Source organism: Pelodiscus sinensis, chromosome 2, assembly GCF_049634645.1.
Source record: "Pelodiscus sinensis isolate JC-2024 chromosome 2, ASM4963464v1, whole genome shotgun sequence".
Lineage (NCBI taxonomy): Eukaryota > Metazoa > Chordata > Testudines > Trionychidae > Pelodiscus > Pelodiscus sinensis.
In genome coordinates, this window is record NC_134712.1 from 129,590,995 (window position 1) to 129,735,173 (window position 144,179).

A 144,179-nucleotide genomic window follows, 5' to 3' on the forward strand; every position below is an offset into this window, starting at 1 on the left:
ATCTTATTATGCAAGATCAGACAACATGAATTCTATTTTCCAAAGCTTTTTTCTTCTGAGTCTATTATTTGCAGTTTCATTGATAGCACATTGCAAATGAATGAAGATCATTCACACCTGAAGCATGCAGTCGTTACTCTACTTTAATCCAGCCCAAGATATGACTAAAAAGTTTCATTCCTTTCTTTACCCTCGGGGCAAAGATCTAAGTCAGAGTTCTCAATTTCAATTTATCTTAGAGGCAATGCTTGTTCTCAAATCATCCTAGTGGACCAGCAGACACCTCTCTTTGACAGGGTTCCAGGGGTGGTGCAGTATCTCCCCATTTCCTCCTCCCCCACACACACACATGTCTCCTGGCCCCAGTTTCCTGGGTTGTGTGTACCCACTCAATAGGGATATCATTGAAATCACCCATTATTATTGATTTTGTTTTATTTAATAGGTTCTCTAATCCCCCTGAGCATTTCACAGTCACTATCACCAGGTCAGATGGTCAGTAAGATATCCCTACTACTGTATACTTATTTTTAGAGCGTGAAAATGCTAGTCACAGAGATTTTATAGTACAGTTTGGTTCATTTGAGATGTTTACCTCCTTTGTTCTATACTTTCTTACATATGTGCCACTTCCCCATCAGCATGACCTGTTCTGTCCTCCTGATATATATTGAACCCAGGTATTACTGTGTTCCATTGCTTATCCTCATTTCATCAAGTTTCTGTGATGCCTATTATATCAATACCCTCATTCAACAGGAGGCACTCTAGAATTCACCCATCTTATTATTTAGACTTCTAGCATTGTATATAAGCACTTTAAAAACTTGTCACTATGTATGTGTCTGTCATTACAGGATGTAATTGAATGGGACGATCTTTCATTTGACTTTTTCTGATCAGATCCTGCCCGTATTTTATCATTTTACATTTTCTCCTCCTTACTAGGCATGAAGAATATCCATAGATTCTCCCCTTAAGGGTGTTTCTGTCTGAACTATGTTTTCTTCTGCACTTGTTAGCTTTCCTCCAGCACTGAATTTAAAATCTTTTTAATTTTAAGTGGCAGCAAATCTGGTTCCAATTTGGTTTAGGTGGAGAACATTCTTTTTGTATAGGCTCCCCCATCCCAGAATTTCCCCCAGTTCCTCCTAAATCTAACCACCGCCTCCTTACACCATAATCCCATCCGCACATTGAGACACATTGATATATTGAAGTTCTGTCTAACTGGTTCTGTACATGGCCCTGAAAACATCTCAGAGAATCACAGAGAATACTACCATGAAGATCCTGGACTTTAATTTCTTATTTAGCAGTCTATATTTGGCCTTCAGGAAAACCTCTTCTATTCTTCCCCATATCATGAATATCTACCTGTTCTGCAATCACTGGCTCCACTGCAGCACTACACATAAGTCTATTTAAATGTCTTGAGAGATCCCACAGTCTTTGCATGAGGTAGGAAAGTAACCACGCAGTTCTCCTAGTCATCACAAACTGAGCTATTCATATTTCTAATGATCCAATCCCCAATAACTATTATCTGTCTCTTCGTAGTACCTAGAGTTCCCTCCCGCAGAGTTATCTTCAGTGTGAAAGGATACCACATCATCATCTAGAAGGAGGGTTCCAACTATGGGATCATTTCCCTCTGTTCCAGATGGATATTCTCCTTCCCTAGAATTTCATCCTCTTCAACACACAAAGGCTGTTAGACTGGGCATAGAACCATTCTATAGAGTCCAAGTAAGTCTCATCTATGTACTGCTCTGTCTCCCTTAGCTCCTCCTGTTCAGTCATTTTGGTCTCCATGGCCAGTACACAGTCTCTGAGGGCCAGGAGCTCCTTGCACCAAATGCACCATATGTCTCCTCATTGGCAGGTAATCATATATGCTGCTTTGGCTGCAATAAATTGGACAGACCCCACTCTGTTGCTGGACTTCCTCCAGCATTCTCTTTTTACTCCTGAAGCTCATTTCTTCAGCCTTAAGTTTAAAGAAGGCTAAGTGAATCCAGCCCTCCTCTTATATTCCCTCTCTTAAGTTCCCTGTTAGCCACTCCTATATGCTTGCTCCTCTGGTTGCTTAGAAGCGAACTTTTTAAAGCTTTGGCCTGCCTAAGTAACCCCACCCCATGGTTAAGGATTGATGGGTCCTAAAATGCTCAGTGATCAAAGCCTCGTTAAGAAGCTCACAGCCTTATCTTACCCAGGGCTATATATTTAATATGCATGGGTTATGGGCACCAAATGCCATCTCCGCATAGGGCAGGTAATCATACATTTTCTGTCATATTCTGAAAGTACTGAGCACACAGATGATATCCAGTGAAAAAACAAATCATGCCAATCATCAATTTTATGGACTTTGTGGATTCAGTTTGCGTTCTTTGTTCTGGAATTGGCCTAGATACAGTGGAAACCCTAAAAATTTGAAGTATATACACATATAATATTGACATAACAATGTATTGTTCTTTCCTTTTCTCAAACTCAGGACAAAAAATGACAAAGTAGTTTCAGTTAAAATTTCCAAGCAGCCATTGCTCTACAACCCAGCCTGGAGAAAAACCTGCCATCCCTTTCAGATTAAGTGATCTACTCTCATCTTCTTCTCAGTCTTTCATTTTCTTCATCCTGATCTCTGTGGTGCTTTTCATACAGTCAACTATGACATCCCTCCCAATCTCCAAGGTCCATCTGCTGGAGTCTCAGGGAACTTTTCTGGTTTTGCTCCCATCTATCTGAGTGTATGTCAGAAAAACGGCTATTTTTTGGACAAAACCTGAGTTACGTCGACACTGCAATCACATTCTTTTGAAAGTAATCAAAAGAACAGAGGGTTTTTCCAACATTGGTAATCCTCTTTCTATGAGGAAGAACACCTTTTCCAAAAGAGCTCTTTCAGAAAAGGGCATGTATGGATGGGGAGGAGGGTTTTCTTTTGAAAGAAGAGGCCTCCAGGAAATAACACAGATGCCCTGGTGGACACTCCATCCATACTAATCACAACTCTATAGTTCCTGCCAGCTCTTAAAGCTACTGCACCCTGGACAAGCCTTGTGGCAGGAAGCTGGCCTGAAAGCAGCACCCTGACTGCACAGCTCTCCCTGCCACAGGCCTTGCCACTCATGGCAGAGCCACAAGCCCCCTGTGACCTTCCTGGCCCTCACAGGAAGCAGCCCCAGGGGTCCCAGGACCCACCCAGGGAGACCAATAGGTGGGCACCCTCCTGGTCTGGAGCAGAGATCCTGTCCCTCCTTGAGCTGTGGGATGAGGAGGAAATATTGTAGGATCTTCACTGCAAGCGCCACAACACAAACATCTTCAAGCTCATGGCCAGGTACCTGGCGGAGTGCGGACACTCATCCCGCACCTTGGAACAGGTCTGGAGTAAGGTAAAGGAACACCTCCAGGAATACATCAGGGTCAGAGAGTGCAACTCACGCTTGGGGACAGGATCCCACACCTGCCACTATTACCAGGAGTTCCACCAAATCCTGGAGAGTGGGGAAATGTTTTCCCCACCTGTCGTCATGGACTCCGGCCTCAAGACTCCCATTGTAGCCTGGCTGGAGGTCATGGTGGAGGAGGACCAGGGCCAGCAGGAGGAGGAGACAGACTCCAGGTATGTTTAGACTACAGGGTTTTGTTGACAAAACTTGCCTTTTGTCGACAAAACTATACCTGCGTCTACACTACTGCTGCATTCTGCCAACAGTAAGTCGACAAAACACGGCAGTTTTGTCGATGGCGGTAAACCCTGTTTTACGAGGAATAACGCCTTTTTTCGAAAGTACTCTTTTGAGAAAAGGCGCTATTGCATGCAAACTGTGCTTTTTCAAAAGAGAGTATCTACACTCTTTCAAAAAAGCAGCTTGCTTTTTTGACAGAACTGGCTGTCGTCTAGATGCTCTTTGTCGACAGGCTTTGTTGACAGCATCTGTGTACAAAGCCTCTGTCAAAAAAGGCGTGCAGTCTAGACGTAGCCTCTCTCACCCTTTCCCTGGAGCCAGGACATCTCCCAGGCCTTGTCTGAGGCTCGGGAGGGATCTTCAGGTGAGTTCTCTCAGGTTTCTCACACACACAGGGTGGGGAGGTGGGTGCACAGTGGGCAGGGTGCGAGCGTTGTTGGGGCTGGACATCGTGCTGCAGTCCATGCACATGGAACCACATTCAGTGTTAGTGTGTGGCATTCAGACTCAGCAGACAGCCCCTGAGCATGGGTGGGATCCTACTGCCGAGTTCAGGGGAGGTCATACATATGTCCGGCTCCTAGCACCTGCCACAGCGGGAAGCAGGCTAGCCACAAGGCTGCAGGAACAACCCCAGACACCCCAAAGAATGCCACACACAGCCCACGGGCATGCCTGTACATGTGAGGCACTACCTGTCCCCGTGGGCAGCACTGCTAGCCGCAGGTGTGTGTATCCAGGCACCCTGAGGAGTGCCGCACACAGTACACGGGCATGCCTGCACGTGCAAAGCACCACCCGCTCCCGCGGGCAGTGCTGCGGGTCCCAGGGAGGGCCAGGCTGCTCCTGGCTCCTCTGCCACCCATGGGATCCCAGTGTGTCTGGACACTTCTCATGCCTGCTTGTCCATGAGCCGGGGGGGGGGGTGGGAGGGAGAGAGAAAGGAGGAGGCATGGTCCTCTGGGTATCTTGGGGCCCCTGTGAGGAATGGCCCGCTGTGCAGGCCACACATGGCCTGGCTCCCGGGACATCCCCTCCTCTGGCCCAAGGACTGTTGGTCGCTGCTCACAGAGGAGGGCATGGCCTCAGGGACAGTGTCTGCATGGATGAATGACCACCTCTCCCTCTTTGTGTTCTCCACAGCCGGATCAGTTTGGATTGAGGGGTGAGCCATGCCACCTATGCCAGCTGCCACTGCTGGTTGTCCCACCACTCCATGACCAGCCAGTCCCACCAGTCTGAACTGGAGTCGAGCCTCCAGAAACGCCTCTCCACTGTGGGGTGTGGTTCCAGAGTGTAGCTCCCACACCCAGGGAGAGGGTCCCAAGATTGAGCTGGGTGTCAAACTTGTGCAGGACTAGGAAAGCAACTGGCACAAAGTGCTGCAAAAGCTGTAGCATGGCCATGTCAGGCTATCACATGCCATGGGGCAGTTCCAGCTTCATAGCACCAAGAGAAAAGCTGTGGCATCCAAAAAAGCAGGGATTGCGAGAGCTTTACTGTCCCTTGAAGAGGTAGCAAGCATGCAGCAGGAGCAGAGAAACGGCTGTCTAGGGGGTCCCTTTAAGAGCGTGTCTCTGCAAGGCTCCGGCAGCAGCACTTGGAAGCAAGTGGTGACCTAAAGCCCTGGCTGAAGTTGTTCTGGGTGGCCTTTTATGCAAGAAAGTGTCCAATCAGTCTGGACACTCTCTTTCGAAAAAGCAGATCGCTTTTTCCATGCACTTTTGTGTGTGGATGAGCTCTTTCAGAAGAAGTTTTTTCGGAAGCTCTTTTCTGAAAAAAGCTTCTTCTGAAAGAAGTGTGCAGTCTAGACGTAGCCAGAGTCATTTTCCTCCTCAGCATGAAGCAGAGAGAAAGACTGCTTCAGTGGATAGAGTATGAGCCCTGAGACACCTGGGTTCCACTTCCCCCATAGACTTCCTGTATTAGCTGAGACCAGTGCTTTAGGGATGGAGTTTAAAAAATGTTTAGGCATCCAAAGGTGCAGCTAGGCATCTAGTGAGGTTTACAAAATACCTAACCTTCTAGATTCTTTTAAAAATCCTACTAGGTGCCTACATACTTTTGAAAATCTGCCCTTTAATCTCTCTGTACCTCAGTGCCTCATCTGTAAAATGAGGTAACATCAGTACTCTACCTCACCCAAGGGACTGTGAGGAGAAATAGGTTAGACATTGTGAGGTGCTCAGATACTATGGTGATGGAGTCACATAAATATCACAGGTAAAGGGAGAATTTTTGTATACCTCTGCTATCCCATCCCTTGATTTTGACCATTTCTCTTCACCTATGCTCCGCACATCTCCCTCTTTTCTGAATATAGCATTAGCTGTTTTTCTTTTGTGCTGCTAGCACTACTCAGCATCACTATACAGAGGGTTTCAGGCTCATCTAAGGACTTCTAGTTCTTTAATTTAATTAAGAAATGTAATGATTTAATTATCTTAATCATTTTGTCTGTGTTTATAATACTGATTCCCTGCCTCAGTGGCACAAGCTGGCAGCAATACCTCTCCTCTGGAGAGCTCTCAGCCCATACTCAGGAGGCTGTGCTATAATTAAGAGGCACACTGTCAGTTGGCCTCCATATAAAACTGAAGGAGGAGCAAGAGTCCCCATTCTTCCCTAAAGGTAACCATTTTTGTTGCTACTCAGGGCATCATGGGTGTAACACATTTCTACTTGATAGTTTCCACATTTAGTCACTCTTGCAAATAAATTCTACAGTTTTAGATTCTAAAGTGTACAGAACTTGTATGGTCATCAACTATTGGTTGGCCAATACTGAAACTTGAAATTCAGAGGCTGATTTCCATCTTGAGCTATTCTTGGACTTCCATATCTATCATATGGTTATAATTTTCATGTATCAAAAATATTTTGTCAATTGACAGTTTCAAGATATTGGTCAGACATACTCTAAAATTTTCTTTTGCTTCATTTCTCTTTTCAGGTTTAGTGATCACAAGGTTTTAGCTTATGCAGAACTTTGGCTGCTCCAAGTAATGTAAATTCCTGAAAAGACGATATTAGTGGAAGAAGTTCTGTTTTAACTTTTCTTAATTTTTCATATAATATCAAGTTCACTGGGAAAAATATCATTTATCTTTCGGTCATCATAGGTTGTCTTTGGGAGCATTCAATTACATACATTGCCACACAAGCATCTGAAATGTTCAGATATGAATTACATTCTGAAGTTTCTGAGGAAACTTCAAAACATCAGTAATCTACCTGAAAATACAATCCTGGCCACTATGGATGTAGAAGATCTTTACATCAACATTCCACATGAAGACGGATTACAGGCGGTCAGGAACACTATCCCCAATAACAACACTCCACACCTGATTACAGAGCTCTGTGACTTTGTCCTCACCCACAACTACTTCTAATTCGGATACAATTTGTATCTCCACGTCAGCGGCACAGCCATGGGCACCTGCATGGCACCACAATATGCCAACATCTTTATGGCTAACCTTGAACAACGTTTTCTCAGCTTTTGCTACCTAGCACCCCTACTTTACTTATGTGACATCGATGACATCTTCATCATATGGATCCACAGAAAAGAGACTCTTAAAAAATTCCACAAGGATTTCAACAATTTCCACCCCACCATCAACATCAGCCTGCACCAGTATACACGAGAACTCCACTTCCTGGATACTACAATATAGTTAAATAATGGAAAATTTCTACCACCCTATACTGGAAACCCACCGACCGTGACACTTACCTTTATGCCTACAGATTCCATCCCAGATACATTTCTCGATTTATGGTATACAGCCAAACCATAAGATACAACCGGATTTGCTCTGATCCTACAGACAGAGACAAACACCTACAGGATCTTTACAGAGCATTCCTAAAACTGAAATACCCACCTGGAGAAGTGAAAAAACAGATTGACAGAGCCAAAAAAGTACCCAGACATGAAATACTTCAAGACAGACCCCAAAGAGAAAATAATAGAATTCCACTTGTTATTACCTACAGTCCACAACTCAAACCCCTACAATGCATTATACACAATCTACAACCCATCTTGGAAAATGATCCCTCACTCTCAGAGGCCTTGTGAGAAAAGCCTATTCTTGCTTACAGACAACCCGCCCAACCTGAAATGAATTCTTTCTGGTAACCATGCTACACAGCCACATCATAAGCATCCAGGAATCCAGCCCTGAAATCAAGTGCCAACTCTGCCCACATATCTACACTAGCGAATTCATCACTGGAGCCAATAACATAACCTACCAAATCAAAAGGTCATTGTGATGGGTTTTCTGGGTGTGAGCGCCCCCTCTCAGCTGGGAGAGGAGGGCCCAGTGAACCGACCATCTAAACTTGGTCAGGGTTCCGAATTGATGACGGGTTTACAGGGTGCGAGCGCCTCCTCCTGACCGGGAGAGGGGGGCCCAGCAGACCCACCATCTGGTCTCTGACCCAGCCATGGGGTTCCTAGTCCCTTTTCCTGGCCACCTCCCGGGTCCAAGTTCTAGCAACCCGCAGTCCCGGGTTCTCCTGAAGTCAGTGCCTAGTGGCATGCAGATGAGGACAGAGTGCGCTGGGAGAGTGCTAGGGGGACCCAGGCCCGCACTCTCCACTGGGTCCCAGCCCGGGGCCCTAAGGTTTGGGGAATCAATTCCCTTCACTGGCTGACAGGGTTCCACCCTGAAGCTTGTCAGTCCATGGGCGCCAGAAACGCTCCACCCTGGGCTGCTTCCTATCCTCCTGCCCGGCTTCTGCCCCTGCCGGTGACTCTCTGGGGCTTACCTGTCTGCCATTGTCCTCAGACTCAGTCGGGTTCTGCAGCGTCCTGTCGTCCTCCAGCCGCCTCCTCCATTGAGGGGAAACGTCTTCTCCCTTACGGAGCGATCGGCGGCGGCTCCTTCCCCCTGAGCTGCCCCACTGCCTCTGGCCTGGCTGCTTTTCAAACAGCCTGGGTGAGGCCATGGCGGTGCATTGCCCCACCCCTGGGCATCATGCCCTGGGACGCTGGGTTGGGAGCCTAGAGCCCTCAGGCCTTCCCATGCCCCCGGGTTATGCGGTGGCTGGTTGGTGCGTCCCGATGCCGTTCCGCCATGTCTTCTCCCTGGCGGGGCGCGAGGTGTCTCACTGCCCTCAGGCCCACCCTTGGAGGGTCGGCTGAGGCAAACACCAACGCCCCTCGCTCCGCCACCTCTTCCCCCCTCACCTGCTGGGGAGCGGGTGAGGTTCCCCCCAGGGTAGTGCGGGCTCCGTTGGGCCCGTCTCAGTCATTTAACTGTACATTCAGTAATTTGATCGGTGCCATCAAATGCCAACAATGCGCCACTGCTATATATATTGGACAAACTGGACAGGCCCTACAGGAAAGAATCAATGGACACCAATCAGATATACATAAAGGGAACATACAGAAACCTGTTGGGGAACATTTCAATCTACCTAATCACCATTTAAAAGATCACCAAGTGGCTGTCTTGTCACAAACAAATTCTACTAGCCAACTACACAGACAGGCATTAGAATTACAATTCATTTACAAATTCAATTCTCACTCCAATTGTAGGGATAACATATCAATGTATTAAAAATGATTCCCCCAAGTGGAAGTGACTCCCCATAATTTGTTCCTCACAACTTAAAGTGTTTAGATTTATTATTGTCAGGGACTCGAACCCGGACGGCCTCTGTTCGTTGTCTGACCGCAAAGAGACAGGCAACACCAGCAAGATCCAATTACAAGCTCTTTATTGAATGGTGCACACAACAATAGAGAGCAGCCCGTCTCCAAAGAGAACCAGCCCCAATTTCATTTACAGGTAGGCTTATATAGACAGTTCCGTCGCGTCATAGACTATTCGCCCAAGCAACCAACCCCCATTTATCAGTTAGAAACCTCTAATACCCATGCATACCTGGCCAACTATACATCATGGCCTTAAGCAATTCATAATGCATCAGCAATTTCTTATCAGCCCAAAAGACAGGTACTGGGCAATAAGGAAACAGTTTGTTATGGCCAAAGGAGAACATAAACAGGGAGCTTAGAACAAACGGGGAGAGCAGAAACAGGGAGTCTTCTTATCAGTTCTCAAAACAAACTGTTCCTCATCACAGCAGGTACAAAAATGCAGCTTCTTGCTTATCTCATTTTGCCAACTTGAGCAAGCGTGCTTGAACCTAATTCCAGTTCTGTCCAGGGACTACCCAGAAACCTTTGTTACATTTGCTTTAGCATAACTGCACTAAGCCTAATTTTCTAGGGCCTAACAGTATTATTATTATTATTATTATTTAGATTTATTATTATTATTATTATTTGTTAAGATTGTTAAATGTTTAGATTTTTATAATTATTGCCCCTCTAGAATATAATTTGTTAGGAATATAATATTAGGACTATGTAGCCAGAAATAGCTCCCTCCCCCCCCCCCCCCCCCCCCCCCCCCGTGTCCCAGGGCATGCTCAAGCTTGTGCAAGGAGCTGCTTGAAATTGACATTGCAGAGATACATTGTAACAATGCATTGTCACGCCACTAACTCTGCTATGGGAGCAAAGCCCTGTAATTGACTAAGGGCATTGTTACATAATTGACGCCTGTTCTCTTCAAAACAACTGTAACTAACTCAGCACTCAGACAGAGGATGTTTCAAGAAATGCCACCCAGAAACTTGACTTTTTTGTAACTACAACTCTTAAATATGTAAAGTTGTTATTATACAAAATACTGTATGGGAAACATTAATTAGGGAATGTATGTAAGAGAGAGAGTGCTTGGATGATGAATGAATGGTTCTGAGAGGTGCCAGCCTGAGAATACAGCTACAAAGGGCTGAAGAAGGCATCAGGTGCCAGTGCAACCAAAAGGTGTCAAGAGGAGAAAACCAAGTACTGGAGGTCCACCCGATGAGATCATTGACGAGCACCTGGCAGCCACCCTGAAGACATCAGCATGATGCAGCAATTTCCATAGACTGGCATAGGGTGTCCCAGGAAGCTGAGCACTCCAAACCAGCACTGCAATGCCTTGCTTACCTCCTAGAGGGACAGCAAAGGCAGCTGCAGAAGCAGAGCAATGGGTATTCAGCAAAGGGCAGGCAGCAGCACCCGGAAGGAAATGCTGCCCCCATGCCCTGGCAGAAGTGGTTCCGGGTGGCTTTTAATTTCGAAAGAGCATCCAGCAGTCAGGACGCTCTTTTTCGAAAAAGTGGATCGATTTTCCGATCTGCGTATTGTTGTCTAGACGCGCTTTTTCGAAAGAGGCTTGCAGTCTAGACATAGCCTAAGGTGCCACAGGACTATTTGTTGTTTTTAAAGTTATAGACAAACACAGCTACCCCAATGAGAAATCTATCAGGACAATCAGTCCAATTGAAAAATAAAAACATCATTGATATATATTTTAGAAGAGACATTTATCACTCTGTGTTAAAGAAAAACCGATCTACCATTTATGCTTCCATCAATTTGCTACAGAAACCTTTCACAAAGAATGTATGAAGTTTCATATGGTGAGAAAACATCCATTTGTAAGTAATTGCAAAACAAATAATCTTTCTTTGTTACTTCTGATAAGTATCAGGATTTAGGAACATTGACAAAAAGTAATTGTATGAAATTATATTATTCTGTACCGTTGTTGATTTCCTTTTAATAATGGATGTCTGAAAAGGCAGTCTTGCAGCTTAGGGCTATGATTTTCTTGCATTGCCTAGCAACATGTGCAAATATAGAACTGCAGATGCAAAACTATTGACCTTTCTTTCATGCCTGCCTTTGAATCCTCAGTTATTTCTGTAACTACACAGTAAACATAAATAAATAAATAATCCAACCACTGAATTCTTCATAATGGGTTAAAGGTTTTCAGATAACAAAATGGTAAAGGCAGTCTGCTGGTGCCAAGAAAAGTTAAAATTGTTTCTGTAATTGCTAGAATAACTACAGCTAATTGCTGCTTATTGATAACCTCATTTGTTCCGTGATGCAGAACCAACAAAATACATAAAAGTGTTATTTTCCATATGGTGAGGGTGACTCTTTGAGATGTTTTCTGCATAAATTCTAGTTTTAGTGTCCCATACACACACCTATGGAAGCCAGGCCTGTGACTTAAGTTTATTCACTCTTGCAGCATCCAAAGTCATAAAGAGAGGAGGTGGCCCATTAATCATTCCCCAGTTCCTTCAACTATACAGACTCATCTGGGAGTAGAATTCAAAGCAAATGTTTTTTTGGTCACTATTATAAAGAAACACCTCTTTATAACATACTTTAAAAAGGTCATAACCTTTTTCTTTTTGTCCACATAGCTGTACAAGCAATTGTCTAATTGCATGAAGAAAACTAATTGGAGTCTTGTATAAGGAGTGACTGCATGACAGTCCTTCCAAAATAGGCACATTGTCTGGAAGCCTTTACTATGTGAGAAAATCTTGCAAATGTGGGAACCAAACACAATGTAGTAGCTCTAGGTAGCTGTTAGGTACTTTATCAGCTGTGGAATATCTTACAATCATCAGCTGGGCTGACTCATGGTAAATTTGAAGTCCTATAAGGGAGGATGAGGATATTGAAGTTGGGATTGGATGATCTTCTTCTGGTAGCTAGTATTACTCTTCACTTCCCTTCTCCTGCATCGCAAGTAGATGTGGCTGGACCAAATGGTTTGCTGGAGATGGCTAGGACTCTCTCAAAATCCAAAAGACAATAGACGAATTAGGCTTCCTGGAATAAGAGTGAGCACCCCAGGGGGTATGAGTAGGAATATTGTGTTGAATATTGTGTACTCAAGAGAGTACTAGGAGTGATCCTATGAAGCCCTTACCTCCTTCTGCTATCCATCATAGACTTCTGCCTAGAATCCTTCCATGATGCTTAGTAAGGTACACCCAGGGAGGTGATGATGGATGGCTAGGAGATGATTCTCTGTGGTGCTCAGCAGAAGGAATGGGAAAGGAGTGTACTTCTTGTTAGGAATGTGCACCCTCTCTTTGTAGAAGGGAAGCAGCACTGAGGACACCTCCCTAGCTTGACATAACTGTTGGTTTGGTGGATCGCCACTCAGTTTTTCAGTTAGAGGACTCTGGTACTGGGTCATCTGATTAGACACTCAGCACCATATAAGGTTTCAGTACTGAGATAGGGTACATTTACACTAGCTGACCACAAGGAGAAAGGGGACACCAACAAACACACACACACACACACACATGCACGCACGGATGCACACACTCAGCAGTCCTGCACACAGCACACGGGCATGCCCACAGTCTCAGGGTAGCACCCACTCCCGGGGACATCTGAGCCCACTGGCCAGAGTGCACATGACCTGGCTTTAAGCACACCATCTGAGACAGAGACAAGAACTCTTGCTCTCAGCTTGCAGATGTGGGCTGGGCTTCAGGAACTGTGTCCCCTGGAATGACTGACCATCTCTCTTTGTTCTTCACAGCTGGACCAGCTGCGAGAGGAGGACAGTCAACACCACCTGGAACATCCTCCCACACCCAAGGCTTCCGCAGGTGCATCCATCCCATGGATGAATACCAAAGGTAGCATCTGGCAGCACTCTGGGCCCTGCACCAAACCATCAATGGCTGGGTGCAGGAGGATCTGCAGCTACATCGAGAGTGCGGGCAAGAGCTACTTGTCCAGGGCTGCTCCCTATGCACTGATGTGCACTCCCTTGTGTAGAGCATGATGCTTCCTCCCACTCCAGCCTCTGCTCCTGATGTAGCTCCTCCTCCCACTTCCCCTACTGCTTCTCCCTCTACCCCCTACCCACTCCCCCATGGATGCTGAGGCCCCCGCACCCATGGCAATGGGATCCACAGAGCCTGGTGCCACTTCTAGCCCCAGCCCTGAGCCTGTCCTCCCCCTTCCTACTCCTTCCAGCTCCCTCCTCCAAGGTTTTCAACACCCCCCCTTCTTCTCCTCTCTCTTCCCTCCCCTCTCCCAGGTTCTTTCCACAGTCTCTCCCCAGTTTCATTGACCCCACAGTTATGTAAAATACAGAGTGTTTAGTTTTTCAACAAAATCAGAAAAAGGGGGAAAGAGGAAAGGGGAAAGGAAGGGACAACAGTGAAGGGTGAAGCAGAAGCCCCCAGTGGGGCGGACCAGGGGAGGGTGTCACTGGTCCCCCGGGGAGAAGCTTTCTCTCAGGGCTTCCTGGATGCACATGGCCCTCTGATGGGCCTGCTGGATGGCAGCTGTGCACAGCTGCTCATAGGCCCTGCCTATGCAGTCAGCCTCCATCCCCACCCTAGCAGGAAGGCCTCCCCCTGTCATTCACACACATTGTGCAGAACACAACACCCAGCCACTGCATGTAGAATGTTGTGCTCCCTGAGATCTAGATGGGTGAGGAGGCATCTAAAGCATGCGTTCAAATGGCCAAAAGTGTCCTCCATGACAATGCAGGCTCTACTTAGCCTGTTATCATATAGTACTCTGGAGGGGTTGAGGTGACCGGTGTAAGGGCTTTATGAGCCAAGGCTGAACAGGACAGGCTGCATCTCCCACCAGGCAGATAAGCATGTCTATAGCCCCGACCCTGATGGTGCTATTTGTGAAGAAAGTTCCAGCATGCAGCTTATGGAACATGCTCGAGTTCCTAAAGACACATGCATCATGCGCCTTCCCCAACCACTCGATACATATGTCCATGAACTGACTCCAGTGGTCAGTCATGGCCTGCAGGGCCACCAAAAAGTAACCCTTCCCATTGATGTAGTTTGATGCCCGATGGTGTGGGGCATGGATAAGGATGTGTGTCCCTTCAATAGCCCACCCTGCAATTGGGGAAGCCCAGGGCAACAAATCTGTTGATGATGATGTTCACATCTGCAAAGCATATGATATGACTCTGTGCAGCAGAATAGTGTTGATTGCCCTGACCACCTGCAGAAGGAGACAAACAAACCGAGAATCACAGGGGTGCCAGGGCCCCTGAGAGTTCCCCCAGTCCTCCCTCCTTGTCCTCCTCCCCCAATTCACCAGGAGCAACCCCCTCCAATCACCCCAACACCTGGCTGGGTTTTGTGAGGGTGAGACTGAACATATCTTCCCAGGAGGGGGCTTGCACCATCCCTATCCCCACACGCTTTCTGTCCTTCCACCCCCCTTCTGGGACAATAGCCTGAGAATACCATACCTGCATGACCAGGGCCCCAATAGTTGATCTCCCCTCACCAAACTGGTTCCCCATGGATCGGTAGCTCTCCGGTGTGGAAAGCTTCCAGAGGGCAATGGCGACCCACGTCTGGAGGGGGATGGTGGGTCTCAGGTGTGTGTCCCGTTGCTTCAGGGCAGGGGTGAGCCACTCACAGAGCTCAAGGGAGGTGTCCTTTTTCATTTGAAAGTTCTGGACCCATTGCGCTCTAAAACTGTGTGGTCCCATCAGTCTGCAGCGATGTCTAGATGCCAGAGGTAGCAGGGCACAGTGTCCAGGGCAGGGTGGCCAGGATCCAGCTGCAGGAACTGCACCAGCACAGAGCCAAGGAAGGTCTCCAACAAGCCCTGGGGGTTGGTTTCCTGCAGAGCCTGTGAAGGATAAACTTAATTTGTTGTCAGTATGACCCCTGCTGTGACCTGGATGTTAAGTCTGGTCTTTGTAAAGAGGTACGTGCTTGAACACAGGTATTCAAAAGGAGGGGTTAGGTGAAACTGGTTTGAACCTGTTGTAAGGCCTGCAAAGGGACTGTGAGGGGACAAATAATGATTGGAGGGAATTTGGTGCAAAGGGGCATGACCTGTATATGCATGCAATTGTAAGTGGTCAGTGAAAGAGGGGTAATTACCATGTAAGATAGTACAAAAGACCTTGCCTTTTGTTTGGGAAGTTGCAGAAACTTTTTCCTAAGTATCCTGGAGATTTTTGCCCTGGAATGCATTCCTGAATAAAGCTGGTTCCTTGAGAAGGGTGTCTGGAATTGATTTGGTAGGGGTTTTGGGAACCATCCGAAACCTCGGATTAAATTCTCTGTCACCTGAGAGGCTGCATGTAGAAACTGCGGGATATAAAATATATAGAAAGGATAGAGCAGGCCGGGTGGGTGGCGGAGTGGCACTGTATGTGAAAGATAATGTAAAATCAAATGAAATAAAAATATTAAGTGAATCAACATGTTCCATAGAATCGCTATGGATAGAAATTCCATGCTCCAATAATAAGAAATTAGCAGTAGGGATATATTACCGACCACCTGACCAGGACAGCGATACTGACATAGAAATGTTGAGGGAGATTAGAGAGGCTACCAAAATAAAGAACTCTATAATAACGGGGGATTTTAATTACCCCCATATTGACTGGATACATGTCACCTCAGGAAGAGAAGCAGAGATAAAATTTCTCAATGGCTTAAATGACTGCTTCTTGGAGCAGCTGGTGCAGGAACCCACAAGGAGAGAGGCAATTCTCGATTTAGTCCTGAGTGGAGTGCAGGATCAGGTCCAGGATATAACCATTACAGGACCACTTGGGAATAGTGACCATAATATAATAACATTCAACATTCCTGTGGTGGGAAGAACACCTCAGCAGTCCAGCACCCTGGCATTTAATTTCAAAAAGGGGAATTACGCAAAAATGAGGAAGTTAGTTAAACAGAAATTAAAAGGCACAGTGACTAGAGCCAAATCCCTGAAAGCTGCATGGAAACTTTTTAAAGACACCATAATAGAGGCCCAACTTAAATGTATACCCCAAATTAAAAAACATAGCAAGAGACCTAAAAAAGAGTCACCGTGGCTTAACCACCATGTAAAAGAAGCAGTGAGGGACAAAAAGGTATCTTTTAAGAAGTGGAAGTCCAATCCTAGTGAGATAAATAGAAAGGAACATAAAAACTGTCAAATCAAGTGTAAACATGTAATAAGAAAAGCAAAAAAAGATTGAGGAACAGATAGCCAAAAACTCAAAAAGAAATAACAATGTTTTTTAAGTACATTAGAAGCAGGAAGCCTGCTAAAAAACCTGTGGGTCCCCTAGATGATCGAGCTATAAAAGGAGCAATCAAGGACGATAAAGCCATTGCGGAGAAACTAAATGATTTCTTTGCTTCAGTCTTCACGGCTGAGGACGTTGGGGAGATTCCTGAATCTGCACCGTCCTTTGTGGGTGATGAATCTGAGGAACTGTCCCGGATTGAAGTGTCATTAGAGGAGATTTTGGAACAAATAGAAAAACTTAATGTTAACAAATCTCCAGGACCGGATGGCATTCATCCAAGGATTCTAAAAGAACTTAAATGGGAAATTGCTGAGCTGTTATCTGTGGTTTGTAACCTATTCTTTAAATCGGCTTCCGTACCAAATGACTGGAAGGTAGCCAACGTGACACCAATATTTAAAAAGGGCTCTAGAGGCGATCCTGGCAATTACAGACCGGTAAGTCTAACTTCAGTACCGGGGAAATTAGTCGAAACAATAGTAAAGAATAAAATTGTGAAGCATGTAGAACAACATAATTTGTTGGACAAAAGTCAACATGGTTTCTGTAAAGGGAAATCCTGTCTTACTAATCTATTAGAGTTCTTTGAAGGGGTTAACAAACATGCGGACAAGGGGCATCCAGTCGATATAGTATACTTGGATTTTCAGAAAGCCTTTGACAAGGTTCCTCACCAAAGGCTCTTGTGTAAATTACATGGCCATGGGATAAGAGGGAAGGTCCTTTCTTGGATTGAGAACTGGTTAAAAGACAGGAAACAAAGGGTAGGAATAAATGGTAAATTTTCAGATTGGAGAGGGGTAACTAGTGGTGTACCCCAAGGGTCAGTCCTGGGACCAATCCTTTTCAACTTATTTATAAATGATCTGGAGAAAGGGGTAAGGAGTGAGGTAGTAAAGTTTGCAGAGGATACCAAACTGTTTAGGATAGTCAAGACAGAAGCAGACTGTGAGGGACTCCAAGACGATCTCACCAAACTGAGTGATTGGGCAACAAAAAGGCAAATGAAATTTAATGTGGATAAGTGTAAAGTAATGCACATTGGGAAAAATAACTCCTACTATACGTACAGTATGATGGGGGCTAATTTGGCTACGACAAATCAGGAAAGATCTTGGAGTTATCGTGGACAGTTCTCTGAAAACTTCCAGACAGAGTGCAGCGGCGGTCAAAAAGGCAAATAGGATGCTAGGAATTATTAAGAAAGGGATAGAAAATAAGACCAGAATATCTTACTGCCCCTGTATAAAACTATGGCACGCCCACATCTTGAATACTGTGTACAGATGTGGTCTCCTCACCTCAAAAAAGATATTTTGGCCTTGGAAAGGGTTCAGAAAAGGGCAACTAAAATGATTAGGGGTTTGGAACGGGTCCCATATGAGGAGAGGTTAAAGCGACTGGGACTTTTCAGTTTAGAAAAGAGGAGACTAAGGGGGGATATGATAGAGGTCTATAAAATCATGAGTGGTGTGGAGAAGGTTGATAAAGAAAAGTTATTTATTAGTTCCCATAATAGAAGAACTAGAGGACACCAAATGAAATGAATGGGTAGCAGGTTTAAAACTAATAAAAGAAAGTTCTTCTTCACACAGCGTGTAGTCAACCTGTGGAACTCCTTGCCAGAGGAGGCTGTGAAGGCTAGGTCTATAATAGAGTTTAAAGAGAAGCTGGATAAATTCATGGAGGTTAGGTCCATAAAAGGCTATTAGCCAGGGGATAGAAATGGTGTCCTTGGCCTCTGTTTGTCAGAGGCTGGAGAGGGATGGCAGGAGACAAATCGCTTGATCATTGTCTTCGGTCCACCCTCTCTAGGGCACCTAGTGCTGGCCACTGTCGGTAGACAGGATACTGGGCTAGATGGACCTTTGGTCTGACCCAGTACGGCCGTTCTTATGTGTTGAAGAAAACAAACTCTCTTTATTGAACAATACTGGTGTAGGGGGGAAGAAAGGCAGGAGAGAGGAGGCGAGAGGGTGGGAGGGGGAGGGACAAACCTGGGAAGAGTGAGCTGGAAGGGGGAGGCAAGGGGAAGAAGGGAGAAGAGAATCTCAGGGTTGGGGGTCTTGCCGTCCCACCTGTCTCCCAGCACTGCGGGTGCAGGGGCCTCGGCATCCCCGGGGAGGTGGGGGACAGTAGAGAGTAAGAAGCACGAGGGGGAGCAGGAATGGGAGGAGGAGTGGTAGCTGGGGAGACAGCAGGGACTGGAGCAGCAGGAGGCACCAATCTGTGTGCCAGGGTCTGCAGGTGGTTGCAGATGACACGACCCTGGGCAAGCAGCTCCCATCAGCTCTCCTGACATAGCTGCAGGTCTTCATGCACCCATTAGTCCAGGGTGCGGTGCTGGCCTCACAGTATCCCCAGGTGCTGCCACTGGTACTCCTCCTGGTTACTGGTCAGCCTGCTGGCTCGGGTGCAGGAGGATGTCCTGAGTGGGGTGGTGCGCACTGCACTCGCAGCTGATACGGCTGTGGAGAAACAAGTAAAGTGGTCAGTTATCCCTGGGGAGACAGTGGGTGAAGCTCAGCCCCCCCCTGCAAGGCGAGGACGACAGCTCTCTGCATTATCAGAGCCGATGTGCTTGCACACAGGCCATGTTCAACATGTCCTGCTATCCCCAGGAGTGGGAGCTGGCCCAGGACTGCACCCATGCCCCTGTTCTGTATACAGTGTGTGTAGGGCGGGGGAGATGTGCCCTGTCTCTGTGTAGAGAGGGCTTCTGGAGGGAGGACATTGTGCAGTGTCCCAACCTGGGGTCAGGAGCATGTCCTGTGCCTTCATACATACACACGTGTGGATAACAGGCCCCTGTTTGGCAGCCAGCTGGGGCCACGTGCCCAGAGGTGGTATGACACATGCACAGGTTGCTGCATGATCCGTGGTCAGCAAGGGCCATGTGCGTGGTCCCTGGTCTCCCTCTCTCCCTCCATAAGGGGACAGTGATGGCACTCACATGTCATTGCCTCCCCGTCCTCAGACGACACTGGCAACAGGCCCGCTGGGACTGCTCGGGGGTCCTGGGAACGTGGTACGGTCCCTCCAGGCTCCTGCGGCTCCCTGCCCTCCTCCTCCTCCGTTTTCTGATCAAGGCCCTCTGCCCCAGGGTCAATGACCACCTAGGGGACATAGATCATCCTGCCCCCCAGGATGTGGTCCAGGGCATCAAAAGAGAGGCAGAGGTCTGTGTCTACCCCTGGTTGGGAGCTGCCCCCTGTGGCCTTGGCATACACCTGCCGCAGCTCCTTTATTTTCATGCGAACCTGCGCCTGGGTTCACTTATGACTGTTGGTAGCCAGGCTGGAAGCCATCCGCCTGAAGATGGTAGCTTTTCTCCATTTAGTGCAGAGATCATGGACATTGGAGGATTCCCCCCAAATCTCAATGAGATCCCTGATCTCCGCACTGGACCAGGCAGGTGCCTGGGAGCTGGCAAACTGGTCCTTGGGAGTGATGGAAGGCTGGCTGGCACTGGCTGCCTGGCTCATGCTGGGGCCACTTGGTCAGGTGCAGTGACTGCTGGCTCTCAGGCTTGGAGCTGGCACAGGCACTGTGGCCAAAGTCTACCCCTTTAAGGGCTCCCGGGCGCGGGGAGGGGGAGAGTTTTCCTGGTTGGGGCCAGAATGGCCAGCAAGGCACCCTGGGAAGGGCTGGAGGCCCCATATTTCAAAATAAGCATCTGCACAGCACTTATTTCGAAATAGCAATTTTCAAATTGGCGCTATTCCTCATGGAATGAGGTTTACCAATTTCGAAATAAGTCCTCTGCTATTTTGATTTAATTTAGAAATAGCGGTTTGGGTGTCTAGATGCTGGTAAAGTTATTTCAAAATAACTTTTGTTTAGACATACCCTTAGGCTGCTTTTGCGGAAAAACTTGCCAGCTGTCTACACTGACTGCTTGAATTTCCGCAAGAGCACTGACTTCCTACTGTCTGAAATCAGTGCTTCTTGAGGAAATGCTATGCTGCTCCCGTTCGGGCAAAAGTCCTTTTGCGCAAAGCTTTTGCGCAGAAGGGCCAGTGTAGACAGCTCAGATTTGTTTTGCGCAAAAAAGCCCCAATTGTGAAAATGGCGAGCGGGGCTTTTTTGTGCAAAAGCACGTCTAGATTGGCACGGACGCTTTTCCGCAAAAAGTGCTTTTGCGGGAAAGCATCCGTGCCAATCTAGACGCTCTTTTCCGCAAATGCTTTTAACGGAAAACTTTTCCATTAAAAGCATTTGCAGAAAATCATGCCAGTCTAGACATAGCCTTACAGATTAACAAATATATTATAAAAAACACTTAATCAGATAAGTACTATTAACTGCCCTTGGAATCAGCCAAGGAATAAGCCCAGACAAAGGGTGAACTAGAGCAGTACTGAATCTTGTTTATTTGTACACATTCTTAATGGTACAGCAATACTCATACACATATCACATTCATGCTGTCAGTTTGGAGGCAAGCTGTAAGCGTAGCAACAGTTAGTCTCAGTTTCCCAGGTTGCCAGATTATAGCTTCCTGGAGATTGGTCACAAGGCAACAGGAGCCCCTGGAGTCCCTTTGGATCTGAGGGAGAGCTCTACTACTTCCAGTGTGGTCCTGAGCTTCGTGTGCTGTTACATCTTTTCTGAGAAAGCCCCTCACCTGGTCACTCATCACATCAATTTATGCACTTTTCAGGATCCTTCCCCACAGCCATAAAAGGTAACATTCTGTACTGCTTTATGATTGGTGGTTTCTCACTCACTCTTCCTCATGCACTTCATACATTGACAGGTTTCATATTCATAAGCATGAATACAATTGTTTCTATTAAAGCAGTGGTCCCCAACGATTTGGAGCTGCCGGGCACCCGGGGCAGAGTCACTCACACGCCTGGGGGTGGGGCTGTGTTTGCGCTGCGCGCCCGAGGCCAGTGACCCCATGCGCTGCGCGTCTGGAGGCAGGGCCGCCAATTCACCATGTGCCCAGGGCCAGTGCACCCCCCCCCATAGCCGTGCACCTGGGGCCGGCGCCTCCCATGTGCCGCATGCCCAGGGCTGGCGCTTTCCATGCACCGTGTGCCCAGGGGCAGGGCCGTCCATTTGCCACACGCCCGGGGCCGGTGCTTCCCATGCGCCATGCACTTGGGGCCAGTGCTGCATATGTGCTGCACACCCAGGACCAGCACCGCGTATGTGCCATGCGCCAGGGGCGGGCTGGCCCCGAGCACTTGGCGGGCTCACACAAATGCCCCGGCGGGTGCCATGGTGCCCGTGGGCACCGCACTGGGGATCACTGTATTAAAGCAATGTGGTTTTAGCAAGCATCTAACATTATTGGGAATTTCTGCTACTTGAATAACAGGAAACTGTTCAGACTGCAGCTGAAAGAGCAAATGGTGGGGGTCCATATCCGACTACAAGTACAAATGTGAAATAGTAGTTTATCGCCTTCTCAACAGAAGAAGGTGTCATAACCAGGAGAGCTGACCAGCACCTGGTGACTAAAGGGTTAACTATGACAGTGTTAGTTAATGCCTTCAGCACCTAGGCAAGTATCGGGTGGTCAGACAATAGCAATGCAGGTAAGGATTTCAAACTGGGACAAAGGAATTTTTATCTTTTCCCTCCTTCGTCTGAAAAAGCAGAGTGGTTTCTTCCAAGTAACAGGGAGGTAGGAGGCCAGTCTCTCTCCAAGAAAAGACTTCTTATAATGTGTAAGTCATGGCAAAGTTTAGATAATCCATCAGGATTTTGTTGTTTTCTGGTTTGGGGATTTGGAATTGAGGTCTGAGCTGGTAATGATGGCTCTTTTTCCCTTTTGTAACTAAAATCTTTTGCCCAGGGATCTTTCCCTGAGTATATCAACTGGGTGACTCTTCCCAGCTAGCCACTTCACTATGCTTGCAACTGTAGTTTTGTTCTGATAATAAACAGTTTGTTTCTTTTTTTTCTAATTAACTGGTATTGGTTCATTTTGGTGTCCTACTTTTACTTTAGGGATGAGATTTTCCAAGTGATCTCTTCCCTGATTTTTTCGTGGAATTACTTGGGTGGTGGCAGCAGATATTCCCCAGTCCATAATCCGGGTGTTAGGATTTTGGAGGGAGTTTTTTTGTACAAAAGCTGTGGAGACAAGGTTTTGAGGTGCTTTTGCAGGCCTCCACTTCTGCATTTGTTGTGCCATAGTGGGGAACAGCCTTGACAGAAGGTCTACAGACATCAGACAAGCCACTCTGGACAAAAAAAAAAAACTTTGTTGATTGCTTTCCCCAAACTCCTGAAGAGGGTGCTGGGAAGCCCATATAAAACCACATCTCATCACAACTGGAATGCTAGGGGAAAGGAAAAAAAGATGCCTGTGCTGCTTGAACTCTGAGGGTTGATCATTTCTAAGCATAAGCAAGGGATCTGCAGCTCTTTGGCTTGAGTTAGACTTACAGGCATATTTTTTTATTATAGCATTAGTTTCTAAAAATTAATAGAAACTTCAATAAATCCATTGTGTGTATGTTAATTATAAGATTAACAGATGGTAAATCAGATTTATTTTTCTTAATCCTTAGTTTAGAATGGGATTGGCTGCAAGCATTATCTTAGATGTGAGATGTAAGGTGAAAACTGACCAAGAGTAAACTGAACTTTGGGACTGGGAGTAATCTGAATATTTTGTGATCTTTGGTGTAATGTGGTCACCTATCACGATCAAGGAGATTATCTCTGATTCCATGTTAAGACTATATAGTACCTGAAGAGCTTATATTTGTTACTTAGTTGGTGAAATCCAAGTACAGAACTCTCAACCAGTTTGGGCTTTGTGCCCTGCTTCTTAACAGTCTGCACTGAGGTTGGTATTCTTGCTTATAAGCTACTCCAAACAGAATGACACTGATATTTTACTAAAGTCCCTCCTCTTGTCCTCATCCCCAGTGATCTGTTTTCTTCAGCCCTTCTCTATCATAAGCCTAGCAATTCCTACTTCTCATTGACATATTCTTCCTGTTTCCACCAAAATTAGCAACTGATAAATGGTCACTTGAGAAAGTCATAACATGCTTCAAATTAAGAGTCCCCTTGCATAGCTTCTCTATAGCTGGTCACCCTGTGCAATGTTGTGGATTCTGTATTGTGCATCTTTAGTATCATTCTGCTAATGGATTCATTTTATGTAGTAAGAAAATCAGACCAGATTTTTTGTAACACTGCAAGCTCTTTGGGATGGAGCCATCTTTTTATTATGCATTTGTACAGAGATTAAGAGAATGGGGGTTGGCACCCTGAACTGGGATTTTTAGGTGTTATATCAATACAAATAATAGTAGTACTAATATTGATTTTATATGACATTTGAAAAATGAAGAGTCATTTAAACAAGGTTAGGATTTAGGGCACATTTGTATATTTTTTAGTACAGTAACAAAAACTGAAAATAGAACATTGACTACATGGCTAAAATATTGTGTATGTGTATTCACATTAGCTTTAAAGGTGTGGGTATTTATGGACATCAATGTATAAATTACAATTGTAGTTCAATAACTCAAATACCAATAAAGTTAAGAGATATAGAGGTTTTCTGAACTCATTTAAAGCTGCTACAATATTAAATACTTGTACTGTGTTTTTTTTAACATTACTCTTCACTGATAAAGTATCCTGTACATCATCTACTTTATGAAGGTACCTTTCTTTCTAGCAGCAACATTTAATCATTTTATGCTATACATTTCATATGAGAGAGCTCTCTTAATATTATTCAATTTGTAAAGCTGAGTGAATAAATCATGATGGAAGAATTTATTCAGTGGATTTTGCCTCTATTCACAGTCACAAATTATTTTGTGATTCTCAAAATAATTAATTCAAAATTAATTTAAGTTGCAAGTAACTTTCATTCACTCTCTAGCTTCTTTGATCTACATTGTTTTCCTGTAATTGGTCACATAACGCATACAGTAGTATTTCTGTTGTCTGTAACTCTTGTAATCAAGTCTCCGGTCTAAACCCTTATGGAAAGGGATTTTAATGTTCAGGGAGCATATTGTGATAGGGTGCATAGTTCTCCAGTGTGCTGAGCATGCCACTAATGTCTGCATTCTTGCTCTCTACAGCTCACAACCACCTTGCCCTGCTAGGCCAGATTCTCTGGTCTCCCCCACAAGGCATAGAGTGGGGATTACTGCCAGAGAGGCTCAGGACTCCGTGCATGGAGGTCACTGACTGGGCTGGGCTGATTAATCACCTGTAAAGCTGTGCTGCGGGGCAGCTTAGGGGGAACACTAGTTACTGCCCCCCTGCTGAGCAATGCAGACACTGTACCACTTCCACTCTGAGATGATTCAGTCCTAAAGGCTCAGCATCCAGGAAAGCAACCACACACACACACACACACACACACACACACACACCAAAAAACCCAACAAATCCATATTATCCTGTGTAAAAGTTTTAAACAGGGAAAGCTCATATGGATATCTGGGAGATGTGCACTGAGGTTGCCCCCCTTTCCTCTCAGGTAACAATTAAGACTGCAGATAATACACACAAGAGTTTTTCTTAAGCACTAAAAGTAGGATTTAAGTGGTTGCAAGTGAAAACAGATGGATCAAAGTACATTACTAAATTAAAACGAATAGAGATTGTATAGCTATTTCTAATCCACAAATAAACTTGTTACATGTAAATTCTTATCCTAAACAGCTGTTCTTATTTCAGATATAAGCTTTATATCATAATTGTCCTTTTATTCTGATTTGGCTCTCCAGACCTCTTCAGAGACCTTTTTTATCCTTTTAGAGCAGGCATGTCCAAAGTCCGGCCTGCGGGCCAATTGCGGCCCGTGTTCTGGTTTAATACGGCCCCACAGGTAATTTGGCAATATCTATCTTTTATGGCTCCCAACGAATCCATATGTATTGAGATGAATACATTGTAAAATCTCAGTTAATGTCAGTTGGTCTAAATCAGTTATAAATATATTTGGACACAACATTTATACTTGGTGTTATGTTCCTGTTCATATTTTTTTAACTTAAAAGTTGACAGACAACCTTTATTACCAATAATATGTAATGTACTTTACAATGTTCCTGACATTTATTTCAGCTTCCTGGATTTTTTTTTCATCTGGCCTTCAGATATGAAAGGCAGAGTGATTTAACACCTGTTTAGATTTGTCATCCATGTGACGAAATGAAAAGTATGCCGTTTGCAATAAACTTTGCATAAAATAGTTAATTTGCATTTAATTTTAATGGTTCAAAGAATGTAAGGCAAAATGGTCAGCCCTCACGCTTGTTCACTTCATCAAATCTGGCCCTCTTGGAAAAAAGTTTGGGCACCCCTGTTTTAGAGCATACCAGGCAGCTTCAAGAGCCAGCTGAACTCAAAGGGCTGATGGCTTCCCATTGTTTAAATAGACTCTCCCCCAGGGCAGGAATTCTTTGTTTGACATCTCCCACTCCTATGGAAAAATACCAGATTCAAAATGGATACCAATACCAGGTAGTATGGTCAGATGTCTTTCTACGACCAATCACAATTTGAGCTTAAAGGACAATACTGTTTACAGGTTGTTGAGTTGATCATCATCATCAACAACCATGGGCTCAACACCCATTGGTGTCCGATGCCTCCCTCGCTATTTCCTTCCATCTTTCCCTGTCCAGTGCAGAGAGGCTTATTTTCTGTAGACTAGCTCTGCATCAATTTATTATATGATCTACCCATTCACTGTGGGATCTGCCTCTCCTATTCAGACCATCCACCAAGCCATTAAGTAGCCAGGACACCAGTAATGTCTCTCATTAGTACATTCAGAACTATAAACAGATTCACACTTCATATTTTTAACTTCACATACAAGAATGATATATGCACAAATATAGGATATACAGATCCAGCAGATTGTAACTGTAACATTGATATCTTACATGAACTGTTTTATCTAAACAGTGTTTGAATTATGCATATCTATATTTACAATCCAGTTCTCATAAGGCATGGGGCATATCACACATGTAACCTTTAAATTCGCTCTTTTATTTGTGCTAATAATAAATCAAACCACAAGCATATGAAAAGGAAACAAAAATGGGCAACAAACAAAAACGAGTGTGATATTGCATAGTATTTATTCAGAATAGATATTCAAAATACTATCTATGCATTGGGTATTCTGGCATAATTAATTACTTTTCATATTAAATGTCAAGATCTCAGTGGTGCCTGTTAGATTGAAGGGATCAGGTCTCATAGAATCAAACAGACATAAGGATTAGAAGATATATATATATATATATATATATTATTTTTTGTTTATTATCTCTATTCAATGCCGCCCAAGAAACTTTTACTCAGGCAAAATTCCCATTGACTTTGAGTGACTAGGCCTATTTTCCTCGTTTTAGGCTGGAAACCAAAACCAATTCCAAACTGTTCTTTAGATTTTCTTGTGCTCTACAGTACTAGAGAATTTAGACATTAAATGGTTAAGCCATTTTATTCACTCCTTTTTAGGTTAAGGATGTTTCAAAATGGCACCTTCCTGAAATTTTAATGGCACTTTTTTGGTCAGTTTGCTGGAATATAATGTTGTAAAGCTTCACATAAAATTGAACAATTAAAATCCAAGGTCCATGTTAAATACAAAGAAAAAAGTAAAAGGCTTATTTACAGATATGTCATTTCTTAAAACAGAGTGTCACGGGGCACACGCCCCCCAGTAGCCTCAGTGCCCCCTGACTGTCTTCACATGGCCCATCTCAGGGCAAGTTACAGTCTGTATGGGTTGCTCATCATCGGCTACACAGCAGTTTATACTGGCCCTTTAAACAAGGCCGAGTCCACAACGGATTATCGTCGTAGCTGGGCACCCCCCCCCGGTAGGGGGACCCGGGCCCACCCTGCTCCACCGGGTCCCGGCCCAGGGCCCTGTGAGCAACCGGGTATAGGGTCACTCCCTCAGTGGGGCTAACTAGCCAAAACACACCGAGGCTCTCCGGCCAAGAGGGGCGCCTCCCGCTCCTGCCCTGGGCCACTTCCTACCTGGCCTTGCCCAGCTGGCTGCAATCTCCAGGCCAGTGTCCCCTCGGCAGGTAGTCTCCAGGTGACACTCTCCTGGAGTCCCCAGCAACTGCTGAGGGAGAGCTCCCCTCTCCAGTCCGTCTCTTGCAGCTGTCTCCCTCCCAGGAGCTCTTGCTGCCTCTGCAGTCAGCCCTGCACTCCCGTCCTCCAGCAACTGGGCTTCTCCTTTTATAGCTGGCAGCTGGGCTCATTAGCCTAACCATTTCAGCTGATTCTTCCAGCCTCCCCTCAGGCTCGGGGCCTGAGCCTTGGGCTTAAAGGCCCAGTGCAGGGCAGGCGCCCTGTCACACAGAGTATACTCTATATTTCAGCATTTTATAAAGCTTTCACACCACTATGGGTGGATTGATTATATTGTCTGAAGGACCACGAGATATGCAGAATGATGCAAGAAAGGATGGTTCAAAGCTGTGCAAGGCAAGGAGAGACATGGAAAGCCAAGAACCTCGAAATTTTTAGGATCTCTGGACTGCTGTGACATCTGGAAAGAGCTATGAAGCATGCAAATGTCATGAGCCTAGCAATTAATTATTTTGAGCTACTGAACTCTTAAGACAAGGATACACTATAGAGTTGTCTCAGAAAAGTAGCCATTTTTCTGACAAAACTTGAGGAGCGTCCACACTGTAATTGCATCCTTCTGCAGGAAAATCGAAAGAACAGAGGGGTTTTTCCAGTATTGGTAATCCTCATTCTACGAGGAAGAAGCCTTTTTGCGAAAGAGCTCTTTCACAAAAAGGTGTGTGTGGATGGGGAAAAGGGAGTTCTTTCAGAACAGTGTTTCTCAAACTGTGGTCTGCGGAGCCCCAGGGCTCTGTGAAACATCTCCAGGGGCTCCGCAGGGTTGACAAACTAGAAAGCCTTCAAAAGCATAATTGAGAATCACCTCGAACTGACGTAATTAACACACAATATTATTTTTTTTATATTAAGGATGGATCAGTGGCTTAAAAAAGGGACATTAAAAGACATGGTTTCTCAACCCATACCTGGATCTGAAAATATTGAAAAAGAGAAAACTGATTTACTGGAAAGTTGTGTGATTCCTGGAAGGGAGGAATGTACTTCCAGTAAACTGCACGGAACTGTAAATAAGAAACGAAATATGATGAAAGCTATCTTTTTCTTGTTTTTGTAGACGCTAATAATTACCCCCAATGTGTCTTATGCAGCAAATTATTTCCAAATAGTGCTATGGTGCCTGCCAAGATGTGCCACCATTTTGAGACCACACATCCAGAGTATAAAGATAAAGAAACTGAATATTTTATGCGTAGGCATGATTAGCTCTTAAAAAGCCAAAACCTGCAGCTTTTCAAACCATAAATGAGAAGGCCACTGAGGCATCTTATATGTGTAAGCAGGGGCTGAACTGCTGCTTGCTATCAGCCAGCTAAAAGGAGGGGTGGGTGTGCCCACTACGGGGCTGTGTCTACACTGGCCACTTATTCCGGAAAAGCGGCAGCAAAAATGACGATCAGGGCTTTTTTGCGGAAAAGCATCCTGCCAATGTAGACGCGCTTTTTCTGGAAATACTTATAACGGAAAACTGCTCCGTTTTAAGCATTTCCCGAAAAGGGTGCCAATGTAGACACAGCCCAATTGTTTAGCACTGCAAGGTAATTAACTGTTAACTGTTGATATGTAAATACTGCTCAGGAGAGAATCTGAGGTGTGGCTATGTAAATCCCATTCAGCCAGGGCTGATGGAAGGTCAGTGTTGGAATAGAATGTAGAGAATTGTATATAATTTGGGACTGTTGTGGGGGTCACTAATCATGCTACCCCTAAATGTGGGAACTGTAAAACATGCCACCAGCGCTTGCAGGAGAGACACCACCATCATGGTAAGAGGTCTCGGAAGAACAAGCCTTCCCCCTTCCAGAGTTGAGTGAACCGAGGTGGGAGAAAGGGTTAAAGGGCTTGAGTCAGCCTGCTTCACACCTACCAGGTGTGAGCTATAAGGCTGGCCTGGCCTGCACCTTTCCCCCTTTGTTTTAAGGACAGACCTAAAGCAGACTCCCTGAGAAGTTTTTTCTTTTGCTAGTCCAGTGAAAGCTGGATTCATTTGCCAGTCAAGCTGGTGGCTAAAGAGTTGAAATCACTGGTTTGGCTGAGAGCCAGACCTAGTGCAGCCAGTGAAGTGGCGGTGACCAGCGTTGTGGTGTGGAGCAGTGGCAGGTGAGGAGCAGCCACCCGCAGTGTGGTGTGGAGCGGCGGCAGGTGAGGAGTGGCCATCAGTGGTGTGGCATGGAGCGGCGGCAGGTGAGGAGCAGCTGCAGGTGAAGAGTGGTGACCAGCGGCGGCAGCAGATGAGGAGCGGCGGTAGGTGCCCAGTGGAGCATCCAGTGGTGTGGGACGAGACAGTTGGTGGAGCGTGGCGGAGTTTCGTATAAGGTGCCCCCTATCTATCCTCCCACCCCCATTTCTACCCAGGTTGGGAAGTGAAACCCTGTGGGTGAACTTTGGGTGGCACGGACCAGGGACAGAGACTTTTGGGGTGTCAGACTCTTTGGACTTCGGGCGATTCTTGGCTGGTAGGGGATTGGCTCATGTTTGGGTTATGAATTCTGTGGTGTTTTCCCCAACTTAATGCCATATGACTTCTCTGTTTCATTAAATGTTTCTTTCCTACACTCCGACTCAGTGCTTGCGAGTAGGGAAGCATTGCCTCTCAGAGGTGCCCAGGGGTGTGTGAATTTCCCAGATTACTGGGTGGGGGCTCGAGCCAGTTCTATGTGAGATGGACCCCAAGATATTGAACCCAGCCCTGGTTACTGCCAGGCCTACCTGGCAGAACTACCTACTCCGTGCCGCGTGTAGCTGCGGGCACAGAGTCCGAACTACCAGGGCTTTAAAAATGGCAGCGCCCAACAAGATGCAAATGAAGCCCGGGATATTTAAATCCCGGGCTTCATTTGCAACTTCGGTTGCCTACATTAACCACCCTAGTTCGAACTAGGGTGGTAGTGTAGACATACTCTTCGTCCTTTGAAGAACAGACTTCATTTCTGCATCCAGTAAGCAAGTTGCAGTTGTTCTGATATTTTCCTCCACTGGAGGGGGAGCCCTTAATTGCTCCAGCTGATGGCTGGGCACCAGGTACATTTTTTCTGCATACTCCATTATCGGTTATTCAAAAGCCCCGTTATCAGAGGGACAGCAAAACTTAACAAAGGGCTGATAAACCCCCCAGACTGCTTCACCAGATGCTTCTTTCTTTTAAGCAAGACCCTTTTATTAGACAATGTTTTTATAAGCGTGCGTTTCTTTTTCAGCACACTCACTTGATTCTGTGTCAAAGGCACGTTTCCTTTTAAGGTATGGAGTACTATTTCTGAGATGGCCACTACTAAATCGTAAGAGGCCGAACACAGTATAGCCTTCCTTTGCTGCGGGGGAGATTTGCTAAGTAATTTTAAAGGAGCCAGGTTCTCTTCACACAGCTAGACATGTTTTCAGTTGGCAACCCCCAGCTGTTAAAAAGGGTCTGCCAATAAATCATCTCTTTTTATACCCGGCAGGTGTTCTTTTCAAAGTATAAGCCACCGGCCAGTCTGGAGGGAAAAGACCGGTTCTTAGTCTATAAGCTTCTGGCGTGGATGCATTTAAATCCACCACCAGGTAGCCATAAGGTCTTTTGGTAGCATCCTCAAAAGCTTCTAGAAAGAATTGAGCCTTGCCGGGGTACATTTGCCGAGCAAGCGTAGCGATTTGTAGTTTATCCCTGGGGTTTCTGAACAGAACCATGTACTTAGCATTTAGGTTAATCGTACGGCTCTTTTTCCCCTGACAAAATACGTTCTGAACGATATACATAATGCTCAAGTTCCTGTGGTGCACGTACAGGAAGTTCCCGAGTTATGCGGATCCAACTTATGTTGGATCCGCAGTTACGAATGGGGTTTTTCCTCGCCCTGGAGGACGGGAGCGGCGGGACGCTCAGATGCACCGCGGTCCCGCTGCCCGCGTCCTCCGGGGCGAGAAAAGCTGCTCCGCGTCTCCCTGGTCAGCAGACCAGGGAGACGCTGAGCAAAGCCGTGGAGCACACGGGCAGCGGGAAAGCCCAGACGCGCCACAGCTGTCTTTGCTCCCCATCTCCCTGGTCTGCTGTCTGAGCAAAGCCTCAGGACGCCGGCAGTGGGACAGCCACGGCGCGTCTGGGCTGTCCCGCTGCCCGTGTGCTCCACGGCTTTGCTCCCCTTCTCCCTGGTCTGCTGGTCTCCAGCAGACCAGGGAGACGTGGAGCAAAGCCGCGGAGGACCCGGGCAGTGGGACCGCGGTGTGTCTCGGTCCGCCGCCCGCGTCTCCCTGGTCTGCTGGGGGGGAGGGGGCGCAGCTAGCGCCCCCCCAGCAGACCAGGCTTTTCTCCGAATGCCTGTGGTAGAGCAGCTGGGGTGCTGCTGGTTGGTCCTGCAGCGCCGCTCTGGGTGCTACTGGACCAACCCGACAGCACCCCAGCTGCTCTGCTCCAGGCGTCCCCAAGTCAGCCGCTGCTGAAACTGACCAGCGCTGACTACAGGAAGCCCGAGGCAGAGTTGCTCTGCCCCGGGCTTCCTGGAATCAGCCGCTGATCAGTTTCAGCAGCAGCTGACTTGGGGACGCCTGGGGTTCTTAAGTTGAATCTGTATGTAAGTCGGAACTGGCGTCCAGATTCAGCCTGTTGAAACTACTCAGCGGCTGATTCCAGGAAGCCCGGAGTAGAGCAACTCTGCCTCGGGCTTCTGGTAATCAGCCGCTAGTAAGTTTCAGCAGCGGCTGAATCTGGACGCCAGTTCCTACTTACATACAGATTCAACTTAAGAACAAAACTACAGTCCCTATCTTGTACGTAACCCGGGGACTGCCTGTACTTGGTAAAGGCTCTCTCAATTTCATCACTTTCACAAGCAGAGTTCATCAGATCATCCGCGATAATCAGATTCACTTCATTAGTAGGAAACAAACGGTCATCGTCAAAAGCATTAGGCAGACCATTCACAAAATTGATAAAGGGATATTTACAGAGCAGTTCTTTATACAGAGGTTGCCAACAACTGTAACACCACACAATATTCTCAGGCATAACAGACAGTGTGTGTTTGGAATTATCCAATACGTTTTTTATAAAGTAACTTTTCCCACAGTTACTAGGCCATGCGAGAATTGCAGAAAAGGGGTGTTTCCACCTCGTATCCATTTTTCAAAAGCCGTAGGGCCGTGTTTTAAACCCTTCTCCTAGGACCATCTTGTTATAAACGACTTTGTGTTTTTTTTAAGGGTTTTTGTCTCAGTTTGCCACTGATTTTTGTTTCTTACAATCGAGGGCTGTTGCACCTCTATCTTTTTTGAGGCGTTTTCTTGCAGACCCGTGCAATAGTCCAGGACTAGATCTTTCAAACTGTCGAAGTTGATCTTTGCACAGTTTGCTACGTTTAGGATAATCCCTTTGACTTTCATACAGGCCTTTTCTCCCGACAGCTTATACCCATAGGTTTTCGGGCCTGCCGACACAAACTCAGTGATGTGTTGATCTGACGGGATCTTGCTCGTGAGGTCCCCTAAATAATCCCCCAGAGGGGGATTCCAGTCACCTTCCCTTTTCATAAATATAACTGAGTCAGTGTTGTGGTATAAGCACCACTCTTGCAACCCATCTAGGAGACTGTATAATTCTAAGCGGGCATAAGCGGTGGTGAAACAGGCTATGAAAACATTGGTATTGCCAGAGACAGAGTACCGGTCTTTTGCGTGCTTCCAAGACACGCAGGCTGTTTCATTGTCGATAAACTCGCAGGATAAAACCTCGTAATTGGGGGAAAACAGGTACTCAAAGAGTTCGTCAGGGTCTCTTACGATGCTAGTGTTGGGTAGGTTTGTTCTTTGGCTGAATTTACCCCACAGAGAATTTAAAAACAGTTAGCAATTTGGCATTTAGCAGGGTTCGACTGGATCTCGTGTTGGCGTAAACGCACGCCTTCTTTTTGGTAAAAATCGTTAACATACTTATTTTGTTTTCGTTCATCTGTGCACCAGCTGGGATACCCTGAAGCCTCTTGTTTCTGACGGAGGTGTAATTTTATATACTCTGAAAAGCGTTTGTCAGATTTGTCATTGAAATGCCAGATTTAATAGATTTTAGCCACTGTATACCCCTTTGCTATGGCCACATTCAATTCCACCGTGCACCATGTCCCCGGATAGCTCTCTCCTCATCAGTATGGGTGCACGTCTCCCGCTGCTCAGTTTCCGCACACATTTGGCATAGCGGGAACATAAGCTTGCCACCCACTCTGACAGGTAATAACGGGAAAGAGGCCTCGCGGGGGGTACACCTTAACTTTTGCAATTCCAAAATAATTTGCGAGGGGTCCAAAGTTGTCAAACTATATCGGGGTGTCCAATAGGGTATTCTTTGGTTTTGTTTACGAAAGGGTACAGGCTGGTAAAATCATAATAGTGGATTTCTTCCCCGGGGTTAGGCTTGTAATATAGGCGGATAGCGTTTGTCCTCCCCCCGAAAAGAGCATCGCTAGGCCTGAGAGGCTGGGGTAACTGGGCTCGGTTTAAAAAGCCTGCAAGCTCCCTGTCTGTTTCTTTCATCACCTCCCACTCATGCTCCCAGAGAGTCCTCACTACAAAACCAAGTCATTTTAGATAGTCGGTCTTAAGCTGCGTCTTGTAATAAAGAAACCCAAAAGTTGTCCCTGTCATAGGGATTTGTGCTTTTTCACAATAACAGGTGACACAGCCATGGAAAAAACACCCGTTAAACTCAAAGGCCGTGCGTACCCAGTCAACATTGGCATAACAGTCTAAAAAGTAGGGGCCTACCTGTAGTTCCCCACCCTGTAAAGCATGCCGTATTTGTATATTTTCTTTGTAAGAGGTATACAGCAGCCACTGAATAGATGGGGTCAAATATCTCTTTTTCTGCCGGTGGTAATTGTCTGGAGGGAGAAGAGCTACCGTGTTAGGCTCCATAAACATAAACCTGTACATCACCATCCAGACTGAGGCCAGCGTAATGTACTGGAAAGGATCGATATACAGGTTTATCTCGGTGAATTTACCAGGGCCTCTCTCTGCTACATCCCCCATCTCTGTCATTTTCATAATCTCTTTTCTATATAGAATACAAGCCCGTCTCAAAATTTTAACATCCTGTTGACAGTAATACGCGAGTTCTTTCTGCAAGTCAAACGTCTCAGAGCTGTGGTCTCGATACCAGTCAAGAAACTCTGCTTTTACCTGGGCATCATACTGTCTACACCATAGTGTCCCACACCGGGCATAGGCCCCACGTAATTTTGGTTTTCTAAAGTGTTAAAAAAAAAAAAAAAAGTGGAAAATACCCTTTGCACCCTTCAAACCCCATCGTCTGCAGTAGCTTGCTAAGCTTCATGGGCAAGAAGTTTAAAGAGTCTATAAAACGAATGCCCAGGGCCTTAACTTTCACACACATTAGTTTACTACCCTGAGTGATCAGTTCTAGGCACATCTTTTCCTTCAGTAGCTGTCTCACAACAAAGTACGCATTGTAACCTTTGGAATTGTGTGCTATGAATGTGTAGCCACGGAACTCTTTGCCAATAAAGGTCTTAACGAACAGAGAGAGACACTCACTACCCTTAAATTCCCAGGATTTTTCTGGCTTTAGGGCCATAGCAAAAATGTAATTGGGAGTGTGCAACCCCGTCTCCTGCGTGCATTCGAAATCATAAAAAAAATATACTTTTCTGAGGATTCAGGCTTTCTAAGGCTGTCCATAAAACAGAGATGACTGTCTATGTTGCCAACAAGCAAGCCCTTACACTGCTTACAGCGCCGCCCTTTACAGCGGTGCCGCTTGTCCACGTAAGATTGACACTCATCACACAAAGTTTTAGACATGCATTCGACTTGTTTTTTCGATGCGCAGTCTATGTGTCTGACTAAGCACTCTTTGGATCGACAAAATAGTCTACAACTAGGACACCTCAGTGGCATGCCCACGCTGTCTGAGCACGTTCTGCTCAAGCAGAGGCGGCAACAATACCTGCAAGAGTGGTCGTGACTGTACACTGTGTGGCAAAACTCACAATTTTTCGCTCCGAACAACTTTTTCGCATCCAGAACCCCATAGTAATGCTCATTGTGCAACAGGATAAAGTCAGTCTTGGGGTACACTGGGCCCCTCGTTTTAAAAAAGCCCCAGCTGCCTTTGGCCGTATACAGCTCCACCTGTATGTTAACTCCTAAATGCTGTTCAAACTTTGCTGAGCATAGTTTACGTCGCTGAGCATAACCTTTTTTTGATCTGACCACCCCAGTTTCTCGTGGAGCTTTCTCGCCCCCTCTAACAATTCGGTGTCCATAGGTTTACGATCAGACATGACGGCCAAGAGCCCGCCCGCAAAACACAGATTGGTACCGGTGTAAGCCAGGTCTACTAAACCGTGTCTCTTTTTATGAATAATTTGACTACTAAGGATAGAATTTAAAACTCTACGAGCATCCCCACCCCAGTTTTTTACAACTGTCACAATGAGGCGCAATGTTCCATTGAGGTGCAACTCTCTATTACTCTGTAACAGCTTTGAGGTCTGGTTTAAAAAAAAAAATCCTCAGCAGACAGCTTGTCCCTAGTTCTTCTGACCAAAACCAGTAAAATTACAGCTCTCTAAATGTAACTGAACATAATCATCAGGGCCTACCCTACCATTAACGTCATCTAGAACTAACTGTATTCCCCTACGTATGGCTTCAATAACCTGTTCAGCTGAATTTATTTGCTCAAGATTGACAAAATAAAAAATTCCTCACAATACACTGACCCCCCCCTCCCCCCAAATCTAGGTACTTCATGTTGCCAACTTCTCACTCTCTCCATATACAACCCTGGATTTTCAGGGGTACTTGGGGGTTCCTCTACGGGACCATCAGGGGCATCTTCTACCTCAGATGCTATTTCAGAGTCAGAGCGGTCTCAGAGAGTCATCAGGACTAGCCAGGGACCCATCTACAAACTCATCACCACCCCACAGGTCAGATAAGCCATTTTGTGAGCCTCCAGTAGGGGGCATCTGTTTTTGGTTTTTTTTTCCCTCACCACTTCTTTAGCCTTTTTTAAAAATTTTGCAGTGATCTTGGCCTGGAACTTTTTGGCAGCCACCCATTTATCTGCCAAATGCTGTCCCCCCCTTTTGTTTACACCTTATCTGATGGGAACCCCTCAGGATGACCCTTTTGCCCAAGCCCCTTTCTTTTAGGACCCCTGAGGATACAGAGTTCACCAGTTTTCTGAATGAAGCATCAAACGCTTCCCCCATACTAGAATATGGGGGAGCTGTGATGAGCTTATGGTTTTGGGAGAATGGTTTGTCAGTCCTTGGTATTTTAGTCACAACCCCTAGAGTGCATGCTCTGGGTTTGTGAATGTGGGCGTTTTCTCACAGTTTTCTCAGGGCTTGGTGTGGCAGTGGCCGCTGAGGAACTGGAGTTGTGTTTGCGTGGCTGCAATACCTTGGCATTGCAGGAATTTTCAGTCCTTGGTTTTTTATATGCATCCCCTAGAGCGTGTGCTCCAGGTTTGTGCACATTCAGAACCCCTAGAGTACGTGCTCTGGGTTTGTGAATGTGGGCGTTTTCACTCACAGTTTCCTCAGGGCATGGTGTGGTGGTGACCGCTGAGGAACTGGAGTTGTGGTTGCATGGTTGTTTTTTTTACCAGAGTCTTTTGTTTTGTCCTTGGGTTTGACATATGTGAGGTTTGGACCGCCCAGATGCTTCCTCTGCACTCTTGGGCTGTTTTGCGTTGTTAAGGGTCTCAAAGCAGATTCCTGGTTCTTTGGCGGTTCTGGTGGAGGTGTCCTTGTAGCTCTGACTACAGCATTGTCAGAAAAGTTGTCCATGTCTATGAGGTGGGGGAAAAACATTTTACAAAAAAAAAAAAAAAAAAAAAAAAAAAAACCAACAAAAAACCCTGAATTTTATCATCTCTCTCGCCCACACCTATGTATTTACTTAAAACCTCAGAACAACCAAACCGATAAGCAAAATATATTTACTGGGCTTCATCGATCCATCAGTCACTGATGCTGGTAAATTTTCCTTTTCAGCTGTCTCTTTCCTTTCTTTTGAGCTTGTTTTCCCTCTGGTCTAAGGATCTCTCATGTTTTGACTGTACTGTGAAGCAAACAACATTATTATAAAAATACATGAAACCCTCCTGTAAACTTTAAAAAATCATTAGGGTGTTTTTCTATTTAAAAAGTTATAGCTTTAAAACAAAATAATCCATTTCAGGCAGTACAACAAACACCAGTTTTGAGTTTGTTTTTTTAAGTGTTAGAAATAAACAAACAAAAAACAACAAAAAACCCACAAACATTTTTAAATACATCTCATTTTGCAAAATAAAAACCAAAACTGCTTTTAAAACCCCTTGTTAGTTTAAACAAACCCAGTACTTAAAAAACCCTACACCTATGCCTTGCACAGCCCCCCCCTCCACACACATACACTAAACAGCATCTTTATAAAACACACCAAACCAGGTTTGCAACCATATACTTTTAAAAACCCACATGCATTTAACACATCACATTTTGCACAGAAAAAGCAATCCACCAAACACTCTATACCAGCAGCTTGCCAACATATATTTTAAAACACGCCTGTGTCGGTCACAAACTCCATCACACACACCTTCAAAAAAACTCCCCACAACAGTTTTAAAACCATTTGCAACAACATTTTTTAAAAGCAGCAGTATGCAACAAAATGTTTTTTTTAAACCACTTATCTCTAGCTTAAGCCCCTGAATCACCCACAACTTAACCCCTACAGCCAGCTTTTTTTTTTTAAATAAAACCCCCCAGGTAAAAAACACATCACATTTTTGTAACCATCCCAGATACTTTTAGCCTAACCCCACCACCTCCTCCCCCAACTCAGAATTGAACATTTTGCACAGAAAGAGCAACCCACCAAACACTCTATACCAGCAATTTGCCAACATATAGTTTAAAAACACCAATAAGCTTCCCCACAATTAAGTTTTTGAAAAAACCCAACTCACAATTTAAACATTACAATTAGTTAAAAGAAAAAAATAACCCACACGCTTTAAAAATAATTATAATAGTTACCTTCTACCACAGGGTAAAGGCATGCTGGCACAGGGCTATTCTGTTTTCCCCTATGTATATTTGGGACTATGGAATAAAGAACAAGCAAAAAATGTGAGTTAAGATTACCCCCAAATGCTTCAAACCCCATTTTAAAAACACATCACATTTTGCACAGTAAAAACCCTGTTAGTTTGAAAACAAGTCAACAGTTTGCAACCAAAAACTTTTTAAAAGCACGCCTATGTCTTGCACAGACCCCCTCTCTCACACACACACAAACCCAGCAGCACCACATGTATTTAAAAGGCACATGTGTGCTTGGGCTTTTGGTTAGTTAGGATTACCCCCAGATGACTCAAACCCATTTTAAAACACATCACATTTTGCACAGTAAAAAAACCTGTTTGTTTGAAACAAGCCAACAGTTTGCAACCAAATACTTTTTAAAAACACACCTATGTCTTGCACAGACCTCATCTCTCTCTCACACAACCCCCCCCCCCCACACACACACAAACCCCACATACATTTAAAAGCCAATTGCAAAAAAGTTACCTTTCACTATGGGATAAAGTGTTGCAGGCACATGCTTGTTCTGTTCCCCCCCCCCCCATGTGTGTTTGGGCCTTAAGTTTAAAGAATAAGCACAAATGTTAGTATTACCCAGTTTTTTTAAACAGTATGAAGCACAACTACAGTTAAAAATGGTTTTTACCTTGGCCTGGTGGTGAACTGCAGCTTAAAATTACTGGTTCCATATTAAACAGATCAGACTGCAATAAAGATAGCCACCATTATTTTACTAAGAGAGCATGGCCAAAGAGTGGCATATATAATATATATTTTCAAAGTTAAAAACAGGGAACATACCTTCTCCTGTTGCAGTCTAGCAGCCATTCAAGAAAGTTTCTGTTGAAAAGGACAGTTTCCAAAACACCTAGGTTTTTTATACCCTCCTAACCCATTGTTTCAAACAACTTCAACTACTGTAGTAGCTGGCAGGTTAATTTGATCACTGCAACTCTAAAATAATAGATCCTTAAAGACTTTTGGCACCCCTCCCTAGCCTTGCCTTTTGTGATCTGGGGGTGGAGGAATTAAGCTGTCTCCACAACTGAGTTGCTTTTGGCTACATTTTTTTTTCTTTTAGTTAAAATACATTTTTTGTAGGGCTTTCTTACAGTATTAACAGTAAAAGCACCAATCCTTAATGTAGCTGTACCCATTTCCATGTGGAGACCCTTTGCAGATATCAATACGTCTTGGGGTTTGTTTTTTAAACATGCTTCTTTCATGCTTAAGGCTTGGGGTTAAAATAAAATGCTTTTAAATGTTTGATTGTCTTTAGAGCAAATGTTTGTTCTAAAGTATTGGTAAAAGTTTGAAACATTTAAGTTTTGGGTTAGACCCTCAATTTTTTAAACTTTTAATGGCTAAAAAAAGTAGCCCATAGCATTCAATCAACTCCTGGGTCATATTTAAACTGTCCAATAGCATTTCTACCAACTCATGTGTCCTTTAAACTGTCCAATAGTGCTCTACCAACCCCAGGGGTTATATTTAAACTGTCCAATAGCATCTGCAAACTCCTGAGGTGTTATTTAATTAGATATTCCTCAGAGCCCACCCATCCAACCCATCAAATTTAATTACTGAACATTAACCTCAACAAGGGTAAGTGGTCACACCTAAACCTAACCATTGACTAGAGCTCCCTGGCTATTCAGTGAGGTGTGGTTAAACCACTGAGTTCATGTCTAATAAATCCTAACTGGGGGTTTGATTTTTTCCTTTTATTTAAAAAACAAAATATTTTGGAGGGGTTTTTCCTTCCCCCGAGTTTCTACCATACATCTTTCAGGGTTTTTCAGTAAATGGGCCCCTTTATACAAAATGGATTCTCACAAACTTTATTTTTTTAAATGATTTTTTTTAAAAGACATACAGACCATGTGTTCCACCAAAACTTTTACACATGTAAGGATCACACAAACCTTCTGACAGAAGATAGTCACAAAAGCCTCTTTTCAAAAGATATTTACAGCTACCAAGTTTTATATCTCATGTGTATCCCCTCATCATTCTCTAATTTCATCCTTTTAGACATCTTACAAAAAGACTTTTTCTTAAGCAGGGTTCTGTAACTTTTTGTACGCACCAGACGTTCAATATAACGCTCTAAGCAGGCGTCTTTTGGCTTGGTCATGGTCTTTAAAACACTGTGAGGATCTTGACTGAATTGCACTGCATTTACCAAAGTCACCCCTTGTGCTAAGTTTTCTTGAGTTAAGCACAGACATTGCATAGCATAACCTACGGCAATAACAGTATTTAATAAGCTTTCCAAACACAGTTCAGCACATAGGCCCCGGAGCTTGCAGTTTATATCTTCTGGAGTCCAAGTCAAACAGTCATGGTGCCGCTGGGCTGGCGCAACTATGACACAACCCTCACAGTCCTCAAAAAGCTTTCCCCTAAGACAGTGACTAAGGACAGTATAAACACCAACGCGTACAGTAGAGTGCATAACTTTTTTACGCTTATGATGTGGCACTGGCTCAACTCGGTCAATGCCAAGCCACCTCCTGAATTCTTCATGGCCATCATCATTGGCATTCTCTTCAATGCTTTGTATCAGTGTTGAGCAAAAACAAGGTGGGCCCGATTCATCTTCCTTGTCTGATGCAATGCTGTCCTGGGTCTGAGGGTCAGCTAGAAAGGCATCGTCAAGCTGTCGAGAGATTGCCAGAAAGAAATAATGTAAGACACTCTGGTCATTTTTTTTTTTTTTTTAGTTTACAAAATCCCGGTTTCCTAACCCCATGATGCCCCAACTTCGATCTTTCATTTACCTGTTTGACTTCTTTTCCATGCACCTTGTCCAACTCCTGGGAGCCATGGACACCTTCCTCCTCCAGGCCATCTAGCTCATCGGGCTGCCTCGTGAGTGGTTGGGTTTCGGCGTCAGATACAGGTGTATTCATCAGTGGTTGGGCCAAAGGGTTCCCTTCAACTTCTCCTTCCTGCTTGGAACTGTTGCTGATGTAGCGCTTTCTTCTTGGCACCAAAACAAAGTTGGTGAAAGAAGCCATGTTTCCGCTCAGCGTTTGCACGCTCTCTGAAACACGCACTCTTGGAACAAGATGGCCTCGTTTGTGTGGCGCTAGAACTTATGGGGAACTGCTATGCTCTGATTGGCAGAGGATGTCACGGGAAGCTCTTAGAGGGGACACACGACCCGCTTCTGGTCTGGTCAACCGGTCCCGGAACTGCCCCCCGATTGGTCAACGCGAGTCATGGGGCAGTCCTACATGGGAAAAACCCTTCCTGATTGGTAGAGGAAGGTGGGGCGAGTCCTTAGAGGGGTCACATGACCCACTTCTGGGCGGGTCACCCGGTCCTGGAACTGCCCCCCAATTGGTCAAAGCGGTTCACAGGGCAGTCCTTCAGGGGAAAAACCCTTCCTGATTGGTAGAGGGAGGCAGGGCGAGTCCGTAGATGGATCACATGACACCCTTACTTCTGGTCACCTGTCCCTCTTGACCCTGGATGTATTACCCCCAAGGGTGGGACTTCCGGTGACAGGGGATGGGCCTAACTGGGGTCACATGACACCCTTTACTTCTGGTCACCTGTCCCTTTGACCCGGATGTACTACCCTCCAAGGGCAGGACTTCCGGTGACAGGGGAGACGGGACTTCCGGGGCCAGGGGACAGGGTTAATGTTTGATTGATGGTAGGGCCCTTATACTACTCACAGCCAATGACAAAATTCAAGCTTTTAAGAGGAAACTGGAATTTTGGACCACTTGCATCCACCACCGTGAACTTGACAGATTCTCAATACTTAAGGGCTGTGTCTAGACTGGCCAGTTTTTCTGGAAAATCAGCCGCTTTTCCGGAAAAACTTGCCAGCTGTCTACACTGGCTGCTTGAATTTCCGCAAAAGCACTGACGATCTCATGTAAGATTGCCAGTGTTTTTGCAGAAATACTATGCTGCAAACTTTGTTTTTCCAAAAAACTTTTGCGCTAAAGGGCCAGTGTAGACAGCAGAGATTTGTTTTCCGCAAAAAAGCCCCGATCACGAAAATGGTGATTGGGGCTTTTTTGTGGAAAAGTGCATCTAGATTGGCCACAGACGCTTTTCCGCAAAAAGTGCTTTTGCGGAAAAATGTCCTGCCAATCTAGACACGCTTTTCCGAGAATGCTTTTAACAGAAAACTTTTCCGTTAAAAGCATTTGTGGAAAATCATGCCAGTCTAGACGTAGCCAAGGACTTCTTTGGCGAGATTGATGGCAACATTGAATTATGTGATATGTTGATGTTGTGTGATGAAATTCGTCAACATCTGGAAGACATGTATAACTCAGTCAAGCAGTATTTCCCAGATGACCAAGACAAGAAATTGAAAAATAATTCATAGGTTAAAAATCCATTCATAGTTAGGGAAAGGCCAGGAGAAGTTACTAGAACAGAGTACAAAATTTTCACTGACACAATTTCGGATTCCTCGATACAACCAACCTTTGAGAAACTATCATTTCCGTAATTTTGGTGCAGTATCAGAGGAGAATATCCACGGTTATTGAAGAAAGCTGTTAAAATACTCCTTCCATTCGCCACTACTGTGTGAGGATTTTCTTCATACGCTTCAACCAAAACTAAATATTGCAACAGACTGGATGAAGAAGCAGACATGTGAATCCAACTTTCTTCTATCAAGCCAGACATTAAAGAACTTTGTCAGAATAGAAGGCAAGCCCACTGTTCTCACTAAAAATAATGATTGTTTTTGATTTTGGGCAAAATGCAGTAATTTTTCTTATAAAAAATGTTGTGTTTTAAAATCTGAATAAAAAGTATTGTACAAGTAAATGATTTGATTGTTATTATTTATGAATAAAACACACATGAATTGATAAATATATGTACAAAATTTCACAAAATTTGGAAGTCTAATGTAGCCAACATTGATTGGTACAACACATACAATCAGTGGACTGCTGGGGCTCCACATACATTTTTACGCAAATAAAGAGCTCCAGAGCCCCAAAAGTTTGAGAACTGCTTTTTCAGAAGAAGAGGAATGAGGAAAAAGCACAGGTGCCCTAGTGGCCATTCCATCCATAGCAATCACAGCTTACCTGCAAGAGAACACCCATTCAGTCTGGACGCTCTCTTTCAAAAAAGCAGATTGGTTTTTCGATGCACTTTTGCAGCATGGACTCTCTTTTTCGCAAGTTTTTTCATAAGATCTCTTCCAAAAAAAGCTTTTTCCAACAGAAGCCTGTAGTCTAGATGTAGCCGGAGAGTGTGAGATTTTGTGGCGTAGTAAATGGACATTCCATATTGTTGAAGCAAGGGAGCCAGCAACCTTGTATTTGCCTTGTATTTTATTTTTAAAATGAGGAAACAAAAAGTTGTTAATTCAAGGATTTATGGAAAACAGATCCTGTCAAAATAACTGATACCTTTTGTTGGTTAATATCACAGGCAGGCTGACAAATAGTACTGTCATAATATACTTAAGAGTTCTGTAAAGCCTTTGGCTTAAGACCACACACTATTTTGATGTAAAAAATGAGAAAATTAAAAACATAGTACATATTAAATGGATTAATTACAAATATAGTAAATATTAATGAATTTTTAAATGGCTAATTGATATGTCTTAAAATGTAAAAAGGCTACTATGAAGGGAGTGCCACAGAAATCTATTCTTAGCCCTATATTATGTAACATCTTTAGTCAGAACCTGGAAGGAAAACAACAACAACAAAGTATCACTGAGAGGCTACGTCTAGACTGGCATGATTTTCCGCAAATGCTTTTAATGGAAAAGTTTTCCATTAAAAGCATTTGCGGAAAAGAGCGTCTAGATTGGCACAGACACTTTTCCGCAAAAGCATTTTTTGCGGAAAAGCGTCCGTGCCAATCTAGACGCGCTTTTTTGAGCAAAACAGTACTGTGCTGTCTACACTGGCCCTCTTGTGCAAATGATTTGCGCAAGAGGGCTTTTGCCCGAACGGGAGCAGCATAGTATTTCCGCAAGAAGCAGCTGATTTTGCAGAAAAACTTGCTAGTCTAGACACAGCCAAAGTGTGCAGATCACAAAAACTGAGGGAGTGGTAAATAATGAAGAGGAGAGTTCACTGATTCAGAGTGATTTAGGTTAGTTGACTAATGAGGTGCAAGTCAACTGTGTTTCAATATACCTAAATGTATGGCTATAAATATAGGGACAAATAATGTAGACCATGCTTTCAGAATGGAGGATTATATCCTGGAAGTGTGGTTTTGAACAAGATTTGGAGCTCAGAGTGGATAATCAGCTCATTGTGGCACTGTACTCAAAAGAGCCAATGCAATCTGTGGAATTTTGAGTTGCTCAGGTGTTACAGCTGCTGGAATACTGTGTCCAGTTTGATGTCCACAATTGAAAAGGAGGTTGTCCAGGCTTCAAAGCCAGGGAAATGATTAAACAAGAAAACAGGCCTTATAATGATAGTCTAAATAGAATTACCTCATTTAACAAAGAGGGTGAAGTAATTACAATTGTAGAAGCTATAGAAACCATTTCATATTTAGCTAGAAGCCATCTTGTATAACAGAAACCATTTCAGCTTTTCTCTCAAGCACGTAGACCAGGGTGAACTTTCTGTCACCCCGTGAGAAGAAGCATACAGGATAGGCTATTGGTATGTGTTAATTGGGCTGGTTGGGACAGGAGATGTACTCCCTCGTACCTGTCTGCCATCTTGTTGATAAGGCTTTGTTTTTCCAAATTTAATTGAGGATTTCTGTATTTGGATGCCCTGACGTCAAACTGTTTGGCTAAGGGTATAAAGATACTAGGATTGATTGTATTAGCCAGCTTTACTGGGCCCGGCTCTGCTGGGACCATGTTTGGCTCATGCTGTGCTTTATTAATTAATAAAGCTGTTTATTAGCTGCCTAAACAGACAGGAGTGTTTTTTTTGCTTCAACACAATCTACAAGGGTACACCTATACTACAATAAAAAACGTGCAGTATTAAGTCTCGGAGCCAGCTGACTGAGGCAAACTGAACTCAGGCTATCAGGCTTTAAAAAAATCTACAACATTTAGACATATAGGTTCAGGCTAGATCCCAGATCCCCACATTTGGATGGACTGGGGGACTCAGAGCTTGGGCTCTGGACCAAACTCAAAAGTTCAAGTCCCTTGAGGCCAAATCAACTGACCTAGGCCAGCTATGGCAATGCTGTGGGTCTTCTATTGCAGCATTTACATGCCATTTTTATACAAATGAAGAAGTCTCCCCATTCTAGTAGCGTGGGCCTGGTAAAATCCCCAGATCTTACAAAAAAAATATCCAGGCAGTCAGCGGGTCTGTAGGTATTTTGAAACATTTGAGATAATGGATCTCAAGCAATCCAAAAAGTCCTGACTCAAATAATTTAAAGAAAGAAGCAAGCAAACAAGCAAACAAACAAACAAACAAACAAAGCTAGCAAAAAGCTGGAATTGAAATCCAATTCAGCCAGACCCAGAGCATGGCAGTTTCTGTTTTAAAGACAAATTATTATAAATTATTGTAATATTTTCCTGTATATTTTGAACAGCATTTTATCTTAAATACGCACAAGGTCTGGGAGAAATGTTAAATGTTAACTATTAGACTAAAAGGCCTTTCCCTCCTGAAAGTAAGTTTGAGGGTTCAATGTTTAGATGCAGGCCTGTCTTCTTCACACACTGCAAATAAATCTAGGAACTAGTTCAATAATTAAGATTCATCATGAATTTTTCCTACATGAACTAGAACTTGAACTTTTCACCCTGTCATTTATTTAGTTGTGAGTGTAGTTATCCTCTGCCTGATACAGAGAGCTGAGTCTTCCAGTGCATCCTAACATGCAAAATTTGCACTCTGACTGATCTGATGTTCTATGAGAACAGCCCTAAGCAACAGTGCCCCCAAACATGTCGAGCTGCCTTATCAGGGCATGAAGGAAGAGAGCATGTGACTTTGGGGCTTTAAAGAAGAGAACCAGCCCCTTGTAACTGATGTAAGTTGAACGAGGAGTCAGTACTGGGAGCAATGGTATTATATGTTTGGCCTGTTCTGCTTAGGAAGTATCCACGTGAAGGAAAATGTTTCAATTTCCACATGGCCACTTTCAGTCTCAAACAGAACATATGGTAGTCCAGACTAAAGATAATGTGGAACATAGTCACCATGAATAAATCCCTTATTTGAGGCCTGGTCTCCACTAATATGTTACATCAACATTAGCCGCATATGGTCAATTTTCTAAGGGTATGTCTACACTACCACCCTAGTTTGAACTAGGGTGGTTAATGTAGTCAATCGAAGTTGCAAATGAAGCCTGGGATTTAAATATCCCAGACTTCAATTGTATCTTGCCGGGCGCCGCCATTTATAAATCCCCGGTAGTTCGGACTCGGCTACACGCGACATGGAGTAGGTAGTTCGAATTAGGCTTTCTAATTCGAACTACCATTACACCTCATTCCACGAGGAGTAACGGTAGTTCGAATTAGAAAGCCTAATTCGAACTACCTACTCCGTGCCGCATGTAGCCTTGGGCACGGAGTCTGAACTACCGGGGATTTTAAAATGGCAGCGCCCGGCAAGATGCAAATGAAGCCCAGGATATTTAAATCCCAGGCTTCATTTGCAACTTCGATTGACTACATTAACCACCCTAGTTCAAACTAGGGTGGTAGTGTAGACATACCCTAAGTGATGCGTCTACACCACCAAGCCTATTGCATTGACCTGACGGGCAGCTGAAGTTGATTTAAATACTCCTGATTTTCACAAGAAGTAATACTATTCCCAACCTTGCATGGTCGAATTTACGGTACTGTAGATGTAGTATTACTGGAAAGTTGAGGCTATTGGCCTCCACAAGTCTTCCTGCAGTTTCCTGCCCTGACCAGTCTGGCCAGAATTTGTGCCTCCACTGCTCTTCTGCTGAGAACAAAAAGCCACGGGGAAAGTTGAATGGCCTTCCCATGAGGCCAGCATTGCAAGCACATTCAGAGCAAGCAGCACATCGCGGCACATATGGAAATGACCTCAAAAAATCCTACCAACACTGCAATGACTTCAAGAACTTCTGCTCCCACGGGCTCCAGTTCTAAGAGGCACAGAAGAGTGCCAGTGGGGAGTGTGCAGGAGATTCTGGATCTAACTGAGGTGTGGGAAGATGAAGCCACTCTCTCTGAGCTTTGAGCCAGCAAGAGGAATACTGACATTTATGGTGGCTAAAGGCTACTCCAGGGACGCCCAGCAATGCTGAGTGGAAATCGAGGAGCTGAGGTAGTTCTACCACAGCTTCACCACTGGTGAAGGAGGCAAGCATATGGTTTGGTGCAGCATCTCACATGTGCCGCTACTACAAGCATCTGGAAATCATTTTGGTGGTGAGGAGGGACAGCCAGCTTCCTCAGCATAGGTGTGGAGTCCAGCCAGACCTGGCATAAGCATGGAGGACAGAGTGGTGGTGGAGCGCCAGGAGGAGAAGGACGAAGAGGCTAGCCAATCGACGAGCTCTGAGAGAGCAGCTGTTCATGAAGTTGGAGCTGGTCACCTACTCCAAGGACATCTCCCAGTCCAGCACCAACCTTATGGAGGGCACTTCAGATGAGTTCACAAACTTTTTCTAATTACAAGTGGGTTAAGACAATGGGTGTGTGATGGACAACACACTCTATGCCTACACAGTACAGTGGGCCTAGAACAGCTTGTTTAATTATTTGCAGACAGAGCAGGAGTTTTGCCTGCACAGCTCCATGAAGATCTCAGCTAGAAACTATTTAATCCTCCTCACAAGGTTTTTGGGGAGGCCAGCCTTATGCAGTTCTCCATGGTAGGACACCTTCCCACACCAAGCCACTAGTAAGTGGTCTGGCATTATTGAATCACAAAGTGTTACAGAATAAGGCCCAGGTCCTGGCCACAGTCAGTCAGCATCTGCTTCTGATCACTCTGTGTGATTCAGAGAAGACTGATATGGCAACATAGAGGAAGGAGGAGAGGAACCTACTAGCACTCTCTCTGGGAAGCCACATGTGCCAGACACACATTCCCCTCCATCTCCCCCCAAAGGCAGAAAAAGAAGCAGTATCTCTGGGAAGCCACAGGACACAGATACCCCTCCCCGCCCACAACAGGAAAAGAAGCAGTGTCCTTGGGAAGCCATGTGTGCTGGACTCAGCGGCAAGCTGCCCTGCCCCTTCCCCCTGTCCCACCTACAGGTTGCCTTGACTGGGAAAGTAGCACTGTCCTGGGAAGCCACATGCGCCAGATCCAGCTCTTGCACAGATTATGGTGCACACCACAAGGGAATGTTGCGTTCGCTGAGGTCCAACTGAGTAAGAAGACTCCTAAACCTTCCCTTTAAGGGTGTGTCTAGACTACATGACTCTGTCGTCAGAGGCATGTAGATTAGGCTACCCAGCATAGGGAAATTATTTAAATTGCCGCTTCATTTAAATTAAAATGGCTGCAGTGTTGTGCCTATCATCTGTTTGTCGGCTCAGCGCGGTAGTCTGGATACTTTGCGGTCGACAAATGCCTTTGATGTCAACCACGGAGCATCCAGACTACCGCGCTGAGCTAACAAACAGCTGATCGGCACAGCGCGGCAGCCATTTAAATTTAAATGAAGCGGCAATTATTTAAATCGCCACTTCATTTCCCTATGCCGGGTAGCCTAATCTACATGCCTTTGTCACCAGAGGCATGTAGTCTAGACACACCCTAAATGTCCAAATGCACAGCCTGTTGTTGAACTCTGTCTTGCTGATGTCCAGGCTGCCCGTGTATGATGGGAGCAAGGGGAAGGCTGGGTCACCAACGGTGACTGTTAGCATTACCACCTCTCTGACTGTGATTTTCCTGTCTGGGAAAAAAGTGCCACTGTGCATCTTTCAGAAAAGGCAAGAGTTCCAAAAGATGTAGGCGTCATGAACCTTTCCCAACCATCCCACAATGATGTTGATGAAATGGCCCTTGTGATCCGCCAGCACCTACATAACTCCTTGCAGTTGATGTACTCTGATACAAGGTGGTCAAGGTCCAAGATGGGCCCACTGCAGTTAGGGAAGCCCATCATGGCTAAACCATCCACTGTGGTGTCCATGTTTTCCAGAGTCACAACCGTCTATAGCAGAATTATATTAATTTCCTTGACTACTTGTATAACAGCAGCCCCCACTGCATATTTTCCCACTCTGAACTGATTCCCCATTGTCTGGCATGGTAAGCTTCCATAGGACAATTGCCATGCACTTTTCCACGGTCAAAGCAGGTCTCATTTGAGTATTCTGGCACTTCAGGGCAGGGGAAAGCCATTCACAAAGTTCCAGGAATGTGGCCTTCCACATTCAGAAGTTCTGCAACCACTGCTGATCATCACACGTCTACATCACAATGCAGTTCCACCAGTCTGAGCTTGTGTCATGGTGCCAGAATTGGCGTTCCATTGTATCCAGAGGATTGACAGGTGTGCTAGCATCAGCAGCAGGTCTTGCATGAGAAAGGCCCCATGCTATGCTGAGCTTGATCCTTGTCCTCTTCCTGGTGGAGCAACACACATGTGCTCTTCAGGTAGTGCACCATTAGGGGCACAATGACACACGTCACCATCACAATGGTTTACTACAAAGCAGGCTCCATGCTTGCACTGTTATGACATCTGCATGGGCAACCAGGGCACCAAAAGGTGCAAGCACTCTGCCTCCCCTTTATCTCATGCAAGGGAAGAGAAACTAGATGAGTGCCTTATGGGACACTGGTGACGTGAGCCCCTCTAACTATCAAATACACAATTTTGGACCCAGTGGGCACCATGAGCATAGCTCTGAATGTGTATCTACCCATGGTGCCTCACTCTCTAAGATGATAGTAGGCTCCCTAATGGGGACATGCTACTTCAGACTACATTTGATTCTTCCCCGCAGTGAGGACACAAACCTTTGGCTTTGCAAAATTGGGTGGTAAGAAACCCATATTAGATTCAACCTTACCTCATAGTGTAGATGTGTCCTGAGTGATAGGGGATGCATTCTACTTGCCAGTAAAAGATAGTTAGAAAAGTTTCCTAGATAGCGGCGAGGAGTTCTGTGGCACCTTATAGACTAACTGAAGTGTGGAAGCATAAGCTTTCGTGGGCAAAGACCCACTTCGTCAGATGCATGAATCTGACGAAGTGGGACTTTGCCCACGAAAGCTTATGCTCCATCACTTCAGTTAGTCTATAAGGTGCCACAGGACTCCTCGCTGCTTTTACAGATTCAGACTACCACATCTACCCCTCTGATACTTTCTCTGGGTATGTCTACACTACCACCCTAGTTCGAACTAGGGTGGTAATGTAGTCAATCGGAGTTGCAAATGAAGCCCGGGATTTGAATTTCCCGGGCTTCATTTGCATGTTGCTGGGCGCTGCCATTTTTAAATGTCTGCTAGTTCGGACTCCGTGCTCTGCGGCTACACGCGGCACGATCTAGGTAGTTCGGACTAGGCTTCCTATTCCGAACTACCATTACTCCTCGTGGAATAGGAATAGGAAGCCTCGTCCGAACTACCTAGTTCGTGCCGCATGTAGCCGCGGGGCACGGAGTCCAAAATAGCGGACATTTAAAAATGGTGGCGCCCGGCAACATGCAAATGAAGCCCGGGAAATTCAAATCCCGGGCTTCATTTGGAACTCCGGTTGACTACATTACCACTCTAGTTCGAACTAGGGTGGTAGTGTAGAAATACCCCTAGATAGCGATTGGGTTTGTAAGAGCATTCAGTATGTTCAAGTGACCCTGCGACTATCAATTAACAACTTTTTACCTTGGTAGATACCCTTCCTCAAAATACTTTCCTTTTCTCTAGCTCCATTTTTCTTGAATTTAATAGAAGCCAGATATTTTCCAGCATCCAGTTTTCTTCAGAGAGTGGGACAGACATTCTCACTGATGGATGAGGAAAACATCCACAACACTGAAAATGGTCAGAACACTGATGGACCTACTCCTTCTTTGGCCTTTCAATTACTTCTCATGTATTTGCAAAATGTTTTCTTGTTACCCTTTTTGTCCCTAGCTAGTTTAATCTCATAGTACAACTAGGCCTTTTTAGTTTTAATATATTCTTACTTTGTAATTTGATCTAGTTTCTATTTTTGGTAGGATTCTGAGTTTCAGGTCATTGTAGAAGATCTCCTAGTTAAGCCAGTGCGGTCTCATGCTTCCTTTCTTTCCTCTGTACTGTAATATTAATGACATAAAAGCAGCCTCTTAAAAAAAACAACTGCTAACTTTCCTGAAGACTTTTTTTCCTTTATATTTATTTCCCTCAGGATCATACCTAAATCTCTGAGGCTACGTCTACACTGGCATGATTTTCCGGAAATGCTTTTAACGGAAATGTTTTCCGTTAAAAGCATTTTCGGAAAAGCGCGTCTAGATTGGCAGGATGCTTTTCCACAAAAGCACTTTTTGCAGAAAAGCATCCATGGCCAATCTAGACGCACTTTTCCGCAAAAAAGCCCCGATAGCCATTTTCGCGATCAGGGCTTTTTTGCGGAAAGCAAATCTCAGCTGTCTACACTGGCCCTTTTGCGCAAAAGTTTTTCAGAAAAAGACTTTTGCCCGAACAGGAGCAGCATAGTATTTCCGCTTTCCGCAAGAACACTGACAATCTTACATGAGATCGTCAGTGCTTTTGTGGAAATGCGAGTGGCCAGTGTAGACAGCTGGCAAGTTTTTCCTCAAAAGCAGCTGAGGGTATGTCTACATTACAGCGCTATTTCGAATTAACTTATTTCAAATTAGTTAATTCGAAATAAGCTAATTCGAAATAACGCATCGAGACCCAAAAACTAATTTGAATTAGCGTTTTCCTAATTCAAAATAGCACGTCCATACTGAGTGGATGCTCAGTCACATTTAAGAGTAGCTGAAACCGGTTCCAGCAGGGCATCAGGTCAGTAGTTGCTCTGAGTGGTTGCTGTCTGAGGCTATCTGAGGCTCATGCTTAAAGGGACCCACCTGGACAGCCGGTTCTCAGCTTTTTCGCTTGCTTGCCTTCCTCGCCGAGGGACAGCAAAGCGTTTTCCTCTCTACCTGCCTGTTTCAGTCATTCTCCTTGGGGACACCGCTGCAGTTGGCACCATGGAGCCCGAGCTGGCCCTGGGCATTCTAGTGCAGTTTTTGGACTCGTTGCTGAAAGCTTGATACCAATGGCTGGAGGCTGCCTGGCACCATCTGATTCACGTCAGCCCTCTGCCCCTTCCCTGGCCTCCCTGGGGTCCATGGAGGAGTCACAGCAGTGCCTGAACATCAGCGTGCCCTGCCGCATCTGGCGTATGGACACCAGCAGCGATTGGTGGGACCGCATCGTCATGGAGTGCTGGGGAGACCAACAGTGGACTCAGAACTTCAGAATGAAGAAGGACACCTTCCTGGAGCTCTGCGAGTGGCTCGCCCCTGCTCTGCGGCGATGGGACACTTGCATGAGGCCCGCCATTCCCCTCCACAAGCGGGTGGCCATCGCCCTGTGGAAGCTGTCCATGCCGGACTGCTACTGATCCATCGGAACCAGTTCGGCATGGGGAAATCCACCATCGGAGCAATGCTCATGCAGGAACGGCACTCACCAGCCACTGGGCCGGGAGCGGAGGGGGGCTACAAGGAGAGGATGGGCTGCCCCAGGGAAAACGGGGGGGAGGAGGTGAAAGTGCCCTGCACAGGAGGGTTTGGTCTGCCCTAGCCATACTACACACTGCTCACGGTGGCCAGGATTGCAGCAGGGTTGCTTCCGGGACTGGGGAGCGGGGACAATGCCAGTGAACAAACATTCCCATCCACCTGGCCACCCCAGTGATTCTCGGTTTGGTGTGTCTCTCTGCAGGTGGTCAAGGCCATCAGCCGGATGCTGCTCCACAGGGTGGTCCACCTCACTGACCTGGAAGTGGTCATCCAGTGGTTTGGTGCCCTCGGCTTCCCCAACTGTGGGGTGGTGATCGACGGGACGCACATCCCCATCCGTGTCCTGGAACACCAGGCCTCCCTCTTCATTAACAGAAAGGGCTACTTCTCGGTCATCCTGCAGGCCGTATCTGACCACCGGGGCCAGTCCATGGACATTAATGTGGGCTGGTCCGGCAAGGCACATGACGTGAGAGTGTACCGCAACTCTTCCATTTGCAAGAGACTGCACACTAGGACCTTCTTCCCCGACCACCACATCAGGGTCGGGGACGTGGACATGCCCATATGCTTGCTGGGGGATGAAGCCGTACATGGGGCACCTCAACCCCTCCTGCCAGGCCTTCAATGCCAGTCTCAGCCGGGCCCACATTGTGGTCAAGGGGACCTTCGGACACCTGAAAGCCCGATTTAGATGCCTCCTCACCCGCCTTCACCTCGCTGAGCACAATATCCCTCCCGTGGGGGCAGCATGTTGTGTGCTGCACAAATTATGTGAAAGGAAGGGGGAAGCTTTCCTTCCAGCCTGGATGGCTGAGGTGGAACACTTGGCTGGCCAGTACACGCAGCTATCTCACAATGACGCTATCTCGGAGGCACAGCAGGGGGCCGTCCGTATCCAGGAAGCCTTGTGGGAGAGCTTACAGATGGAGAAGGACTGACCTCTCCCTGGCATGCCCCACTGGGGCCTTCTTCCACCCTCTCCTTTTTCCCCTTTCCCCTCCCTAACCCCCCTTCCTAATGTAAAATAAAAACACCTGTTTTTCCAACAAAAATGTCTGTTTATTTCACAGAACTGAGGTGGGAGGAGGGAGGAATGAGAGTGGAAGAGAGGAGGGGGAAACCTGGGAGGAGGGAGCTGGAAGAGGGAGGAAGGGGAGGAAGGGAAGTGAAAGCTCAGGATTCAGGGTCTTGATGGCTCTCCTGTCTCGCAGCACTGCGAGTGCAGGGGCGTCAGGGGGGGAGTGAGTGTGGAGGGTGGGGCAGGAGGGACGAGGGGTGGAGGAAGCGGGAGGGGGAGGAGGAGTGGGAGGAGGAGCGAGAGCTGGGGCGGCCGCAGGGGCTGGAGCAGGAGGAGGCAGGAACCTGTCCTCCAGGGTCTGGAGGTGACCTCGGAGGGCAAGGCCCTGCTCCTCCAGCGCCTGCAAGATCAGCTGCCGCATCCCGCAGTCCCAGGTGCTGCAGTGTCACGTTACTGAATTTGAGGGAAGCAGCCAGATTACTGCTGCACCCATAGGTGGGGGTGTTGGCCCCAAAAATGGTATAGAAGGGGGCCATGTGAGGTGTTGAATAGGAGCTTACTGTCTGCTGATCCTGAGTACGCTATTTATGTGATTGTATAATGTCTGTGTGTGTAGGTAGGAATCTGTAGTCTGTGTGGATACTGAATATTTCTCTGAATGTGGTTGAGCATTGGGTAGAGCCCAGCCTATGGACATGCTAATTAGCAGGGCCCTGTGGGACAATGGCACTTGATGGGCCAAGGACACACCTAAAGCATGAGGGCGGACACCTGAGAGCTGCCAGCAGGGATAGGCCGCTGGCCAGGTGAGCTGCTGCAGCCAAGAAGAGGCCAGGAAGGATGTATAAAGAGGCCATGTTGTGGACTCCATTTTTGTTCTCAGCTCAGCTCTTCATCCCAGAGACAGCAATGCAGGGATCGAAGAGCCGAAAGACCTGTGAACCCATCCTGATTCTAGGATGTGCAACAAGGACTCTTAAGCCAGCAGCTGTAACATCTCTGCTAGAGCCTGCATCGAGAACTGGGAGATTCGATGCATGTAATGTATGATTCTTTAGCAACCTTACTCTCCTGCTTTTCTTTCTTGTGGTAATAAACCTTTAGATGTTAGATGCTAAAGGATTGGCTCAGCGTGATTTGTGGGTGAGGTCCAGAGGGTAAATTGACCAGGGATCTGTGGCTGGTTTCTTGGAACCAGACAGAACTTGTTCGGGGTAGGTGGGATTAGGTTCTAAGACCCCCCCCCACCGGTGTATGAGGCCTGGGGCCATCTGGGGCACAGATATTGCTGGGGTGTCGGAGGGATTTTGCTCGTGAGGCTTCAGGCAGGCTGCTGAAATGCTCTGTGGGACTGGTTTGCGGCCTGTTTGGGAAGGTCACCAGTCTGGGGGCTGTAAGGAGCCCCAGATTTGAGCAATTCGCCCTGAGCAGATGCCCTCAGCTGTGCCCAGACACGGCCCGGTCCGTCACATGTGGTGAAACAAGAGCGTTGGTCAGTTCTCCCTGGGGACACAGTGGGTGAAAGCCAGCCCGCCTCTGCAAGGCGAGGTCGGCATGTGGGGAAGGGGCCAGGGCCCCTGCATGACACCCAGCTTCTTCTCCATGCTGGGCAAGGCCCAGGCGCACGGTTCCTGGGCTCCTTCTCCAGCCCCCCCATACACATAAGGGGAGCATGATGGCACTCACATGTGGAGCCCTCCCCGGCCTCAAACAACACAGCCAATGGGCTCTGTGGGATGCCTCAGGGGTCATGGGTCCTGGACAGGCTCCCTGCAGGCTCCTGGCTCTCAGCGTCCTCCTCCTTCATGTCAGGGACAGGGCCCTCTGTCCCGGGGTCGATCACCACCCTGGGGGCATGGAGTGCGTGAGCCCCCAGGATGTGGTCTAGGGTCTCATAATGAGGGCAGGTCTCCAGGTCAGCCCCTGGCTGGGCGGCCCTGGAGTAGGCCTGCCGCAGGTCCTTTATTTTGCAGCGGACCTGCTCCTGGGTCTGCATGTGGCCTTTGGTGGCCAGACTGGCAGCCATGCGGCTGTAGATGGCTGCATTTCTGTGCCTAGTGCGTAGATCGTGGATGCTAGAGGCCACCCCCCAAATCTTGATGAGGTCTATGATCTCCGCACTTGACCAGGCGGGCGCCCGCCTTTTATGGCCCCGGGCTGGCTCCTGGAAGCCGCCAGCCTGGTCCTGGGAAGAGGTGGAGGACTGGGTGGCAGTGAGTGGCTGGCTCATGGCGTGCCAGGTGCAGGGTCTGCTCTCTGGGTGCTGGCAGGCTTGCAACTGGCACAAGCACTGTAGCCAGACCGTGGCCCTTTAAGGGCTCCAGGGCTGGGAGGGGGGCAGAAGAGTTTCCCTGGTTTGGCTCAGAGTGGCCACCAGGGCAAGCTGGGAAGGGCTAGCCTCCCACTAGTTCGAATTAAGTGGCTACACAGCCCTTAATTCGAACTACTTAATTCGAACTAGGCATTACTCCTCATAGAATGAGGTTTACCTAGTTCGAATTAAGCGCTCCGCTAGTTCGATTTAAGTTCGAAATAGCGGTTTGCATGTATAGCTGCTATGAAAGTTAATTTGAACTAACTGCTGTTAGTTCGAATTAACTTTGTAGTGTAGACATACCCTTATAGATTAGCAAGCAAGTCTCTATCTCTTTCACACACACACACACACACACACACACACACACACACACACACACACACACACACACACACACACACACACACACACACACACACACAGACTGTGGCCACTAAGGACCTTTGCTACCCTATATGGGTGGAGGGAAGAGATGGAAAGCAGGCCAAGGTGCATTTTTTTCTTCTTTTTTTGTAATCATTCTCTCTCTCCCCCTCCTGTCCTTTCATTCACATTTTGGTATATTCCTATATCAGCAGAAAGGCAGAAGCAGCAGAGCTGGTAACTTTAACACTGGCAATCAGGCTGAATTTCTAAAAATGAGAGCCAATTGGTATTAGAACACTAGCCTTTATGACTGTACAGCCATTTCAACAAAGAGTGCAGGGATTTGTATAATCAGATTACAAATGTTGGCATACTGTACATTTAGAGAAGTCACTGTACAGTTATTATGCAAATTAGATACTCAGAATCAGAGTGCAAAAATACCGTACAAAGCAACAGTATTTTTGCACTCTGCCTGCCTGCTGATTATTTCTCTCCAGGGTACATCTATCATGGACATAAATTCCCATGAGCATATCTATTGGACAAAGTTTACAGGTTGACTATCCAATCCTGATGCCTATCATTTAGGAATTCCATGGCATTATATATGTGTATATTAAAAATACACTTCTGTGTCATAAATGGACTATGTTTTCAATAGCACATTTCCCCAGATTACATTATTACAGCTGCCAAATTCTATGCACTGTTCTTTTCCTTATATTATATAAGTAATGTACTTTGAAATGTACATTCTAGAGCAATTTGTGTAATTTAACACACTACTATAGCCTAGGTAGCTGTTGGTTATCTGATAAGCCCAATGCCAACATTTTGATTTTTCTTCCTTGTCTAAGTCTTGTTCACCTTGTAGTACTGCCTGCATGAAGCAGGATTTTTCTGTAGTAAATCACTTTTGGATTATACGACCTACTTACACTCACGCTCTCTCACACACTTGATATTGCCAAAAGAATGTGATGCCACAGCATGACATTTTTCTCCTTGTAAGTATCCAAGCTATAAATATATTAAGTAAACATTTTTGCTTGCAGTTTTGCTTCCTCAAGTAACATGGCTTAATAACATGCTAAGAACAACTCTAAAAATATAATTCAATTTGAAAATAAAATATCTTAATTGGAATTTAATGGCAAGCATCGCCTTTTTCACCATTGAAACATCATCAGAAGAAAGTAATTTCAAAATGAGCTTAGAGGTATTTTACTGTGCTAAAGTAGAACTGGTTGCCACAGCAACTGGCATATAGCCCTCTATTTCTTCAAATAAAGGATACATTGGAATGAATGCAGCTGCAGTATCAGTGGGTTCTATTTTTGCTAATACAAAACACAGCTAGAGATCTCAATACCTATTGTTACTATCTTGATTAAATTCCAATACTAAAACCCCCTAATATTCTAATATTATAAGAGCTCTGAGATAATGGAGTACAAAGTAGGTATTTCATTCTCTACTAAGCATATATTGAATGTTACAATGACCTTGACTTCCAATTTCATAATTTACTCCTGGGTGAAAGAGAATGTGCAGGGGGCATATTCCCTTTTTTGTCAGGCTTTTTACATCGTAAATAGATTTGTCTTGTGATGGACCCCCCATGCTTTATGAAATTGACTTATGCACGCAAATATGTATAACTTGAAGATGCTTTGGACAAGATGCCTCATGTAACCTATCAATCATAATGTCATAATCTGCTGGATATGTACATGTTATTTTGGTGTATGTATCATTCTTGGGTGGAAAGTTTATGAAAGCCATCAAGTGTGTTACCCTCAATGTCTGGATGACCACCCGTGAACACCCTTCTTTGTCCTTTAAGTCTTAGCAGTGGTTGATCTTAGAAAGTCACGTGACCACCCCAGCTGGTAAGGGTCTGACCAGGTAATTTTCCATGCAAGGGTGAAATGTGGAGAATATCTGACTAAAAATAAGACTATTTAAGATGCAAGATTTTCAGTCTCTTTGACTTTACCTGGTATGTCACTCCCCAAAGCAGCGGTTCTCAAACTTTTTGGGCTCCGGAGAGCTTTTTGGGCTCCGGTCCACTGTGTTGTACATATCGATGTTACCACTTTGTCAACCACACGGAGCCCCTGAAATCATAGAATCATAGGAGCATACAACCATAGAGCTGGAAGAGACCTCAGAAGGTCATCAAGTCCAGCCCCCTGCTCTAGGCAGGACCAATCCCAAGTAAATCAACCCGGCCAGGGCTTTGTCAAGCTGAGACTTAAACACCTCTAGGGATGGAGACTCCACTACTTCCCTAGGTTACCCAGTCCACTGCTTCACCACCCTCCTAGTGAAATAGTTTTTCCTAATATCCAACCTGGACCTCTCCCACCACAACTTGAGACCATTGCTCCTTGTTCTGCCATCTGTCACTACTGAGTACAGCCTTTCTCCATCCTCTTTGGAACCTCCCTTCAGGAAGTTGAAGGCTGCTATCAAATCCCCCCTCATTCTTCGCTTCTGCAGACTAAACAGACCCAACTCCCTTAGCCTCTCCTTGTAGGTCATATGGTCCTGCCTCCTAATCATTTTGGTTGCCCTCCGCTGGACCCTCTCCAATGCATCCACATCCTTTTTGTAGTGGGGGGCCCAGAACTGGACACAATACTCCAGATGTGGCCTCACCAAAGCCAAATAAAGGGGAATAATGACATCTCTGGATCTGCTGGCAATGCTCCTCCTAATGCAACCTAATATTCCATTAGCCTTCTTGGCTACAAGGGCACACTGTTGACTCATATCCAGCTTCTCATCCACTATAACTCCCAGGTCCTTTTCTGCAGAACTACTACTTAGCTGGTTGTTCCCCAGCTTGTAACAATGCTTGGGATTCTTCTGTCCCAAGTGCAGGACTCTGCACTTGTCCTTGTTGAACCTCATCAGATTTCTTGTGGCCCATTCCTCCAATTTGTCTAAGTCACTCTGCACCCTATCTCTGCCCTCAAGTGTAACTACTTCTCCCCCTATCTTAGTGTCATCTGAAAACTTGCTGAGGGTGCAATCCATCCCCTCATCCAGGTCATTAATAAAGATATTGAACAAAATAGGTCCTAGAACCGAACCTTGGGGCACTCTGCTAGAAACCGACCGCCATCCTGACACGGAGCCGTTGATCACTACCCGCTGGGCCTGGCCTTCTAGCCAACTTTCTATCCATATTCCCATCCACTTATCCAATCCACATTCCCTTAACTTGCTGGCAAGAATATCATGGGAGACGGTACCAAAAGCCTTCCTAAAGTCAAGGAATATCACATCCACTGACTTTCCCACGTCCACAGAGCCAATTACCTCATCACAGAAGCTAATCAGATTGGTTAGTCACGACCTGCCCTTTGTGAATCCATGCTGACTATTCCTAATCACTTTCCTCTCTTCCAAGTGCCTCAAAATGGATTCCTTAAGGATCCCTTCCATGATTTTTCCAGGTAAGACATAAGAACATAAGAACAGCTGTACTGGGTCAGACCAAAGGTCCATCTAGCCCAGTAGCCTGTCTGCCGACAGTGGCCAGCACCAGGTGCCCCAGAGAGGGTGAATCGAAGACAGTGATCAAGTGATTTTTCTCCTGCCATCCCTCTCCAGCCTCTGACAAACAGAGGCCAAAGACACCATTTTATCCCCTGGCTAATAGCCTTTTATGGACCTAACCTCCATGAAATTATCTAGCTTCTCTTTAAACTCTGTTATAGTCCTAGCCTTCGCAGCCTCCTCTGGCAAGGAGTTCCACAGGTTGACTACATGCTGTGTGAAGAAGAACTTTCTTTTATTAGTTTTAAACCTGCTACTCATTCATTTCATTTGGTGTCCTCTAGTTCTTCTATTTAGGGAACTAATAAATAACTTTTCTTTATCTGCCTTCTCCACATTATTCATGATTTTATGTACCACTATCATATGCCCCCTCAGTCTCCTCTTTTCTCAACTAAAAAGTCCCAGTCGCTTTAACCTCTCCTCATATGGGACCCATTCCAAACCCCTAATCATTTTAGTTGCCTTTTTCTGAACCCTTTCCAAGGCCAAAATATCTTTTTTGAGGTTAGGAGACCACATCTGTACACAGTATTCAAGATGTGGGCATACCATAGCTTTATACAGGGGCAGTAAGGGTATGACTACACTACAAAGTTAATTCAAACTAACAGACATTAGTTCGAATTAACTTTAATAGGCGCTACACATACAAACCGCTAGTTCGAACTTAATTCGAACTAGTGGAGCGCTTAATTCGAACTAGGTAAACCTCATTCTACGAGGACTAACGCCTAGTTCGAATTAAGTAGTTCGAATTAAGGGCTGTGTAGCCACTTAATTCGAACTAGTGGGAGGCTAGCCCTCCCCAGCTTGCCCTGGTGGCCACTCTGGGCACCACCAGGGAAACTTGTCTGCCCCCCTCCCAGCCCCAGAGCCCTTAAAGGGCCATGGTCTGGCTACGGTGCCCGTGCCAGGTGGAAGCCTGCCAGCACGCAGCCAGAAGACTCTGCACCTGGCACGGCATGAGCCAACCACCCATTGCCACCCAGCCCTCCACTTCTTCCCGGGACCAGGCTGGCGGCTCCCAGGAGCCAGCCAGGGGCTGCAAAAGGCGGGTGCCCGCCTGGTCTAGTGCAGAGATCGTGGACCTCACCCAGGTTTGGGGGGAGGCCTCCAACATCCACGACCTCCTCACTAGGCACAGGAAAGTGGCCATCTAGGGCAGGATAGCTGCCAGCCTAGCCACCAAAGGCCACATGCGAACCAGGAACAGATTTGCATGAAAATCAAGTTGGTCCAGTGAGACCCCCGACCCTGAGCCCTGAGCTTAGAACAGAAGAACATAAGATGGCCATACGGGGTCAGACCAAAGGTCCATCTAGCCCAGTAGCCTGTATGCTGACAGCGGATGGACCGAAGACAATGACCAAGCCATTTGTTTTGTGCCATCCATCTCCAGCCTTCCACAAACATTGGCCAGGGACACCTTTCCTATTCCCTGGATAATAGCACTTGATGGACCCAACCTTCATGTCTTTATCTAACTTCTCTTTAAACTCTGTGGGTATGTCTACACTACCAGCCTAGTTCGAACTAGGGTGGTAGTGTAGACATACCCTATTATACTTCTAGCCTTCACAGCCTCCTGTGGTAAGGAGTTCCACAGGCTGACTATTTGCTTTGTGAAGAAGAACTTTCTTTTATTAGTTTGAAGTCTGCTACCCATTCATTTCATTTGGTGTCCTCTAGTCCTTCTATTAAGGGAACTAACAAAGAACTCTTCTTTGTGCACCCTCTCCACACCACTCATGCTTTTATAGACATCTATCATATCCCCCCTCAGTCTCCTCTTTTCTAAGCTGAAAAGTCCCAGTCACTTTAGCCTCTCCTTATATGGGACTTGTTCCAAAACCCTGATCATTTTAGTTGTCCTTTTCGGAACCCTTTCCAAGGCCATAATATTTTTTCTGGGGTGAGGAGACCACATCTATACACAGTACTGAAGATATGGCATACCATAGTTATACTTCCCTTTCTCCTTCTTCCCCTGGCTTCCCCCTTCCAGCTCCCTCTTCCCAAGTTTCCACCTTCCCCCCCTCTTCCCATCTCCCACCTCCTTTTCCCAGTCTCCCCAAAGGTTAATCCCCCCCCTCCCCAATTTTGTTAAATAAAGAGAGTTTCTATTTTTGAACACACGTGTCCTTTATTTTTTACATCAGGAAGGGGGGCTAGGAAGGGGTAAGTGGAAGGAGGTGACAGAGGAATGGGGTACGAGCCCCCGATGGGGAGGACTGGGGTAGCTCTGCGGGCTCCTCTGTTAATTGGCTTTTAATTCCGTCACTGACCCACTGCTACTTCCACCAGCCAAATCGCCCACTTGCACACACTGTGCTTCACACCACTCCTTTTCACGTTGGGCAGGTTCAATTCCACAAACCTTATCAGTCACCAACTCCTCCCCCTTCAGAACTTTATGTTTTTCCTTAGCTACAACTCTGCTCTGGCCAGCCACTCCAGACTGCCTCAGAGCAACATTTCCCAGATATCTGGGCTCTTCCTGCCCTGTTTCTGATTTCAGCCTCACCTCTGAGGCATCAGACAGGCCCATCAAACCCTCACTCACAGGCCCCCGGCCACCTGCCTCAGGCCTGTACTTCTTGCACAGCCCGGTTACTACATTATCTTGGTGAGGTACATCCACTATGTTATTCCCCACCAAGACCTCAGCTGGGATCAAGTCCCGGACAGCCACCAATACCTGTCTCCTAAAGCCTCCCCACTCGAGATGGACTTTAGCCATCGGCAGGTTCATCGAGTATTCAGACAAAGCCATTATCTTTACACTTTTCCTGGGCACCATGTCCTCTGGTCTCACCAGGTGCCCCTTGACTATCGTGATGTCAGAGCCGGTGTCCCGCCAGCCCTTATATCCAACTCCATTGACCTTCTCCTCCCCCATAAACTTCTCACTGCCCTTCCATGCCTCAGTCCTGCCACACTGGGAGAGCTCACTGCTCCCCCCCACTCCACGGAGTCCCCGCGGCTACACGCGGCACGGAGTAGGTAGTTCGAATTCGGCTTTCTAATCCGAACTACTGGTACACCTCGTTCCACGAGTAACGGTAGTTTGAATTAGAAAGCCTAATTCGAACTATCTACTCTGTGCCGCGTGTAGCCGTGGGCATGGAGTCTGAACTACCGGGGCTTTAAAAATGGCGGCGCCCAGCAAGATGCAAATGAAGTCCGGGATATTTAAATCCTGGGCTTCATTTGCAACTTCGATTGACTACATTAACCACCCTCGTTCGAACTAGGGTGGTAGTGTAGACATACCCTTACAGTGTTAACGTTAGCCACTGCAGTGCTCACATCTGGACCCAGGGTGGCTTCAGGGGCCTCGCTGGAGTCCAAGAGCCCAGCCTGTGTTTACATCGTAATTGAATTAGCGCTTACAGAGCGGCTGGGAGCTGCTGGCCTCGGGCTGTTCTTTAGGTCTGGACAGTCAGACCTTATATGGCCAGATCTGCCACAGTGATAGCACTTGTCCTGCTTATCTTTGGGGAGGACACCTCTGCTCTCAGGACTTCCCTGAGTTCCCTCGATGGATTAAGGGCTGGGTCTGTTCCTGAACCCCTCCCTCCATTTAGACTGGGGGGAAAGGTGCTGAGTCCTCCCCAAGGGTCTGTGCCCGTCCCGCGCCCTGTTCTGGGTATGAGCATCTGCAATCTCTGCAGCCTGTAGGACCGACTCAGGCTCACGATCACACACAGCCACCCTGACCTGGTCAGGCACCACATTTAGAAACTGCAACAGGGTGATCAAATCCAGCAGTTTCTCATAACTCCCATTTGCTTTTGCCCCCATTACCCACCTTTTAACAAAGCCCATCAGTTTATGGCCACATTCAACATAAGCTCAATCATTGGACATCCTAAAACTCCTGAACTTAACCCGGTGGGATTCAGGGGTAACCCTGAACCGCTTCAGTGCATAGTCCTTAAACCGCCAGTAGTCTAATGCTTCTTCCTCCCCCATGTCATTGAATACCTCCCTGGCCTTGCCAGTCAGTTTGGTCATCAGGACAGGCATGCGCTGCTCATCTGGGATCTGGTTCATGTTGCAGATGCGCTCGAAGGTGGCCAAAAACTCCTCGATATCGTCGTTATAGTTGAAGACGGGACAGATCTTTTTCCAAACCCTGTTGGCAAGTGGGGCTGGGCTCTCAGACTGCGATCTCCCTTGTTGCCTATCTGCTAACCGGATTTGGGCCTCCAGTTCTTTCATTCAACGAGCGTGGTCCGCCTCCTTTTTCTTTTCCTCCCTTTCAACCTCCGTCTCATTCCTCTTTTGCTCCCTTTCAGCCTCCTCTTGACGTATCTCAGCCAGGGCTCTCTGCTTTTCTATTTCCACGTCCTTCAATGCCTGTTGCTTCTTGACTTCCTCTGCAACCACATCCGTGGCATCTGGTGGGGACCGCTCCTTGGCCCGCAAGTCATCCTGCATCAGCAAAACTGTCAGCTGTTGCTTAGTAGTTTTCTTTGGGAAGGCAATGGCCCTCTGTGAGCATACGTCCTTCAGAGCCTCCCTGCTTAGGCTTTCATATTGGTGCTGACTCATTTCAGCTGCTCTTTACCCAACCAAACTCTCAGTACTAAAAATCAAATTTAGACAGCATGGGGTCTTGATCCCAAAGCTCAATTGACCAAGATCTGTGCATCCTGCCAACTACGCCACTGTGACCAACCAGGATGGTCTGAGCACAACCTAGAGTGTCCACTCAGGGCAAATTTCTCAAATTCGGGTCTCCTTACAGCCAGACTGGTGACCTCTCCAAACAGGCCACAAACCAGTCCCACAGAGCACTTCAGCAGCCTGCCTGAAGCCTCACGAGCAAAACCCCTCCAACACCCCAGCAATATCCGTGCCCCGGATGGCCCCAGGCCTCATACACAGGTGTGGGGTCTTAGAACCCAAATCCCACCTACCCCGAACAAGTTCTGTCCGGTTCTAAGAAATCAGCCACAGATCCCAAGTCAATTTACCCTCTGGACCTTACCCACAAATCACGCTGAGCCAGTCCTTTAGCATCTAACATCTAAAGGTTTCTTGCTACCAGAAAGAAAAGCGATAGAAATGTAGCCGTGTTAGTCTGGTGTAGCTGAAACAAAAGCATGAGAGTAAGGTTGTTAAAGGATAATACTTTACATGCATCGAACCTCCCAGTTCTCGATGCAGGCTCTAGCAGAGATGTTATAGCTGCTGGCTTAAAAGTCCTTAGTTGCACATCCTAGGTTAGGATGGGTCCACAGTTCTTTCCGGCCCTTCAATCCCTGCACTCCTGCCTCTGGGATGAAGTGCTGAGCTGAGTACCCAGATGGAGTCAGCCACATGGCATCTTTATACATCCTTCCTAGTCTCTTATTGGCTGCAGCATGTCACCTGGCCAGCAGCCTATCACTGTGTTTCCTGCTGGTAGCCCTTAGGTGTCGGTCACCATTCCCGAGGTGTGTCCTTGGCCCATTGAGTGCTATTGTCCAACAGGGCCTCGCTAATTATCATGTCTATTGGCCGGGCTCTACCCAATGCTCAACCACATTCAGAGAGACTTCCAGTCTCCATACAGATTATAGATTCCTAACTACACACACAGACATTATACAGATATATGAAGAGCAGATACAGAATCAGTAGAAAGTAAGCTTTTGTTTGACCCCTCACATGGCCCCCTTTGTACCACTTTTGAGGTGAACACCCCCCCACAGGTGCAGCAGTGACCCGGCTGCTCCCCTCACAATCCAATAACGTGACAATTCCTAACCTGTTCTTTACCCTCCAAGGGCTGTCCATCTTCATCCCATATTGTGTCACTTAGCGCATTAGGCTGGGAGCCCACCTTGTCTGTGAATACAGAGGCAAAGGAAGCATTGTGTACTTCAGCTTTCCCCACATCATCTGTCACTAGGTTACCTCCTTCATCCAGTAGCGGCCGCACACCCTCTCTGATCACCTTCTTCTTGTTAACATGCCTGTTGAAACCTTTCTTGTTATCCTTCAAATCCTTAGCCAGTCACAATTCCATTTGCTCTTTTGCCTTCCTGATAACCCCCTGGCATTCTCGAATTAAGCCCCTCCCTGGTCATTTGTCTAAGTTTCCACTTTTTGTAAGCTTCCTTTTTGTGCTTAAATTCACCGAGGATTTCCCCTGTAAGCCAAGCCGGTCTCATGGCTTTCTTCGAACAATTGAGCGAAGCTTCCAGATCGCATGTCCTGGTTCTCGTACAGGACTTTAATCACCCTGACATCTGCTGGGAAACCAATACGGCAGTACACAGGCAATTCAGGAAATTTTTGGAGAATGTTGGGGTTAAATTCTTGGTACAAGTGCTGAAGGATCCGACCAGGGGCCATGTGCAACTTGACCTTCTGCTCACAATCAGGGAAGAACTAATAGGGGACATAGACAACCTGGGAAGCAGTGATCATGGGGTGGTAGATTTCAGGATCCTGACCAAAGGAAGAAAAGAGAGTAGTAAAATACACACCTTGGACTTCAAAAAAGCAGATTTTGACTCCCTCAGAGACCTGATGGGCAGAATCCCTAGAGATGCTAACATGAATGGGAAAGGAGTGCAGGACAGCTGGACAGCTTGCGAACAGGTGAGTGCCAATAGGGAGTTTAGAGAGGGAGTTCTCCAGGTAAAGGAGAAGCAGATACAGGACTCTTGAGGGAACTGTGTGTTGTTATTGGGGCTTTCTTACTGTGTGCTGAGCTTGTGTTTGTGAATGAGGGTTGGTGTGTGGTGGGTTTTTTTCTCCACTTCCTCTTTCCCTTCTCCTCCCCTTTGTGGAGTGTGTGCTGTGATTGGCAGGTGGAAACCATTGGCTTCTAATTAAAGTTTGAATTGTAGAAGCCTCTGCTGATTGGCTGAGCCTTGGTAGGGGGAGGGACTTTCAGGCAGTCCAAGTCTTTATAAAGCAGTGAGCAAGCAACCATGGAGATGTCTCGTGGAGCCCTGGGGCTCCGCAAAGCACAGTTTGAGAAACACTGCCCCAGAGAATGAATCAGAGACCCCAGGGGAAAACATTTTCTCAGGCTTTGAGGTTTGGCTGAAATAAGAACAGTTTTAGGGTGAGTTTGTAATAAGCTTGAGTGTGTGTTATAACTAGCTAAGCTTTTTCTATTATTTTAAAATTTGTAATCTACTTTGCTCTGCCTGTTTTCACTTGCAACCACTTAAATCCTACTGCTTGTACTTAATAAAATCACTTTCATTTACTATCAAGCCCAGTGCAAAAAATTGTTACCTGGGGGAGCAATGAGTGTGGACATCCTCCTTTCATTGTTAAAGGAGACTTATCTGACTGGTTTATTTGAGGTTCTGATCTCATTTGGGGAGTGATTTGCCTGGAAGCTGGGCCCAAAACTGTATTTTCCTCAGACCTGAAGGAAGAGTTTCAGTGTCTACATTGCTTCTCAGGAGCTGTGGGGTGTGTGGGGGGTGGGGGGAGGGTGATATTAGCTCTGTGCCTTTTCTAGGGGAGACCAAGGAACTGACCCAGCAGGACAGGGCAGTGAGAAGCCCCAGGGAGCAAGGAGAAGAGTGTCAGAAAATTTGTCAGCACTCCAGGAGGCACCCAGGGGGTCTTCTGTGACTGCACCCTGTCACATGTCTGTCTTACCCTCTAAAGCAGAAAATCCTAGTTGTGTTACATCATCATCAGAGAACTGTTATTATATGTAGTCTACAGAATTACCATCATGGAAATCTAACATTTATAAAAAGCTAAACTGGACTATTCAGTGAAGCACAAGCTTTAAACCATCACCTGATCTTGCTAGTTATATAGTAGGGCTAACAGTCCCTAACAAAGTGACCCCCAGCCAGTTCTGGAAAGGTGAGAGGAGACTGGTGCATCTTTGTTAAAATAATATCAGACACTAAGATAAAAGTTCTTTGAATCTGATCCTGATTCTACAGACAGACACGGTCATTTTACAATTAAGTTCTGTGGGAGCAGGATTGAACCCCATGACTTTTTCCTTTTCAACCTCTATGCATACGCAATAGTATTTCTGTTAAATAAGCAGTTGCAGTGTATCACAGAGTAGTCAAATAAGAAGCGAAATGGTCAACCAACAATTAATGTCACTTTAACATTAAAAAAATGAAAAAGGGAGAAAAGTCACAGTGCTATGATAAACAGAGCTTCAGGAACTTTAACAAGGCTAGTTCGTGATCAAGGTTCACAAAAGTCCGGATACTGCTTTGAAAAAGGATTCAAGATAATTCAACTAATTACAAATAATAAATTTGCTTTAATGCCACATGCAATCCTTTATTTGTTTTGTTTGAAACAAAGTTATAAATAACACATGTGGCAGAAAAGAAGTTCATGTGGGAAGTTTCAAGATGGCCATTTGAACACTAAGAGAGATTTATATAAGCACTCCTATTTATAGAAGCAGCTTTGGTTACACAACCAGGAAACAAACAATAGCCTAACTTGAATTACCAGTCACACAGAACAAATAGCAAATTGTTCATTTGATTATTCATGACATATTGGTTCATGAGAAATTCATAAGCTAAAGTACATTCAAAAAGGAGAACAAGACATATATAAAAATGAAAGACTCTCTACAAATCATTCAAATTAAAGTGGGTGATACTTACCAGCAGGGATACTCTATACATATAGGCTGTGTCTAGACTGGCAAGTGTTTCCACAAAAGCAGCTGCTTTTGTGGAAAAACTTGCCAGCTGTCTACACTGGCCGCTTGAAGTTCCGCAAGAACACTGACGATCCCATGTAAGATTGTCAGTGTTCTTGTGGAAATACTATGCTGCTCCTGTTCGGGCAAAAGCCCTCTTGCGCAAATACTTTTGCGCAAGAGGGCCAGTGTAGACAACGCAGTAATGTTTTGGGCAAAAAAGCCCCGATCACAAAAATGGCGATCAGGGCTTTCTTGTGCAAAACCACATCTAGTTTGGCACGGATGCTTTTCCGCAAAAAGTGCTTTTACGGAAAAGAGTCCGTGCCAATCTAGACGCTCTTTTCCACAAATGCTTTTAACGGAAAAACTTTTCCGTTAAAAGCATTTGCAGAAAATCATGCCAGTCTAAACGTAGCCATATTGGTTAACTACACCTATAAGAAGATGGAGTGTAAATTTGTTGTTGCACCTCAAGAAAGAGATCTTGGAGTCTTTGTGGATATTTCTCTGGAAACATCCACTCAATGTGAAGCAGCCACCAAAAAAAAAAAAAAACCTGTACAATGCTGGGAATCATTAAGAAATTAATAGATAATAAGATGCAAAATATTGTCTTGCCTCTATATAAATCCATAATATGCCTACCTCTTGAATATAGCAAGCAGATGTGGTTGCTCCATCTCAAAAAGGATATACTGAAATGGGAAAACATTTAGAAAAGGGCAACAAAAATTACTAAGGGTATGAGGAGAGATAAATAAGTCCAGGACTTTTCAACTTGGAAATGTCTAAGAGGGGGTATGATAGAAGTCTATAAAATCATGACTGATATTGAGAAAGTAAATAGGGAAGAGCTATTTCTTCTGATATTAAGAACTAGAGGTTACCAAATGAAATTAATGGGTAGCAAGTTTAAAACAAACAAAAAGAAATATTTCTTCACACATTCTACAATCAGCCTGTGGTACTGTTTGCTAGAGGATGTTGTGAAGGCGAAGACTACAACGTGATTCAAAAAATAACTTAATTATATTCATGGAGGTGAGTGAGGTCCATAAACAAACTATTAGCCAAGATGGGTAGGGATGGTGTTCCAAGCTTCTGGGAATGGATTACCTGTTCTATCCATTCCCTCTAAAGCACCTGGCACTGGCCAATGTCAGAAGACAAGATACTGGGATAGATGGACCTTTGGTTTATTCTTATGTGTGGCTTCCCACACAGACCAGCTTTGCCTGCCACCTTGCGTTGCTGCCTCCGATACAGTGGCAGCAGCATGTGGTGGCAACAGTTCCTCTCCATGGGGGGTCTGAGCTTCCCGCAGACAGAGGCTGCTCCATGGGATGCCTCTATCAGAGGCAGCAATGTGGGGAGGGGGCACTGGCTCCCACCTCCCCCCCTTGCTGCATCTGATACAGAGGCAACAAGGATGGAGGGGGGAGAATGTGTGTAGTCGACAGGATTAACTGATAAACCCAAATAAATCTGTTAGCCCTAAAGATGCCATGGGACTCCTTGTTTTTACAGACTCAGACTAACATGGCTAGCCCTCTGAGACCAATAATTTATGTAAATCTTGAATATCAGTGATATACAATTAAGGTTTTGAAATATACTTTAATTCCATCCAGGTTTTGCAAAGTACAGTGATCATTTATTCAATAAATGATTCAACTGAACCCTACACACACACTAATTAGCACTATGAATACACACATTCAGTTGAACAGAGTAATTTTTAAGAAGTTACAGATTTTGTATAAATCTAATATGTAAAGAGAGATGCATGTAAAAGCTCTCACATTGCCATCTGAAACAATTGCTTTCCATATTTTCTTTTGAATAGAATGTGATTGTTAATGTGATTCATTGCAACCCTCTATTGGTAAAATAAATCCCTTTTTTGACCTCTTGCGGGCACCCCTACCCCAATTCTCATTGGGCCACTGTGGCTGCAGGGGACTATGCTTGGGGACAATCAACATAAACAAAATGTCTTATCGCCCACCAGCAAATTTCTTTGTTTGTGCAAAATAAAGTCACACTTCACAATTACCTACAGATACCAAATTTAGCATAAACAATCCTGCCACTCAAATTAGCTGAATGCACTACTTTTTACTCCAGAATATGCTGGGTGAAAAGTTTAAACAATTATTTTTTGTTTTTCATTGGAAAAAAGTCATGGCTATTATGCTTAACAGGGCTCGACAAATCAGGCAATCTACTCACCTGTGGCGAGTAGATTTCAGCCCAGTGTGGCTGTGCAGCAAGGTCAGTGTATGCGCAGCGAGGTCTGCACATGCGCAGCGAGGTCTGCTTATGCACAGCATGCACTTCCGCCCGTCTGGCGAGCAAGGCTTGCCGCCGCTTGGCGAGCCCTGATGATTAACATTCATAAACATATTTGCTAACATAATTAAAACTGAGTCACCTATTCAACTGTCATTTTAGTACAAAGAACATTTTTATTGTTACAAATCACAAAATAATTCCAATTAGTTACGAAAAAAATTGATGGAAGCGTTATGAGTTTCTGATTCAAAATTTACTATGTATGGTAATTATTCAATTATTCAATAAAATGAATAATGTTTGAAGTTGAAATCTTACAAACTTAAAACTGTTCTTTTACTTGCCTTTTGCAAGCACATTAATAAAAAATTCTATTACATCTATTTAATTTATTGAACTTTCCTATAAGTGTAATCTATATAAAATGACTTTGCCTGACTTTACCTGATAGTTAGCATATAAAAAAGAGAGCCCTAACCATTCAAGTTTCCTTTCAAATGTGTCAAGAGCAGCAATTTACAGAAGTAATAACATATGCTAAGATTATATTCTTAATTTAAAACTGGGGTTGTACAATTATGTATATTTACTTAGTGATTTCTAAGTTGTGTGTTCAAAATACAAAAAAGACAATGCAGAGCTGGCTATTAAAGAAAACAAACTCAGAAGGGTAACAGAGGGAAGTGGATGGCACGTAAAGGAAAAGCCATCAATAAAGATTCTGAACCTGATCTTCAGAATTAATACATGAACAGAAAACAATTCAATTTACTCTGTACCATGGTAGTTCAGCAAGATAAAGATAAAAAGATAAAAGATAAGATAGAAGAAGATAAAAAGGAGCAAAGAGTTGCAAAAATAGCTGTAAACTTATAGAAAACATAGGCATGGAATTGCCACTAAGATTCTAATGTAGGCCATGCAATGTAAATGGGATGATTTAGTTAGGGTTGATCCTGCTTTGGGCAGGAGGCTGGACTCAATGACCTCCGGAGGTGTCTTCCAGACCTAGGATTCTATGATTCTAGGGCCATGATCAAACATAACCTAGTACAACAAGAAACAATACATTATCTTAGAACATGGCATGTGATGATATGTTTTTTTTTATAAATAAATTAATGTTTTGACATTTTTGGCTAAAAACTTGATAGATAGAATTGATCTGCTCGGGAGATTTTCATTTCTCTAATCTGGCAGCATAAACCCAAAGTGCAGATAAATAAAATTCAGTTCTACACACTGAAGCACAACAAAGTAAGAATTCGTCTGGTATAAAATTAGAAATTCAGATTGGTCAGCCTCATCTCAGTGCCCAGAAAAATCATGGAGTTGATTCTCAAGGAATACATTTTGAAGTACGTGAAACAGAGTAAAGTGATTAGGAACAGTCAACAAGGAGTCACCAAGGGCAAGTCATGCCTGACTAACCAGATTGCCTTCTATGACAAGTTAACGGGGTCTATAGATATGAAGAAGGCAGTGGACATAATATAACTCAACTTTAGCAAAACTTTTGATGCAGTCTTCTACAAGTATTCTTGACAACAAGACAAGTAAACATGTATTGGATAAAAAGACTGCAATATGGATAGAAAATCTAGCTAGATTATCGAACTCAACAGGTGGTGATCAATGGCTCACTCTCTGGATGACAGTGTTTTGTTCAATATCTTCATTAATGACCTAGATGAGGGGATGGATTGTACTCTCAGCAAGTTTGCAGATGACACTAAGCGGAGGGGGAGGTCGGGGGGGGGGGGGGGAGTAGATATGCTGGAGGATAGGGTTAAGGTCCAGAGTGACCTGTACAAATTAAAAGATTGGGCCAAAAGAAATCTGATGAGATTCAACAAAGACCCCTGCACTTGGGATGGAAGGCTCCCAAGCACTGCTACAAGCTGGGGAACAATTAGCTAAGCAGCAGTTTGGCAGAAAAGGACCTGGGTATTTGTCATGTTACTGGATTTTGAGGGGAGCAGCTAGATCACTGCTGCACCCATGGGGGGTGTTTGCCCCAAAAGTTAGTACAAAGGGGTCTATGTGAGGTATCAAACAAAAGCTTACTTTCTACTGATTCTGTATATGCTCTTCATATATCTGTATAACGTCTGCGTGTGGAGTTATGAATCTGTACTCTGTATGGAGACTGGAAGTTTCTCTATATGTGGTTGAGTAATGGTCCAGGCATGTTTGCCCATGGACATGCTAATTAGCAAAGCTCCAGGGAACAATGGGCATCTGGAGGCCAAAGACACACCTGACCATTGGTCATGTGACTCTTTCCAACTTGGAAGAAGCCAGGAGGGGGTATAAATATGCCAGGTGGCCCACTCTATCTTGGTACTCAGCTCAGCTCTTCATCCCAGAGGCAGCAGTGCAGGGATCGAAGAGACGGAAAGAACTGTGGACCCATCTTGACGTTGGATGTTCACCAAAGACTTGCAAGCCAGCAGCTATAAGATGCAAGCCTGCATCGAAAACTGGGAGATTCGATGCATGTAATGTATGATACCTTAACAACCTTACTCTCCTGCTTTTCTTTCTTGTAGTAATAAACCTTTAGACTGTAGATTCTAAAGAATTGGCTCAGCATGGTTTGTGGGTAAGATCCAGAGGGTAAATTGACCTGGGATCTGTGGCTGGTTTCTTGGAACCGGACAGAACTTGTTCGGGGTAGGTGGGATTGGGTTCTAAAAACCCCCACCTGTGTATGAGGCCCGGGGCCATCTGGGGCACAGATATTGCTGGGGAGTCAGAGGGGTTTTGTTCATGAGGCTCCAGGCAGGCAGCTGAAGCACTCTTGTGGACTGGTTTGTGGCCTATTTGGGAAGGTCTCCAGTCTGGGGGCTGTAAGGAGCTCTGAATTTGAGCAATTCGCCCTGAGTGGACACTCTCAGCTGTGCCCAGACCTGGCTCGGTCCGTCACAGAATTCCAGTGGATGAAAAACTGGATGTGAGTCAGTGTGCCCTTGTAGGCAAAAAGGCTAATGGCATACTGTGGTGCATTACTAGGAATGCATTACTAACACTGTCAGCAGATCTAGGGAAGTGATTATTTCCCTTTATTCAGAACTGGTATGGCCGCATCTGGGCTATGTCTACACTGGCAGTTTCTTGCACAAGAACATCTTGCGCAAGGGTTCTTGTGCAAGAACTCTTGTGCAAGAAAACGTCCACACTGCCATGTGCACGCTGTGCTTTTGCGCAAGAGCTCCCATGGCAGTGTGGACACTCTGTTGTGCAAGAAAGCTCTGATGGCCATTTTAGCCATAGGGCTCTCTTGCACAAGAAATTCCTGCCGAGCGTCCACACTGCCCTCTTGCGCAAGAGCTCTTGCGCAAGAGGGCTAACACCTGATAAAAAATAGCATAACTCTTGCACAAGGAGCCCTCTGGGTATGTCTACACTACAGTGCTAATTCGAACTAACGGATCCAGACTAAAAAACTAGTTTGAATTAGCGTTTTTCTAATTCGAACTAGCTTGTCCACATTAAGTGGACCCTGAACCGGGGTTAAGGATGGCCGGAAGCAGTGCCGGCAGGGCATCAGATGAGGACTTAGAGCGTGGAGCTGCTGTCTCAGGCTAGCCGACGGCTGTGCTTAAAGGGACCTTAGAAAAGATGAGACTGGGGGGGAAATGATAGAGGTCTATAAAATCATGAGTGGTGTGGAGAGGGTGCATAAAGAAAAGTTCTTCATTAGTTCCCATAATAGAAGGACTAGAGGACACCAAATGAAATGAATGGGTAGCAGGCTTCAAGCTAATAACAGAAAGTTCTTCACAAAGCAAATAGTCAGCCTGTGGAACTCCTTGCTGCAGGAGGCTGTGAAGGCTAGAACTATAACAGAGTTTAAAGAGAAGTTAAATCAAGTCATGGAGGTTGGGTCCATGGAGTGGTATTAGCCAAGGGGTAGAAATGGTGTCCCTGCCCAAAGTTTGTGGAAGGCTGAAGATGGATGGCATGAGACAAATGGCTTGGTCATTGTCTTCGGTCCATCCCCTCCAGGGTAGCTAGCGTGGGCCGCTGTCGGCAGACAGGCTACTGGGCTAGATGGACCTTTGGTCTGACCCAGTATGGCCGTTCTTATGTTTTTATGTTCTAAGCTCAGGGCTCAGGGTCGGGAGTCTCAGTGGACCACCTTGATTTTCATGCACACCTGCTCCTGGGTGGCCAGGCTGGCAGCTCTCCTGCCCTAGATGGCCACTTTCCTGTGCCTAGTGCGGAGGTCGTGGATGAGGTCCAGGATGTCCACACTAGACCAGGCAGGTGCCCGCCTCTTGCAGCCCCGGGCAGGCTCTTGGGAGCCGCTAGCTGGGTCCCGGGAAGAGGCGGAGGGCTGGGTGTCAGCGGGTGGCTGGCTCGTGCCGTGCCAGGTGCAGGGTCTGCTGGCTGGGTGCTGGCAGGCTTGCACCTGGCACGGGCACCGTAGCCAGACCGTGCCCCTTCAAGGGCCCCGGGGCTGGGAGGGGGGCAGATGAATTTCCCTGGTGGTGCCCAGAGTGGCCACCAGGGAAAGCTGGGGAGGGCTAGCCTCCCACTAGTTCGAATTAAGTGGCTACACAGCTCTTAATTCGAACTGCTTAATTCGAACTAGGCGTTAGTCCTCGTAGAATGAAGTTTACCTAGTTCAAATTAAGCGCTCCGCTAGTTCGAATTAAGTTCGAACTAGCGGTTTGTATGTGTAGTGCCTATGAAAGTTAATTCGAACTAACGTCTGTTAGTTCGAATTAACTTTGTAGTGCAGACATACCCTCAGACATCTGTTGGGAAACCAATATGGCAGTACACAGGCAATCCAGAAAGTTTTTGGAGAACGTTGGGGATAACTTCTTGGTACAAGTGCTGAAGGATCCAACCAGGGGCCGTGCACAGCTCGACCTTCTGCTCACAAACAGGGAGGAACTAATAGGGGAAGTGGAGGTGGGTGACAACCTGGGAAGCAGTGATCATGAGATGGTAGATTTCAGGATCCTGACCAAAGGAAGTAAAGAGAGCAGTAAAATACATATCTTGGACTTCAAAAAAGCAGATTTTGACTCCCTCAGAGACCCGATGGGCAGAATCCCCTGGGATGCTAACATGAAGGGGAAAGGAGTCCAGGACAGCTGGCAGTATTTTAAAGAAGCCTAATTGAAGGCACAGAAAAAAACCATCCCGATGCGCAGCAAGAGAGGCAAACATGGTAGGAGACCGGATTGGCTTACAGGGGAAATCCTTGGTGAACTTAAGCACAAAAAGGAAGCTTACAAAAAGTGGAAACTTAGACAAATGACCAGGGAGGGGCTTAAATGTATAGTTTGAGAATGCCGGGGGGTTATCAAGAAGGCAAAAGAGCAAATGGAATTGTGACTGGCTAAGGATTTGAAGGATAACAAGAAAGGTTTCTACAGGCATGTTAACAAGAAGAAGGTGATCAGAGAGGGTGTGCAGCCCCTACTGGATGAAGGAGGTAACCTAGTGCAGGGGTGTCAAAACTTTTTTCAAAGAGGGCCAGATTTGATGAAGTGAACATGCGTGAGGGCCGACCATTTTGCCTGACATTCTTTGAACCATTAAAATTAAATGCAAATTAACTATTTTATGCAAAGTTTATTGCAAACGGCATACTTTTCATTTCGTCACATGGATGACAAATCTAAACAGGTGTTAAATCACTCTGCCTTTCATATCTGAAGGCCAGATGAAAAAAAAATCCAGGAAGTTGAAATATATGTCAGGAACATTGTAAAGAACATTACATATTATTGGTAATAAAGGTTGTCTGTCAACTTTTAAGTTCAAAAAATATGAACAGGAACATAACACCAAGTATACATGTTGTGTCCATGTATACATGTTGTGTCCATGTTGGATTCGTTGGGGGCCATAAAAGATAGATATTGCCAGATTACCTGTGGGGCCGTATTAAACCAGAACACGGGCCGCAATTGGCCCGTGGGCCGGACTTTGGACATGCCTGACCTAGTGACAGATGATGTGGGGAAAGCTGAAGTACTCAATGCTTCCTTTGCCTCTGTATTCACGGACAAGGTGGGCTCCCAGGCTAATGCGCTAAGTGACGCAATATGGGATGAAGATCGACAGCCCTTTGTGGGTAAAGAACAGGTTAGGAACTATCACATTATTGGATTGTGAGGGGAGCAGCCGGGTCACTGCTGCACCCGTGGGGGGGTGTTCACCCCAAAAGTGGTACAAAGGGGGCCATGTGAGGGGTCAAACAAAAGCTTACTTTCTACTTATCTGCTCTTCATATATCTGTGTAATGTCTGTGCGTGTAGTTAGGAATCTAAAATCTGTATGGAGACTGGAAGTCTTTCTGAATGTGGTTGAGCATTGGGCAAAGCCCGGCCAATAGACATGATAATTAGCGAGGCCCTGTTGGACAATAGCACTCAATGGGCCAAGGACACAACTCAGGAATGGTGACCGACACCTAAGGGCTACCAGCAGAGGACACAGTGATAGGCCGCTGGCCAGGTGACCTGCTGCAGCCAATAAGAGACCAGGAAGGATGTATAAAGATGCCATGTGGCTGACTCCATCTGGGTACTCAGCTCAGCACTTCATCCCAGAGGCAGGAGTGCAGGGATTGAAGGGCCGGAAAGAACTGTGGACCCATCCTAACCTAGGATGTGCAACTAAGGACTTTTAAGCCAGCAGCTATAACATCTCTGCTAGAGCCTGCATCGAGAACTGGGAGATTTGATACATAAAGTATTATCCTTTAACAACCTTACTCTCATGCTTTTGTTTTAGCTACACCAGACTAACACGGCTACATTTCTATCGCTTTTCTTTCTAGTAGCAAGAAACTTTTAGATGTTAGATGCTAAAGGACTGGCTCAGCGTGATTTGTGGGTAAGGTCCAGAGGGTAAATTGACTTGAGATCTGTGGCTGGTTTCTTGGAACCAGACAGAACTTGTTTGGGGTAGGTGGGATTGGGTTCTAAGACCCCACACCTGTGTATGAGGCCTGGGGCCATCAGGGGCACGGATATTGCTGGGCTGTTGGAGGGGTTTTGCTCGTGAGGCTTCAGGCAGGCTGCTGAAGTGCTCTGTGGGACTGGTTTGTGGCCTGTTTGGAAAGGTCACCAGTCTGGCTGTAAGGAGACCCAAATTTGAGCAATTTGCCCTGAGTGGACACTCTAGGCTGTGCTCAGACCAGCCTGGTCGGTCACAGTGGCGTAGTCGGGAGGATGCACAGATCTTGGTCAATTGAGCTTTGGGATCAAGACCCCATGCTGTCTAAATTTGATTTTTAGTACTGAGAGTTTGGTTGGGTAAAGAGCAGCTGAAATGAGTCAGCACCAATATGAAAGCCTAAGCAGAGAGGCTCTGAAGGACTTATGCTCACAGAGGGCCATTGCCTTTCCAAAGAAAACTACTAAGCAACAGCTGACAGTTTTGCTAATGCAGGATGACTTGCGGGCCAAGGAGCAGCCCCCACCAGAGGCCACAGATGCGGTTGCAGAGGAAGTCAAGAGGCAACAGGCATTGAAGGGCGTGGAAATAGAAAAGCAGAGAGCTCTGGCTGAGATACGTCAAGAGGAGGCTGAAAGGGAGCAAAAGAGGAATGAGACGGAGGTTGAAAGGGAGGAAAAGAAAAAGGAGGCGGACCACGCTCGTTGAATGAAAGAACTGGAGGCCCAAATCCGGTTAGCAGATAGGCAACAAGGGAGACCGCAGTCTGAGAGCCCAGCCCCACTTGCCAACAGGGTTTGGAAAAAGATCTGTCCCGTCTTCAACTATAACGACGATATCGAGGAGTTTTTGGCCACCTTCGAGCGCATCTGCAACATGAACCAGATCCCAGATGAGCAGCGCATGCCTGTCCTGATGACCAAACTGACTGGCAAGGCCAGGGAGGTATTCAATGACATGGGGGAGGAAGAAGCATTAGACTACTGGCGGTTTAAGGACTATGCACTGAAGCGGTTCAGGGTTACCCCTGAATCCCACCGGGTTAAGTTCAGGAGTTTTAGGATGTCCAATGATTGAGCTTATGCTGAATGTGCCCATAAACTGAGCATAAAATGCTTTTGCACAAGAGGGCCAGTGTAGACAACGCAGTATTGTTTTGCGCAAAAAAGCCTCAATCACGAAAATGGCGATCGGGGCTTTCTTGCGCAAAACCGCGTCTTTATTGGCACGGACGCTTTTCCACAAAAAGTGCTTTTGCGGAAAAGCATCCGTACCAATCTAGACGCTCTTTTCCACAAATGCTTTTAACGGAAAAACTTTTCCGTTAAAAGCATTTCTGGAAAATCATGCCAGTCTAGATGTAGCCATATTGTTTTGGTTTTAGTATGACCCTGTGGTTGAGAAATAAGATATGTCGGGAGACCTGAAGCTGCAGCCTGTAAACTCAAAGTGGCCCAGGCCTCTGTCATTCTCTGAGAGGGCCTGCCTAATATATTACATTTTAATACTAAACAACATGCAAAGTAAACTAGTTGTAAGAACTTAGCACAGTTATGATAGAAGTTAAGTTCCTGTTCAGTGAGTCCCTTGACCCAGAATTCCAAATATTCTCACATAAGATACATTTCTGAAGGCTCCTGAGAATGTCACTTTGATGAGCTCTCTTTCTTATTCAGGATTGCTAAAACAAAAGGAAAAACTATGTAGCACTCTAAAGACTAACAAGATGGTTTAATAGGTGATGAGCTTTCGTGGGCCAGACCCACTTCCTCAGATCATATTCTGGAAGAGAATTGGCATGCCCATATATACCAAAGAAATACAACGGAAAAAGTGAACGCATTATTAAACTGACAAATCAGATTTAGTACAGAAGATGGGGTGAGTGGGAGGGAGGGAGAGAATAGCTATTTGAGTCGATGAATGGCTAATCAGGGGTGATAAGTGGGAAGCTATCTTTGTAATGGTTAAGGTAATTAGCATCTTTGTTAAGGCCCATTCATAAAGTGTCAAATTTAAGCATGAAAGAAAATTCTGAAGTTTCCCTCTGTAATCTGATGTTAAAGTCTCTTTGAAGTAAGATGCATGTAGTAAGGTTGTTAAGACTATGTCCAGGTAGGCTGAAATGAAAATCAACTGGTTTTTCCTTGTGAAGATGTCTGATGTCTGATTTGTGGGCATTAATTCTTTGGTGAAGTGTCTAGTTTGGTTTGAACTAACGCGTCCCTGCACGCACTTCCTGGTTTGAATCAGCTGTGATTCGAACTAGCGTGTCGGCGAGATCTTGCTAATGAAGCACGGGATATTTAAATCCCCACTTCATTAGCAATTTTAAATACTTGCATTTGCATCCCTAGTCCAAACTAGGGTGCAAGTGTAGACATACCCATACCTAAAAAGGTTGGAGATCACTGCTCTAGATGGCGCTTTGTCCTGCCATGAGGGCAGGGGACTGGACTTGATGACCTCTCGAGGTCCCTTCCAGTTCTAGTGTTCTATGATTCTATAGCTGAGAGAAGCACTTTAAATTTGTCATTTGGCACAAATGTAAAGAATCAACCCCAGCCCTGGGCTGGAGACTGAGCTAGTGTATACCACTTACTAACACACAAGTGCAGCTTTTCTAAAATATATATTTCACTTTTTCTATTGATTTTGTTTAATTGTTGTTCCATATGTGTCATGTGTGTGTACTTGCTTTCCTTTCTTTCCTATTCCCCCTTACAATAGGGTTTTGCAGCATAAAGAAATCTGAACAACTATTTGTAGCTTCAGTATTCAGTCTGACAAGGCAACTGTCAGTTCAAAGTACATTCTTTCTCTCAAGGCATTACATAACCAATGACAGAATGGATTTTGTTTTCCACATTACCAGAAAGCTGCCAGCAAGAAAACTATTCACTGGAGGTTACAGCAATCAAAATACAATGGTTTAAGATTTTATTTTTTCCAATCATTACTTGACAAAACAAAAATAGATCTTTTTGGAAGAAAGCTTCATTTTAATTGTGATGTATATCTCTGAAGGTATGTCTACACTAGCCCCCTAGTTCGAACTAGGGAGGCTAATGAGGGCGACCAAAATTGCAAATGAAGCGCGCGGATTTAAATATCTCATGTTTCATTAGCATGTTCCTGGGCGGTTGCCATTTTGGAAATTGACTAGCCCGGAAGAACTGCTCGCATCTACACGCAGCAAAGAAGGGCGAATCTGAAATAAACTCCTTATTTTGAATTAACAGGTGAACCTCATTCCATGAGGAGTAACAGCTAATTTGAGTTAGGGGTTTACTTTGAACTTCCATTTCACTGCTGCCAAAAAGAGCCAAAAGTAAGGGTATGTCTACACTAGACCCCTAGTTCGAACTAGGGAGGCTAATGAGGGTGACCAAAATTGCAAATGAAGTGCGGGATTTAAATATCCCGCGCTTCATTAGCATTTTCCTTTGGTCTGACCCAGTATGGCCATTCTTATGTTCTTATCTAGCCATGCTACTACACTGCTGTGTAGGGTCATGCTAGATCAGTCAGAGCTACTGCTATGGAAGCTGAGTCAGTGAGGAGGACAATCACAGCAGCATAGCTGTACCCTGAATGGAGATGGTGAATATTTTTTAAGTGTAAACTTAAATGTTTGGGGGAAATGTAGGAAATGCACATGCACACACATGCATGCCCTCCTCCCGCATTGTTTCAGAGCTCTTAAAGTTCCAGAGTCTGGCCAGAGCCTTTGTCACTAGCACCAGTCCTGCCAGCTCTGAGCCACTCTACTCCTGCCCCTGACCTAGTGGCACAAAATGAGCCAGCCAGTCAGTACCAGACAGCCATCCAGCAGTCCCCGGGAGCAATCCTCCAGCTCCCAGGAACCTGCCAGGGGCTGGAAGAGACGGGCACCTTCCTGGTCTAGTGCGGAGGTCATGGACCTTATTGAGGTTTGGGGGAATGCCACCAACCTCCATGATCTCCACACTAGACGCAGGAATGCTGCAGTCTATGGCTGGATGGGTGCCAGCATGGCTGACAGAGGCCATATCCACACCCAGGAACAGGTGTGGCTGAAGATAAAAGAGCTGCAGCAGGCCTATGCCAGGGCCACAGGGGGCAGCTCCCAACCAGGGGCAGACACCGATAGCTGACCCTACTTCCATGCCCTGGACCACATCCTGGGGAGGCAGTATGGTCCATTCCCCCCAGGTGGTCATCAACCCTGGGGCAGAGGGCCCTGATGATGGCATGGACAAGGAGGAGGAGGGCCAGGAGCTAGGGTCACCATGCCTCTCAGCCAGGACCCCCAAGCCATCCCCACGGACCTGTCCCATGCATTATCTGAAGCCGGGGAAGCAACATATGAGTGTCACCACTGCCCCCTTATGCGGGGCGGGGAGGGGATGGACGAGGGACTGCGCGCATGGGCCTTGCTGGCCACAGATCATGCAGCAATCTGTGCACATGTGAGCATGTTCCATGCCACCCCTGGTCACATGGCCCCAGCTGACTGCCACACAGGGGCCTTGGCCTGTTAGAGACAAAGGTGTGTAGAGAGACATGACATGCTCCTGACCCCAGGGTGGGACATGGCAGGATGCCCTCCCTCTACATGGAAGCAGGGAACATCTCCCCCCGCCCCTTCCCACACACACACACACAGATATACAGCACAGGGGCATGGGTGCAGTCTCGGGGCAGCTCCCACTCCCAGGGATAGCAGGACATCCCGAACATGGCCTGTGTGCAGAGAACTGTCATCCTTGCCTTGCAGAAGGGGTCTGGTCTTCATGCACTGTGTCCCCAGGGATAACTGACCACTTCTCTTGGTTCTCCACAGCTGCACCAGCTGCGAGTGGAGGGCACACCACACCACCTGGAACATCCTCTCACACCTGAGGGCTCCTCAGGCATGCCCGTACTTTGGACGACTACCAGCGGCAGCATCTGGGGTACTGCAAGCTCTGCACCACATCCTTGACCACTGGGTAAAGGAAGACCTGCAGCTCCAGCGGGAGAGCTGGTGGGAGCAGCTTGCCCAGGGCCTTGCCATCTGTGCCCATCTGCAGACCCTACTGCAAAGCTTGCTGCCTTTTACCGCTCCAGACTCTGCTGCCTCCCCAGCTACTGCTCCTCCTCCCGCTCCTTCTCCCTCCACACCCTCCCCACCTCCCCTGGGATGCCGAGGCCCCTGCAACCCATGGTGCTGGGCACCAGTGCAGCCGCTGCCACTCCAACCCTGAGCCCTGAGCCTCTCCTCCACCTTCCTCCCCTTTCCTCCCCCTTCCAGCACCCTCCTCTCAGGTTTTCCCCTCCCTTCTTCCATCTTTTCTCCTCCCATCTTCCTCCTTCTTTCCCCAATCTCACCTAAGTTTCATTTCCCCTCCAGCTTTGTTGAATAAACAGAGTTTGGTTTCATGAAAACATATATCTTTATTTTCCATCAGGAAGGGGGGTTAGGGATGACTTTTAACACTCCTGTCATCTGAAGAAGTGGGTTGTGCCCACGAAAGCTCATGATACCATCTACATGTTTTGTTAGTCTCTGAGGGTAAGTCTACACTGCCATCCTAGTTCAAACTAGGGTGGCTAATGTAGGCATTCGAAGTTGCAAATGAAGCCTGGGATTTAAATATCCTGGGCTTCATTTGCATGTTCCCGGGTGCCGCCATTTTTAAATGCCCCGTAGTTCGAACTACCTGCCCGCGGCTACACACGGCACAGACTAGGTAGTTCGAATTAAAGCTCCTAATTCAAACTACCATTATTCCTCCTGCAAGGAAGGAATAGACATACCATTTCCTTATAGACATACCCTCTGATGCTGCTAGACTATTCAATGTTTTTTTAATGTGAAAAAAAGTTTATAACAGTTCTCAGTCCATTAGTCATCTTAAAAGACTGACACAGTTTCCACCCCTTTCCAGCTCCTCGGAGATACAAATGGAAAGTAAGGTAATGTGGCCATGTTTTGAGAGCAGGAGCTGCACTTTCTAAAAGGAAATGCAGGAGTTATTTCACAGCATGCCTTGCTTTGCTTAGCACATTCAGAAGCACGTTGCCTGCCTGTTCTGCAGGCAGGCTGCTGCTGGAACTAATGGCCTTCATAAATGAAAGGCTAATCGTATTAGCTAGAGCTGTGAATACATAAGGCGTTAGTGTAGTTTCATCCTACTTTTACACTAGTGTAATGCCACTGATTTCACTGGAGTCACTCTTGATTTAAGCCACTCTGAAAAGAGAAACAAGCCCTTTTTCAAATCAAAACCTATTTTTTAAATAAAAACACTGAAATTATGAATTGAGTTAAGTTTGCCTTATAGACAATGGTATGACTAGGCCATATTTTGCATTGTTGAGGAACATTTGCATTTCTGAGATAATGTTATCTGGTCCTTTGCATCATTTATGTTTATGATTTATCAATTGTGCAAAAAGCAAATCCCTTATTAAAGAGGAGTGAAAGAGCCTACGTTTACTTCAATCATCTTTCCATGAGCTCATTCTGAACATTAGTTATTCTATGTAAAATATATATTTACTGTTACATTGCATTTATCCACTTTTTCTGAAATGTATGAGAAATACTATAAAACGTGTCTGGAGTGGTGCATGTGTATACGTTGGGATGGAACTGGAGAAATATGATAGCCGTGATTTGAAAGAAAAAAGCTAGTATATACACTGAGTAAAAATATAGCTTTGTGACTCTTACAATATTAAACTAGGTAGCTTTGTTAAACACCACATTTCATGTCCATAATTATTTTAGACCTATAAAAGCTGTACAAAATATAGTTGTACAAAATATTCCCATAGCTTGAACCTCAGGAACATATGTTATAATCTTTCATTAGTTTACATTACTGTTAGAGATGATAATCAATGTACAGAACTATTCTTGCCCATGTTTTCTTTTTGTTTTAATGTTGCTATGTGTTGTAGAAGTCCATGGGATTACTGAGGGTTGGAAGAGACCTCAGGAGATTGTCTGGTGCAACATCCTGCTCAAACCAGGACTAATTCCAAATAAATTATCCCAGCCAGGGTTTTGTCAAGCCTGGCCTTGAAAACTTTTAAGGATGTAGATTTCACTATCTCCTTAGGTAATCCTATTTCACCACCCTTTTGCACAAAAACTTGAGGAGCATCCACACTACAAGCGTGTTTTTGAGCAAGAAAATTTACAGTACATCTTAAGAAGAAGGGAGTTACTCACCTCATGCAGTAATGATTGTTCTTCAACCTGTGTCCCCCCGTGGGTGCTCCACATCAGGTGTAGGGACCTTCCAGAGCCTCAGAGTGAAGCTTTTCCTAGCAGTGCCTGCAAGCCACAAATGCACGAGGAGAGCTCATGCTGTCCTCTTTCATCTCGTGTGAACTGCTCACCCACCCTTCAGTTCCTCTTCTCCACTAGCATAATTTAGGACTCCAAGTAGAGGGGAGAAAGGGAGGGTCATGGATCACCCATGGGGACACACACCTCAAAGAACAGTCATTACTGCACAAGGTGAGAAACTCCCTTTTTCTTCTTTGGATGATGTCCCTGTGGGTGCTCCATGTCAGGGAACCGGCAAGCAGTATCTGATAGGATGGTGGGAATCAAAGTCACTGCTTAGAGGCTGTAGATAGCACTGCTGTTGCCAGTGCTGAATTGGCAGACATTTGTGGCATAATCTCTAGCAAGGGTATGGTCTGAGGATCATGTGGCTGCCTTGTAGATGTCTTTGAGTGGTACGTTGGTGAGGAAGGCTGTTGAGGTGATAGCTGCACAGGCCATGTGTGCCCTTGATGGAGTTGGCAAGGGCTTCTTGTGGAGTGCATGACAACGCAGTATGCACAATGAGACCCACTTGGAAATGTATTGCATAGAAATAGGTGCACCCTTCGACTGTGGTGCGTTGGAAGTGAACAAGTGAGAAGATGTTACCGGTCCTCCAAAAGCTCATGAATGGATTTACTGGTCCCTGTGTCAAAAACTTTGAGAACCCCTGGTGTAGTGGTTCATCCCAGTGGATGAGGAAGGCGTCACCATGAGATCCTCTGCCTAGATCGTCTCTCAAGCAAAAGCAGGAACACTTGGTATTGGCTGGAGTCGCAAAGAGGTCTGTAGTTGGGACCCCCGCCCCCCATTGGTGGAAGATAGAGGTGATTATGGCCAGGTGTAATTCCCATTCATAATCGCAGTTGAAATCTTGACTCAGGGTTTCTGCCCAAACATTGTTTATTCCGGGTAAGTATGAAGCCTTCAGGGTGATAGCATGTTGGATGCACGAATTCCAGAGGCGGGTGGCTTCAGCGCATAGTAACGGGGAGTGAGCTCCCCGCATCTGTTTATGTAAAACATGGTTGTCATGTTGTTGGTAACTATGTGAACAGTCTAGTCCATAATAAGAGGAAGAAAATGGTTGCAGGCATTCCTCATGGCCCTGAGCTCCAGGAGGTTGATATGCAATGACGATTCATGTGCCCACCACCTACCCTGAACTATGTGATGAAGTAGATGCGCGCCCCATCCGATAATGGAGGCATCTGTAGTAATCTGCATGGATGGTTGAGGCTGGTGGAAGGGATGCCCGTGAGAAGATTGGGGGGAACTGTCTACCGTGTGTGTGAGTCCTGTACCCTCTTGGGGAACACGGTGTGTAGGGAGTGGAGACCTGGTATGTAGACTGACACTAGCCAGTGTTGTAGGGCTCGGAAATGAAGGCGAGCATCTTGTATGACATAGGTGGTAGCCACCATGTGTCCCATTGCTTGTAGGCAGGTGAGAACTGTAGTGGTAGGGGTAGTCCTCAATGAGGTGACAATGTCATGCAATGCAGAGAACCGGTTTTGGGAAAGGTAAGCTCTGGCTGTCAACGAATCAAGCTGGGCTTCAATAAATTCTATGCCCTGAGTGGGGACTGACACTGTGCTGAGTGAAGTAAAGCTTCCTTTTGTTTGTTTTAAGCCTGCCGCCTATTAACTTCATTTAGTAACACCTTGTTCTTATATTGTGGGAATAAGTAAATAACTTTTCCTTATTCACGTTTTCCATACCAGTCATGATTTTATAGACGTCTTTATCATATTCCCCCTTAGTTTCCTCTTTCCTAAGCTTAAAAGTCCAAGTCTTTTAAATCACTCTTCATATGGGACCCATTCCAAACCCCTAAAATCATTTTTGTTGCCCTTTTCTGAACGTTTTCCAATGCCAATATATCTTTTTTGAGATGAGGCAATCACATCTGTACGCAGTAATCAAGGTGTGGTTGTACCATGGTTTTATATAGAGGCAATAAGGATATGTCTACACTAAAGCACTAATTTGAACTAACTTAATTTGAATTAGTTAATTCGAACTAAACTAATTTGAGTTAGTGCATCTAGACATAAAAACTAATTCGAATTAGCATTTTGCTAATTCCAACTACCATGTCCACATTGAATGGACCCTGAACCGAAGTGAAGGCTGGCCGGAACCAGTGCCGCCAGGGCATCAGGTTAGGACTTAGAGTATGGAGCTGCTACCGCAGGCTAGCCGAGGGCTGTGCTTAAAGGGACCCGACTCCCACCCCAGACAGACAGTTCTCAGGGTTCCCCGCTTGCTTGTCTACCACGATGAGGGACAGCAAAGCAGTCCTGTCTTGAGTGCCCTCACTCGGCACATCACAGCACTCAGCCATCAGCCCGGCTGCACTTACCACAAGCTGCCATCCGGGGGGGGGGGAGAGGTCAGTCAGGGGGCTGTCAGGATCCAGGAGACCCTGCAGGAGAGCTTCCACCCCGAGGAGCCCACAGAGCCACCCCAGTCCTCTCCACTGGGGGCTCATGCCCCAGTCCTCCCTCACCTCCTTCCACTTACCCCTCCCTAGCCCCCCTTCCTGATGTAAAAAATAAAGGATACATGTGTTCAAAAATAGAAACTCTCTTTATTTAACAAAACTATGGGGGGAGAGGGATTAACCTCTGGGGAGACTGGGGAAAGTAGCTGGGAGAGGGGAAGAGTGAGGGTGGGAGGGGGAGGGGGAAACCTGGGAGGAGGGAGCTGGAAGGGGGAAGCCAGGGGAAGGAGGAGGGGAAGTATAAAACTATGGTATGCCCTCATCTTCAGTACAGTGTACAGATGTTGTCTCCTCACCTCCAAAAAGATGTTTTGGCCTTGGAAAGGGTTCAGAAAAGGGCAACTACAATGATTAGGGGTTTGGAACAGGTCCCATATGAAGAGAGGCTAAAGAGACTGGGACTTTTCAGCTTAGAAAAGAGGAGACTGAGGGAGGATATGATAGAGGTCTATAAATTGATGAGTGGTATGCAGAGGGTGAATAAAGAAAAAGTTCTTCATTAGTTCCCATAATAGAAGGACTAGAGGACACCAAATGAAATGAATGGACAGCAGGTTTAAAACTAATAAGCGAAAGTTCTTCTTTACACAGCACATAGTCAACCTGTGGAACTCCTTGCCACAGGAGACTGAAGGCTAGAACTATAACAGAGTTTAAAGAGAAGTTAGATAAAGTCATGGAGGTTGGGTCCATGGAGTGCTATTAGCCAGGTGATAGGAATGATGTCCCTGGCCTCTCTTTGTGGAAGACTGGAGATGGTTGGCACAAGACAAATGGCTTGGTCATTGTCTTTGGTCCATCCCCTCCGGGGTACGTGGTGCTGGCCGCTGTCGTCAGACAAGCTACTGGGCTAGATGGACCTTTGCTCTGACCCAGTACGGCCGTTCTTATGTTTTAAGTTCAGGGCTCAGGGTTAGGGGTCTCACTGGACCAACTTGATTTTCATGCAAACCTGCTCCTGGGTTCACATGTGGCCTTTGGTGGCCAAACTGGTAGCTATCCTGCCCTAGACAGCCGCATTCCTGTGCCTAGTGCGGAGGTCATGGACGTTGGAGGCCTCCCCCAAACCTTGATGAGGTCCACGATCTCTGCACTAGACCAGGTGGGCGCCCGCCTCTTGCGGCCCTGGGCAGGCTCCTGGGAGCCACCAGCCTGGTCCTGCGAAGTGGCAGAGGGCTGGGTGGCAGCGGGTGGCTGGCTCATTCCGAGCCAGGCTGGGTGCTGGCTGGCTTTCACCTGGCACGGGCACTGTAGCCAGACCGTGGCCCTTTTAGGGCTCCAAGGCCGGGAGGAGGGCAGAAGAGTTTCCCTGGTTTGGCCCAGAGTGGCCACCAGGACAAGCTGGGAAGGGCTATCCTCCAACTAGTTCAAATTAAGTGGCTATACAGACCTTAATTCATGTTACTGAATTAGAACTAGGCATTAGTCCTCGGGGTATGTCTACACTAGCCCCCTAGTTCGAACTAAGGGGGCTAATGTAGGCATTCGACATTGCAAATGAAGCCCGGGATTTAAATATCCTGGGCTTTATTTGCATCTTCCCGGGTGCCGCCATTTTTAAATGTCCCTTAGTCCGAACTTCGTGCCTGCGGCTACACGTGGCACTGAGTAGGTAGTTCGAATTAGGATCTCTAATTCGAACTACCATTACTCCACATGGATATTTAAATCCCGGGCTTCATTTGCAACTTCGAATGCCTGCATTAGCCTCCCTAGTTCGAACTACGGGGCTAGTGTAGACATACCCTCATAGAATGAGGTTTACCTAGTTCGAATTAAGCGCTCCGCAAGTTCGAATTAAGTTCGAACTAGCGGTTTGCCTGTGTAGCGCCTATGAAAGTTAATTCGAACAGCTGTTATTTCGAATTAACTTTGTAGTGTAGACATACCCTAAGATTTTCTGTTTTATTCTCTATCCCTTTTTTAATGACTGCTAACATTCTATTTACTTTTTTACTGCCACTGCACACTGAGTGGATGTTTTCAGAGAACTATCCACAATGACTCCAAGATCTCTCTTGAGTAGTTGTAGCCAAATTTCTCCCCATAATACTGTATATATAATTGGGATTATTTTTTCCAAAGTACATTACTTTACATCTATCAACATTAGATATCATTTGCCATTTTGTTGCCCAATCATTAGTTTGGTGAGATCTTTTTGAAGTTCTTCACAGTCTGCTTTGGTCTTACCTATCTTGTGCAGTCTGGTATCATCTGCACATTTTGCCACTTCACTGTTTACCCCTCTCTAGATCATCTATAAATACATTGAATAGGATGGGTCCCAAGACAGACCGTTGAGGGACCCCACTAGTTAACACTCTCCACTCTGAAAGCTTCCCATTTATTCCTATCCTTTGTTTCCTGTCTAAAAAAAAATCAGTTACCCATCCACAAGAGGACCCTCTCTCTTATCCCCATGACACCTTACTTTACTTAAAAGCCTTTGATGAGGGACCTTGTCAAAAGCTTTCTGGAAATCTAAGTATATTATATCCACTGGATCCCCTTTTCCACATGTTTGTCTGACAATTTTATTCTTTACCATAGTTTCAACTAATTTGCTTGGTACTGACATCAGGCTTACCAGTCTATAATTGCTGGGATCACCTCTAGAGTCCTTTTAAAATATTGTCATGACCAAGGCTCGACAAACTATAGAATCTACTTACCCATGGTGAGTAGATTTCAGCCACGCACCCTGTTTACCGGCGGCACATGCATGCGAAATGCGGCTCTTGCATATGCGCAGTACGGGGCTGGCGAGCGACTTTCGCCACTGTTTGTGAAGCCCTGGACATGATGTTAGTAATCTTCCAGTCATTAGGTATGGAAGCCGGTTTAAAGGATAGGTTACAAAACAAAGTTAACAGTTCCACAATTTCCCAATTGAATTCTTTCAGAAGTCTTGAATGAAAGACATCTGGTCCCATGACTTGTTACTGTTAAGTTTATCAATTTGTTCCAAAACCTCCTCTACTGACACCTCAATCTGGGACAATTCCTCAGATTTGTCACCTGAAAAGAATGGCCCAGGTTTGGGAATCTCCCTAACATCCTCAGCCATGAAGACCAAAGCAAAGAATTCATCTAGCTTTTCCGCAATGACCTTATCATCTTTGAATGCTCCTTTCGAGTCTCAATTGTCCAAGGGCCCCACTGGTTGTTAGCAGGCTTTCTGCTTCTGATATACTTAACAATATTTTACTATTACTTTTGAGGTTTTGGCTAGCTGTTCTTCAAACTCCTTTTTGGCTTTTCTTATTATATTTTTACACTTAATTTGATAAAGTTTATGGTTCTTTCTATTTTCCTCACTAGAATTTGATTTCCACTTTTTAAAAGATATCTTTTTATCTGTCACCGCTTCTTTTATCTGATTAAGCCAAGCCACCATGGCACTTTTTTGGTTCTCTTGCTGTGTTTTTTAATTTGGGGTATACATTTAAGTTGGGTTTCTATTACAGTGTCTTTGAAAAGTTTCCATGCAGTTTGCAGTGATTCTACTTTTGTCATCGTACCTTTTAATTTCTGTTTAACTAACTTCCTCATTTTTGGGTAGTTCCCCTTTCTGAAATTAAATGCCACAGTATTGGGCTGCTGAGGTGTTTTTCCCACCACAGAGAGGTTATATTTTATTACATTATGGTCTCTAATTCCAAGCGGTCCAGTTATATTTATTTCTTGAACCAGATCCTGCACTCCACTTAGGAATAAATCAAGAATAGCCTCTCCACTTGTGGGTTCCAGAACCAGCTGCTCCAAGAAGCAGTTATTTAAGGTATCAAGAAATTTTATCTCTGCATCCCATCCTGAGGTAAATATGGGAAAAGTTGAAATCCCCCACTATTATCGAGTTTTTAAATTTGATAGCCTCTCTAATCTCCCTTAACATTTCATAGTGACTATCATTGTCCTGATCAGGTGGTCAATAAGATATCCCTACTGCTATATTCTTATTATTGGAACATGGAATTACTATCCGTAGAGATTCAATGTAACATTTTGGCTCATTTAAAATTTTTACTTCATTTGATTCTACATTTTCTTTCATGTACGGTGCCACTCTCCCACCAGCACGATCTGTTCTGTCCTTCCGATATATTTTGTACGCTGGTATGACTGTGCCCCATTGATTGTCCTCATTTTACTAAGTTTCCATGATGCCTATTATATCAGTATCCTTTAAAACTAGGCACTCTAGTTTACCCATTTTACTATCTGGACTTCTAGCGTTGGTGTATAAGCACTTTAATAATTTGTCACTATTTATCAGTCTGCCATTTCATGATGTGTTAAGACTTTTTCATTTGATTGTGTCTCATCTGTGGAGGCAGGAAAAGGGAATTTGTGTGCAGCCATCATGGTCTTGTTAACAAGAGAGCAAGAGTCAGGCTAAGTCTGTGGCCTGACAATGCGAGATCTGTAATTAGACGCTGCCTTTGCCTCTCCCTCCAGATAAGGATAGAATGCTGACTCTGGCAGGGACCTTGAGATAAGGAGCATCTGGGTGGAACTAAATAACTGTTAGCCATTGATGTTTGTAATGGGAAGGAGACTAATTGTTGTTATATCTAATAGACAATATATAAACTGCTTCATAATTGCTTGTATTCGAAAATCTGCCTCGGGGGGGGGGGGGGGGGGGGGAGCTTCCCCCCTGTCTGAACCATTTTTTCCCCTTGCTGCAGCTCATAATAAAACTGCCTCTGGCTACTTGTTGCTTACAACCTCAGAGTGAGGACAATGTTTTCTTCCATACATCTGATCTGACCCATACTTCCTTTCTCTCCTCCTGACTAGAACTTAGAGCATATCTATTAATAGAGATGCCTCTAAAAGAGGTCTCCTCTTTTTAAATCCACATGCTCCTCTGCATCCATCGGCTTTCCCCCAGTCAATTTAAAAACTGCTGTACAACCTTTTTAATGTAAAGTAGCTAATTAAAAATGTTTCTTATGTAAGCAGGGTATGGGTAAACTCTATCCTGACATCTAGTGGCGAACTGTGGCAAGTGGTGCAAAGAGACTTCAGGGGCTGAGCCCAATTTGCATAGACACACCCACCCTTTACACTTAATTAAGAAAACAAATGGATTATCAGAAAAGAAACAAATAGTAAGATTACTGTGAACATCAAAGTACCAGCTAGTAATGTATAAACTGGAAACTAAGGACTGCTGCTTCCAGCAAAAGGAATATCAGTCCATCTGCACAATGTTTTTCCTTGGTCAATAAAGCTGATTTTTGTCATGCCATTTGCAGTACAAACCATGCACAGATTTTTTAAACAGTCTAAGAATCCCATCTCTGTGTTAAAATCATTTAAACACTATTAATCTGGGGGAGGTCTAGGTTGGATATTAGGAAAAACTATTTCACTAGGAGGGTGGTGAAGCACTGAAATGGGTTACCTAGGGAGCTGGTGGAATCTCCATCCCTAGAGGTTTTTAAGTCTTGGTTTGACAAAGCCCTGGCTAGATAGAACCAATCCCAATTAAATCAATCTTGGGCAGGGGGCTGGGCCTGATGACCTCATGAGTTTCTTCCAGCTCTATGATTCTGTGAATCTAGCCAAGAAATCTATGGAGACATGTTTGAAACTATCAGTACCTGTTGCCAGCTGCCTAGTCTCACCCTCAACTCTTTGTTTCCTCTCACTAATAACTGAATCTGTAACTGATAGCACCTATAAGTGTTTTCAAATAGATTGGCACAAATGCCAAACTATAAGCAATTAACACAAAATTAAAAGAAAAAAAAATCCTCTCTCCTGACAACTTCTGATGTGAACTCAAACTCACCTGATATGCTAGCCACATCTGACTTTGTGACCAGTTGAACAGGTGAGAAACTGATTTCCAGGCATTTCTTTCACATTCAGAGCAGTGTTACATTCTTCCTTTTGGAAAATTTCAACAGAGGTGCTTCAACATAAGTTTTCAATGGTGCTTTCAACATAAGAGGCTGCAGAACGTCTATCATTCAGGTACCTAACAAAGCTGAAGAGATGGGGGGGGGTGTCACGCACCGAACCAGCTTGCCCGAGTGGGGTTTCTCCCCCGGGGTTGGGGAACCCTTCTCCACCGGTCGTAAAAGCACTGTCGGCCCCAAAAGGGGCTCTCCAAGGCGGAGGGGGACCTGGGCCCTCCCCCTCTCCAGGTCCCAGCTCAGGACCCTAAGGGTAGGCGTCCGAGACGCGCTGCCCGAAGGGGAGGGGGCGGAAGAGTCATGGCCACAACTCGCTGGCCCCCAGGTCTCCCCGACCCTGTCCTGGGCTGCTTCCTCCGTCTCGGCCACTCCTTGCCCATCTTCCCCTGGGTCGGGGGGAAGGGAGCTCACCTCTCCTTGTTGTGCTGTTCCATTCCACTGTCGGCGCCTCCGACGCCCAGTCGGTCCGGGTCTCGGCTGGCTTGGTCCTCCTTGGCTGTGCTCCCGCTTCCAGCCGGAGTCCTCTTTTAAAGTTGGCGCCCTTGCCAGGGACGCCTGCGCGCTGTGCTGTCGGCTCCCCAGTCCCCGGGCGGCTCGCTCGGGGGATGGCTGCTCCTGCGCAGGCAGCCGCCGCCGAACAGGCTCAGCAGAGCCGCCCAGTCTGCCCGGCGGCTGCACCGCCCCGCGCGTCAGTGCGGGGCGCGGGGCTAGCGTCCAGGGCCCCTGCCGCCCGGTCACAGGAGGTTGTTATTTTTTTGTCACTAAGATTATAATATGGCTGTTACTGTTCACAGACTATTAATATTTCATTGCTATAGTCACTATCAAAGCCTCCGTTCACTGCTCTGTCTGAGGACTCAGACATCTAAGAACCTGTAACAAGAACTACAGCAAGGCAAAAATTAGACCTTGTTCAGCAAAGCATTTTATTATGAACTTAAATTTAAGCACATGCCTATGTGCAATGCTAAATTGGGATCCTTTCTTACCTGGTTTTAAATATAGGATTCAGTGATAACACTGATATCACTGGGATTACTCCAGTTGTATACTTGTGCAAATGAAGTAATTATCTGTCCCATGGAGTATCCTTACCTTTGCAGCATGATTGTTGTGAGGCTTAATTAGCATGTTCCCCAATTCAGAAAAGCAATAACATCAGTGTTCAACATTAAGTTGTACTTAAGTGCCCTTTTTGTATAAGGATATTTTTCTGAATCAAGACCAACATTTTGTAAAACGGTTGGTGATTCCTGAAGTGCTACAGAAATGCAAAATGTACTAGACTGGTATAGATAATGAATAAGAGGATAAGTATTAACATATTTTGGCCCCATTTTCAGCATATAGGAAGGTGCATATTCATGGATTCTAGTGTGTTTGTTCTTCACTCACATACCACAAGATTTTCACACACACATCATTAAAGTATCACCAAATTGGATTTGCCCACAAACATCCAAAAGAAGATAAGATTAATTGGTTTTGCTTCCATGCTGTTTCAGCACGGGTGTTATGCTGAAGTTCTTTTGCTTAATGTTTTGCAGATGCAATAGTTAGCTTTTATTATGCAAGACAGATAAATATTAAACTGCTACCTTAATCTATTATGCCTCTATGAAAGTATGTTGCATTTTCTCTGCACTTTTTTTAATGGTGCTGCAGCATACAGTAAACAGTCTGCTGTGACATCCATTGGCAGCAGTGAAATTAGAACTGACTTGATGCTTGCTTCAGCAAGACTCATTAATTTGCATTTATAAACAATGTTTCCTTTTCCAGTGTTCCTTTTTTAAAAAAAGTAAGCCCATTTCACAATCATCTTCCTTTCAAAGCAAAAGATGTAAAATGTCAGGCGGTGCTAGATAAAATCACAGCTAACCTGAAATGTAGAGATATATTTTTTCAAGAACTAAACTGATGACAAAAATATTTAGTCTAAAAAGAGGCCTAACTGGGAGTTAACAGCATTCCAGAGTTCTCTCCTATTCACAAAGGGTAAAAAAAAACACAATGCTTTGTCTTTATTTGTTTCACATACTAGGGTTGTGAATAATTCAGATGCTCATTTCATGTGGAATTGCGCAGGTTGTTTCCAACATTTTTTATGAAAATGTTATTTAAACCTCCTTTCTCCCCCATCTAGATATACATCAGTTCTTATTGACATAGGCAGACTATCACTTTATTAAGCACACTGCAACTGCTTTTACTGCTGAACATAATAACCACATACTGATAGATAATGTGGGAAAAGCTGAAGTACTCAATGGTTTTTTTGCCTTTGCCTTCTTAGACAAGATCAGCTTCCAGATTACTGCACTAGGCAGCACAGTATGGGAAGTAGGTGGGCAGCTCTCAGTGAAGAAAGAACAGGTGAAGAACTATTCAGAGAAGCTGGACATAGACAAATCCATGAGGCTGGATCTAATGCATCTGAGGAGGGTGCTGAGGGAGTTGCCTGATGTGTTTGTAGAGCCATTGTCCATTATCTTTGAAAACTTGTGGTGATCGGGGGAGATCCCAGATGATTGGAAAAAGGTGAATGTAGTGCCCATCTTTAAAAAAGGGAGGAAGGACTGGTCAGCCTCATCTCAGTCCCTGAAAAATATCATGGAGCAGACACTCAAGGAATCCATTTTGAAGCACTTGGAAGAGAGAAAAGAGATCAGGAATAGTCAACATGGATTCACCAAAGGCAAGTCATGCCTGAGCAATCTGATTAGTTTCTATGATGAGGTAACTGGCTCTGTGGACATGGGGAAGTTGATGGATGTGATAAACCTTGACTTTAACAAACTTTTTGATATAGTCTCCCACAATATTCTTGCCATGAAGTTAAGGAAACATGGACTGTAAGGTGAATAGAAAGCTGGCTAGATTGTTGGGCTTAATGGAGAGTGATCAACAGCTCAGTGTCTGGCTGGTGGTCAGTATCAAGCAGAGTGCACATAGGGTCAGTACTGGGACCAGTTTTGTTCAACATCTTCATTAATGACCTGGATGAGGGGATGGATTGCACCCTCAGCAAGTTCACAGATGACTTGAAGCTAGGGGGAGAGATAGATACAATAGAGGGCAGGGATAGAATCCAGAGTGACCTATACAAATTGGAGGATTGGGCCAAAAAATCTGATGAGGTTCAACATGGACAAGTGCAAAGTCCTGCACTTGGGACAGAAGAATCCCAAGCACTGCTTGGGAACAACTGGCAAAGCAGCAGTTCAGCAGAAAAAAACGTGGGGATTACAGTAGATGAGAAACTGGATATGAGTCAATGGTGTGCCCTTGTAGCCAAGAAGGCTAATGGCATATTAAGATGCAGCAGGAGGAGCATTGCCAGCAGATGTAGCAAAGTGATTATTCCCCTTTATTCAGCTTTGGTGAGGCCACATCTGGAGTAGTGTGTCCAATTCTGGGCCCACCACTACAGAAAGGATGTGGATGCACTGGAGAAAGTACAGATGAAGGCAACCAAAATGATGGTGTTGGAACACTTGATTTACATGGGACATCTTGTAGTCCATATTACCCTCCCCCCAATTCCATTGGAGATCTAAGACAGCCACAGCAGCTATTTGCATGGAGTCTTTAGGTTTTACATGCATCTTTCACAGTCCTTAATATGGTGAGGACTTTATCCATTTTCTCCCCCTTTGCTCTTCATTGAACCTTCTGTTACATTCTTATTTCTCCTGCACATATTCTCTTTCCATTTCATTCTCCTTTCTCACTGCTCATGGTCTAGAATCCTATAGTTCTATTCTCCCAACTCCCTTGGATATTTTACATTTTGTTGTTCTCATCTTCCCCACACCTGAAGCATGTGTGCCTGACCCCCAGATCTCCTGGATATGCAGTTCTGTCACATGGCTACTTGGGTACGTCTAGACTACATGGCTCTGTTGACAGAGCCTTGTAGATGAGTTTACTAGACATATGAAAATGAAGCGGCTATTTAAATAATCGCCACTTCATTTACATAAAAAATGGCCACCGGGCTGTGCCGATCAGCTGTTTGGTGGCACAGTGGGGCAGTCTGGACGCTCCGCGGTCGACAATGGAAGCCTTTGTTGAACGCTCTGGTAAACTTCATTTCACGAGGCATAATGGAATGGTCGACAAAAGCTTCTGTTGTCGACCGCGGAGCATCCAGACTGCACCACTGTGCCACCAAACAGCTGATCGGCACAGCGTGGTGGCCATTTTGATGTAAATGAAGTGGCGATTATTTAAATCGCTGCTTCATTTTCCTATGTCTAGTAAACTCATCTACATGGCTCCTTCAACGGAACCATGTAGGCTAGACATACCCCTAGATACCTGCCTACACTCCCCTATATGTTGGCTGAGTAGAGGTCCTTTTGTCCCATTGGTATGCCTTTACTGCTGGCAGCTCTCAGCCATGAGAATGGCTTCTGTTTCCTTTGCTCATTCTTTTTGGCCCATAATCAAGGCAGGTTCTTCCTTGTTTCCAGCTTCTTATATAGGTGTTCACACGCTTCCAAAGATGCCTACAGAAGCAGTTAAAATGAGGATCAAATTGAGTTCTGGTGTAGCTGTTCATTTCTATTGAGCTACAGTGAAAGAATTTGACCAAAAACAGACATAAGAAAAATTAGAAATAAACAGGAGAAAGCAACATTGAGTCAGAGATTTTGCACTGGGTCAAGAAATAGATTTGAAAATCATCCTGTGACCTGAAGAGTATAATGTGAGATAGAGGACAGTGGTATCATTTTAAAGGATGCTATTAATTTTGTTTGTTTGTTTGTTTGTTTAAGGCCATATATGATACAGTTGAATTTCAAAATATTACCAAGCACATTCCATGCTCAGATGCCTGCAGGTGCAGAAGACTCAATATGTGGAAATGTTACGATTTTGTTGCTCAAAGACCGAAGAGGCAACACAGGGATTTCCTGTGCCTTGGCACTATGAAGCTGTGCTCTCTGGGAGCTCCCTCCACTTCAGACCCTTTTGAAACTCTGTACAATCAGTGACTGTAAATCTCCCCTCTGCATGGGAAGGTGGTAGTTGTTGTCATAGACCCTCTGGGGTACAAGCCAGATGAGTAAGAGATTGTGTCACTGCTTGCTCAAAATGCACTGTGGGTGTCAGTCCCAGCCTACAGTAACAGGGAGGCAAGAGTTTAACCATTTTAACAGTTAACCAACAAGCATCAGGTTTTTGTTTTTTCTTATGGTTAAACTCTTCCCGTGTGTCAGCTCCTGGCCGTGCTCCCAGGGGAGTGGCTGCACAGTGCAGGGTGGTAACTAGCAGGGCCGGCCTTAGGCCGATTCACTCAATTCCCCCGAATCGGGTCCCGCGCCTAAAGGGGCCCCGTGCCCTGAACCCGGAAGTGTGCCGGGTGCTATGGGCGGCGAGTTAATATTCAGAGCCGGGGCCCTGCTCCAGCAATATGTGGAGCTGGGTCTCTCCCCCGGCTCTGTCTGGAGTGGGTCCCGGCCCCCCCTTGCCGGTCCCCCCGCGTATCCTCCCATCCCACCCCCAGAGGATCCATGGTGGCAGAGAGAAAAGGTAGAGGTTTATAAAATATTTATTATTAACTTGGGTGCCACAGTGGAACATCCAAACAAGCGACATGAACTCAGTACAGGTGTATAACACAAAATCCATGCTGCTCATGGGAGGAAACTCTTAGGCTATGTCTACACTGGTGGCTTCTTGTGCAAGGACATCTTGTGCAAGGGTTCTTGTACAAGAAGTCTTGCACAAGAACACGTCCACACTGCCATGTGGGAGCTGTGCTTTTGCGCAAGAGCATCCAGGGCAGTGTGGATGCTCTCTTGAGCAAGAAAACTCCAATGGCCATTTTAGACATAGAGGTTTCTTGCACAAGAAATCCCTGCCGAACATCCACAGTGCCCTCTATGGACTCCTCTTGTGCAAAAGAGCTTACACCTGTAGAAAAGAGCGTAGCTCTTGCATAAGACACTCTCTCTTACCACACCATACTGTAAATTTCCTTGTGCAAGAGAAGGTGGGGCAGTGTGGCTGCTCTGTGGGTTCTTGCACAAGAACGGCTGTACTTGCATAAGAAGCCATGAGTGGAGACAGCCTTAGAGGGAACACTTCCCCCAATTCTTCTTAACACACTTAGCCACCCTGGACATTACCTAGAATTCAGCTGCCCTTCAGCCACGTAATGTTTACAGATAAAAAGGTGCTCCCCTCCCACATACAAACACAAGGAGCTTTAAATCCATTTCCTGTGTTTGTGGTACACTGGGTGGTAGTTCTTATAGTGTCTTCTCAGGGAAACAGAGTTGGTGGTGATCAATCACTCTTCTGCTTAGATCAATGCAGAGTTTTTGGATTTAATTGGTGTGTGCACTATTCAGACTGCCACCATGGGTTGGGAACTGGCCAATGGGAGTGGCATTTGCTAGCACTGGGCAGCAGTACAACACATGGTAACATCTTTTTTCTCTTGCCCCAGCAAAGGCTGAACACAGAGGCTACATCTAGACTGGCATGATTTTCCGAAAATGCTTTTAATGGAAAAGTTTTCCGTTAAAAGCATTTTCGGAAAAGAGCATCTAGATTGGCACAGACACTTTTCCTCAAAAGCACTTTTTGCGGAAAAGCATCCGTGGCCAATCTAGACGCGCTTTTGCGCAAAAAATCCCCGATCGCCATTTTCGCTATCGGGGCTTTTTTGCGCAAAACAAATCTCAGCTGTCTACACTGGCCCTTTTGCGCAAAAGTTTTTACCCAAACGGGAGCAGCATAGTATTTCCGCAAAAAGCACTGATTTCTTACAGTAGGAAGTCAGTGTTCTCGCGGAAATTCAAGCGGCCAGTGTAGACAGCTGGCAAATTTTTCCAGAAAAGCGGCTGATTTTCCGGAAAAACTGGCCAGTCTAGACATAGCCAGAGAGTGTATGAACTCATCCAGCCAGTGATTTCAGGAGCAGTATGGAGCTGTCTGTAAAAATGCCTCCTGGCTGCAGCCTTCTCCCCTATCCCTTGTGTCAATCCTGAGTTGGCACCCAAACTCCCTCCGGGTATGTCTACACTACCACCCTAGTTCGAACTAGGGTGGTTAATGTAGTCATACGAACTTGAAAATGAAGCCCGGGATTTGAATTTCCCGGGCTTCATTTGCATGTTGCCGGGCGCCGCCATTTTTAAATGTCCGCTAGTGCGGACTCCGTGCCCGCGGCTAACACGCGGCACGAACTAGATAGTTCGGACTAGGCTCCGCAGCTTTGCTCTGCTTTGCTCCCCGTCTTCCTGGTCTGCAGACCAGGGAGACGGGGAGCAAAGCAGAGCAAAGCTGTGGAGCCCGAGGGCAGCAGGACAGCCACGGTGCGTCTGGGCTGTCCCGCTGCCCCCATGCTCCGTGGCTTTGCTCTGGACGCCTGTGGTACAGCAGCTGGGGCGCTGCCGGTTGGTCCTGTAGCGCCGCTCTGGGCGCTACTGGACCAACCCGGCAGCACCCCAGCTGCTCTGCCCCAGGCGTCCTGATTCAGCCACTGCTGGTCAGTTTCAGCAGCGGCTGAATCAGGACGCCTGGGGCAGAGCAGCTTGGGTGCTGCTGGGTTGGTCCAGTAGCGCCTAGGAGCGGCGCTACTGGAGCAACCCAGCAGCACCCAAGCTGCTCTGCCCCAGACGTCCCCAAGTCAGCCGCTGCTGAAACTGACCAGCGCTGACTACAGGAAGCCTGAGGCAGAGTTGCTCTGCCCCGGGCTTCCTGGAATCAGCCGCTGATCAGTTTCAGCAGCAGCTGACTTGGGGACGCCTGGGGTTCTTAAGTTGAATCTGTATGTAAGTCGGAACTGGCGTCCAGATTCAGCTGCTGTTGAAACTGATCAGTTTCAGCAGCGGCTGAATCTGGACGCCTGTTCCGACTTACATACAGATTCAACTTAAGAACAAACCTACAGTCCCTATCTTGTACATAACCCGGGGACTGCCTGCATTATTCTTCTGATGATTAGTACCAGAAGGCAAGTTACTCATTGTTCATTGACTTGTTCAAACAAAAAAAATCAAAAAGAAAACAACCCAACAGCAAATGACTAAGCAAATCAAACACATGCCACAAATACCAAACTGAAGATAGTTGAAGTACTTATCGATTTGTAAACAATCCATACATTGAAATGTATTTAAACAGCTATTAGAAACGTGGTGAATTGCAAATTCGGTCACGAAAATCAAGATCAGTTTGCAGACTGGGTTAAAAAAGAAAAGGATTAAATGTGAAGTAGATATTTATTGGCAAGAATCTTTGATCAGACTGTGTCCAACATACAGAATAGCAATTATTTGTAAAGTAATTAACAGAAAATAGAACAGCAAGTCAAGTTTTTAGTGTGGCCTCAATTTGATTTCTATTTCTAATTATTTGAGGTAAACATAAAAACCTGCGCATGTAGGTAATTTGATCTTCACTCTTATTGGTCAAATTCTTTTTGCACAAACATAAGATACAGATTTAGAGGCCATTTTTAAAAGTAAGTGGTCCAATGTTTCTAACCTACTGAAAACCAGGGCTACGTCTACACTGGTCCCTTTTCCGGAAGGGGCATGTAAATTTCACCTATCGTAGTAGGGAAATCCGCGGGGGATTTAAATATCCCCCGCGGCATTTAAATAAAAATGTCCGCCGCTTTTTTCCGGCTTTTAAAAAAGCCGGAAAAGAGCGTCTACACTGGCCCCGATCCTCCGGAAAAAGCGCCCTTTTCCGGAGGCTCTTATTCCTACTTCAAAGGAATCCCGGGCTTCAAAGTAGGAATAAGAGCCTCCGGAAAAGGGCGCTTTTTCCGGAGGATCGGGGCCAGTGTAGACGCTCTTTTCCGGCTTTTTTAAAAGCCGGAAAAAAGTGGCGGACATTTTTATTTAAATGCCGCGGGGGATATTTAAATCCCCCGCGGATTTCCCTACTACGATAGTTGAAATTTACATGCCCCTTCCGGAAAAGGGACCAGTGTAGACGAGCCCCAGGTGTTAAATTTTCAGAGAAACACAGGCATGGTGATGCTGAGCATCGAAACATCTACCTTTTAGGCATGTAAGCAGGGTCTGAATCAATGCTTACAATGCAGCCAGCTGGCAGGGGAAAGAAATCCTGGCTGTGGTTATGTTCACTCACTTGTTTAGCTTTGTGAGGTATTCAATTGTTGTTATGTAAATACAGTTCATGCTGCAATGGGAAAGAAATCCTGGGTGTGCTTATGTAAACACAGTTCAGTCTATGCTGTAGGTTTGATAGATAGTCAATTGTTAGAATGGTATTTTGCCTATTGTAACTAATTTGGCTGTTGTGGAGTCACAAACCATGTTAATCTTAAATGTAGGAATTATAAAATGTGACCCCCAGTGCTTGCAGGAGAGACACTGTCATTGTAAAGAATCTCAGAAGTACAAGCCGTTTTCTTCCAGACTCAAGTGAACTGAATTGGGGGAGAGTGCAGAGCTCTGAACCAACAGGCTACATACCCTCCAGGCATGAGCTGTAAGACTGGTTCAACCGGTTTCTCTTTTCCCTTCCCCTGTTCTAATGATAGAACTAAAACAGACTCCTTAAGGAGTCTCTTTATTTTCTGCTGGCTTATGTTGTGGGTCAAGAGCTGAAATCACAGAGTAGCTGGAATCACAAGAGAACTGAAATCACTAGATTTGGCCCAGATCCAAACCCATCATCAGCAGGCGGCCAGCAGGGCAGCTGGCAGGAGCAGCGTTGAGTGGCCAACAGAGTAAGTGAGATACCACTTATCCCCATCCCTCCCCAGAATGGGAGATGAGCTCTGACCTTTGGTCTACCATGACCATGGGCAGCACTGTGAGTGGGGTATGAGAAAGGTTGGACATGTGAATGGGACACTTACATTGCTGGACTTGTGAGCCTGAGAGGCAAAAACATTGTTCAATCCACTTGAGCTTGGATGTTTACTTGTGGTTTGGTTATGAACTCTGTCTGTGGTGTTTTCTCAAGTTAATTCCACATTACTTCCCTCCCCCGTTCATTAAAAGTTTCTTTTCTACACTCAGACTCTGTGCTTGTTAGTGAGGAAGCATTGCCTCTCAGAGGTGCCCAGGGATGTGTGAGAATTTCCCAGGTTACTGGATGGGAGCTTGAGCCAGTTCTGTGTGAGATAAATGAAAAGGAATCTGGCCTTGGCTGCTGCTGGCACTACCTGACAGAAGGGTTACAGACACGTAGAAAAAACACTGGAATTCACAAAGCTCTATACCCTGAATGGAGAGAAATAAGCACCTCTGTAGGGGATTCACAAAATTCTGCACATTAGGCATTACCTCCCCCAAACTAGCCAATAGGGGACACCAAGATGAAGGGTATTTTCTAAGCCCTGCTCCTCTCTCAGAAATAGGTCCCTAAATTCAGGCTACCAAGAGGTGCTCCCCCCTCCCGTTGCTTTGGTTTTTCAGATGCAAACTAAGTCTTGGGATGCGTCATTTACACTGTTTCAGCAAGAAGATACAAGCAGTACCTCATAACATTTAGCCCAGCGGTTAGGGTATTCACCTGATATGTGGGAGACCCCTGCTTTAGTTTCTACCTGTATCTGAGAGAAAGAAGTGAACTGAACTGGGCTCTGCCAGCTCTCTGGTAAATGTAATAACTATAGGGAAAATGAATATTTTTATCTGGGGATCCCTCATCCTCCCCTTTTAAAGCTGTTCCTTGGTGGATAAGTAGTAAAAGGATCATTCAACTGGAGAGGGCAAACCAGGGAGTTAGAGTATGTAATGAGGTGTAACAGATAATCTGAACTAAGGATTTAGTTTGGATTAACTTCTGACTGCCGCGTGTAGCCTCGGGCAGTCAGTTCGAACTAAGGGGATTTAAAAATGGCGCCTGGCCAGCAACATGCATATAAAGCCCAGGATATTTAAATCCTGGGCTTCATTTGCAAGTTTGAATGCCTACATTAGCCTCCTTAGTTTGAACTAGGGAACTAGTGTAGACATACCTTCAGAGACTCTATTCCCACAGATACCAAGAGTTTTTTGAAATATGTATGTGCAGTAGAACAACTTCAGGAGGAGAAACTAAGGAAATACCACATGAGACTATCTTGGCCTAATGGTTAAGACACTTGTGAGGTAGCAGATTCCTATTTAAATCAGGTGAAAGGAGGACTTAAGCAGGGGTGTTTCACTTCCCAGGTGATCACCTTAACCCCCAGGCTAAAACTTACAAGAGTAAGTTTCCCTCCTGGGACAGGATCTGGTACATGAGCTTCTTTGATCAGGACTTGCAGGTAAGCTAGGTGAAGGAATGGCTATTTACTCTCGCTTGGCACATCCCTGTGTCTCTTAGACGTCTGGATGCTTAGCATAGTGCTGCACTATGCATGCTCAGAGGCAGAACAATAGAATCATAGACTACTAGGACTGGAAGGGACCTCGAGAGCTCATCAAGTCCAGTCCCCTGCCCTCATGGCAGGACCAAGTACTGTCTAGACCATCCCTGACAGACATTTATCTAACCTACTCTTAAATATCTCCAGAGATGGAGATTCCACAACCTCCCTAGGCAATTTATTCCAATGTTTAACAACCCTGACAGTTAGGAACTTTTTCCTAATGTCCAACATAAACATCCCTTGCTGCAATTTAAGCCCACTGCTTCTTGTTCTATTCTCAGAGGCCAGGAAGAACAAGTTTTCTTCCTCCTCCTTGTGACACCCTTTTAGACACCTGAAAACTGCTATCATGTCCCCTCTCAATCTTCTCTTTTCCAAACTAAACAAGCCCAATTCTTTCAGCCTTCCTTCATTGCTCATGTTCTCTAGACCTTTAATCATTCTTGTTGTTCTTCTCTGGACCTTCTCCAATTTCTCCACTTCTTTCTTGAAATGTGGTGCCCAGAATTGGATACAATACTGCAACTGAGGCCTAATCAGTGCAGAATAGAGCAGAAGAATGACTTCTCATGTCTTGCTCAGAACATACCTGTTAATGCATCCGAGAATCATGTTTGCTTTTTTGCAACAGCATCACACCGTTGACTCATATTTAGCTTGTGGTTCACTATAACCACTCGATCGCTTTCTGCCTTACTCCTGCCTAGAAAGTTACTTCCCATTCTGTATGTGTGAAACTGATTGTTCCTTCCTAAATGGAGCATTTTTAATTTGTCCTTATTAAACTTCATCCTGTTTACCTCAGACAATTTCTCCAATTTGTCCAGATCATTCTGAATTATGACCTTATCCTCCAAAGCAGTTGCAACCCTTTCCAGCTTCGTATCATCTGCAAACTTAATAAGCGTACTCTCAATGCCAATATCTAAATTGTTGATGAAAATATTTAACATAACTGGTCCTCATTCCATGAGGAGTAACACTTAATTCAAACTAAGGACTTAGTTCGAATTAACGCTTCACTGCTGTGTGTAGCCGCATGGCAGTGAGTTCGACCTAGTGAAATTTCAAAATGGCGACCGGACGGGAACATGCAAATAAGCCCGGGATATTTAAATCCCAGGCTTCAATTGCAACTCCGGTCGCCTCATGTGCCTACCTAGCTCGAATTAACGAGCTAGTGTAGACATACCCTAAGTGGTTTTGAACTTGTTCTTTTTTTATTTTATCTTCTACACCTACTCTCTTCCCACTAGAATTCACTATGTTTGGCATTCGTTCATCAGACTTCTTGGTGAAGACTGAAACAAAGAAGTAATTAAACATCTCCACCATTTCCAAGTTTCCTGTTACAGTTTCTCCCTCCTCATTGAGCAATGGGTCTACCCTGTCTTTGGTCTTCCTCTTGCTTCTAATATAATTATAGAATGTCTTCTTGTTTGCTTTTATGCCTATAGCTAGTTTGAGCTAGTTTTGTGCCTTTGCCTCTCTAATCTTGCCCTGCATTCCTGTATTGTTTGCCTATATTCATCCTTTGTAATTTGTCCTAGTTTCCATTTTTTATATGACTCCTTTTTATTTTTAGATCATGCAAGATCTCCTGGTTAAGCCAAGGTGGTCTTTTGCCATATATTCTATCTTTCCTATGCAGCGAAATAGCTTGCTTTTGGGCCCTTAACAACGTCCCTTTGAAACACTGCTAATTCTCTTGAGTTGTTTTTCCCCTCAGTTTTGCTTCCCATGGGATCTTACCTACCAGCTCTCTGAGCTTACCAAAATCTGCCTTCCTGAAATCTATTGTCTCTAATTTGCTGTTATCTAATTTTCTCTAATTTGTAGAAACATAGGTGCCTATGGAATCTGACAATATAAATTTAGGTACCAACTGGCTACGTCTAGACTACATCCCTTTTTCATAAAAGGGATGTAAATTAGACGTATCGTAATTGCTAATGAAGCGGGAATTTAAATCTCCCACGCTTCATTAGCATAAAAATGGCTGCTGCTTTTTTTCGGCACGGAGCTTTGCCGGAGAAAAGCGCCAGTCTAGACGGGATCTTTTAGAAAATAAAGCCTTTTCCGAAAGATCCCGTCTAGACTGGCGCTTTTCTCCGGCAAAGCCCCGAGCTGGAAAAAAGCGGCAGCCATGTTTATACAAATGAAGCGTGGGAGATTTAAATCCCCCGCTTCATTTGCAATTCCGACTTGTCTCATCTGCATCCCTTTTCCGGAAAAGAGGTGCAGTGCAGACACAGCCCCAGTGTCTGTAGCATTGTCTTCTAATCTTTACTGGTATGAAGAACTTCACTGATCCTTTCGGCAAATAATTTTTGCTTGTCAAAGGTGGGAGGGGGCTGCGAGTCTTCAACCTTGGACTGTATTTCTTTGGAATGGTGGTCAATTGGAGCCAGAAGGCCTTTTGCATAACCACTGACATGACTGTGGAGCATGCTGCTTAATCTGCAATGTCCAGCATTATTTTGAGGGCTGTTCGGGCTGATGCATAGCCTTCCTGAATAACAGACTTCAGGATTTGCCATGCAACATCCAGCAAGTGCTTCATGACAATCATGAACTTGAAGTAATTGTCAAAATTGTGGTTTGCTAGAAGGGCTGTGTATTTGGCCATATGCGGAATCAGGGTGGATGAGGCCAAAAACATCGAGGCATTTGTTTTCCTTATCAGAAGCAGCGTTCTTGTGTTGCATTGTGTTAGCTCTTCGTTGTGCCACATTGACCACCAGAGAATTTGGTTGGGGATAAGAAAAAAGTCCATGGCCTTCACAGGAATGAAATACTTTTTGTCAGCTCTTTTGTTATGAGTGGGGCAGACGTTGGAGTTTGCCATATATCATCTGCCACCTCATTAATAGCCTCATCAATGGGCAAGGCAATCTTTGCCCTTTCAGAAGGTGGGAGGTTCTTGAGAAGACAATGCTGTTTCTCTTGCACCTCCATCAGTTGGACCTCTTGGCTGGCCGCTACTCTTTTGAACAGGTGTTGAAATTGCCTGAGCTCATCGGTGGGTGAGATCCAGTTGCTTCTCCTGGTCAGACACATAGAAGAACATAATTTGTTGGGCAAAAGTCAACATGGTTTCTGTAAAGGGAAATCATGTTTTACTAATCTATTAGGGTATGTCTACACTACAAAGTTAATTCAAACTAACAGCCGTTAGTTTGAATTAACTTTAATAGCGGCAACTAGTGGAGCGCTTAATTCGAACTAGATAACCTCATTCTACGAGGACTAGCGCCTAGTTCTAATTAAGGGCTGTGTAGCCACTTAATTTGAACTAGTGGGAGGCTAGCCCTCCCCAGCTTGCCCTGGTGGCCACTCTGGGCCAAAACAGGGAAACTTTTCGGCCCCCCTCCCGGTCCAAGAGCCCTTAAAGGGGCACGGTCTGGCTACAGTGCCTGTGCCAGTTGCAAGCCTGCCAGCACCCAGCCAGCAGACCCTGCACCTGGCACAGCATGAGCCAGCCATCCGCTGCCACCCAGCCCTCCACATCTTCCCAGGACCAGGCTGGCGGCTCCCAGGAGCCTGCCCGGGGACGCAAGAAGCGAGCGCCCGCCTGGTCTAGAGTGGAGATCATGGACCTCATCGAGGCTTGGGGGGAGGCCTCCAACGTCCACAATCTCCGCATTAGACACAGGAATACAGCCGTCTAGGGCAGGATAGCTGCCAGCCTGGCCACCAAAGGTCACATGCGAACCCAGGAGCAGGTTTGCATGAAAATCAAGTTGGCCCGGTGAGACCCCTGAGCCCTGAGCTTAGCACATAAGAACATAAGAATGGCCGTACTGGGTCAAACCAAAGGTCCATCTAGCCCAGTAGCCTGTCTACTGACAGCGGCCAGCACCAGGTACCCTGGAGGGGATGGACCGAAGACAATGACCAAGCAATTTGTCTCATGCCATCCATCTCCAGCCTTCCAGAAACAGAGGCCAGGGACACCGTTTCTGCCTCCTGGCTAACAGCACTCCATGGACCCAACCTCCATGACTTGATCTCACTTCTCTTTAAACTCTGTTATAGTTCTAGCCTTCACAGCCTCCTGTGGCAAGGAGTTCCACAGGTTGACTATGTGCTGTGTGAAGAAGAACTTTCGCTTATTAGTTTTAAACCTGCTGTTCATTCATTTCATTTGGTGTCCTCTAGTCCTTCTATTATGGGAACTAATGAAGAACTTTTCTTTATTCACCCTCTCCACACCACTCCTGCTTTTACAGACCTCTATCATATCCCCCCTCAGTCTCTTCTTTTCTAAGATGAAAAGTCCCAGTCTCTTTAGCCTCTCTTCATATGGGACCTGTTCCAAACCCCTAATCATTGTAGTTGCCCTTTTCTGAACCCTTTCCAAGGCCAAAATATCTTTTTTGGGGTGAGGAGACCACATCTGTACACGTACTGAAGATATGGCCTACCATAGTTTGATACTTCCCCTCCTCCTTCTTCCCCTGGCTTCCCCCTTCCAGCTCCCTCCTCCCAGGTTTCCCCCTCCCCTCTTCCACCCTCTTTCTTCCCCTCTCCCACCTCCTTTTCCCAGTCTCCCCAGAGGTTAATCCCCCCCCACTCCTCAGTTTTGTTAAATAAAGAGAGTTTCTATTTTTGAAGACACGTGTCCTTTATTTTTTACATCAGGAAGGGGGGCTAGGGAGGGGTAAGTGGAAGGAGGTGAGGGAGGAATGGGGCACGAGCCCCCGATGGGGTGGCTCTGCGGGCTCCTCGGGGTGGAAGCTCTCCTGCAGGGCCTCCTGGATCCTGACAGTCCCCTGATTGACCCCTCCCGGATGGCAGCCTGCGGCAAGTGCAGCCAGGCTGATGGCCGAGTGCTGTGATGTGCAGAGTGTGGGCACTCAGGGCATTCCAAGTCAGGACTGCTTTGCCATCCCTCATCGAGGTAGACAAGCAAGCGGGGAACCCTGAGAACTGTCTGTCCGAGGTAGGGGTCGGGTCCCTTTAAGCACAGCCCTCGGCTAGCCTGAGGCAGCAGCTCCACACCCTAAGTCTTAACCTGATGCCCTGCCGGCACTTCTTCCGGCCAGCCTTAACTTCGGTTCAGGGTCCACTCAATGTGGACATGCTATTTTGAATTAGCAAAATGCTAATTTGAATTAGTTTTTAGGTCTAGATGCGTTAGTTCGAATTAGCTTAGTTCGAATTAACTAATTCAAATTAAGTTAGTTTGAATTAGTGCTGTAGTGTAGACATACCCTACATATCATAACCCATTGGCAAATAAAATGTCACCAGCCCTTGGAAGCTGCCTCTAGCTCAGCACTAGCCCCATACTACATCAATCCCAGCACTCTGAAACCTCCCTTTTCCTCCGTGAATTAGATACGATAGGCTGTAGAATGGCTTTGGCCATTTGGCAGGATGCAGACTAAAAACCCCAACTCCTAGAACATTTGGTCCTACACAGATTCAAATTAAGAAATCCACACACAAGAAAGGGCACTCTTATGGTCCACTGACATATATACAAGCAATTAGTCACAAATACTACTCATTTGAGCCTACAGATTGTTCATGAAGGCTCAGACTTTGACTCAGCTTGCTCTCCACTTTCATAAATGCAGTATTGTAAAGTGAATAAGTATATCCACAAGGCTGTGCCTAATTTGCATGGTGAGCACAAATATTAGGAGATATCAACCACAGTTTCATTTGGTACCACCAAATAAAAAAAAATATAGAGGGAATTCTGTTTCTGGGTGATTTTCCACTCATAGGCTACGTCTACAATGTAAGCTTCTTTCTGAATAAGCTTTTCCAGAAGAGATCTTCCAGAAAAGCTTATTTCGAAAGAGAGTGTCCACACTGATTGGATCATATCTCGCATTTAAGGCCACCCAGAACCAGTTCAGGCCATTAGGTCAGCAATTGCTTCAGGGTGCTGTTGCCTAAGGCTATCTGAGACTAGTGCTTAATGGGACCCCCCTGGACAGCCATTTCTCAGCTTCTTTGGCTTGCTTGCCTACCTCTCTGAGGAACAGCAAAGCATTTACACGGAATTCTCTAGTTACCCTGCTTCAGGACTCCACAGCACTCCTTGCCATGGTGCCGGAGCTCCCTCTGGGCATTTGATGGCCCCACACTGCCATGCTGCAGTTTCTGCAGCAGTTTTTGCAGCATGCCTTCACGTTTCTGCATGTGCTCAGCTCTGAGCTCATCCTCGACAACTTCTGCCTGTCTGCTGGAGCAATGCCCTTGCAACTGCACCCCATGGTGGAGCAACAGTTCTGGAGACTGGACACCAGTTCCAACTGGTGTGACCAGCTAGTGATGGAGAGGTGGGACAACCAGCAGTGGCTCCAGAACTTCTGAATGAGGAAGGAGATGTTCTTGGAGCTGTGTGCCTGGCTCGCCTGTGACCTCCGACGACAGGACACCCAAAAGTGACCCGCCACCCCCCTGGAGAAGCAGGTCAGCATTGCCATCTGGAAGCTCACAACCCCTGACAGCTACTGGACTGTGGGCAAGCAGTTCAACATGGGGAAGTCAACCATCGTGGCCCTCCTCATGGAGCTAAGACATTCTTGGGCTGCAATCCCTGGAGGGGGGTAAGAGTACTGGAAATGGAGTCCCTAGGGATGGGGGGGTTTGGGGTGGGGGAGATGGGCTGTGGGTGCGGGGGAAGCCCCATCCTCCAGGGTGCTGCAGTCCCACTGTCACATAGCCCTGTAGGGGAGGGAGTTTCATAGGAGGTGGCTGCTGGGGTGTTTGTGGGGAGGAGGGGAGGGAGAGGACTCCAGGACTTCCCAAGGGCTCTTGTACCCCTTCTGATTCTGTTTTGTTTCTTTGTTTGTCTTCTTCTGCAGGTGGTGATGGCCATAATCACCATCCTGCTGCACAGGGTCATCTGCCTGGGAGACCTGGACCCCATCATGGCTGGATTTGCTGCCCTGGGATTCCCTAACTTCAGGGGAGGGGGAATAGATGGAACCCCGCATCACCATCTGTGTCCCTGATCACCATGCAGCACAGTATATAAACAGAAAAGAATATTTTTCAATGGTTCTGCAGGCCCTGGTTGACAACCGTGGACAGTTTACAGAATTTTTCGCCGGCTAGTCGGGGAGAGCACACTATGCCTGGGTATTCCGCATCTCCAATCTCGACTAGAAGCTGCAGGCTGGCACATTCTTTCCTCAGCGTAAATTCAGAGTTGGGGTCGTGGAGATGCCACTGTGCATTGTGGGGGATGCAGCCTACCCCTTCATGCTGTGGCTTATGAAGCTGTACACCGGCCATGTGAACCCAAGCAGGGACTGTTTTAATGCCTGCCCGGGCAGGGCCCTCATCCAGGTGGAATACGCCTTCAGGCACTTGAAGGCGTGGTTCAGGTGCCTCCTGACTCGCCTTGATGTGGGGGAGCACAACATCCCCCAGGTGGTCTCTGTGTATTGTGTTCACCACATCATGGAGAGAAAGGGGGAGCCCTTCCTTCTGGGGTGGAGGGCAGAAGCCGGCCGGAAGGGATGGGCCTTTGAGCAGCTGTACACAGCTGCCATCTGCCAGGACCATCAGGTGCAGGTGTGCACCCGGGAGGCCCTGAGGAAGAGTTTCTCTGAAGGACCCCAGTAACTCTCCCCATGGGGTCTCCCCTCAAGGGGCCAGTGCCTTGCCCCTCTCTGCCTTTCCCACAAAAACCCCACCCTTTTCCCACATCATTCCCCCTTCACTGCAGGGAAAATAAAAAAAACTGTTTACTTTTGAAAAAAATAACTGCTTTTTTATTTGAGATAAAAGTAACTGGGAAAGAGGGGCTTAGAACCTGGATATGGGGAGAGGGGAAGAGAGACTCAGAGCTGGGGCTGAGACTGGGGCGTGGTTTGGATGGTACTCCCACCTCATGCCCAGGGACCTCAGCAACCTTGGGGGTGGAGGGATCCAGTGAGAACAGGGAGACAGTCAGGAGTTGGGGGAGGGGGCTGGGGCAGGCATGGTAGGGGCAGGCATAAGAGGGAGAGCAGGGGACTTTGATTGGTGCGGGGTAGGACGGTGGCACAGATGTTACGGTCCTGCTGCAGCAGCTTGGTCCACATCTGGGCCCGCTATTGAGCATCGTTGCAGACCTTCTGGTCCAACATCTGCTGCATGTCACTGAGGATGGACATTTACTCCCTCGTTAGGTCCTCATGGACGATGCCTGTGGCTCCCCGGGGTCAGGCAGCTAGCTTGGCTAGTGGTGAACACCATACAGTCATGGCTGGGGAGAATAAAGAGAGGTGCTCAGTCATCCCTGGAAACACTGTCCCTGAGGCCTTGCACTCAGCATCAAGCTGAGAGCAACAGTCCTTGAGGCAGAGGACGGTGATGACCTGGGAGCAAGTCCATGTCCTGGGAGCAAGGCCTGGACAGCAGGTTCTGCCTCACAGAGGCCCCCAGGGGATTATGCTTTCCCTTCCCAGCCCATGGACAAGCAGGCAAGGGAAGTGTCCAGCCACACTGGGAGCCAATGGCTTGGAGAGGGGCCCGGAGCTACTTGGGCTTCCATCAGTGCCGCGTACACACCTGTACCTAGCAGCGCTGTCCTTGGGAGCAGTGGAGTCTCGAGTGTGCAGGCATGCCTGTGTGCCATGTGCAGCACTCCAGAGTCTGTGTGCGGGAGCCCTTGTCCCCAGCCTCCTTCCAGTGTTGGCTGGTGGTGGGAGGGCATCCCTCCTCCCCCCGGGGGTTAGCAGTATGCCTGGCCTTCCCAGAGCCTGTAAGCAGGAGCCCATGGTGCTCCGGGGCTGCCTCCTGGGCCTGCATGGCACAGACTGTTGCTGCATGTGCATCCACGTGCACAGACTGCAGTACAAGGGCCAGGCCAAGAAGGCCGAGTGACGATCACACCACAGCCCTTCTGCACCTGCCCTTCAGCACCTGTGTGTGTGAAAAATTAAGAGCACTCACCTGATGATTCCTCCCTGGCCTCAGAGGATGCCTGGGAGACATCCAGGTCCTGGAATACTGGCTCCAAGGTGATGGTGGTGGTCATGCTGGCCATCTCTTCCTCCAGCTCCTTGTCCTCCTCCTGCTGGGATGGGGCCCCCAAGCAGGCAATGACAGGCATCTCCAGTCCCCTGTCCACCACCAGCGGTGGGAAAGGGGCTGCACTGCCCCCCAGGATGCAGTGCAGTTCTTCGTAATAGGGGCAGGAGTGGGGTCCTCCTTGCCCTGGCATAGGCCTGCCAGAGCTCTTTGATTTTGTTCCAGACCTGCTCCAAAATCCAGTGGTGGCCCCTCATGGCTAGGGTCTCAGCCATCCGGATATATCATTTGTGGAAAAGAGCATCTAGATTGGCATGGAAATTGGCATCTAGATTCCGCACTTTTTGTGGAAAAGCGTCCGTGCCAATCTAGACGCGCTTTTCCACAAAAAAGCCCCAATTGCCATTTTTGCGATCGGGGCTTTTCTGTGCAAAACAAATCTGAGCTGTCTACACTGGCCCTTTTGCACAAAAGCTTTGCGCAAAAGGACTTTTGCCCGAACAGGAGCAGCACAGTATTTCCACAAGAAGCACTGATTTCAGACAGTAGGAAGTCAGTGTTCTTGCAGAAATTCAAGCAGCCAGTGTAGACAGCTGGCAAGTTTTTCCGCAAAAGCACCTGCTTTTGAGGAAAAACTTGCCAGTCTAGACACAGCCAAGATGTCTGTGTGCCTGATTTATCCACACAAGCGTTTAATTGTGTTTGCAAATGTATATGGGGAAATATGTGCACACTTTTACATGTACTCCTCTCAAGCTTTTTATTAAAAAAAAAATCTGGTCCAGTAAGACCATCAGTATCTGTACTGGCTCCCCTTCTGTACACCATCTACTTGTCCTTTACATTACTTGGTTTCATTTTGGATATGACTATTGTTGTTAAAGGACTCTAATGAGTCTTTTCGCAGCTAAGCCACCGCATCAGAAATTATTCCTAGCCTTTAATTTGGTTTTTATCAGCATCACCATGTGTTGTTTGTTATATTTGACTTTGCTTGTTTCAGCACTTTAATGATGTTTAAAATATATATTTTTGTCTGCATAAGTAATTCTGGTAAGAGCATCTATTAAGCACTGATATCCCCAGGGTCTGTACCAATTTTTCCCTTGTATTTCTTGTCTGGTGAATGTGAGTTATAAGCACTGTTTAAATTATATAGCAGAGAGAAAAAATGGTTGCCTTAGTAACAAGGCAAACCCAATCAACTGTATTGGCTCCCTCAAGACACTCTAATTTGTGCACCAGAGAGGCTAGAACAGGTGGCTAAATTAGTATGCTAGAGAGTTTCAAAGTATACACATCACTGTAATCTATAATGTACACTTACACACCAATACTCCTCTTTCAGCAATACATTGAGACACACGTAAATAGTATCCAAGGGTGTGTCTAGACTACATGCCTCAGCCAACAGAGGCATGTAAAATAGGCTTCCCGATATAGTCAATAAAGAGGGGATTTAAATATCCCTGGCTTCATTAAAATAAAAATGGCCACCGCGTTGTGCTGGCTCAGCTGATTGTCGGCACAGCACGCGAGTCAAGATGTGGATTGGTTGACAAGGGAAGCCTTTGTCGACCACTCCTGTAAACCTCGTTTCACGAGGCATAAGGGAGCGGTCAACAAAGGCTTCCCTTGTCGACGGATCCGCATCTTGATTCGCGCGCTGCGCCGATGATCAGCTGAGCCCGCACAGCTTGGTGGCCATTTTTATTTTAATGAAGCCAGGAATATTTAAATCCCCGCTTCATTGACTATGTCGGGTAGCCTATTTTACATGCCTCTGTCGGCAGAGGCATGTAGTCTAGACATACCCCAAGTTACAAGAGCACACAAGATTCAACAACAATACAAATTCTGCATTTCCACTCCAACAGCAGACAAAGCAGGGGAGAAACCAGGACTGATTCAGACAACACTGCCAAACCTGCAATCATTGATGGGTAGAACCTCCTCTCAGCAGGAACAGGTTGAAAAACTAGCCTGATGTTTACTGCTTCATCTCAGCTGCCATATGATATGCTACTTCATGCAGACAGCATAATCTGTTGTGATATCCTAATTCGCTAAGGTGTTGAAGTTGTCCTCATCTTTCATGACCCGTTCATTCTAAGACACATCACCAGCTTTCCCCCCTCCCCTTTGGTTTAAAGGAGAGGCAGGCAAGATAGGGCTTGTGGGTCGGATCCCGCCCACTGAGACTTTTGATCCACCTGCACCCGTCCCTGCACCATCACCACCACCACCACCACCCTCCCCCCCATTGCAGGAAGGAGCACCATCAAAACGACTAGCTTCTCCCCATGGTTCTCTGTAGTGTGGGGATGGGGAAGGAAGGGACAGGCTTCAGCATGCTGTCCCTGCCCTTCAGCAAAATCTCTCAGTTCCTATTGGCCAGAAACTGGCTCATGAGAGCCAGAGGCGGATAAGAGTTTTGCGGGGCCCGGGGCAGCACAATTTCACGGGGTCCCCTCTTTGGAGAAAAAATAGAAAAAAAGCATCAAATGCACAAATTGAAGGCTATTTTCATATTAAATGTGAATTGGGTAAATTTGATAGAAACTTAATTTAGTTGGATAATTTTTATTTTAATTATATTGTAATTCATTTTTAAACAAAATTCTGCATTAATAAAAAGGGAGGGGATGTCCAAATGTTGAGCAAAAAAAGTACCCTCCCCCCCCCAAAAAAAATCATGGCACCTTTAAATCTCACACTCCCCATCCCCACCAGACATGGCAGGGGAAGAATGTCCCAAGTGGCTTTCCAGCTGAAAAAAACTAAAAATACCAGACATTTTACTGGTCCAGTATTTTCAACCTGACAGAAGTCACAAATGCTGGACTGTCAGGGCCAATACCAGACACCAGGCAACCCTAGTCGTAACTCGAGCCTGCATTTACAATAGGCCGAGGACGTAAGTCGGGGGATTTTGTCCCCTTCCACACTTCCGAAAAAGTTCATAATGGTGGTGGTGGGGAGTCATAAATCAGGCAGTTATAAAGCAGGTGCCTCCTGTATTTGTGGCAGGGGTGGGAAACCTTTCTTGGATGTTAGGGGCCACTGACCCTACAGAAAAATCTATGGGGACCACACAAGTGGGCCTGGGGCCAGCAGGCCTGGAGCGGGTCTGGCCAGGGGTTTGGACTGTGCCCCAGGCAGGGGATTGGGGTGCAGGGTCTGGGAGGAGGGTCACGTGGGTGCAGATATCGCAATGGGAGTGGCCGGGGGGCCGGACACTTACCTAGAAGCGCTGCTCACCCATTTCTCCCACAGGAGCTGACTGGCCATATGCTCGGGGATTAAAAGCCTGAGGGGAGCGGTGATTGGTGGGTTCCCGCAGTTGCCATTGTCCAGGTCTGGCCAATGGGCTCGTGTGGGGGGCTGGAAGCAGCCATGAGGGACCCTCCCCTGCCGGCTGGCAGCTCCTGCACCACATAGGGCCCTGCCGCGGCTGTTCTGCTTAGGAGCGGGGTTGTTGCTGCCTCGGGTCCGTGGGGTTTGCTCCGGCTGCTGCAGCGCTTGCACGGGCTGCCTGCTGCGGTGGGGGCGGGGCTCAAACTTCCAAAGTGCCACGTCGGGCTCCCTCACAGGCCCCAGGCTGCCGACTCTACTGTAAGCAGGGGCGGATGAGAGTTTTAAAACACTGGCGGTGGCGCGGGGCCTATTGAAGCGCGGGGCCCGGGGCAGCCACCCCACTCGCCCAGCCCTATATCCGCCGCTGATGAGAGCTGATAGATTTTGCTGGGGACCGGGGCAGTGCAGCACAATTTCTCAGCTCCCATTGGACTGTTTCTGGCCAATAGGAGCCGAGACAGATTGCTGGGGGCAAGAGGAATGCATGAATCCTCTCCCTCCTTGCAAGCACAGAGAGCCACATGTGCAGACAGACAGCAGTCCGGGATAGCTGGCAGGCAAGCCTGCCTGACAGTGCTGCTGACCAGAAGCTGCTTAGATAGACACCTCCCAGCCAGATCCTGCCTCTGGCACTCCATCTCCTCCCACACCAACTCCCTCCCAGACCCTGCCCTCTCCTCCAGGCCATAATCTTCACCTACACCCATATCCTTTACCAGCCCTTGCACCCTAATCCCCTGCCCTAGGTCACAACCCCCTTCTTCACCCAAATGCCCTAGCAGACCCCACACCCTTACTTGCATTTCAGTTCCTTACTCTGAGCTCCCTTGTGCACCCAACCTCTGTCCCAGACTCCACATCTACTCTAGGTCTGGCTTGGAAAAATGTGGCACTTGACCACTTACCAAAATCTTGGAATGGCCCCCCAATCAAAAATTGCCCACCTCTTTTTTAAAGAAAACCTCCAACCATTTTTCCTAATGTACATCATAAACTGTGAGGCTGTGTCTAGACTGGCAAGTTTTTCCACAAAAGCGCCTGCTTTGATTTTTCGGAAATGTTTTTAACAGAAAAGGAGGCATCTAAATCGGGCTTTTAGGTGTCCACTGCCACCATGTGTGGAATATTCCTTTTGGAGAGGTCAAGGTCGGTGAGGAGGCATCAAAATCAGGCCTTCAGCCAGCCAAACACCCCCTCCACCACAATGCAGGCCCTACTGAGCCTGGCATTGAAGGCCTGCCAAGGAGGGGTTGAGGTGTCCTGTGTAGGACTTTATGAGGCAGGGTTATAGTGAGTAGGCTGCATCCCCCACCAGGCAGGCAGGCATGTCCACGTCCCCGACCCTGATGTGGTTGTTGGGGAAGAAGATCCTTACATGCAGCCTGTGGCACACAGAGGAGTTGCGGTAAACCCGCTTGTCGTGTGCTTTGCCAGACCAGCCCATGTTAATGTCCACAAACTGGCCCTGGTGGTCAGACACAGCCTGCAGGATGTCCGAGAAGTAGCCCAGTTGATGTACAGGGAGGCCTGGTGTTCCGGGGCATGGATGGGGATGTGCATCCCATCAATTGCGCCCTGCAGTTGGGGAACCCCAGGGCACCAGACCCCTTGATGACCGCGTCCACATCAGTGAGGCGGAAGACTCTACGGAGCAGCTCTCTGTTGATGGCCTTGACCACCTGCAGAGGGACACACAAAACCATTGATAGCCACTGGGGTGTCAGGGTGGCTGAGAGTGCTCCTTCCCCGCCACTGCCCCATGACCACTCCCCAGGAGCAACCTCCCCTGCAATCCTGGCCACTGCGGGCAGTCTGTAGTGTGGCTGGGACAGAAAAAACCCTCCCATGGAGGGGACTTGCACTCCCTCCCCCTCTTTTCCCTAAGGCAGCCTATCCCATCCTTGCACACACCCTCCCCGCCCCCCCTCCCCCCAGCCCAGTGGCCAGTGAGTGCCGTACCTGCATGAGCACTGCTCCGACAGTAGATCTCCCCACGCCGAACTGGTTCCCCATGGATCGGTAGCTATCCGGTGTGGAAAGCTTCCAGAGGGAGATGGCCACACACTTGTGGAGGGGAATGGCGGGCCTCATGTGTGTGTCCCATCACCACAGAGCAGGGGCGAGCCACTCACAGAGCTCAAGGAAGGTGTCCTTCTTCATCCTGAAGTTCTGGGTTCACTGTTGGTCTCCCCAGCACTCCAGGATGATGTGGTCCCACCTGTTGCTGCTGGTGTCCAGATGCCAGATGTGGCAGGGCATGCTGGTGTCTGGTCACTGCTTCTCCACGGCCTCCAGAGGGGTCCGGAAGAGAACCTGAGGGGTGGGCTGCCACAGAAGCTGCCAGGCAGTCTCTAGCACTTGCTGCCAGGCTTGCAGCAAGACATCCAAAATAAGGACCAGAGTGCCGAGAGGCAGCTCCATGGTGCTGAGTGCTGCGATGTCCCGAGTCACGGCAACCAAAGCAATCAGAGAAAAAAAATGCGTTGCTGTCCCTTAGCGAGATAGGCAAACAGGAAACCTGAGAACCGGATGTCCAGGGGTATCCCGTTAAGCACGTTAAACGTTTTGCTGTCCCTCGGCGAGGTAGACAAGCAAGCGGAAAAGCTGGGAACCGGCTATCCAGGGGGGGTCCCTTTAAGCACGAGCCTCAGATAGCCTCAGACAGCAGCCACACAAAACAACTACTGACCTGAAGCCCTGCTGGAACCGGTTTCAGCTGTCCTAAAATGTAATTCAGTGTCCAATCAGTGTGGATGCATTTTATTTGTAGGCACATTATTTCAAAATAACTTATTTCAAATTAAGATATTTCGAAATAACGCTGTAGTGTAGACATACCCAAAGAGATTCACTTACCTATTAAAATAAAACTCAGAAAAACTTTTAAATAAAACTAACACACAACACAAGAATCACCCTCACTTTCTTGAAGGCACTTGAAGCAATAACTAGACTAAGGCTGAGGATACCGTGCAAGCGTGGCTTTCTGTCTGCCATGAGGACTTTTTCCTTCATGCTGCCATGAGATTCTATCCTTAAGTAAAAGAGAGAGGTCTCTCTGAGCTGCTCTTCCAAATTTCACACAAGCCATTCAACTGAAGCCATCGATATCAAGATTCAAGGCCAGCCTTGCCTTGAGCAGACTGCCTCTCCAGGGCTGTGTCTAGACTAGCAAGTTTTTCCGCAAAATCATCTGCTTTTGCGGAAAAACTTGCCAGCTGTCTACACTGGCCATTTGAATTTCCGCAAAAGCACTGACGATCTCATGTAAGATTGTCAGTGCTTTTGCAGAAATACTATGGGGCAAAAGTCTTTTTCCGAAAAACTTTTGCGCAGAAGGGCCAGTGTAGACAGCAGAGATTTGTTTTCCGCAAAAAAGCCCCGATCGCGAAAATGGCGATCGGGGCTTTTTGGCGGAAAAGCGCATCTAGATTGGCCACGGACGCTTTTCCGGAAAAAGTGCTTTTGCGGAAAAGCATCCTGCCAATGTAGACGCGCTTTTACCAGAAATACTTATAACGGAAAACTGTTCCGTTATAAGCATTTCCGGAAAAGGGTGCCAGTGTAGACGTAGCCTTAAAGTTTTTCCTACTTAGAAACATAGAATAGAATCATAGAGCTGGAAGAGACCTCAGGAGGTTATCAAGTCCAGCCCCCTGCCCAAGGCAGGACCAATCCCAACTAAATCAACCCAGCCAGGGCTTTGTCAAGCCAAGACTTAAAAACCTCTAGGGATGGAGATTCCACCACTTCCCTAGGTAACCCATTCCACTGCTTCACCACCCTCCTAGTGAAATAGTTTTTCCTAATATCCAACCTAGACCTCTCCCACTGTAACATAATTGCTCCTTGTTCTGCCATCCGTCACTACTGAGAACAGCCCCTCTCCCTCCTCTTTGGAACCTCCCTTCAGGAAGTTGAAGGCTGCTATCAAATCCCCCCTCACTCTTCTCTTCTGCAGAATAAACAAACCTAAATCCCTCAGCCTCTCCTCATAGGTCATGTGCTCCAGCCCCCTAATCATTTTGTTTGCCCTTCACTGGACCCTTTCCAATGGATCTACATCCTTTCTATAGTGGGGAGTCCCAGAACTGGACACAATACTCTAGATGTGGCCTCACCAGAGCCGAATAAAGGGGAATAATCACATCTCTGGATCTGCTGGCAATGCTCCTCTTAATGCAACCTAATATAAGGTTCCTGGCTACAAGGGCACACTGTTGACTCATATCCAGCTTATCATCCACTGTAACCCCCAGGTCCTTTTCTGCAGAACTACTACTTAACTGGTTTTAACTTTTGCGGAAAAGCATCCTGCCAATCTAGACGTTCTTTTCCGAAAATGATATTAACGGAAAACTTTTCCGTTAAAAGAATTTCCGGAAAATCATGCCAGTGTAGACGTAGCCCAGGTGTTCACAATCACAACATCCAAACTTGTATAAGACTTTTAGTTGAGAAAGCCACGTTAATCCCAAGTCTCTGCTCTGACTTGGATATGGAAACAAGGATAAGTGCAGAGTCCTGCACTTGGGATGGAAGAATCCCAGGCATTGTTACAAGCTGGGGACCAACCAGTTAAGTAGTAGTTCTGCAGAAAAGGACCTGGGGGTTACAGTGGATGATAAGCTGGATATGAGTCAACAGTGTGCCCTTGTAGCCAGGAACCTTATATTAGGTTGCATTAAGAGGAGCATTGCCAGCAGATCCAGAGATGTGATTATTCCCCTTTATTCGGCTCTGGTGAGGCCACATCTGGAGTATTGTGTCCAGTTCTGGGACTCCCCACTATAGAAAGGATGTAGATCCATTGGAAAGGGTCCAGTGAAGGGCAAACAAAATGATTAGGGGGCTGGAGCACATGACCTATGAGGAGAGGCTGAGGGATTTAGGTTTGTTTATTCTGCAGAAGAGAAGAGTGAGGGGGGATTTGATAGCAGCCTTCAACTTCCTGAAGGGAGGTTCCAAAGAGGAGGGAGAGGGGCTGTTCTCAGTAGTGACGGATGGCAGAACAAGGAGCAATTATGTTACAGTGGGAGAGGTCTAGGTTGGATATTAGGAAAAACTATTTCACTAGGAGGGTGGTGAAGCAGTGGAATGGGTTACCTAGGGAAGTGGTGGAATCTCCATCCCTAGAGGTTTTTAAGTCTTGGCTTGACAAAGCCCTGGCTGGGTTGATTTAGTTGGGATTGGTCCTGCCTTGGGCAGGGGGCTGGACTTGATAACCTCCTGAGGTCTCTTCCAGCTCTATGATTCTATTCTATGTTTCTAAGTAGGAAAAACTTTAAGGCTACGTCTACACTGGCACCCTTTTCCGGAAATGCTTATAACGGAACAGTTTTCCGTTATAAGTATTTCTGGTAAAAGCGCGTCTACATTGGCAGGATGCTTTTCCGCAAAAGCACTTTTTCCGGAAAAGCGTCCGTGGCCAATGTAGATGCGCTTTTCCGCAAAAAAGCCCCGATCGTCATTTTCGCGATCGGGGCTTTTTTGTGGAAAAGACTACTGTGCTGTCTACACTGGCCCTTTTCTGGAACAGTTTTTCCAGAAAAGGACTTTTGCCTGAACGGGAGCAGCATAGTGTTTCCGGAAAAAATGACGATTTTACATTAGATTGTCATTGCTTTTCCGGAAAAGCAAGCGGCCAGTGTAGACAGCTGGCAAGTTATTCTGGAAAAGCAGTTGCTTTTCCGGAATAAGTGGCCAGTGTAGACACAGCCTAATAGTCTGTCAGGTTTTATTGTTTTCCTTGTTTGTGGGTTTGGAAATCATGTCTGATCAGGTTAAATGGTTTTTTTTCTTCAATTTTGCAACTAAGAATTACAGCCCAGGGAGAATCCCTGAGTCTATTTCGATTTATGGCTTTTAACACCCGTCATCTACTAAGCTTGCAACAATGGTTTTCTTTCAATAATAAAAGTGTTCTTTTGTTTTCGTTAACTGGTATTGGTTGATTTTTGTGTCCTTAAACCTACCTGCCTAAGTGAAACCATGTTACTTGAGAGAAGCAGAGCCCCATTGTTCTCTGCTGATTATCTGTTTTCCCATGTCCAAGGAAAACAGAAGTGGGGTGGGAGGAGGAACTTTGTCTCAGGGAAGGGATTCCAAATAGATTCTTCTCTGGAAAAGGGTTTATTTTATATTTTTGGAGAGTGATTAGTCTCTTTTTTGGGGGAGGTGGATCTCAGGGAAACTGAGACTGGACAAGTTTGTCTCTGGGAGGTACAGAAATAGGTTCTTACAGAGTTTATTCTGCTAGCTGGCCTCCATTATCCATACTCGAAGTATCAGGTTGGAGATTTGAGTTGTGACATGCACAGAGAAGAATTCAGCAGCCAAAAGGTTCAGTTGCATTGAGTTTGTGGAGAGAGACCTGCTTAAATGCAAATATTTGTATGTATGTTATATATACTTACCACTAATAGTAAATATAAAATATATGGCTGTGTCTAGACTGCATCCCTTTTACGGAAAAGGGATACAAATTAGACACATCGCAATTGCAAATGAAGCGGAGATTTAAATCCCCCCACTTCATTTGCATAAACATGGCTGCCGCTTTTTTCCAGCTCGGAGCTTTGCCAGAAAAAAGCACCAGTCTACACACGGATCTTTTGGAAAATAAAGCCTTTTCCGAAAGATCCCTTATTCCTCTTAAAATAAGGAATAAGGGATCTTTCGGAAAAGGCTTTATTTTCCGAAAGATCCCCGTCTAGACTGGCGCTTTTTTCTTTTTGTGTTGTAGGGATGGAACCCCCCCAGCAACCGAACCGTGGAAGAAGCTCTTTCCCCCGGTTCTTAAGGCCCTGGGTCGGGGCTCAGAGTGGGGGCGGGCCCGAGCCCCCCTACCTCTCCCGATCAGTCTCAACACCAGCCAAGGCCCCAGAGAGTCCGTGTACCATGGAAAAGGGTACTCAGAGTCTGATGGCGTGCTGGGAAAGGCATTGTACCTGAAAGGACGGTGGGTGGCGCCATACCAATGTGGGCGGCCTGGGATGTGGACACTTGGTCACATATGGTGGAGAATGTAGGTGCTTTAGCGACCACACCCCTGACGTAAGAGGCTGACTCAGTGCCTCGGTGGGTTTAAAAAAAAGGGGATGGGTACCCCGAAGGACGCGTTTCAGAGATTTGTTTCTTTTAGAGGGTGACGAGAAATGGAAGGCCCAAAGTTATTAGAGTGAATGGCCGAGAACCAAAGGCAATTCCAGGAGCAGCAGAAGCAGCTACTTCAGCAGCTGATGTCACAAGGGCAGGAGCAGCAGAGGCAGCTCATAATAGAACTGTATGACCTGCTGCGGCAACCGACAGGAGGGGCCACGGGACCAGGAGTTAGCGGGCCAGCAGGGCCCAGCACAGGAAATAGTATGCAGCTACCCATACGCCTAACGTAGGGTACGTCTACACTACAATGTTAATTCGAACTAACTTAGTTCGAATTAGTTAATTCGAACTAAGCTAATTCGAACTAACGGATCCAGACTAAAAAACTAGTTCGAATTAGCGTTTTGCTAATTCAAACTAGCATGTCCACATTAAGTGGACCCTGAACCGGGCTTAAGGGTGGCCGGAAGCAGTGCCGGCAGGGCATCAGAGGAGGACTTAGAGCGTGGAGCTGCTGTCTCAGGCTAGCCGAGGGCTGTGCTTAAAGGGTCCCGACCCCCACCCCGGACAGACAGTTCTCAGGGGTGCCCCACTTGCAAAGCAGTCCTGGCTTGGAGTGCCCGGAGTACCCACACTGGGCACATCACACCACTCGGCCATCAGCCCGGCTGCACTTGCCGCAGGCTGCCATCTGGGGAGAGGGGGTAATCGGGGGGCTGCAGGAGAGCTTCCACCCCAAAAGCCCGCAGAGCCAGCCCAGTCCTCCCCATCGGGGGCGCGTACCCCATTCCTCCCTCACCTCCTTCCACTTACCCTTCCCTAGCCCCTCTTCTTGATGTACAAAATAAAGATAACGTTTCTTCCAAAATGGAATCTGTCTTTATTGAACAAAACAGGAGGAGACTGGGAAAAGGAGGTGGGATAGGGGAAGAGAGAGGCTGGGAGAGGGGAGGACAACTAAAATGATCAGGGGTTGGGAACAGGTCCCATATGAAGAGAGGCTAAAGAGACTGGGACTTTTCAGCTTAGAAAAGAGGAGACGGAGGGGGGACAGGATAGAGGTCTCTAAAAGCAGGAGGACACCAAAGGAAAGGAATGGGTAGCAGGCTTCAAACTAGTAACAGAAAGTAGTTCTTCACAAAGCAAAGAGTCAACCTGTGGAACTCCTTGCTGCAGGAGGCTGTGCAGGCTAGAACAAGAACAGAGTTTAAAGGGAAGTGAGGTAAAGTGATGGAGGTTGGGTCCATGGAGTGCTATTAGCCAGGGGGTAGGAGTGGTGTCCCTGCCCAAGGTTTGTGGAAGGCTGGAGAGGGATGACATGAGACAAATGGCTTGGTCACTGTCTTCGGTCCATCCCCTCCAGGGTCCCTAGGGTTGGCCGCTGTCGGCAGACAGGCTACTGGGCTAGATGGACCTTTGGTCTGACCCAGGACGGCCATTGTAAGCTCAGGGCTTAGGGTCGGGGGTCTCAGTGGACCCCCTTGATTCTCTTGCACACCTGCTCCTGGGTGGCCAGGCTGGCAGCTCTCCTGCCCTAGACGGCCACTTTCCTGTGCCTAGTGCAGAGATCGTGGACGAGGTCCACGATGTCCGCACTAGCCCAGGCGGGTGCCCGCCTCTTGCGGTCCTGGGCAAGCTCCCGGGAGCCGCCAGCCTGGTCCCGGGAAGAGGGGGAGGGCTGGGGGGCATCGAGCCGTGCCAGGTGCAGGGTCTGCTGGCTGGGTGCTGGCAGGCTTGCACCTGGCACGGGCATCGTAGCCAGCCCGTGCCCTTTTAAGGGGGCCGGGGCCGGGAGGGGGGCATACGAGTTTCCCTGGTGTTGGCCAGAGTGGCCACCAGTGAAAGCTGGGGAGGGCTAGCCTCCCACTAGTTCGAATTAAGGAGCTACACAGCCCTTAATTCGAACTAGTAAGTTCGAACTAGGCTTAGTCCTCGTAGAATGAGGATTACCTAGTTCGAACTAAGCGCTCCGCTAGTTCAAATTAAGTTCGAACTAGCGGAGCGCTTGTGTAGCGCCTATCAAAGTTAATTCGAACTAACTTCCGTTAGTTCGAATTAACTTTGTAGTGTAGACATACCCTGACTGATTACAAGGACAGGTAACAACCACTAGCTCTGTTCTTTGTTTTCAGTAGACATATTTAAAGATCATCTCTCTAGCATCATCATTACAAGCACCAAGACACTGTCAGATGACATAATTTATATAGCGAATGGGAATGAGTCTGTTGAAAAAAACAGAAGGCAAGAATAATTAATTGAACAATATCTTTTCACTGTGAGGGACATTGCAATAACGAACAAATGTATTATGGTCATATCCTGCTATTCTCAGGCTGACTCAGAACACCCAGCTGAGAAGGCAGCTGTGCAGAGCAAGTCATGGTGAGCACTGCAGGAGTCCTGTATTCTAACACTACTCAAATAAATTAATACTTTCTGTTGTCATTAGCAATGCTAGCAATATGTTTTCCTCCTTAGTAGCACAAAAACTGGTATGGTTTGGCCTTTAAAGAAGTGAAAAGCCTATTTTTTCTTGCCTTGTTTATTTGCAACTAATACCGAAGATCAGGTAGGGTATGTCTACACTACCCCGCTAGTTCGAACTAGCGGGGTAATGTATGCATACCGAACTTGCTAATGAAGCCCGGGATTTGAATTTCCCGGGCTTCATTAGCATAAAGGGTAGCCGTGCGGCACGGGCTAGATAGTTCGAACTACGTAGCCATTCCGAACTATCTGTACTCCTCGTTCTATGAGGAGTACAGATAGTTCGGAATGGCTACGTAGTTCGAACTATCTAGCCCGTGCCACACGGCTACCCTTTATGCTAATGAAGCCCGGGAAATTCAAATCCCGGGCTTCATTAGCAAGTTCGGTATGCATACATTACCTCGTAGAACGAGGAGTACAGATAGTTCGGAATGGCTACGTAGTTCGAACTATCTAGCCCGTGCCGCGTGTAGCCGCGCGGCACGGGGTTCGCACTAGTCGGCTTTTAAAAATGGTGGCGCCGGCTTTATGCTAATGAAGCCCGGGAAATTCAAATCCCGGGCTTCATTAGCAAGTTCGGTATGCATACATTACCCCGCTAGTTCGAACTAGCGGGGTAGTGTAGACATACCCGTACTGGCTAGATTTCAACAATTCAGTTTTGTTGAGAGATTATTAACCCTAATGCTTTACAGAGAAAGGGTAATGCAATTAAGTAGAGTACAATGTTGCAGCGGCAATTGTACAGACAACTATACATAAGATTGAAAAAAACCCATTTCCCATAATACAATCATGTTTTAACCATACTTGCTGACACATTATCTATTTTGGATGCCAGTTTGCTGTTCTGTTCTTAATCTGGGACCAAAAGTGAATTTGTTTTGTGGTGTGGTTTGTTTATTGGAGGTTTGAAGATTAATCCTTTAGCCATTTTTGAATTATTTACTGTAATAAATTATGATTTATTAAATTTAACATCCTTGTTGTGGGAAAAACACCTCAGCAGCCCAAGACTGCAGCATTTAATTTCAGAAGGATGAACTACATAAAAATAAGGTTAGTTAAATAGAAATTAAAAGGTACAGTGACAAAAGTAAAATCCCTGCAAGCTGCATGGAAACTTTCCAAAAACACCATAACAGAGGCCCAACTTAAATGTATAACCCAAATTAAAAAACACAGCAAGAGAACCAAAAAAGTGCCAGTGGTGCTTAACAACCAAGTAAAAGAAGCAGTGACAGATAAAAAGGCATTATTTAAAAGGGGGAAGTTAAATCCTAGTGAGAAAAAATAGAAAGGAGCATAAACTCTGTCAAATTAAGTGTAAAATATAATAAGAAAAGCCAAAGAAGAGCTTGAAGAAAAGCTAGCCAAAAACTCAAAAAGAAATAGCAAAATGTTTTTAAGTACATCAGAAGCAGGAAGCCAGCTAAACAACCAGTGGGGCCCTTGGATGATTGAGATGCTAAAGGAGCTTTCATAGATAAGGCCACTGAGGAGAAACTAATGAATTCTTTGCTTTGGTCTTCACAGTTGAGGATGTTAGGGAGATTCCCAAACCTGAGCCATTCTTTTTAAGTGAGAAATCTGAGGAATTGTCCCAGATTGAGGTGTCACTAGAAGTGATTTTGGAACAAATTGATAAATTTAACAGTAACAAGTCACCGGGACCAGATGGCATTCACCCAATAGTCTTGAAAGAACTAAAATGTGAAACTATTAACTGTGGTTTGAACTGTGACCCTCTGAATGCCTCAACTGCCTTCTAAAACAACAGCAGCTGCTCTACATTTTCTCCTCCTTTACTTTCAATTTTTGCAGTCAGTCTCACACCTGCAAATGTCTCTCTTTCTCTGAATGCACTGCCATCATCTCAAACTCAATATACTCCTATTTCCTTCCTACATCTGCACCTTTCTTCTCATGGTAGAAAACTCCACCATTTTCCTCATTTCCCTGGCATGGTTGCATGCAACCACCTTTCATCCTCAGTTCCTCCCATTTACCTATCGCATTCAGCCTATTGGCAAATGTTATTTTATCTGAAATATTTCCCAAATCTGTCCCCTCATCTTTATCACTATACAGTCCATACCTTGGTAATCTTCTCATGTAAATTACTACATATCTGATCACTGTGGCCTGTGTAAGCTTGCATCACATCTCACTAGTCCAGCGGTAGCCAACCCGTGGCTCCTGATGGAATGGGGACAGAACCCAGAACTGCTCAGGTCAGCTGGTTTCACGGCCAGGCTGCTTTGAGCTGCATGTGTGTTCACGACCCACACCATTCAGCTCACGGCCCTCAGCACACTGCGTCATATCCTGCACATACAGGATGGGCTGCATTCAGCTTCCCAGCCTTCACAAGCTAGCAGCCAGCTGCAGAGCGCTGGCAGTGGCAGTGGCTCTGGCTCTGGGTGTGGCAGCGACTCCAGCTCTGGGACCTGGGCATAAGGTTAGGAGGGGGAGGGGAATTGGGTTAAAGTGGGGGTGGGGAGATGCCTGGCTCTGGAGAAAGGGAGGGAAGAAAAGGGGAGGGGAATCGGGTTGGGAATCTGCTCAAAGCTGGCTGCCCAGGGCATGCACCTGTGCCTGTAGGGAAATGCATGTGGTGGTAGCAATGGCTCTGGCTCTGGAACCCGGGCATAAGGTTGGGGCGGAGGGGGATTGAGTTAGAATGGGGAGGGGAGGTGTCTAGCTCTGGGGAAGGGGAAGGCAGGGAGATCGGGTTAGGGAAGGGGTGCACATGGTGTCCCGGCCAGCACATGCTCAAAGCTGGCCACTCAGTGGTCATGCCCCACTGCCTGGAGGGAGACAGTGCCTGAAGGGAGATCTGTAGCAGCAGCAGCAACAGCTCTGGCTCCGGGACCTGGGCATAAGGTTGGGGGAGGATTGGGTTAGAGCAGGGGGCGTGCCTGGCTCTGGGGAAGGGGAGGGGAGGGGAATTGGGTTAGAGCAGGGGAGGGGCCTGGCTTTGGGGAAAGGGAGGGGAGGGAAATTGGGTTAGAGCATGGGGGAGGGAGTAGGAATCCCTGTACTGCATGCTTCCTGAGAAGTTGGAGCTGGCATGCAGTCCTGGGACTCCTACACACACACATACTGCACAGGCAGGCAGCAGGAGGAAGGAAATCCCCGGCCAAGCGAAAGACCCGGTGTTTCAGGAAGCGCACCAGCTATTTATCAGAGGGGAAGGAAAGACAGGCCTGTAACATGAAAGCAACAACAGGCCTAGAATCTAGTAAACAAGACTTTGGTTCAGGAACACAGGAGCCAAGAAAGAGGCCCTACTGATAACTGTGTGATTGTGTAAGTTAGGTGGAGCATGGAAGGACACAGGGAAGCACCAAGTACAGACTGTAAGGCAAAGGGAGTAATGGAGCATCTTAATAAGAAATGTCTTGGTACAAAGGCTCCCCCAAAACTAATGCACAAACCGACCTAGGATCAGGACCAGGTTGGAACCGACAGGATGACGAATAGAAGGAAAGCCCCTCTTGCACGAGGTGAGGGGTGGTATCTAGGCAACAGAGGGTGGCAAGCTGGTACGTAAAGAAATGATGTAAGTTATTTGTACCTGTCTATAAAAGGACACTGCAGAGGGTGGCCACTCTGGCCAACACCAGGGAAACTCTATTGCTCCCCTCCCGGCCCCGGAGCCCTTAAAGGGCCACGGGCTGGCTACACACTTTGTGCCAGTTGCAAGGCTGCCAGCACCCGTGCCAGCACAGCCTGCACCTGCCACAGGATGAGCCAGCCATCCGAGGGCTCCCAGCCCTCCACTGCTCCCCAGGACCAGCCTGGCGGCTCCCAGGAGCCTGCCCGGGGATGCAAAAGGCGGGCGCCCGCCTGGTCAAGTGCGGAGATCGTGGACCTCATCGAGGTTTGGGGGGAAGCCTCCAATGTCCACGATCTCCGCACTAGCCACCGGAATGCGGCCGTCTACGGCCACATGGCTGCCAGCCTGGCCACCAGGGGCCACCAGCGCAGCCGGGAGCAGGTGCGCTGCAAAATTAAGGACTTGCTGCCGTCCTACTCCTGGGCCTGCCTGCCAGGGGCTGACCCGGAGGCCTGCCCCCACTTCCACGCCCTGGACCGCATCCTAGGGCCTCATGCCGTCCCTGCCCCCGGGGACGTGATTGACCCCGGGGCAGAGGGACCGCTCCTGGACACAGAGGAGGAGGAAGAGGGCTCTGAGAGCCAGGAGCCTGCCGCCAGCCTGCCCAGGACCCGGGACCCCCGTGGCACGCCACAGAGCCGCTCGCCTGCGTCATCTGAGGCCAGGGAGGCATCCACCTGTGAGTACCCTCGTGTTCCCCTTATGTGTACGGGGGGCTGAGGCGAGAGGGAGCCCCGGGACCGTGCGCCTGGGCCTTGCCCACCACGGAGCAGCAGCTGGGGATCCTGCAGGGGCCCTGGCCTTGCAGAGGGGAGCTGGGTTTCACACACCTGGGCCCCTGGGATAATTGACCGCTGGTCTTCTTGCACCACAGCCGCAGCACCTGGGACTGCAGGGCACACCACCCCGCCTGCAGCAGCCGCCTGCGCCCGGGCAAGCAGGACAGCCAGGAACCAGGAGGAGTACCAGAGGCGGCACCTCTGGTTCCTGGATCGACAGCTCCGTCTCCAGGACCACTGGGTCCAGGAGGACCTCAGGCTGCGCCGGAGGAGTCTGGAGGCCCTGGAGGAGCAGGGCCGTGCCCTGCGAGGCCACCTCCAGAGCCTGCTGGAACGCAGGGGTGAGAATATATACCTGCTATGTGTCTATTTTGCATGCATTTAATAAGAGCTCAGAGAACCAAAAGGGTTTCATGGTACCTGTAAGTGACTTATTAGTGTAATTTCTGTCCTGTCCTTTGTAGTGGCTGTGTTATCTGTAACACAGTAGTAGCATTTAACAGCTAAGTTTACCCTGTAACAATAAAATAGTAACCGTTTAAGCTTTAACCTGACTCCTTCAGTTGCTGTAACAGAACCAAGCACAATTTAAAAGAACTTTAGCCGGTCATAAGGGACTCACTGCCCTGACTGTTGGCTGACAACCATCCCCCGCCCAGTGCCCCAGCACCCAGGGGCCAGCCAGGGCCTGTAGATGGCACATGCCCTCGTGGACTAGTGCGGAGATCATGGACCTCATTGAGGTTTGGGGGGAGGCCCTCAATGTCCATGATCTCCACACTAGGTGGAGGAACATGGCCGTCTATGGCCTCATAGCAGCCACCATGGCCGGAAAAGGCAACAGGCGCATCCAGAAGCAGGTGTGCATCAAAATTAAAGAGCTGTAGCAGGTGTACGCCAGGGCCACCAGGGGCGGCACCGCAGCAGGGGCTGACACCTACCCCTACTTCCCCACCCTCAACCGAATCCTGGGTGGTGGGGCGGTCTGTGCCAGCCTAGGGGGCAGCGAGCCAGGAGCTGAGGGCCCTGACCCAGACACAGCAGAGGGGCCACCACCAGCTGCCCCAGCACCGGAGTCGGCAGGGTCGTCCCGAGAGGCCATAACAGGTAATTGCCAGCACTGTCCCCTACCCGGGGGAGAGGCGGGGAGGGAGACCAGGGACCGTGTGCAGGCCATGCCTCCCATGGATCATACAGCCACCTGTGCACATGCAAGCTCGTGCCATGCTGCCCTTGGGCAGGTGGCTCCAGCTGCGTGACACCCAGGGGCTGTGGCCTGATAGACACAGGGGTGTGTGAAGAGACCTGACATGCTCCTGACTCCGGGGTAGGACACAGCAGGACGCCCTCCCTTCACACACCCCCTCTACACAGAGGCAGGGGACATCTCCCCCCACCTCAGCCACACTACATACAGCACAGGGGCATGGGTGCTGTTTTGGGGCACCTCCCACTCCCAGGGATAGCTGGACATTCCAAACATGGCCTCTGGGCAAGCACAACAGCTCTGACGGTGCAGTGTACGGTCATTCTCACCTTGCAGAGGGGGGCTGGGTTTCACCCACTGTGTCCCCAGGGAGAACTGACCACTTCTCTTCTTTTTCCACAGCCGCACCACCTGCATGTGCAGGGTGCACCACCCTGCCCGGGACATGGTCCTGCACCTGAGGGCTCCGCAGGACCATTGCAACACTGCAGGGGTACCACAAGTGGCACCTGGTGGCCCTGCAAGACCAGACTTGCATCATGGAGCAGCAGGCACAGGAAGAACGGGAGTTCTGGCGGGAGCTGCTTGCCCAGGTTCATACCATCTGTAGGCCCTGGTGCAGAGTGTGCTGCCCCGTGATGCTCCTGTGCCTGCTGCTCCCCCAGCTCCCGCTCCTTCTTGCACTCCCACCTCAATCTCCACACCCTCCTCCCCATCCCCCTGGGAATGCTGAGGCCCCACACTCACCATGCTGGGAGACGTGTGGCCAGGCGAGACCCCCAATCATGAGCCCTGAGCTTCCCCTCCCCCATTCTCCCCTTGCTTCCCCCTTCCAGCTCCCTCCTCCCAGTTTTCCCCTCCCTTCTCCCACTCTCTCACCTCCTTTCCCCAGAGGTTCATCCCCCACCCCAAGTTGTGTTAAATAAAGACAGTTTCTATTTTTGAAAATATGTGTATTTTATCTGACATCAGGAAGGGGGGCTAGATAGGGCTAAGTGGAAGTACATGAGGGAGGAATGGGGCATGAGCCCCCGGTGCGGGGGACCAGGGATAGCTCTGAGGGCTCTTTGGGGTGGACGCTGTCCCACAGGGCCTCCTGGATCCTGACAGCCCCCCAATGGACCTCCCAGATGGCGGCCTGCAGCAAGAGCAGCTGGGCTGATGGCAACAACCCCATGAGACATACCGGCATGCCCAGGGGCAGGTCTGGTTCGATGTTGCGGAGTGCAGTGGTGCCCTGAGTGAGGGCAAACAGAGCACTCCGAGACACAAATGCCTTGCTGTCCCTCAGTAAGGTAGACCAGCAAGCAGAGAAACCTGAGAACTGTCTGTCTGGGATGGGGGGTATGGTCCCTTTAAGCACTGCCCTTGGATAGCCTGAGGCAGTAGCCCCACATACTAAGTCCGACCCTGATGCCCTACTGGCATTGGTTCCGGCCAGCCTTACCTTCGATTCAGGGTCTACTCAATGTGGACGCACTATTTTGAATTAGTTTTTGTGGTTAGATGCATTAATTCGAATTAAGTTAATTCGAAATAGCGCTGTAGTGTAGACATACCCTAACTTGCTAGCAAGAATATTGTGGGAGGCCACATCAAAAGCTTTGCTAAAGTCAAGATATATGACATCCACTTACTTCCCCATATCCAAAGAGCCCGTTACCTCATCATAGAGGGCAATCAGGTTGGTGAGGCATGACTTCCCTTGGTGAATCCATGTTGACTATTCCTGATCACATTCCTCTCTTCCAAGTGCTTCAAAATGAATTCTTTGAGGATCCCCTCCATGAGTTTTCTAGGGACTGAAGAAAAGCTGACTTGTCTGTAGTTCCTTGGATTGTTCTTCCATTTTTTAATCATGGCCACTACATTTTCCTTTCAAATTGTCTGGGATCTCCATCAGTTTTCAAAATTAATGGCCTATGGTTCTGCAATGACACCTGCCAACTCCCTCAGCACCCTTTGATGCATTAAATCCAGCCCCATTGCTTTGTGTATGTCCAACTTCACTAAATAGTTCTTAACCCGTTCTTTCTCCACTGAGGGCTGCCCACCCCCTTCCTATATTGTGTTGCCCAGTGCAGTCGTCTGGGAGCTGGTCTTGTCTGTGATGCATGGAAGGAGTGTAACCTTTATAAATTACTATAATTGTATCCCACACTACAAAAGTTGAGTAGTTCAGATTTAGGAAGATGAGAAGGAAGAAGCTTCTCTGCCTATGAAATCCCAGAATTTTCCAGTCTAAATAACCTATTACTTTTCTTCACTTGTATGTACACCAAACTTAGAAGTCATAGCACAAAATAATTCTCATTACACATATAATGCACCAATTCTGGTGTCAGATTAATATACACTCACTCAGATTGAGGATGCTGGAGAGAGGCAAAGGTCAGAAAAGCCAAAAAGTGTGTCTAGGTTTTAAAAAACATCTAGAATCTGGACATTTCCAACAACAGATAATTATAATTGCATAAAGAACATTTTACCACTACGCTGATGGTTCAGTTCACCACAAGTAGACACCAGACTAAAATTTACCACCACCTGATGGGCTTTAAGTGACCTATTGGAAAGGAGTTACCCTACTCCAGTTGCTCTTGTACAAATGTTTATATCACAGAACTAATACATTTGTGATTAATTGACTATCTTGCCTGCACTCTGAGGAATGCCAGGTTCCTCAAGTTACATTTTAGCAGAACTTCTGTCAGGCCCTATACCTGAATTTGGATGTATTGACAGTTGGTTTGGATTCTCCTCCCCTCCCCACAAGAAAACCATTCCTAAGTAAAACCTGACAAGGGACCAGATAATCCTTTCCCATCAGCACTGAAGTACTTGTCTGTGAGGTGGTTCACTCACCATCATAGCACCCCCTGCTGTCTGTCCTCAGGAATTAGCTTCTTTGCCTGGCAGGGTACCTTCCCTCAGGTGGTGTTTCCCCTCTTTCCTCCAGGGCGCGGCATCTTCTTCAATACACTGCCCTCCGGCAGTGCCCACCTCAGTCTCTGAGCCCCCCTTCTGGGGGTTGTTGTTCCTTCAGCAGGCCATTATTCAGGCCCTGCAGTCTGGGGATTTGCTTGGCCAGAGCTCCCCTTGCCTTGCCTTGCCTTGCCTTGCCTTGCCTTGGCTCCAGGGAGCCTCCTACTCCCCCAGCAGCCAGGCTCTCACTGCCCTCTCTGGGAGTAGCCGCCCATGCTCTTATATAGCTCCCAGCTGGGCCCTAATCAACTAAAGCAGCCTCAGCTGGGGCTAAACTCCCAGGCCCTGCTCAAGGCTGGGGTTTGCCCTTAAAGGGCCAGTGCAGGGTGAAAGCCCTGTCACATTGTCACATCAAAAATAGTTAAGTTTGTAGAGCTGCACTAATTTTGTGGTAAAACTATGTCTACATGCCTATCAATATGGCACTTTTAGCGACACTAAATTCACATGAAAGAAATTAAACACAGACTCAGTGGTTCCTATGAAGGATTTTCAAAAATGATCAAAAGCCAGAAGGGATGAACAAACAAGATGCTTCTCTCAATTTGTGCAGACTGCAGTTAAATGAACTTGGATTGTTCGTCCTTTGGCTTCTAAGTTATATTGAAGCCCAACAAGAGATTCTTATAATCCTGGTGGAAACAGACAATTCTACTGAAGATAGTGAAATTGTTCCTGTTTATGCCAGGGCTGATCCAAGTCCCACTGAAGCCAACAGAATTTCTGACTTCAATGGGAGTTGAATAAGACCTTGGAGAGGGTGAGAGGGGTAATGCCATGTGTTGTACTAGAGATGCCAAAAATGGATACAAAATCTGATCAATGGGGTGAGGAGTAGATTCTGTGTGGACAACAGTTCAGTAAGATCCCCCAAGGCTATATGAGCAGAAGTGTGATGACTATACTTATCATTGACGCAATGGAAGAATTTGTCTTCTGCTCAAACAACAGTACTCAGGAGCAAAAAAAAGCAGAAATTACTAGGTTTAAAAAAAATTAAGTTGTCTCTTGTGGCTCTTGTTTCTCTGGACTCCTCTAAAATCCTGTCTACACTGGAATTAAGCCATCTTTTATGAATAGTTTATCAAGCCAATGAAGAGCATGCTATATGAGATAGTTGTGATATAGATAAAATATATATTTTCAAATATTCAGAGAAGTAAATTGAACAATTTAATTAGTGATAAATGCTGAGTTTCTTATGAACAAATGAGTACTACCTTATTCCTTGATTCCAATGGGATCTCCTGTGGAGAAAGTATTGCTTGGTGAGAGTATAGGTATCATAGTCAGATCTTTAGAGACAAAGGGTCCAGTTTGACTGGCTCTACATAGGCACTCAGGGATTAGAGAGCATGAGCACAATGAACCATTTCCCACATTGTGATCTTGGACAACACCAGCCACAGTTACAGTTCTCTTCAGCAGTGTCACAGGGAATAGGCAGAGTTGGAGTGAGAGCAGGACCACGTATGTCTTCCCTACATGCCTCTTCTACAAGGGAACCATTTCGGGAGCTGGGGGGGGGACAGCAGCCATGTTCTCCAGGACAGAGTTTGCTTTTCTTCCTGTTCCTCTGATGCTAAAAGGAGTGAAGGGAAAGTGCTTGCAATCCATGCATGCCTCTCTCACCTGGCTTGTGAAGGAAGCCAGACACAGCCTGTCCTGCCCCTCAGGGGTTTCACCTGCACACGCACCCCGCACGGCCAAGGGGCTGCAGCTCCCAATGACATGCCTAGCCCCCATGCTTGCTCCTGGCTCAAACACCCATTGCTAGGGCTATGGCTCCATGGCCCCTCACTTGCCTGGCCACTTGTTCCTGCCAGTGGCAGCGCTAGGCTCCCACAGACCTGCTTCCACCTCACCTACCTGGCCGGTTGAGGGTCCAAGCCGGCATGTGCCCCATCAGAGCTAATCCCTGCACCTGCACTCACTTGTGCACAGCCACCAGTGTCTCCTCTAAGCTGTGCAGTACCACAGCTGCACAGGTGATTAATCAGTCCCACCCAGTCAGCTCCATGCAGGGAGCCCTGAGCCTCTGACTGGGCTGCCACACAGCTGAGAGGGAACACTGACAGCCATCCTGGCCTGCTGGAAAGGGTGGGACCAAGGCCTGTTATGTCAGTCCTCTCATTCATTCTGGCATTTTCCAGAAACTTCTCAAGTCTTCAAATTTATTCTCAAATGTTCTGTGACAAATGGCGTGATGGACACCTCTTCTTTTATAAGAGTTTAGATTTAGGGTTGGACTGTTTCATTTGGCTTGTACACATGCACCACCAAGTAAACTCAACCCAGATCTTGCTTAATGTGAACATTGCTCCTGCTCTCCAGATCAAGGCAAGGTGCAAGCCTTTGGGTGACAGAGCAGGCTTTTAGGTCATGCTGATGACTATCTAAAGAATCTATCTGTTCTTCTGAGGATGACCTGTCAAGGAGATGACTATTTGTCACCTCTATGCTAGACTGTTGTAATTCCTCTACTTCAGCGGTTCCCAACCTTTTCCATATGGGGACCCATTTTGACAATTCAGGAAGACTTGGTGACCCAAGGCAATTCAAAAACGGGGAGGAGGGAGGGCAGAGCCACCTGGGGAGACACTTAGCGACCCTTTTGAAATGTAATGGCAACCCATATTTGGGTCCCGACTCATAGGTTGGGAAACCCTGCTCTAACTGATTCTAAGTCTAGGTCTACACTGCAATGGTAAGTCAGAAAAAGAAATGCAATATGTGGTATACAAATTACATATCTTTTTCCACTTTATTGTCGAAAGAGGTTTTTCTGAAATTTGGCACATCTACACAGCACCAAATTTCAGAGAAAAAAGTGCTCTTTTGACAGCCCTTAATCCTCATAAGATGAGGTTTACAGGGATGGCAAAAGAGCACATCCACTTTTTAGAACATTTTTTCCGAAAAAGCTGATGCATTCCTTGAACGCAGCACTGCTTTTTCAGGATACCTCCAATATCCCAGAAAAGGAGTACAGTCTAGATATAGCCTAAGTGAAAAGTTCACAAACGAGCAATGGCTAGTGCATATGACAGTGAACAAACTCTTATATTGGAAAAAGCCAAAGACTAAGCCACACATCAGAATTCAGAAGAAATGGTACTATTTTCTGTAATTCATATACATATAAGAAGGATATCCCAGACACAGAAATTCTGGTAGCTTAACTACAAAAACAGACAGATTTGGTAAGATGGAAACACTTGTTATATATTGGTTTAGGGCTCTCATTGATCTGTCAGGGTATGTCTAGACTACATGGCTCCATCGAGGTAGCCATGTAAATGAGTTTACTAGACATAGGAAAATGAAATAATCGCCACTTCATTTACATCAAAATAGCCGCCGCACTGTGCCGATCATCTGTTTGGTGGCACAGCAGGGCAGTCTGGATGCTTTGTCGACTGCTTCATTATGCCTTGTGAAATGAGGTTTACCGGATTGGTCGACAAAGGCTTCCCTTGTCGACCGCGACACTTCCAGACTGCCTTGCTATGCCACCAAACAGCTGATCAGCACAGCGCGGTGGCCATTGATGGAGCCATGCAGTCTAGACATACGCTCAGTGTTCTGCTACAGAAAAAAGAAGTCAGTTATGTGTATTTTTCAAAAAATATATTATTTAAATAATTACAGCCTTGACTGTGTCCCTTCACACTGGAAAAAAGTGGTTGTGAGGAGCTGCCAAGAGATAATAATTACCATAGATACAGTTTTCCCTTTAAAAAGGGAATATAGCTTTGTTGTAAAAATAAACAAGAGAATGAAGTAGCTAGTGTCCTGAGACACTTGGTAAGCCTTCCCTATATAATTTTTACTTTCTTGTTTCAATAACAAGTTGCTCTATTAAAGTGAAATCACTGTACAGGTACAAGCTAGTCCAGCAAAAGTCTGATTTACAATATTTGTCTATTTAGAAACCACTAAAATATTTTGCTGAAAACGCAGCCAGTCCAGATATACTACTATGGCTAAGAAAGCCTGGATAGAACTATTCTTTGTGCCTTTACATATTCTGTGTAGTTTGTGTCACTATGCTCTTCTCTGCTGTTATATAAATTACAGTCTATTTGAGAGAGAGCGAGAGCGAGAGAGAGAGAGAGAGAGAGAGCGACTTCTCCAGCATCTCTTTTTCCTCAGCAGTTAGAAATGTATTTTATGGTAGTTGCCTAGGAAACGGGATTTTTTTTAAAAAGAAAAGCTACCTGCTAAAAGATAACCTTAAAAACCAAATTCTGTGCACAGCAAATACAGGGCCACTGGCTTTTCATCTTTGATAAGATAATTATCCAAAGAGGAGTGAAGGTGCAGTGTACAGAGGTGAGATTAATACATGCTACTTGTTCTAACAGTGGGAACTCCCTTGATCTGTATTTCCAGAACACGGTAATGTGGTATAACCTTGAGCAGCATAAAGAGCACTGCAGAAATGTTTGTATCCACAGCACAATTGATAAGAATACTTGGAACTTACTTCGTTTTGTGCTTTCAAAGTGTTTTGCCAATATTATCTAAACCCAGCTGCACAATGTCAAGTTAGGTAATAAATCCAATCTTTCCCCACTTGATCAGACAAGGCTTCTACTGATTTCAATAGGAACTTTGACTGATTAGGCAACCAGGATCATACTTGCTCTGTGCTTTTAACTGATGTCATTAAATTAAGACCTTGCTTTCAAAACCTCTGAACACAGAGCTTGGTGCCATGATGCTTTTGACTTTCCTACCAAATGCTTATTGGCCACTTCAGACATCTAAACACTTTAAGCAATCTGGTCCTTAGTTTTGTAAATCTAATTACACCATGGCCTTTCATTTCACATGTGAACTTATCTGGGAATTTAACTGGATTTAATGGGATTTCAAAGAGAAGAATTTGATCCAAAATGTTCAATTTACAGGTACTTTTTAAAAGGCCAGTTGGGAATCAAGTAATTATAAGTTATGTAGTTATAAAGATTTAGGAAGTTAGCTGAGAACTTTAAGGTTTTTTTTCTATTCCATGAAAGGGAAACTGACAGAAAGGACCTAAAATGTTGTTATAAGAAGGAGAGGGAGAAAAATTATTCTCCCTAACATCTGATGATTGGACAAGAAGCAATGGGCTTAAATTGCATCAAGGGAAGTTTAGGTTGGACATTAGGAAAAACTTCCTGTCAAGGTGGTTAAGCACTGGAATAAATTTCCTAGGAAGGTTGTGGAATCTCCATCATTGGAGATTAAGAGCAGGAGCAACAGACATCTGTCAGGGATGATTTAGATGGTGCATGGTCCTGTCATGAATGCAGGGGACTGGACTTGATAGCCTCTTGAGGACCCTTCCAGTTTTAGTATTTTATCATTCTATGACATCATCCCATTTGAACTGCATCCATGATGAGAGAAATCTACTTCATTTCATAGACTAATAGGGCTGGAAGAGACCACTATAATCCCTAGGTCCTTTTTTGCTGAACTGCATCTTAGCCAGCCTGTCCCCAGTCAGTAGCGGTACATGGGATTCTTCATCCCAAGTGCAGGATGCCGTATTTCTTGATCCCCACCAGATTTGTTTTGGCCCAATTCTCCAATTTCTCTACATCGCTGTGGACCCTCTCCCTACCTTCCAATGTACTCACCTGTCATCCACAAGCCTGCTGAGAGTGCAATCCATTCCCTCTTCCAGGTCATTGAAAAAGATGTTGAACAAAACCAACCCCAAGAAAACTTAACTATACTTATGAGGCAATACTTTTTTCAACCAGTGTTTTCAAATTCTAATAAAACTTTGAGCATTCCATGGATCTGCCAAAACTGTACACTAAGCTGCCTAGAAAGCAAAAAACCATCTCTACATGTTCAATGGAATGATGTGCCAAATGTAAGTACTTATATGTCTGCAGAATTGGGGCCTAAAGTTTACAAATATTTTTATAGCAACAACTAAATATATATATATATTCGGCAAATTCAAAGATAGACCAAAGGACTAATTTGGCCTTAGTATTAGTCCTTAGAACTCAGTGTAATAGTGACCCCTCACATCGAGTCTGAATTATTTGATCCCAGGTCATGAAGGTCAGTTGCAAATATATTCAACACATTGCAAATATACAAAATATAGAAGGTCAGATTATCCTGAGGCTCACGTAAACTGATGTAATCAATAGAGCTATGCTGGTTTACTCCAGCTAAAGATCTGGCTCATATTTTTAAATAATGTGGAAATTTTACCTTAAATTTAGATGTCTCAATTCTGTAATGCTATGTTCAAAGCTTTTCCAGAAGTTATTCCTCTGGGTTAGATCCATAAAAAGCTTAAATTCAACATTTAGGCACCCATGAGGTTCTCAAATACCCTAGGTGCCACTGAACTCTGTGGGATCCTGAGTTTCTACCAGTGAGCATATGCACAACCACATCAATCTACAGGCCAAGGTTACTATATCATGACAAAGCTCCCAGGGAATCCATAAACTGATCAATATTTTTCCCACAGTACTCGAGTGACAGTGGTAGCCCTCTGATCACGTGTGGGTTATGCCTGTGCATACCACGTAAAATGGTCAGTCACTACTAGGACATTCCCAATGTTCCTCTTGTCTACTTCTAGAGACAAGAAATCAATGCATATCAGTTCCAAAGGTTTTTTGCTCGTGATGTTCTTGAGAAATGCAGCCCTCATTGGCATGGTTTTCCTTTGAACACATCGAGCGCAAGTCTCACATTTCCTGTGAACGTCTGCAGCCATCTGGGGCCAATAGAACCTACTACGAATAGGTTCCAGGGTCCTCTCCACCCCTAAATGTCCAAAGTCATCATGCAGGGCCCTCATGGCCAGAGCTTTGTACTCTTTCAGTAGCACTAGTTGTGCCCGTTGCTTTTGCAAAGGGTTGGTGGTTATTCGGTGGAGCACTCCCCAAATCAGTTTTAGTTTGGTCCATTCTCTCAATAGTAGTTTATTCTCCGGGTTAGGTGAAACGACCACAGCTGGGCTTCGCCCCTCCCTTTTGGCAAGTAGCATATCACGAATGTCAGCATCTTGCAGCTGGGCTTCTTGCCAATCAGCCATGCTGAGCATGGGCAAGGGAGATTGGTCCAAGGCAATATAGTAGAGCTTATCCTGACCCTGCTTACATAAGCATTGGCATAGATTTGCATTTACTAATGTATATTAGCTTGCATTTATCAATAGAGTAATGCACATTGAAAAACAATATCAATTATACACACAAAATGATGGGATATGAATGAGTTGTTACTGCTCAAGATAGATTTTGGAGTTGTTTTCAAAGAACTACCCACAATATTCACTTCTCCCTTCCCATGGCATCAGCTTTGCAATCATCCACACCAAAGCCTTTCACTCCTGTTATACAACACCATAAGAGACTCCTGCCCTCAGGTTTCTCCACCCCTCTTTGTTTACCCCATAGCACTGCTGGGAGCATCTTCATTCTGTGCCAGTCCCTCAGATCTGGGTGAGACTGACCTGGAAAGGGGAAGGAGGATCCAAAGGAAGCAGCTGCTCCCTACTGATGTATAGCACTTTGGAATGCTTCAAACATTTCAACAGGGAAAAGGGAGGAAACAATTTAACTATAGGTAGCCTGGAATGTAAGCCTGCACTGTAAGCCTGTAAGCACATCATCAAAGCTCAGAGGCAGCCTGCAGAGCTGATTCTAGCCTACAATGGGGTTCTAAGCAGAAATAGGCCCTCCACCCCACACACAATACTAAAACAGGCATGTTAGTTGTCATCATCAAAAGCAATAGGTGGCCCCCTTGAACTACTCAGAGACCTAAGAAATGACTTAAACTTCATAGTTTAACACCAGCTGTGAGGAAGACAAAAGACAGCTGCAGACAAACCCGT

The 144,179-nt window shown here is 46.3% G+C and overlaps 1 protein-coding gene across 6 annotated transcripts; it reads right to left on the minus strand.

The window, feature by feature from the left end:
* Nucleotides 1-32,522: 32,522 nt before the first annotated feature.
* LOC102460989 (uncharacterized) lies at nt 32,523-95,183 on the minus strand. 6 transcript variants are annotated; one of them, XM_075921443.1, is made up of 10 exons: nt 94,827-95,183; nt 94,289-94,486; nt 85,875-85,979; nt 71,681-71,829; nt 70,094-70,143; nt 41,646-44,181; nt 39,509-41,524; nt 38,812-38,877; nt 37,729-37,846; nt 32,523-37,574 (listed from the first exon to the last, which is right to left on the minus strand). In XM_075921443.1, the coding sequence occupies exons 6-7, from the start codon at nt 41,883-41,885 to the stop codon at nt 40,838-40,840; spliced, it is 927 nt and encodes a 308-aa protein (XP_075777558.1). In that variant the 5' UTR covers nt 41,886-44,181; nt 70,094-70,143; nt 71,681-71,829; nt 85,875-85,979; nt 94,289-94,486; nt 94,827-95,183; the 3' UTR covers nt 32,523-37,574; nt 37,729-37,846; nt 38,812-38,877; nt 39,509-40,837. The 6 variants fall into 6 exon arrangements, with proteins under 6 accessions (XP_075777558.1, XP_075777557.1, XP_075777562.1 ...); XM_075921442.1 differs by having other exon boundaries at nt 85,875-86,985; XM_075921447.1 differs by lacking the exon at nt 94,289-94,486.
* Between the last annotated feature and the right edge of the window lie 48,996 nt (nt 95,184-144,179).

Excerpts from the sequence above, each read along its gene's own strand:
- LOC102460989 (XM_075921447.1), bottom strand. The coding sequence starts at position 41,885 with ATGGCTTCTTTCACCAACTTTGTTTTGGTGCCAAGAAGAAAGCGCTAC. Across the intron at positions 41,525-41,645 it reads ATGGAAAAGAAGTCAAACAG|CTTGACGATGCCTTTCTAGC; the intron begins GTAAATGAAAGA and ends ATCTCTCGACAG.